Genomic DNA, 144,179 nt, shown 5'->3' with positions numbered 1-144,179 from the left:
CACAATCAATGCAAATAATATGATCACGCACTAAGGTCAAGAATCTAAAAAAGACAAGCAAGAACTACCCACCTCCACTGTAAAATGTCCTGGTCGTCTTCAAGTCAGAGGCATGTCTCGAGCTCGAATCCTATGAGTACAAGATATGAAATCAATCTAAGTACTAGAGTAATCCAGTAACTAACACAATCCAAGTATATTAACACTAATTTGTTTTCCTTATTCATTAATCATCTTAATTAAGTAATCAATCTATTAATTCCCTCGTCAATAAATCAACTATTAATTAATACTATCACTAACTAATGATCCAATTAATCCCTTATTAATTATGTCAAATCAATTAGATAGATTCAAATCAAATTTGGCTAATTACCTAATTACACATTGTACTCAAGTTACTCATAAGCCACAGTTTACTCATAAACTATTTAACAATCTTGGTTAATCAAGTAATCATGAATTAACTATTCATGCTAAAAAAAATGTTTTAGGACTGGTCTTCCAGAAGCATTTGATTAACCACTCTAAATATATGTAGCAGCAAGAGCAGTTCAATGAAACTACTTGTAAAAGGTAAGAGTAGTAGGAGCGATTGGAAAATTGCTCCAACTGATTAATTATAGCATCACTTATTTAAAACCGCTCTAAATGCCATGAAATTTAAGAGTGATTTTGTAAACTAATTCAATTTTAAGTTTGGCAGCAATTTATTAGACTTTTTAAAATAGTTAACAAAATTGCTTCTACAAACTCACATATATATTTTTTAACCTAGGGTCTTTTGCCTATTGCTAATATCCAAATTTCCCCAATTTGTAACCCTATGCCTCACATACACGCAACTGAAAGTGATTCCTTCTCTCGCAGGGGGGTTGCTTTCTACCGGATCCTTTTGGTTTTGACCTTCGCTTTCCCCAAACTAGGGTGTGACAGGCTCCGTATGGGCGATGGGATTCGAAGGAGAGCAGAGCAAGTGGCAACACCTGTTGGGGTTGTAAGGTTGCTGTTAAAATGTATACTAAAAGTCTAGCTTTTTGTATAAATATTAATTTTGAAATAAGAATCACATTGGTCAAATGTCTGCATTTATATGCTAAATGTAATTGTTCATTTAATTTATATTGAAAATAACATGGTGTATAGTATCACACAGAAGATCGTGTTATCAGTTTCTTATAAATTATAAATAGCTACTCACAACCAAGATAGAATAAGACAAACCATTGGAATGGTTGTAGTGTAATTTGGTATTAGTTTATCTTGACTATAAAATTACACTAGTACACTCTAAGTGTATTGAACAGGATCATTTGAGGTTGTTCTTTTTATACTGACTATAAAAAAAAAAGAACAAGACGTCTGTTATTATGGAAGTGTGTACTCTTAATTATGATATAATAACAAGCACGTATACTTAATATTTATTTCTTTAATTTATCAAAGGGTGAGATTTAGTTCGTTAAATCAATGGATCTGATAAGTTGGGAAATGATATTATTTATATGGTGTGCTGTTAATTATAGAATGAAACTGTGTCCTAGTAATCTCGGTTGGTGATGTCCCCTTGAGGAGCTCATAAGGATTGTCATGTAAACCCTGCAGGTGGACTTAGTTCGACATGACAATAAGGTTGAGTGGTACTACTCTTAGAGCTAAATATTAATTAAGTGAGTTGTCAGTAACTCATCTAATTAGTGGACATTCGATATCTTAAACACAGGGAGACTAACGCACTCATGATAAGAAGGAGTCCATATTATAATATGGGATTGGTACGATAGTGCAATAATAACTCTTTAGTGGTATGAGTTATTATTGATGAACTTGAGTTGAGTGTTCGGGGTGAACACGGGAAGTTCAAGCTCATCGGGAGACCAAAACTAATTTCTCCTCTCGGTCCTTGTTGTAGCCTCTTATTTATAAAGTCTTATATCCACCTAAAGCCCAGCTTCTTACCCATCTTGATGTGGTCGGCCAAGCCAAGCTTGGAGCCCAAGCTAGGGCCGACCAAGCCAAAGAGTGGAGCTAAGTTGTGGTCGGCCAAGCTTGGAGCCCAAGCTAGGTGGTCAGCCACATAAAATTAAAAGGGTATTTTAAATTTTAAAATCTTTCCTTTTATGGAAGTCATGGTTTTAAAAGAGAGTTTTTAAATTTTAAAATCTTTCCTTTTATAGCTTTCTACAAAGGATTAAGAGAAATATTTGAAATCTTTCCTTATTTGTAGTTATCTATAATGTTTAAAAGAAATATTTTAATTTTTGATAAAACTTTCCTTTTTTATAACCATCCACATGTTTTTAAAAAGAGAGATTTTAATTTATAAAATTTTCCTTTTATAACCAACAAGGGATTTAAAAGAGAAATTTTTACCATAAACAAATAAGGAAGTTTTAATTTTATGTTTAAAACTTTCCTTGTTTGGAGCACTTGGGTAGGACCGACCATGACAACCATTAAAAGGAAGTTTTAATTTTTTTGTTTTAAAACTTTTCTTTTTAGTCATTGGCAAGGAAAATAAGGAAGTTTTAATTATGTTTAAAACTTTCCTTTTTTGCCAAGACCAAGGATTATAAAAGAGAGGGAGGGGATGCCTCATGAGAAAAAAAAACATCTTTTATTCCTTTCTTCCAATCCATTGGTGGTCGGCCCTCATCCTTTTCTCTTCTCCTCTTATTTTCTTACCTTGAGGTCGGCGACACTTGAAGAAGGGTTTTCATCTTGGTGGTCGGTTGCTTGGAGAAGAAGTAGAAGAAGAGAAAGGAAGCATCCCTTGGAGGTTGTTGGTGGCCGAAAGTTAAGGAAACAAAGGAAGGCTTGGGTGGATTTCATCTTGGTAGATCATCGCTCACACGACGTCCAAGAGAAGGAGAGGAATATAACAGAAGATCAAGAGGTCTATAAGCTACAAAAAAAGTATAACTAGTTATTTGTTTTCGCATCATAACTAGTTCATCATTTTGTATAGATCTTGAAAAATCAAACACAAGAGGCTATCGGTTTTAGGTTATCGTTTTGTTATCGATTTCATGTTTCGATATTGTGCTTCTATTAATGTCTCTGTAGTTAAACCTAGTTTACTGTAAGAAGTTAAATATCCGATTTCTTTGAAAGGTTTTGTCTAGGAAGTGGTGGATGATCTCATACCTAAGAAAGCCTAGTGTCTTGCCATGTTTAACCTGTAAGCCGATCTTTGAAATAGATATTTAATTAACTTCTGTAATATGGTTTAACTTATCAAGAACATATCGGTTAAACTTGGAATAAAAATGTTAAATATCGTTTTCAATCCAAGTTTAACTTCTGAAGGACAATTTGGATTAATAATGTTAAGCATCGTTTGCAATCCAAATTTAACTTCAGTAGAGCACATGGGTAGCTAGGATAGTTCTATGCTTGTACAAATTTTGTACAGGAGAACTAGAACGGTATTCCGAGTAGTAACCAACAGTTGCAAACATAGTCCAACATTGAAAATACATGAGAAAGATCATAGATTTATAAGAAAAAGATATCTATATTGGTATAAGGCCTTTTGGGTAGAGCACAAGAGAAAAAACACAAGGGCTTAGGCCTAAAGTGAACAGTATCATACTATTGTGGAGATATCTAAAATCTTTTGGTCCTGACAATTGGTATCATAGCTAAGTCACTTTTCACCTAACTAACCGTCAGAAGAAGCACGAGCCAAAGCCACGATCCAAGATTGAACCATGTGAGTGAAACCTTGAACGAAGTAAGGGAGACCCTGAGCAGGTTGTGACTCGATGCTTGAGGGGAGACTCTGAGCAGGTTCAGAGTGACCTAATGCTCAAGGAGAGGCCCTGAGTAGGTTAAGAATGACCCGATATTTGAGGGGGACCTGTGGTCCTTTGTTTGAGAAGGGGATTATTGGGGTTGCAAGGTTGCAAACATAGTTCCACATTGAAAACATATGAAAAAGAACATGAATTTATAAAAAATATATTTCCATTGGTATGAGGTCCTTTAGGTAGAGCCCAAGAGCAAAACCATGAGGGCTTAGACCTAAAGTTGACAGTATCATACTATTATAGATATATCTGAAATCTTTTGATCCTTACAGCACTGATCGATGATTCCTCATCATAAGCCTTCCTCCTCCACTTCTCCTCCTCTTTCTTTTTTTCCTCTACCGAATTTGTCCGCCTTGCATCAGGATTGCAAGTTAATCTCTAATTGATAATTTCCAAGTTTCTGAAATTATATGTATAAAATCAGTTAATATTTTCGAGGCTGAGAAATCTATTTTATAGAACATATATAGTAGAATGTACATATTCTATCTAACACTTTTAGTAGACCTCAAACATATTTATTAAATGAGAAATAGACTTTTGTGGATAATGTTGGGAAAAATTTCGTTAGCTTAGAAACAATATAGAATGTGATATTAATTGATTTGAGTAGAATTACAATGCATTCAATAAAATTTAAAAGTTCTTCTGAAGGTGTGTCTTCTTCATCTTGTGAGTTTTTTTTTTAAGATTAGTGGTTTATTTATTTTTTTTGTCTTCCTATTTTAGTCTGAATAAATATTGTTAATGAAAATATATTTCTTGCATAATTTAGATTGCTTAATTTAATTTTGTGTACTATAAGACCAAATGATTTCCTTAACCAATATTGGTTTGACGATGTGTGCAGACATTTTTTATGTCTGTAGTTATCTATCAAAATAAGTGACATTAAGATAAGGCTACAGCTAGTCATGATGCTTATAGAAATCTTTGGGGTTCTGTCTTTAATTATATTTTAGACACTAACTTTGATTCCATTGTTGAAATGTGTTATTGTGCTTATTCACTTTTACGCGGGCATGCCAATATAAATCCATTGCTCAGCTTTCAGTCTACAGATGAAGATTTGTCCAATTACAAGAAGCATATTTCATGACATGTAACTTCAACTTTTGGGATAAGGCTTAAGAGGGTACAGAATAAAGAATTAAGGGGGCGTTTAGTTTAGGGTAATAAGAATAGGGAATGGGAATGAGAATCATTGATTCCCATTGTTAATGTTTGGATTATAGGAATAGGAATACAAATAAGGGAATGAATCCTTGAAATTGGGTAATAACTCATTCCCATGTACCTCCCCTTCAATGAGCCATTACCCTATTTTCATCAATCAAAATATTCCCTTATTCCAAAAATACCCTTGACTTAAAACTAAAATTTTCTCCATTAATATCAATATCAAAATATATTTATTTATTTTTTCTTTCATATCACTTATCTCTTCTTATTCTCTCTCATTATATTTTCTCTCTCATCATAATTTCTCTCTCATCATTTTATCACACACTTTCTCTCTCCTTAATCTCTCCTATCACACTCTCTTTTCTCTTTTTTTTCTCATTACACTTTCTCTCTCATCATACTTTCTCTCTCCTCAATCTCTTCCATCGCACTCTCTTCCTTCTTTTTTTCCTCATCACACTTTCTCTCCTCAATCTCTTCCATCGCACTCTCTTCCTTCTTTTTTTCCTCATCACACTTTCTCTCCTCAATCTCTCCCATCACACTCTCTTTTTCTCATCATACTTTCTCTCTCCTCAATCTCTCTTATCACACTTCCTCCTTTTTTCCTCAACACACTTTCTCTCTCATCATACTTTCTCTCTCATCGTACTTTCTCTCTCATCGTACTTTCTCTCTCTTCAATCTCTCTTATCACACTTACTCCTTTTTTCCTCAACACACTTTCTCTCTCATCATACTTTCTCTCTCCTCAATCTCTCCCATCATATTCACTGTTCTCTTTTTCTCTCACCATACTTTCTCTCTCCTCAATCTCTCTCCTCATTTTTTCTCACTATATTTTCTCTCTCTTCATTCTCTCCTATCATACTTTCTCTCACATCATATTTTCTCTCATCATGCTCTCTCCAATCACATTCTCTTTTTTTATTTTCTCTCATCACACTTTCTCTCTCTTCATTCTTTCTTATCACACTTTATCTCTCATAATACTTTCTCTCTCATCATTCTCTTTCATCATATTTTTTCTCTCACATTCATCTTTCTCTCACATCTAATTTTTTTCTCTTATTTTCCTTTAAGGGTAAAAAAGGAAACTTTGATTTATTCCGATAGAAGATATACAACTAACCAAACATTGCTTTTAAAAGTGATATCCATGCTCATACTCATTTTCATTCCACAATACAATGATTTCCATTCCGATTCTTATTCCTAGGAAAGAACCAAACGCCCCCTAAATATTTCTAGGACTTAGGGGCCCAAAGCTCTAAGCTTCGTTTTATAATATATATACTATTGGGAAAGTGTATTTCTTGCATAGTTTGAATTACTTGTGTTGTATGCTTAATTTAATTTATGTACTATATAAGACCAAAGGATTTTTGGCGATGTGTGCAAACATCTTTCTTATGCATGTAGTTAATTCGAACCCTTGCATGCACTAAATTTTTTTTTAAATTGTGTTTCCAATTTTATCAATTATTAGTTTTAATTATAAAACTAGGAATCAAGACCATTTGTCGGAAAATGATCAATTCATCTCATTTTTTAGGATAATTTTCTACGTTGATATTTATAAATTTAAAAAATCATAAAATAAAAATGTTAGTTAAACAATTCATTTCACTCATTTTTATTTAAATATTCATTATAATGACTCGTTATCAATCTTATCTTTTGTGTATTTTAAAATATAATCATATTTTATTTATATAATGGATGCAATGAAAACTTTGCTGGTTGGTGAATTATTTTAAGAAAGAATAAAATTCCTGCTACCTATACAATTTTAATTGGTTACTAAAATAGAAACTAAAATATCATATTTATTGGCTATGGAAAGACTCTATTTCTTTTTTCAATATAGATCGAGATATATGTAGGTACATAGATATAAATCTCAAGTTGTCAGTTCCTAAGAATTAACTCCTGACCATTATGTCAGAGATATCATACGTCCACCATTTATGTTACGTCCTGAAGGCGCTCTATTTTTTTTCTTCAAGTCCCCGCATTATTTTGCTAATCTTTTTCATGATTCCCATTTTTAATTTCCATAACCCTAAATCTACCTATATAATGTATTGATATTTTTTTTTAATAATTTATTTACCTTACTTAAGCCATAGTTAGAGTCTATATGTAGAGTCAAATGTTGGCTTTATCAATTAGCTTTTAGTAACTCTTAAATTAATTAAATACTTTAATTAGAGTAACTATTTTCGTTAACAAATTGAGAATAAACTTCATTTTTCACATATAATAAAGAATTTATCATTTTTTTTAAGAATCCAGATATCCAACTTATAGGATACAACTAATCCTCAAGGTGATGAACTCAACTCTATAAAAGTTTATCATTAGCTATAGTTTATCATTAGCCATCAAGATAAATCGAGAAACGTATATAGATCCTAGCGGACAATCCAACGTCACAAGTAATTTGAATTTCTCATGTATAATATGTCTTGCGTGAGATTCAAAGTTCACCCCACCACTTACCATCGCATCGTAGCCCCGGGGGCAAGAATTTGTCCTATTTTTTTTTAAGTAATCCAAGTATCAATTCTTACGATCCGACTAATCCTGGAGATGAACAACCTACCAAACGAAAGTTTTCCATCAACCATTATAGCAAATCGAGAAACGCAGATGGATCTTAATAGACGACCCAACATCGTAAGTTTTTCAAAATAGGTGTAATATGTCATAGATGAGATTTTAATTCTTGTTACATAAGGAGTCTATCACACCTCTTACAATCGCACATCGCACCATAGCCCAAGGCTCAGAATTTATCATATTTTTTTGTTATAATCTAGGTATCCAGCTCTTCGAACAGACAAATCCTAGAGGTGACTAGCACAACCCCATGAAAATTTTCCACCGGCCACATAAGATAAATTGAGAAGTGCTCACGGAGGCTCATCCAAGCGACCAACATTCTTAAAATTATCATCCTATTGAAGAAAAATTCCTACAGTACGTCACAGCTAAGATTTAATCCTTAAATATCTAATTAATCGTTTGAAGAGTCGTACTTGCACAAGAATGGTGTGGAGTAGATCAATAATTTAACAAGTTGTTTCGTATACTGGTATAAAAACCGAATACAATGGACTATTTTCAACAAAAATAAGAATCCAAGATATTGCCATAATTTGCCAACAAATACTCAATGCAGCAAATGTACTACAGGCCTGCACTTCTACCAAAATAGGCAAGTAGCAATGCCACATGCCTTATTCGCGTAAAATTTCTAAATCATGCAAAACTTTCAACATTCAGATGTCTGGTGTACTAAGCTTCGGCTTAGTTTTGCTTCACAGGTGACTCATCGGATATTGTCTCAGCTGCTGCAGATCCATTCTCACTCAGCTTTACCTCCGCGAGCAGCTCCTGGGTGTCTTCTTTCATAGCTGCTGTGACCGTGGACTTTTCTTTCAGTGATTTCTCCTTCTCAAGCTGCTCCTTGGCCAGCGGCGAGAATTGGGAGTCCAGGGATCTTGCAGCACCTAGCCATGCAAGAACGATCATCAGAAGTATTCCTCCTAGATACGGAGTCGAGCTAGCAAGAGACCCAAATGTCAAAATCATGAATTGCTGGATCAGGGCGCCTCCTGACTTTCCCAAGGGATTGCAGACAACATCAATTGCAGCCTTCCCTTTAACCTGTGTTAAGCATACAAAAGCCATATATATCGGTCAAGTGAATATGGAAGCTAAGAATAACAGTAGGAAGATGCAGATGTTGGAGGCAGCTCGATAAATGAATAAAGGTATATACAATAAACTGATAACCAACTCTTTGATAATTCGAAGTTAAAGACAGTATCGTAGTCATTCATTTCCTTATATGTAATCCAGTAATTGATCTGCTACTTGAAAAGAAGATATAAGAAACAAATGGTGAATGCCCTGCCAACACCTTTATGATGAACCATACTAGATTAGACAACCTTTCCCTTATCTCTTTTAACAACTTGATTCCTTTCATGATATTTATGCAATTTGCATTCTTCAAAGTCGATATAATATCATTAGGATATTGTTTCTTCCAAACAATAGAGGGCGAAACCCAGCCCTCGTCAACCAAACTTTTTTCAAGCTTTCAGATTACAGGTTGAGTTTCACAGCTCAGGTCTCATTATAGAAAACCAAAAGAACTCAAATAGTTAACATGATTTATACATATTATAATAAAATCCCAAAAAAAAAGTTTTAAAAATAAGAATTACTCAAACTTAAGCCAAACTGTTTGGACTAACACAAGTTCAATCTGACATATGCATCAATCTGCCAAGGGACCAGTTCACAGGCATTTTCATGCATGGGTGTGAGATTCAAGTTTTATCCCAAACTTATTGTCACTATGTGATTTTTTGTTTGAACCGACTGTTTACCCCATTACCAATACTTTGTGAAGTAGAACAAGAAATTCTAGATTAAGTAAACTCTTATCAAAACAACAAGAATTTTTTTGCTATTCGAAGTTAAAAGGAGAGTTCCAGATAACACATCATTCTGACTAAGAATAGCATTAGTAGCTTTGCAAGGATTATACGCCGAGTTTTTTAAGTAAAAATTCATACCCTTCTAAGGTAAAGAGAATTTGTGAAAGGATAATCCAAACAAACTTCACCTATCCACATCATAATACTTGGACCTATTTTTGAATTCAGTGGATTATTGCTCATAAAGGTAGAAGGAGAGAACACTGACCTTCATCTCTTCGTCCAAAGGAATGTAAGCCATTTCTTTGCAAGGATCAAACAAGCTGTATTTTGCACTCTTGCTGAAAATATTTTGTAATGCACCCACATAAACAGCAGCAAGCAGAGGAGTCATTCCGAAACTTCCCAGTAGGGGAGCCAGTGGCTCTCCAAACAAGATTAGTGAGAAAAATCCAACGCCTGTTAGAAGCAAAACTGTAGGAGTGATCATGGCTGCCACTCCCCAGCCAAATTTTCTGAGAATCCACCTTCCTAGCAACATCATTGTAAAAGTTGCAATTCCCGTCATAGTTGAGAAATCACCCATGAAAGATGAATACTCATTTGGACTGGGAAACTGCCAAATAATAATAATGTGAATACGTAAGAAGAAATTAGGCCATCCAAAATTAAAGGTAGAACATCAAACTAGAAAAAAAGATTACCTGTGCCTTGAGCTTTGATTTCCATGTGACTTCCACCAGGTTAATGCTTATACCATAAGCAACCACCAAGGTGGCTAGATCCCTCACGTATCTAGAGGACAGCAAAACCTTCAGGCTCTCGTTCATGCCTAGCTTTGGCTTCTCCTACACATTGAATAATTGATATTTATCAATGCCAATATAAAGACCAAAAAAGAAAACATTGCAAGCATAAATACCCAAAAGTAAACACGATAACATAGCAACCCTGAAACAGACCTTCTTTTTGCGGTTTGATCTTGGAAGAGATGGATCATTCACCACAAACTTATTCACGCCCCAATAGATTGCAGATATTACAAACCCAAGAAGCACAACAATGCTCATCATTCCTTTCAGGGAAATAGCCCAACCATCAACTCCTGGTCCTAAATTTTTACGTAGATTAGAGAAATATTTTACTGTTCGCCCCGAGAAGATGAGGGCAATATTAGCCCCAAGTCCAAACAATGGGTAGAATTCTTTAGCTTCCTCAACAGTAGTAATCTGCAAATGATTCTCAGGTAATGAGTTTTAGGGGGGGAAATCAGCATTTGCTCATAGAGTTTATATTGCTTCTTGTCTCTGTATCTCAAATACAGTCAATAACTGTACATAATATGAAAAAAAAAAAGTAAGACAGACACCATGAGCATATGAACGAGTAAAACATCTAACTACATCCAGACATAAAGAATACAAAAAGCAAAAGAAAAAAATTCTCACCAATTAAAGTACAAAGAGTGTTTATACCACAAGCAACAAGAGGTGGTCATATTTTGTAGCATAACATACTTCTTGGTGAAGAACAATTTACTTGCCTGATACAATATTTTTCAGCCATAAAAATGTCGTAGAATATGCTTTCATAATTTTACACATAAATCAATACAATCAGACATACTAAAAAGGTCTTCTACCTCACCTGTTTAAATTTATGTATGTTATATGATGGACAGCTAAAGGAATACAAGTACATTTCTGGCACAGTTTTGGAATAATTTGTTAATCAAAGCTTCACACGATGTTAGCAAAATAATGAATTTGCAATCCTCCTGTTGCTTCTAATTACTCTCCTGTGAATTACTGTCGCTTGTCTGCCCCATTGCAATTCTTCTCTCCTATAGATATAATAACTATTTGGCAAGAGGGGCGATAGATGATATAATTGAGTTGTATCACAAACATATAAAATGGACCTTTCCTCACAGCCTAAACTGGTAATACCAATCAAATATCACCAAATTACAGTTTGTGCAGGGTTTGATCTCATAAATGCAATCTCACAGTTATGATATACTGATTGCTGTGTAAATGGATTGCTCTTGTATAAGTGATCACATGGTATAGCAAATAGAATAAGAATTAAGAAAGCAATTAAACAGTTCCATACAGTAAGCATATATCACCTGATTGGCAAACCCCCAAAAGAGGACCGAGATCACCACGCTTCCCCACAGCTCTGCCATGACATAGAACAGACAGAAGCTCCAAATTCTCAAAATGGCAACGGGACCAACGAAGCTCGGACCAAGTGCGGCTAGGAGCTTATCTGCAAGCGCCGTGGGATGGATAGTATCTCTCAGAGGATACAGCAAAAAGGCAAACGCCCCAAAAAAGGCTATGAAAGGAAAAATCACGGTGTAAAAGAGAGCCTCCTTGGACAAAACATCCGACAGCTTAGTGTACAACAGCATGAACCCGATCGCCATCGGCAAGTTCACCCAAGTCTTCAAGAAGGGTATAATCTCGGCGCTGCTCCCCTTGGCCGTCACCACCAGCACATCCTTGGTATCTCTGAGAATGGTATAATTGAAAAGAATACAAAAGAACATAATGCCCAGCGGAATTATCTTCTTAAGGGTCGTAATGTTAACCCCCAATAACTTGGGCTTCTCCACCTCGCCCTCCACAGATCCAGTACCTCCAGCCGGAACCGCCGCGGAGGCGCTAAAAATCGGAGCTTTCTTCTGTTTCCCGTAAAGCCCAGGGGAAAGGAGCAATCTTTGGGAGTCACCGGACGCTCTCAGCCTCGGAAACAATGGAGTGACCTCCTTGGAGATGAAGCCATGGAGGGCGTGGTTCGGGGCCTCGGAGGAAAGCACCGGGGAGGCAAACCGGGCGGCGACGAAGGGGAGACGGCGGCGGAGGGGGTGGAAAGTGAGAGCTTGCGGCGTGGGAGGGAGGGAAAGGAGGCCTTGAGCTGAGATAACCATCTTCATACCAATTCCTCGTTGCTATCTCAGAATATATGGAGCGCCGATATCTGAGAGAGGACGATAGCAGGAGGTTTTGGAAAAAGGCAAAGGAGATCAAATATATATATCGTCCGTGAGATTGAGGGGCTTCACCTTGGATAATAGTCGGTTTTATCAGACCTCGAGGGAGAAGCTAGGCCGCCGCAAAAATGTAAACTTGAAGCATCTCGGAGGAAAAGGTTAAAGCATCGACGTCACCTTCCCTAAACTCAAATTTTATATTTTAAATTTAAAAAAATAAATGCATTCCTTATGTATTAAAATATCATTTAATTTTTTTTTAAAAAAAATTGAGTAATGAACAAATAAATATTAAAAATTAATAAAAATTTAAAAAATAATAAAAATATTAGGAGATAGCTGATATAGTGTATAATAGAAAATGATGATGTAAATTTAATAAAGCGGATGATTTATTTTAAATTTTAAGAATATCCTAAATTTAATAAAGTGAATAGATAGGATAATAAATATAAATTTCTTTTTAATATAAAATATAAAATTTAAATAAATTATGTGTTCATCAGTTTCTATATAAATTATTTACACATTATATCAGTTACCTTAAAATTTTTATTATCTTAATTTTTTTATTATTTTGTTCTCTCTTCTAATTTTTTATTACTTTTTCTTTCTCATTTAATATTTACTTTTTATTACTCAATTCATTTCTTTTATTTTTTTCTCTTTTAAATTAAATAATATTTTAATGTTTAGAAAATAAATTTATTTTTTAAATTTAAAAAATATTATTCAAAAAATCTAAATTTATAAAATATATAGGATAGTTGCTATAAATTTTTTTTTAAAGTAAAATATAAAATTTAAGATATATTTTGTATTTAGAAAAATTAATATGAATACTCTCACATCTCTATCTCTTATGGTTTAACCGTTTAAGTTTTAAGTTTGAGTTTATTTATTTTTAAATTTTTTTTTTTAATATTCTATAATTGGAAAGTGCAAATCACCGTCCCCAATTTAGCCTTTCCTGGCTACTCAAATTTCCCCGCCTAAAATATTTTTTCCCTAAGTAATTTAAGAAATATTTAATTTACTGTAAAACTTTCAGTATTTTTTAAAATTGGCATAAGAAACTTTATTACCATTTAACTTTAATAAATATTATTTATTCGCTTTTTCAGTCCATAATCACCACATCCTTTATAGAATGCATAATACTAGGAGAGATAATATAAAAATAATAAAAATTATTTTAGAGAAGTAGTAAAAAATTAAGGTAAAATAATATTTTCTCTTGTACTATTATTCTTATTATTCTATTATCCTACAATTTTGTTTAAAAAGGGATTATTTTATAGATAATTTTTTAAAATGTTAAAAATATCATTAACATTAAAATAAAAAATTTAAATTAATTGACATGGCTACTCTATTGCTCATGCCCCCTTGGTGAGGTTTTTCAAAGAAAAAAATATCACTATAAAATTGATTAAACAATAATACTCTTAAGGTGGTGTTTTATTTAAAGGTTCGGGAATGAGGGAATTGATTTATTCTCAAATTTTATATTTAATTGATGGAAATGGAATCAAGATTTGGAATAAAACTCAAAAATTTGAGTATGGATGAAACTCACCCCCTCCCTTGGGTTTTGATGAAATGAAAATAAGAATTAAGTTTTGGACAAAAATATCCTTAGTATATCTATTTAATTTTTCTTTCATTTCACTCTCTCTCTTTGTTTTCTCTCATCATACTTTCTCTCTCTTCATTCTATTATCACAATTTCTCTCTCAACATACTTTTTCTCTCCTCATTCTCTCTCATCACACATTCTCTATCATTTTCTCTCTATATTCTCTCTCATCACACACACACTCTCTCATTATTTTCTCTCTATTAATTCTCTCCTCATTTTTTTATCATGCTTTCTCTCTGATCATACTTTCTCTCTCCTCAATCTCTCTTACCATTCTCTCTCTATATTTTATCGCAGTATACTTTCTCTCTCTTCATTCTCTTTCATCACACTCTCTCTCATCATTTTCTCTCATCATACATTCTCTACCATTTTCTCTTTGTATTCTCTATCATCATACTTTCTCTCTCATTATTTCCTCTCTCTTCATTCTCTTTTCATTTTTTCATCATACTTTCTCTCTTCTCAATCTCTCTTACCATACTCTCTCTCTATATTTTCTCTCATCACACTTTCTCTCTCTTCATTCTCTTCCATCACACACTCTTTCCTCATTTTCTCTCATCACACTTTTCCTCTCTTCATTTTTTCCCATCATACTTTCTCTCTCATCACATTTTCTCATCATACTTTCTCTCCTCAATCTCTCATTTTTTCTCATCATACTTTATCTCTCTTCATTTTTTCCATCATTCTTGCTCTCTCTTCATTTTTTCCCATCACTCTTTTTCTCTCAACATACTTTCTCTCTCATCATACTTATTCTCTTCTCAATCTCTCCTATCACACTCTCTCTCCTCATTTTCTTTCATCACACTTTCTCTCTTCTCATTTTTTCCCTTTCATTTTTTCCCATCACACTTTTTCTCTCATCACATTTTTTCTCTCATCATATGTTTCTCTCATATTCAACTTTCTCTTCCATCTAATTTTTTCTTTTATTTTCCTCTAAGGGTAAAAAAAAAAAATTAGGTTCATTCCGATTGAAAATATTCAACTAACCAAACATTATTTTTAAGAATGATACCCAAGCTCATACTCATTTCCATTCCACAATACATGAGAGGATTATACCTTTGATGCATGCCCTTTGCAATCCCGACAGCAACCTTTCTTTAGATTCATATCTTAACGCGATCAAGTGATCGCACCTCTACGATATCCACACAAGCACATCCTTCGTTCGTCGCACGAACTAAAGCCTTCAAAGAAGAACCACCTTCTTGTGCTAGGAAGCAAGCATGGTTCGGCCAAAAGAAGATTCAACCAAGGACATGAATTCGCCCAAGAAGAAGAAAAGGAGGAAGAAAGAGAAGATGAAGAGTCTCTATTTTCATCTCTTGATAAATTCAATCCAAAAACCTATTTATATTAATCCAATGAATACCAAGGGTTTTTGTATCTTTGTATTCCTCTTAATGAGTTTTGGATTATTCCATTAACCCAATAACCTAATCATCTCATAATTAACCTCTTTGTCTTCCTCTTAATGGGTTGGATTATTATATTGGATTAACCATTAACCCAATAAGCCTAATCATCTTATAATTAGTTCTTAGGGTTAATACTAACAATCTCCCACTAACACTAGTGCCAATCATTACAAAGATAACACCAACACTTTAAATTAACCCATTAATCTTAAGATCCTCAGTATTTTAGTCAAACTAAAATATTCATCTCCAAATCAACATGTTCTTTGTGTGTGACCCAATATGCTCTCATAACGTTGGCAATATATCCAAATCAACATTTTAGATACATAAACAATGAGTGGTATCTAGCAATGCATCATTGTTACACAAGTGACGAGAAAGTCGAGATCCGACTTAACCTGTCCGTAGCTATTATCTTGTATGACTTAGTCCTTCTATCCTTGATATCTAGATTGATCAATGAGGCATAGACTGTGCCATTTTTTATCAATCCTTGTGTTTCTTGATCTCTAAGTAGACACACTCAATCAAATAAGCTCAATATCTCATATTGATTCATTTGAGCATGGTCATGCTTTCTTGTGTCCTACTAATTAAGGGGTTCATAGATATCACTTCCGTTATATGGAAGGGATATATCCCATCTACATCACTCATATCCCTCTGCATAAGTTATAGCATACCTAGTGATTGACTTTATAGTTCACCCTGTTACAGGTGACGTTTGTCGATACCAAAGTGATCCTGTCCGAATCGATGAATCAACAGACGCTGGGCACGTGGCACTCTCCAAGCTGCTGACGTAAATCTCCGGCCGATCGTACGGTGCTCCGGCGAACTTGCATAGAAATCGGGCCAGCAAGGGGTTCCCGGCGACGATCCTCCGACGCTCAAGTCAGGCAAAGCTCGACAACAAAGAAGTGGCTCCAAAAATCGTAGAATGTGTACCTCTAGTGAAATGCAAAGCTCCTTATATAGAGCTGGGGAGGAGCTCCGGCACACATACCTAGGCGAACACGTGTCCTCAGCCCATACCCCAGTAAGGGCCTGTCAGCAAGCTTACCTGACACCATACTGCTACAGTCCAAGCATGTCTTCGATGGGACAGCGGAACCCCTTGTCGTCAGATTTGGAGTATGGCCGGATTATAAAGCATGTCCGCTGTCAGAATATATCCTTTGTCCTTTTCCCCTTACTCCTTGTCGGGCGCCCGGTCGGCCAGCACTTGCCTTCCGTCCGCCCGACCACATATAATGATCTACTTGGGAGATACTCGGTGATGCGCTTTGTGGAGACCGTTAGCAGTATGCTACCTTGTCTTCGGCTGAGCGTGCCATCCGCTCAACCTTACAATCCTGTTCGACGAGCGTCGGAACCCTAACTCCTCGCCGGGTGCTTGACTCCGCTGGGACCTCGCTCGGCTGACCGGTCTCCTCTTCTTCGTTCGGCCCTTTGACTTCCACGTGGCATTGACTTCCCTCAGCGGGGGGTCCCTCTTCTTATCGCCGGATCACTTGCCTCCCCTTCAAGTCTAGTCGAAGGAGGCGATTAGTCCGACTGACTGGACCGTCAGTTTAGCCGAGCGGTGCGCTGCAACAACCACCCATTCGGCCGTTCGGCCCTTTGACTTCCACGTGACGTTGACTTCCCTCAGCGGGGGGTCCCTCTTCTTATCGCCGGATCACAAAGTATACAACGCCTTATGTAGGGAATCGTAGTGACTTCAGGTCTAAGGAGTATTCATACCAATAGTCACATGAAAATATTTATAACACTCATATAACAATCCATGAAACATTCTCATAGCGGGTCATTCAGTATATATTCTCTAATATATACCCATGTGTCAACTTGATATCTCATATCCATGACTTGTGAGATTAAGTCATCCGTTGACTTACATGCTAGTCTCAACGTATTAATATTGTCCTTGCATATTAATACTTGACTAGGAATAATTAAGAGTAGTGTTTCATGTATATCTACAATATCTCACTATCAATTCAACCAATTGATATGTTATAGATTAGAACATCATACTCTAGGACATTATTATACATATTTATTCGACACTGAATTGAACTACATATAATAACCAACTTTGCTTTTTATTAATAATGAAATATGATACAAAAGGAGCCCTTTACAACAACCACTGTAACCCTTTACAACAAGCTCTTTATTACCTCCAAAGATCAACAAATAATCTTGAGTTCTTCTCAAGTACTTGAGAATATTCTTGACTGCTGTTCAGTGACCTTCAACTGGATCTGACTAGTATTTGCTCGTCATGCTTAACGCATAAGAGACATCTAGGCGAGTACAAAGCATGACATACATGATAGATCCTATAGTAGATACATAAGGAATCTAATCTATGTGGCCCCTTTTTTCCTTAGAAGAGGGCATTGAGTCTTTGAAAGACTCGCATCATGTGACATTGGCAGGAATCCCTTCTTGAAATTTTGCATGGCAAAACACCTTGTCAATGTATGTACTCTGACTTAGACCAAGCAATCGCTTAGATCTATCTCTATAGATCTTGATGCCTAAAATGCAGGCTGCTTCACCTAAGTCCTTCATTGAGAAATAATTCCCAAGTCAAGTCTTCACTGACTGAAGAGTAGGGATATCATTTCTAATGAGAAGTATGTCATCTACATACAATATAAGAAAGATAACGGTGCTCCCACTAACCTTCTTGTAGACACAAAGTTCATCTTCATTCTTGATGAAACCAAACGCTTTAATTGCATCATCGAATCGAAGATTCCAGCTTCTAGAAGTTTACTTTAATCCATATATGGATCGTTGTACTTACATACCTTTCCAATATGCCCTGGATCTACAAAACCCTCAGGTTGTGTCATGTACACATCCTCGAGTAGATTTCCATTAAGAAATGTGATTTTGACATATATCTGTTAGATCTCATAATCATAGTAAGCTACAATAACAAGCATGATCCTAATGGACTTTAGCATCATAATTGATGAAAAGGTTTCATCATAATCTATACCATGAATCTACTTGAATCCTTTGGCCATCAATCTACCTTTATAGGTATACATATGACCATCCATGTCAGTCTTTACCTTGAAGACCCACTTACACCCAATGAGTTTGATCCCTTCAGGAAGATCAACCAAAGTCCATGCTTGGTTAGTGTACATGGATTTCATTTCGTATCTCATTACCTCTAGCCATTTCTCAGAATATGGGCCCTGTACAGCTTCCTGATAAGATGTAGGATCGTTGAGACCAACTAGCACTACATCACCATTGTTAGACAAGAGAAAAGAATATCTCTCAGGTTGACGACGGATCCTATCAGATCTGCGTAGAGCTTGTACTACTTGAATAGGTTGTTGCTTGACAACTTCTTGTGGTGTAACAACATCATGATCCACAACATCTTATGGTTCCTGTTCAGTTTCTATCAAGGTGTCAGTGATATTTTGTGTATCTTGAATTTCTTCAAGATCAATTTTACTCCCACTAATTTTTCTAGTAATAAATTTCCTTTCTAAAAAGACACCAATTCTGGCAACAAACACCTTACCTTGTGTGAGATTATAAAAGTAGTATTCCTTTGTTTCCTTGGGATATCCTACAAAATATCACTTGTCTGATTTGAGTCTTAGTTTATCTGTGACTTGTCGTAGAACGTAAGCCTCACAACCCTAAATCTTCATGAAAGACATCTTGAGACTCTTTCCAAAAAGGTAGATCCGCTACCTTAGCGGCCCCCCTAGTGCCGGCCCTACGGATATGGAGGGAGGTTCATGCAGGTACACAGGCCATAGGCGCATGGCGGGGTAAACCCCAGGTCGTCAGTTCCTGAGAATCGACCCCTGACCATTACGCCAGAGATACCATGCGCCCACCGTCTGTGCTACGCCCTGGGGGCATCTTGAGACTCTTTCCAGTCCATATCATATATGGTGTTTTTATAACAGCCTTAGATGGAATGTGGTTAAGTGTGAAAGCGGTCGTCTCTAGAGCATGTCCCCAGAAAGAAGTAGGAAGATCTGTATGACTTATCATCGATCGTACCATATCTAATAAAGTATGATTTTTCTTTTCTGATACACCATTCCATTGTGGTGTTCCAGGTGGAGTGAGTTAAGATATGATCTCACACTTAAGGAAATGGTCACGAAACTCTTGCCTAAGGTATTCCCCACTTCAATATGATCGAAGCATCTTAATACTCTTACCAAGTTGGTTTTGTACTTCATTCTTGAATTCTTTGAACTTTTCAAAGGATTCTGACTTGTGTCTCATCAGATACACATAGTCGTACCTATTGAAATCATCAGTAAAAGTAATGAAGTAATGGTAGCCTCCTCTAGCTGCTATTCTGAAAGGGCCACATATATCTGCATGTATGAGTTCTAATAAGTCATTTGCTCTTTCACTATGTCACTAAATAGAGTCTTTGTCATCTTGTCTTGAAGACAAGATTCGCATGCCTCATATGATTCAAAATCAAATGAGTTCAAAAGTTCATCTTTATGGAGTTGGGATATGCGACTCTCATTTATGTGACCCAAGCGACAATGTCAGAAATATGTTTGGTTCAAATTGTTAGACTTGAACCATTTGGTATTTATATTATAGATTGGATTTTCAAAGTCTAGAACATAGAGTCCATTTATTAGAGGTGCAATATAGTAGAACATATCATTCAAATAAATGGAACAATATTTGTCCTTTATTATAAATGAAAACCCCTTCGTATCTAAACAAGGAACAGATATAATATTCTTACTTAAAGTAGGTACATTACAACACTCTTCTAGTTTTAAAACAAGCCCAGTAGGCAAAGATAAGGAATATGTTCGTACAGTGACAGCAACAACTCTTGCACCATTGCCTACTCGTAGGTCCACTTCTCCCTTTGTCAATTCTCTACTATTTCGCAGCCCTTGCACATTAGTACAAATGTGATATGCACATCCGGTATCTAATACCCATGAAGAAGAAATAGATAGATTAAGTTCTATAGCATATATACCTGAGGCAGAAGTCTCACTTCTCTTCCTTTTCAGTTTCTCTAGGTACACCTTGCAGTTCCTATTCCAATGTATGGTCTCACCGCAGTGGAAGCAGGTTCCTTCCTTAGCAACCCCGTCTTTAGGTTTCGGTGCATAAGTCTTGCCTTTGCCTCTGGTTTGGGTATTACCCTTACCTTTAGGCTTCCACTTGCCTTTTCCTTTTGGCACCATCAAAATGATACTAGGCTTTGCTTTCTTAAGGTTGAGTTCAACAGTTCTCAATATGCTTAATATCTCAGGCAGAGGTTTATCAATTTTATTCATATTGTAGTTCATGACAAATTGACTATAGCTCTCAGGTAATGACTACAGAATAAGGTCAGTGGCCAATTCTTAGCCTAGTGGGAATCTCAACCTTTGTAGATTCTTCACATACCCGATCATTTTGAGCATATAAGGCCCTACAAGACTTTTTTCTTGCATTATGTACTGAAATAGTACCTTAGAGATCTCAAATCTCTCATGTCTGTCCTTGATATAATTGTCTAAGATGTTCAACCATATCATAAGCATCCATGTTCTTATATTGCTTTTGAAGCTTAGAGTTCATGGTGGTAAGCATAAGGCATGATACATCTAATGCATCATTTTGATGCTTCTTATAAGCATCCCTATCAGCTCTAGTGGTAGTAGTGGGGGTGCTTCAGGAATGTGCTGCTCTAGGATGTACATTTTTCTTTCTTACTTGAGAACTATTCTCAAGTTTTTGTACCAGTTCAGGAAGTTAGCTCCATTAAGCTTGTTCTTATCAAGGACATATCGCAAAGAGAGTGTATTTGGCGTACTAGATGACATGGTGATCTACAACATAAAATGTAGAAAAAGTATCATACTCAGATCATTTAATTAGGTCTTTAATTAAATTATTCTCACTGAATTCTAAAGTTTGGTATAAGCAAGTCACTACTAGCTCTAAATCCAATCGTGATGACATTCATGTGGGACAAGATCCATATTATACGTCATCTTGAGTTAGCTTTGGCTAATCGCCTAAGACTTGTATAAATTAGGTAGTCAATGTGTACCATTTGGACAAGATACATATTATACCTCATCTTAAGTTAGCTTTGGCTAATCGCCCAAGATTTAGTACAACTTAAGTAGACAACGTTTACCAATTACATCCTATGTAACTCTTGATTCATTTGGTGAACAAGATTATTTATTCGTTTGCCCATCTTATGAAATCCATATTATAATTCATCTTGAGTTAGCTTTGGCTAATCTTCTAAGACTAGTATAATTTGAATTACTTCGCATGGGTTATGCCTCTAAGTTCTTAATCAAATTGAGATAACTTAATTAAATCACACCCAAAGTCTAATAGTCTGACATCACAATTGTTCTGTCACACTCTACCAAGATAAAACAACGAGTCACTTTTCTTTGGCAAAACCTGACTATAAATGATCGAGGTAGTAGTGAGTACCAAACTTTGGTAGGCATATGAAAAGGACCTAATTATGATAACTACACATGTATCACATACATTCATGACATTTCATGGCACACATCACATATGTGCATAAAGGAAAAAATGTAACATGGTTATGACCCCATTTTTCTATGATCATCTCAAGCCAATAAGAAGATCGAAAGGTCAATATAGGTCTAAGCATCTTCTCCAAGTGCTTCCTGTTAGTTAGAACCCTAGAGCCAATCATTTGATGATTGTATGGACTCATTGTATCATATTCTTGTATATTAATAAAGGCATTTGTTTGGTTATTATACTTATTTGTATTAGTGCCAAATAGACTAAGTATAATAGTGTCCTTGAGTAGAAGGTTCATACCTATATCAATCGATTAGTTGAATCGATAGTGAGATGATGTAGGGAACACTACTCTAAATCATCCCTAGTCGAGTATTAACATTCAGGGACAATGTTAATGCAATAAGACTAGCATGTAGGTCAGCTCGATAACTTGATCTCACAAGTCATGGATATAGAGATATCAAGCTGACACATGGGTATACATTGGAGAATGTATACTGAATGACCCGCCATGAGAAAGTATCATGGATCGTTATATGAGTGTCATATACTTTCTCATGTGACTATTAGAATGACTATTAGTCCTTAGACCTGAAGTCACCATGGATCCCTACATAAGGAGTTATGTACTTTGGTTTCGTCAAACGTCACCCGTAACTGGGTGGACTATAAATGCGATTACCGGGTATGTAACAAATTATGCAGAGGGATGTGAGTGATGTAGATGAGATCTATCCCTCCCATATGACGGGAGCGACATCAATATTCTTGATAGAGTGAGACCACTAAGTGCATGGCCATGCCCAAATGAGTCAACATGAGATGTTGAGCTCATTTGATTGAGTGAGTCTACTTGGGGTTCAAGATTTAGATTGATTAGAGGATGACACGGTCTATGCCTCATATTGATCAATCTAGATGTCTAGGATAGAAGGACACTTGTCATTATTTTGTGAGGAGTCACAATTGGTAGTCACAATGTGATGTCGGATCTCGACATTCTTGTAACTTGGGTAGTAATGATGTGTTGCTAGATACCGCTCATTACTTATGCTCCTAAATGTGTTTAGGGCATTGCCAACATTACAAGAACCTATAGGGTCACACACTAAGGACAATTAGATGGAGATTAGGTTCATATGATGAACCAAGAGGATTAGATTCATTTGATGAATCAAATTGGATTAAGAGTAATCCTAATTGGGCTAACTTGAGTTGGACTCAAGTTGATTCATGTATTCAATGAGTCTAATTTAGATTATGACTCATTAAATCAACTTAATTTAATGAATTAGATTCATTATATTAAGTTGGCTTGATTCAAATGGTTAGATTAGATCAACCATGGAAGAGATTTGGTCAAGTTTGACTTGACTTGAGAGGAAGTTTAAAAGTCAAGTTTGACTTGACTTTATGCCACCTCATTGGTGAGTTGGCATTGATGTGGACCAATGATGATGCACCACATCATCATGGTTGCCACCTCATGGAAGTTACAAAGTCATTTTCTTAATAACTTCATATTAATTGCAATTAATGCAATTAATTTGGGAGTTTTCACAAGGTAGAGTGGCCGGCCACTTTGGTATTCATGTGGATTTCATTTTTCCATTCAAGTGGTGTATCTTTTTCTTCCTCCTCTTGAAGCTCTTCCTCTCCCTCTCCTCCTTGCCTTGGCCGAATCTTACCAAGGTGCTAGTACACCTTTGCGTAAGGTTTTCTCCACCTACGTGTCCGTGTGGATACATATAGAGGTTGTCTACTTTGACAACTTGAGATCCGGCAACTCCTTGGACGAGCGGGAACGCGAAAGGGCTCGCTTCGAAGGTATAACTCTCATCTAGTGTAGATCTAAAGTTTTTACAAACTCGTACAAGAAAAAGGTTTTTCTATAATTTTTGTTTACGAATCTTTGCACGAGATCCATGGCTTTGGGTGACTCGGGGTTTCCGCGACGCGAAAAAACGGTTTTCGCGGCCCGAAGAACCCAACACTTCCTTGATCGCCGTGTGTTGTTGTCCTTCTCTCTTTTTCGCCATTGTCCAGTAGACTTATTTTTATTTAATTTGTATATTACAAAATCTAAAGAAACTCGAGTTACATTCGAGTGTAGCCTAAATTTACAACAAGAGTGATAAAAGATGAAGGCACGACATGTAAGACGTATTATGAATTACAACATACACACACATCTAATCACATTGAGGTTAAAGGTCATAACTATGCACCATATATATATATATATATTCACAATATCCTTATGATATAAATCTACTATGATTTCAACAACTAATTATGAGCCGCAACGCCATGACGGTCCCGCTAGCGGGTGGAGGTCAATGGGGTAGCGCCCCTTGCGAGAGTGAGGGGGCAGCATCCCCGGCGAAAAATTATTTCGCATACTCATTGTATGAGTTGATGCCATATCCGAGACCCTATGTCCTAAAATCGACTTTGTTTTGTTCCCAACAAGGCACCATTGGGTAAGACTTTGTTGGTCATAGTACCAACTATGTTTCGTACCCAACAAAATAATTTTGGCCAAGACTCATAATCTAGCCGAGATTCTCAATTATGACCGAAACTCATAATTTGTAAATCATAGTAAACCTATCATGTGGTTTTATATCACATATAAAATTCTAACAACTTAGTATATCCCTTCGCAAGTGACTTTGATACCACTATAGGGAACTAGGGCGCTAAACACGCAGAAAGCGCAGCGAAAAATATCTAGTTCCTCCCTCAGAAGATCCATGCGAAAGGAAACTATATACTAAGTTTTACATGAGAGGATTATACCTTTGATGAGTGCCCTTTGCAATCCCGGTAGTAACCATTCTTTGGATGCAGATCTCAGCACAATCAAGTGGTTGTGCCTCTACGGTATCTACATGATCACATCCTTCATTCGTCACACGAACTAAGCCTTCGGAGAAGAACCACCTTCTCATGCTAGTAAGCAAGCATAGTTCAGCCAAAAGAAGATTCGGCCAAGGACATGAATTCACCCGAGAAGAAGAAGAGGAGGGAGAAAGAGAAGATGAAGAATCTCTATTTTCATCTCTTGATAAATTCAATCCAAAAACCTATTTATATTCATCCAATGAATACCAAGAGTTTTTGTCTCTTTGTATTCCTCTTAACGGGGTTTGGATTATTCTATTAACCCAATAACTCAATAACCTAATCATCTCATGATTAACCTCTTTGTCTTCCTCTTAATGGGTTGAATTATTATATTGGATTAACCATTAACCCAATAACCCAATAAGCCAAATCATCTCATAATTGGCTCTTAAGGCTAATACTAACAATATACTTGCTATATGCTAGTTATGTATTTGTTTATGTAGGATTTGGATGTACTGTACTCCCGTTTTACAAGTATGTTAGTAGAGGGTTGTGTAGTGTATGCATTTGTTAGTAATTGATTATGTTGATACATTTACTTTTGTAATAAGTATTTTAACTGAGAATGTATTTCCTTTGATCTCCTTATATTATATTGATCATGCACTATCTGTGTTATATCCACTGAGTATTTTGTACTCACTACCCCTTGCTTTACCTTTTATTTCTAGGTTAGTAGATAAAGGATATGTCATGTTACTTAGAGGTCCTGACTGTCAGTCTCACATCACACTCAAGATCGTGTTTTCCACGTTATGTCTTGTTGCTTTGTATTTACACTTGATTTTGTTTATAGATTTTAGTCTTATGATGCACTTTTATTCAGTTGTGATATTTGTTGTATTAAGTCATGCCAACACGCAATCACTTTTAGTTTTCCTATTGTGAGTGGATTGTGTAAATTCATCTATTGTGTAGGTTGTTATTTTATATCTTCTGCTGTATATTTATTCCTGATTTGTGAACTTATATTATGTTGTATCAAATATTATCACAAGGGGGTATCACCCGTTAAAACAAGTACACGTTCGGAGCATGACTGTTGGTTGCTACACCTGGATTCCGTTCTGTTCCCCTGTACAAAAATTTTGTACAAGCACAGAACTTTTCCTACCTACCCATGTGCTCTATTGAAGTTAAATTTAGATTGCAAATGATGCTTAACATTATTAATCCAAGTTGCTCTTCAGAAGTTAAACTTGGATTGGAAACGAAACTTAACATTTTTACTCCAATTTCAACCAATGTGTTCTTCAGAAGTTAAACCATATTACAGAAGATGATTAAACATTTATTTCAAAGATTGACTTCCAGGTTAAACATGGAGAGGCACTAGGCCTTCTTGGGTATGAGATCATCCACCACTTCCTAGACAAAGTCTTTCAAAGAAATTCAATGTTTAAACTTCTTACAGTAACCCTCGGTTTAACTAAAGAGACCTTAATAAAAGCACAAGATCAAAACATGAAATCGAAGCACAAAATCGATAACACAAAACGGATAGCCTAAAATTGATAGCCTCTTGTGTTGGCATTTCAGGATCCATTCAAAGAATATGAACTAATTATGAAGCGGAAACTAATAATTAGTTATACCTTTCTTTGTAGATTTAATAATCTCTTGATCTTCTATTGTATTCCTATCCTCCTCTTGGACGTCGTGTGGGCGACGATCTACCAAGATGAAATCCACCCAAACCTTCTTCTTCCTTCCAAACTTTCGGCCACTAAAGGGATATCACAACTAGAGAACTTCCTTTCTCTTCTTCTTCACCTCCAAGTATCCAGCCACCAATGGAACTCCAAGCTTGATGCCGTCAGTCACAAAGAAGAAAAAGAAAAGAAGAAGATGAAGGGTCGGCCACCAAGGAAAGGAAGAGGAAATAGAAGATGTGTTAAACCATAAGGCACCACCTCTTCTTTTATAATCCTTGGTGAATGCAAAAAAGGAAAGTTTTAAAACAAAATTAAAATTTCCTTTTAATCCTCTATCATGGCTGGCCACACCCTTTTCATCAAACAAGGGAAGATTTTAAACAAAAATTAAAATCTCTCTTTTAAAATCCCTTTTGTGAATAGCTATAAAAGGAATGTTTTATAAAATTAAAATCTCTCTTTTAAATCCTTTTGTGGATGTCTATAAAAGGAAAGATTTCAATAATTAAAATCTCTCTTTTAAATCCCTTTTATGGATCTCTATAAAAAAAAGATTTTAACAAGATAAAAACTCCTTTTATTTCCTTTTGCGACCGATCTAAAAAAGGAAAGTTTTTATAATTAAAATCATTCTTTTAAATCCTTTTTATGGATCTCTATAAAGAAAAGATTTAACAAAAATAAAACTTCCTTTTCTAATTTATGTGTGGCCGACCCCTTGCTTGGGCACCAAGCAAGGGTTGGCCGGCCCTAGCTTGGGCTCCAAGCTTGGCTTGGCTGGCCCCTTGCTTGGACACCAAGTAAGGCTTGGCCGGCCCCTTACTTGGACACCAAGCAAGGCTTGGCCGATCCCTTGCTTGGACACCAAGCAAGGCTTGGCCGACCCTAGCTTAGGCTAAGAAGCCAGGCTTTGGGTGGATATAAGGCTTTATATAAGAGGCTACAATAGGGATCTAGAGGAGAAATTGGCTTTGGTCTCCCAATGAGCTTGAGCTTCCCGTGTTCACCCCGAACACCCAACTCAAGTTCATCAATAATAACTCATACCACTAAAGAGTTATTATTGAACTACTGCACCAATCCCAAATTATATTATGGGCTCCTTCTTATCATGAATGCGTTAATCTCCCTATATTTAAGATATCGAATGTTCATTAATTAAATGAGTTACTGACACTCACTTAATTAACATCTAGCTCCAAGAGTAGTACCACTCAACTTTATTGTCATACCGGACTAAGTCCACCTACAGAGTTTACATGACAATCCTTATGAGCTCATCAAGGGGACATCATCAACCTAGATAATTAGGACACAGTTTCCTTATATAATCAACAACACATTATATAAATAATATTATTTCCCAACTTATTGGGCCTATTGATTTAATGAACTAAATCTCACCCATTGATAAATTTAAAAAATAAATACTAAATATATATGTTTGTTATTATATCAGGATTAAGAGTACGCACTTCCATAATAACAAAAGTTCTGTTCTTTTATGCAATCAGTATAAAAAGAACAACCTCAAATGGTCCTGCTCAATATACTTAAAGTGTACTAGTGTAATTTTATAGTCAAGATAAACTAATACTAAATCACATTATGACCATTCCAATGGTTTATCCCTATCCATTTTGGTCGTGAGCTACTATTTATAATTTATAAGGAACTGATAACATGATCTTTTGTGTGACACCACACACCATGTTGTCTATAATATAAATTAAATGAACAACTACATTTAACATAAATGAAGATATTTAACCAACGTGATTCTTATTTCAAAATAAATGTTTATACAAAAAACTAGGCTTTTAGTATACATTCTAACAATCTCCAACTTATACTAAAAGACTATGTTGTCATACATCTGATTCTCATCCCCTTAACATGCCCATCAAAAGCTCTCGCCGGAAGGGCCTTGTTGGTTAGTCCTAGGAAAATCTTACCGGTTCCACTGTACAAAAATTTTATACAAATGTCGAACCTTTCCTTAAATAACCTATTGTGTTCTTTAGAAGTTAAATTAGGAATCGCAGATGAAACTTAACATCATTGATTCCAAATTTAACATATCTGTTCTTAATGGTTTAGATTTGAATCGAAAGCGGAACTTAACACTATTGATTCAAATCCACCTATGTTATTAATTCCATTAAATATTAATTTCCAAAATTGGCTTCCAGGACTGCATGACGAGGCACATGGCCTTCTTGGATATGAGAGCAACCACCACCGCCTAGACAAAGCTTTTTAAGGAAAGCTAATATTTAATTTTCTTAAATAACTTTAGGTTAACCAAAAAGAACAATCGAATCACAAATTCGAAAAAAAAAACATAAACTCGAAAAATAAATTCGAAAAACTAGATCTAATGTCTCTTGTGTTTGGAATTCTTACAAAAAGAAATAACTAGCATGATGCGAAAAATAATTGCTAATTATACCTTCTCTTTGTATGCTAATAATCTCTTGATCTTCTAACGTATTCCTCTTATAATCTCGGACGTTGTGTGGACAACGATCTTCTGAGACGAGAACCACCAAGCTCCTTCTTCTCCAAGCTAGATTCGACCACCATCAATTCTCCATAAGAAGTAGAGGTCCGGCCACCACCATCAAGCTCCAAGGGATGCTAGAAACAAAGCCTCCTCCTCCTTCTTCTTCCTCAAGTAAAATCCGGCCACCAACCAAGCTCCTAGAGAAGTTGCCGCCGGCCACAAGAAGAAGAGAAGAGGGAGAAGCTAGGGTCGGCCACCAAGGAGGAAAAGAGAGGAAGAATAGAATAGAGTTGTCTAGCCATGAAGGCACCTCTACCCCCTCTTTTATAATCCATGGCTTTGGCAAATAAGGAAATTTAAATAAAAACTTCCGTAATTCTTTTGCCAAGAAAAGGAAAATTTATTTAATTAAAAATTAATTTTCTTTTCATTATTAACATGGTTGGCCACCTATATTTTCTTCAAGGAAAGTTTTTATTCACAAGAATTAAAATTTCCTAATTTGTTTCCGAAAATTTTAATAAAAATTTCTCTAATAATTTTTCCCTTCATGGTGGTTTGTAAAAAGGAAATTTTATAAATTAAAATCTTTCTTTTAAACATGTGGATGATTTCCAAAAAGGAAAGTTATCTCTAAAAATTAAAATCTCCTTTCAATTTACAAATAAGGAAAGATATCAAATATTTTCTTAATCTTTTGTAGAAACTTATAAAAGAAATATTTAATTTTTTAAACTCTCTTTTAAATTATGAACATGATTAAAAAAGGAAAGTTTCCTCAAAATTAAAATCTACCTTTCAATCTACAAATAAGGAAATATTTCAAATCTTTTCTTAATCTTTTGTAGAAAGCTATAAAAGGAAAGATTTAAATTTTAAACTCTCTTTTAAAAATCATGATATCCACATTAAGATAAGATTAAAAAAAATCCCTTTTAATATGATGTGGCCGGCCACACCAAGCTTGGGTTCAAGCTAGGGTCGGCCACACCAACTCAACTCATTCTATTTACTTGGCCGACCCAAGCTTGGGTTCCAAGCTTGCTTGGGCGACCCCAATAGAATGGGTATAAAGGTGGGTAAGAAGTGGGTATATGGTGTTGGTGCGGTTAACACTAACGATTTAACCCAGGTTTTGATGAATGACAAATCGGGTTAAGTTACTTTGTTGTTGTCTGACACTTTGATCGAGTGTGCAGGAGAAGTCCAGACAGGTCGACGGGCTGACCGGATGTCTGGCACGAAGCCCAGCTAGGTCGACGGGCTAACCGGATAGCTGGCACGAAGTCCAAGCAGGTCGACGGGCTGACCGGATGCTTAGGCACGAAGTCCAGCTAGGTCGACGGGCTGACCGGATAGCTGGCACGAAGTCCAGACGGGTCGACGGGCTGACCGAACGTCTGGCAGGTAAGTGAGGTAAGTCACTGGAGGGGAGTGATTGCGAGGACACGTTCCCGGGAAGGGAACATTAGGCGTCGATCCGACTTAGATCCATTTCGGATATCTAAGTCGAGATCGTGACTAGATTCCGGTCTCGGAAAGACGGAATCTAAGTCATACTCTTTTTCTATTACTTTGCTGAACTTTAACTGTGTTAACAATATGTTTTACAGGATATATATTTGCCTCGGACTAACTCTATTTTGCAGGAGAAGGAGTTCCTGGAAATAGGAGGTCCGGGCGCCCGGAGGTCCAGGCGCCCGGAGGTAAGTTTTATCCGAACTCGCGCGTCGCCACGTGGAGCTTGCTGGTTGGACCTGCCACGTCCCACTAGGGCGCCCGGAAGGGATCCGGGGCGCCCCGAGCCTCATATAAAAGAAGGGTCAGAGAGGAGCTTCAAAACAACGAAAAGAAAGTCTTCTACTGCTTGCTCTACTACTCCGCGCTTCAGCGACGCTAACAAAGATCCGACAATACGCTCCTTTCCTTTTCTTTAATTCTTGTCGGTATTTTCTTTATTTTTCTAGCATTCCTGTACTTTAAATTGTAATCATTTTCGAGCTGCTAGTGATTACCCAACGAAAGTACTCACGGAGTACGGGCATTCGAGTAGGAGTCGTCACAGGCTCCGAACGAAGTAAAAAACACCATGTTCATTTGTCCATTGTTTTTTATTATTCCGCTGCGCTTAACTCTTTTCAACGTGATTTTTCGAATCGATATTCACCCCCCCTCTATCGACGTTTCACGATCCAACAAGTGGTATCAGAGCAGGTACCGCTCTGATTTGGTGCAACCACCAATCAGACAGGGGGTGAAAATATTTTTTTCATTTTTTAGCTTTACGCTTAATTCTAAATTGATATTATTGTTAATTTGGGAATTTTTGTCGTCGCAATTAAATCTATATTGGTGCAACACTAATCTAGATACTGCTATAATCTTTTCCCGCACTACTAATCCAAGACCAAGTCTTGGAATATTTTTTTTCTCTTGTTTACTTGTGTGCAGGATGTCTCAACTAGAAGGCTTAGCACAGTACGTCCTCCCCTATTCAACGGGGATGACTTCTCGTACTGGAAGAAAAGAATGGAGGTGTACCTAAAGACAGACTACGATCAATGGTTCAGCGTTGTAAAGGCGTACCGAACTCCAATCGACAACTCCGGAAATCCACTAGACCCAGAACAGTGGACTCCGGACATGAGGAAAAAGGCATCAACAGAAAACAAGGCAATCAACACGCTACATTGCGGCCTAACACGAGAAGAGCTGAATCGAGTCGGACCACATCAGAATGCCAAAGAATTGTGGGACAAACTGATCGAGTTGCACGAAGGAACGAGCGACGCGAAGGTAACAAAAAGAGACCTACTTTTAAATAAAATATTTAATATAAAAATGCAGGAAGGAGAGACGGCAAGTCAACTGCATGCAAGAATCAAGGACGTCCTCAACAGACTCCACGCGATAGGCCACCAGATGGAAAACAGAGATTTAATAAGGTACACACTAAATGCCTTTCCTCGTAATAGCTTGTGGGCATCAATCGTAGATGCCTATAAAATTTCGAAAAATCTATCTAAGTTAAAATTAGATGAGCTTTTCTGTGAGTTAGAATTACATGAACAAACTAATGCTGGAGCTGAGAAAGGTATTGCTTTATTTGCAGGCTCATCCAAAGAAAAGAAGAGCAAGCCTGAATCTGAAGAAGATTCTGATCAAGATTCTGAAGACGAAGAACACCTGGTGAACCTGGTAAGAAAAATGTTCACCAGGAGAAAAAGAAGCTTCAGCAAGAAGGACCTTCAAAAGATCAGTTCTCCCTTGGAACAAAAGAACGTGACGTGCTTCGGATGCAACAAAAAGGGGCACTACAAGAATGAATGCCCAAGACTGAAATTCGACAAACCGAAGCCAACCAAAAAGAAGGCCCTCAAAGCAACGTGGGATGACTCCTCCGACGAATCAGAGGCAGAAGAGCAGAAACACCAGAGCCACCTCGCGCTGATGGCCCGTGAAGCTGAAACGGAAGACGAGTCGGAAGATGAAGACGAGTTTGAACTCGAATCAAGCCACGAGTCCGTACTCGTTTCCGAAGGCCCGGATGAGGTACATTTTAATTTAAACAAAAAGTTTTTTAAAATTATTTCCTGCTTAAATAGTAAGTTAATTAAAATAGAAAATGAAAACAAATCACTCCTTGAGGAAAATCAAGACCTCAATGAACAAATAAAAAATTTAAATCCAACTCAAGATCTAATACTTTAAGAGAATTCATCACTAAAATCAGAAATTAATAACTTAAAATAAATACTAGAAAAATTCACTACAAGATCAAAAAATCTAGACTTAATCCTGAACAATAAAAAAGAATGTTATAATAAAACCGGACTTGGATACAAGTCGAACTCAAATAAAACCTTTAAATCATTAATAACCCAATACAAATCAACCAATCAAGCTTGGGTTCCGAAAGCGTGTTTGACCACGCAAGTAGGAATTAATCAATATTACATACCTAAAGAAAAAATTCATTATATAAACTCGAATAAACTAAATCAAAAACCAAAACACAAATCAAAGAAATCAAAATTTAAAAATATTAAAACTCAACAAAATATAAATTATCACCAAGTTAATTATAACTATAAAAGGAATCTACACAAACCTAAAACAAAAATTTAAATTAAAGGTCAATAATTCAGGGGGAGGCTCGAGAGTAGCTGACACCTCCAAAAACTAACTTACCCGACAGGGTAACCTAAACAAACTAACCCGGCAGGGTAATTAGGTAATTAGGTAATTAGGATTGGTTAAAAAGAGATTAAGTTTAACTTGAATCATGGTACTGGTGAAATTTTTGGATGATAGTACGTTAGGGAAGCTTAGGTATCGCATGTCTAGAAAGATATGGTTTCGATCTGGTGCATTTGGCCAAGTGGAACTGACCGAAGCTACCCTTAAATGGATCCTAACTAGTTAGACCAAGATTTAGTACTAAGCTCTGTGGATAGGACTATTCGGAAAACCTCGAAAGGTTGGTTACTTCTAATGACGTCCATGTGACTCACCAAGCTTAGAAGTTTATCCGAAAAATGCCTATTTGTAGAGACCAAAACTAAATCTGAATCTAACCCAAGTTAAACCAAACTCCATAATTAAAATCCAACCCATCTCACAAAATTATAGGATTCCCTGATTGATAATCTAGATCGGGTGAGATGAATAAAGATTAAATTAATTAATTTTCAAACTAAATTAAAATTAATTAAAATTAAATTTTGAATTTCAAATTAAAATTAAAATTTGAATTTCAAATTAAAATTAAATTTTCAATTTCAAATTAAAATTAAATTTCAAATTTCAAATTAAATTGAAATTAATTAAAATTAAAATTTCAAATTAAAATTAAATTTCAAATTAAATTAAAATTAAATTTTGAATTTCAAATTAAAATTAAATTTTGAATTTCAAATTAAAATTAAATTTCGAATTTCAAATTAAATTAAAATTAATTAAAATTAAATTTCAAATTTTAAATTAAATTAAGTTAAAATTTTTTTTTAAAAAAAATCTATTTTGAAAATTATTTTTTTAAAAAAAAATTATTTTAACTTAAAAATTATTTTAACTTAAATATTTATTTTAACCTAAAAATTATTTTAAATTAAAAATTTATTTTAACCTAAAAATTATTTAACTTAAAAATTTAACTTTAAAATTTTTATATTTAACTTTAAAATCTTTATTCTAAACTTAAAATTTATTTTAAAATTATCTTCAAAATTCTTTTAAAACTATTTAAAAATTCTTTTAAAACATTTTAAAAATTGTTTTAAAAAAACACTTTTAAAAATTATTTTAAAAATTTTAAAATTTCTTTTAAAAATTATTTTAAAACATTTTAAAAAATATTTTAAAAACTCTTTTAAAAATTATTTAAAAATTACTTTTTAAACTCTTTCAAAAATCAGTAAAAAAAATAAAAAAAAAATCTTTTAAAAATTAAATTTTTAATAAATCATTTTGAAAAATTCTTCTTAAGATTATTGTTCACTTTGATAAAATGTTGTTAACTTACAAAAAATTATTCTTATTGATTTTTAAACTTTAAAAATTATTATTTAGATTTTTTTCTTAAACATTATTTTAATCTTAAATTAAAACTTATTAAAACTTAATTTAAACATTACTTTTCAACTTAATTTAACCTAACTGAAAATTAAAACTTAAATTAAAACTTAATTACAATTAAAATTTAAAAATTTAACTTAAACTTAAAACTTAAACCTAAATTAATCACTGATATTAATTTAAATCTAAAATCAAAACTGAATTGAACGTATTGCCATTAAATAATTATAAAAATCATTTTAAAATCTTGTTAGAAATCCCTTAAAAATAATAATAATAATAATTCTTTTAAATTCATTTAAAACTTAGACACCTAACTTAAAAACTTAAATTCCGTTAACTTTAACTTTAAACTTAATTATGTAATTAATAAGTAGAACTTAACTATTTAAGTTTAACTTTATTTGAGAACTAAGCTTGATTTGATTAGCACCTAGGTTTAACCTTAGTAAAAATATTAAAATTACTCTAAGTCATTTTTTTTAATCAACCTTTAAAATATTAATTATTTTTATTAAAACATAATTAAAGTTTGACTTAAATTGAACCTTACTTAACCTTGTTTAATAACGAGTTTAACTTCAAATTACTACCAACTTTAAACTAAGTTAATCCAACTTAAAAGGAAGTAAATGAAAAGTTAAATTATAACTAACACCTTCATCAATTAATACAAAATTTAGATTATATTAAATTATTGAATCAAGCAAAATTTAATCAATAAATTATTAATATTGATTAATTATTAAATTAATAACAACTTATCTTACTTAACATTACACTAAAGGTTAACTTATTTCAACTAAATCTAACGTTAATTACGTTTAGTCAAATTTAAATGAACAATTTTATAAAGATAATTATATAATCGCCTAAAACACTTAGGTACGAAAATATGTTACGGTTGTAAAATTTTATATTAAGGGGGAGTAATAAATAAGGAGGATTAATAAATTAAAGGAGTATCAAATTCAGGGGGAGGTTTATTTTTTAATTATCTCCTTAAGTGTTATTTTTTTAATCTTCTCTTTAAAATCTCTCTAGAAAATTCTACCTCAATTTTTTTTCTACTTTGAATATATTTAGTAAATATTTTCAAAATTTTATGTCAGGTTCAGGGGGAGAAATAAAACTAATTCAGTTTTTCAAATCGAATTTTAAACTTAATTTTGAAAATCAAAGTTTAAAAATCAATTTTCAAAATCAACCTGTTTAAAATTATGATTTTTTTTTTTTAAAATCAACTCACAATTGTTTGTTTTAAATCACAAACTTTTTATCATTTTTACTTAGTCCTTGAAAACTAAACTTTTCTAATATTTTAAACCATGGTTTTGAAACTAGTACTTTTGAACTTTGAAAATTTGATTTTGGAAAAAGAATTCTACAAAATCATTTTGAACACTCCTTTGTCTACTTTGAATATTTTAAAACTATGTGTGCAAACTAACTCTGATACAATCAAGTTGTTTTAGGTTTCACTTTTTATTGAAAATTGATTTTGAATATTAGATTTAACTTCGTTTTGAAAATTAAATTAAAAAATTTAGTTCTCAAAATTTGATTTTACTTAAGTTTTACAATTTGAAAGTTAAATTTTAGTTTTCAAAATTACTTTGAAAATTGTGGAAATTAGAGTTTTTCAAAACCTAAGTTTCTCAAAATCATTTTCTTAATTGAATCTTTTACAAACTTAGTGTTGAAAAATAATTTTTTTAGCATTTCAAATAAAGTTTACAAATTAAGTTTCAAAAACTTATTTGAAAAGCATTTCAAAGATGAAACTAGTTTTGAATATTTAAAATTTGGTCTTGAAATTTAGAACTTATACACTTGTGTTTGAGATTTTTTTAGCTATTTCTCTAAAATATAAAAGTTAATGCTTTAAACAAGTTTTTCAAAAATTTAAACTCCCCCAGATTATCATGACATTCTTTCTCTTTATCTGCTTATCTTGACATTTCAAAAATCTATGTTTACTTAATCAATGCTTATTTTTGATGATTGCCAAAGGGGGAGGGTTAGGTGGTTAAGTTAGCTAAACCCATTTGAAAATACAAACTATCTTTAAAACCACCTAAATGCATGTTGTTTCTTTCATATGTTTTCACTAACTTAACCAGGTCGTCATTCCATCAAAAAGGGGGAGATTGTTAGTGCGGTTAGCACTAACGATTTAACCCAGGTTTTGATGAATGATAAATCAGGTTAAGTTAGTTTGTTGTTGTTTGACACTTTGATCGAGTGTGCAGGAGAAGTCCAGACAGGTCGACGGGCTGACCGGATGTCTGGCACGAAGCCCAGCTAGGTCGACGGGCTGACCGGATAATTGGCACGAAGTCCAAGCAGGTCGACGGGCTGACCGGACGCTTAGGCACGAAGTCCAGCTAGGTCGACGGGCTGACCGGATAGCTGGCACGAAGTCCAGACGGGTCGACGGGCTGACCGGACGTCTGGCAGGTAAGTGAGGTAAGTCACTGGAGGGGAGTGATTGCGAGGACGCATTCCCGGGAAGGGAACATTAGGCGTCGATCCGATTTAGATCCATTTCAGATATCTAAGTCGAGATCGTGACTAGATTCCGATCTCGGAAAGACGGAATCTAAGTCATACTCTTTTTCTATTACTTTGCTGAACTTTAACTGTGCTAACAATCTGTTTTACAGGATATATATTTGCCTCGGACTAACTCTATTTTGCAGGAGAAGGAGTTCCTGGAAATAGGAGGTCCGGGCGCCCGGAAGGGATCCGGGCGCCCGGAGGTAAGTTTTATCCGAACTCGCGCGTCGCCACGTAGAGCTTGCTGGTTAGACCTACCACGTCCCACCAGGGCGCCCGGAAGGGATCTGGGGCGCCCCGAGCCTCATATAAAAGAAGGGTCAGAGAGGAGCTTCAAAACAACGAAAAGAAAGTCTTTTACTGCTTGCTCTACTGCTCTGCGCTTCAGCGACGCTAACAAAGATCCGACAATACGCTCATTTCCTTTTCTTTAATTCTTGTCGGTATTTTCTTTATTTTTCTAGCATTCCTGTACTTTAAATTGTAATCATTTTCGAACTGCTAGTGATTGTCCAACGAAAGTACTCACGGAGTACGAGCCTTCGAGTAGGAGTCGTCACAGGCTCCGAATGAAGTAAAAAACACCGTGTTCATTTGTCCATTATTTTTTATTATTCCGCTGCGCTTAACTCTTTTCAACGTGATTTTTCGAATCGATATTCACCCCCCTCTATTGACGTTTCACGATCCAACATATGGTGGGTATAAATCTCTATATACAAGAGGCTACGATAGGGACCGAGAAGAGGAATTGGTTTTGGTCTCCCGATGAAATTAAGCTTCCCGTGTTCACCTCGAACACACAACTTAACTTCATCAATAATAATTCATACCACTAAAGAATTATTATTGAACTACCGCACCAATCCCAAATTACATTTTGGGCTCCTTCTTATTATGAGTGTGTTAGTCTCCCTGTGTTTAAGATGTCGAATGTCCACTAATTAAATGAGTTACTGACAACTCACTTAATTAATGTCTTAGTCCAAGAGTAGTACCACTCAACCTCATTGTCATGTCGGACTAAGTCCACCTGCAGGGTTTAACATGACAATCCTTATGAGCTCCTCTTGGGGACATTCTCAACCTAGATTAGTAGGGCATAGTTTGCTTCTATAATCAACAACACACACTATAAGTAATATCATTTCCCAACTTATTGGGTTTATTGATTTATCGAGTTAAATCTCACCCATTGATAAGTCAAAGAAATAAATATTAAATATATGTGTTTGTTATTATATTAGGATTAAGAGCACACACTTCCATAATAACTAAGGTCTAGTTCTTTTATCAAATCAGTATAAAAAGAACTTACCTAAAATGGTCCTATTCAATACACTTAGAGTGTACTAGTGTAATTTATTAGTCAAGATAAACTAATACTTAATTACACTATAACTATTTCAATGGTTTGTTCCTTTCCATCTTAGTCGTGAGCAACTATTTATAATTTATAAAGAACTGATAACATGATTTTCTATGTGTGACACCACACACCATGTTATCTACAATATAAATTAATTGAACAACTACACTTAACAAATAAATGTAGGTATTTGACCATTGTGATTCTTTATTTCTAAATAAATGTTTATACAAAAGCTAGGCTTTTATATACACTCTAACAGGCCTTAGTGAAAGGGTCTGCCAGGTTATCTGCTGATGCAATCTTGGCGACAACAACTTCTCCTCGCTTTATGATATCTCGTATCAGGTGGTACTTGCACTCAATGTGTTTACTTGCCTCATGAGCTCGTGGTTCCTTCGAGTTTGCTACTGCACCACTATTATCACAATAAACTTTGATAATTTTAGGCAAACCAGGAATCACATCTAAGTCCATCAAAAAGTTCCTAAGTCATACAGCTTCTTTGGCTGCCTCAGAAGCTGCTACATACTCAGCTTCCATGGTGGAGTCTGAAACACACTTCTGCTTAACACTCCTCCATGCTATGGCTGCACCTCCCAAAGTAAACACATACCACGAGGTCTACTTATTATTGTCCCTATCTGATTGGAAGTCAGAATCCGTATAACCCACAGGGAGCAAATCATCTGCCTAGTAAACCAGCATATAATCTCTAGTCATTTTCAGGTACTTTAATATATGTTTTACGGCAGTCCAATGTCCCTATCCTAGATTAAGTTGATATCTGCTAACCATGTCCATGGCAAAACAGATATCCGGTCTCGTACATAGCATTGCATACATTAGGATTCCTACAGCCGAAACATAAGGAACTGCCTTCATCTTCTCTATTTCCTTTGGTGTCTTGGGAGATATCTCTTTAGATAAAGGTACTCTATGCCGAAAAGGTAAGAAACCTTTCTTGGAGTTTTGCATACTAAAACGAGCAAGGATAGTATCGATGTATGAAGCTTGGGATAAGCATAACATCTTTTTCTTGCGATCCCTTATTACTTTGATCCCAAGAATATGTCCACATTCTCCCAAGTCCTTCATATCAAACTGTTTGGGCAACCATACCCTTACGTCTGATAATACTTTGACATTGTTGCCAATGAGTAAAATATCATCTACGTATAGTACAAGAAATATCACCACGTTTCCGTCACTCTTCTTGTATACACAAGACTCATCCGAACACTGAATAAATCCATAAGACTGGATCACTTCATTAAACCGGATGTTCCAAGATCTTGAAGCTTGCTTTAGTCCATAAATAGACCGATTGAGCTTACATACCAGATGCTCTTTGCCCTTTGCAATGAATCCCTCTGGTTGCTTCATATAGATGTTTTCTTCAAGACTTCCATTAAGGAAAGATGTCTTGACATCCATTTGCCAAATCTTATAATCCATATGAGCAGTAATAGATAAAAGAATCCGGATAGACTTAAGCATGGCTACCGGTGAAAAAAATTTCTCATAATCGATTCTCTCTTTCTGAGTAAACCCCTTCGCAACAAGCCTCGCTTTAAAGGTTTCCACCTTCCCGTCTGCCCCTCTTTTCCTTTTGTAGACCCATTTACATCCAATGACTTTTATACCATTTAGTGGTTCAACTAACTTCCAGACTTTATTAGAATACATAGATTCTATTTCAGAGTTCATTGTACTTTGCCAAGATGCTGCATCTTTATCTTGAAGTGCTTCATCATATGTGCAGGGATCAGGTTCATGTTTACCAGTGATCAAGTCCGAAGACTCTCCCAAAATCATGAATCTATCAAGTTGTCGAACAACCCTCGCACTATGATGTGGCACTGCTTGTAATTGTGTATCATTTGTGACACGTGTTACAGTTTCTTGTGATATCTCATCTTGTACCGTTGGTACCAAGGTAGACGTGTCTTCTCTTATTTCTTCAAGAACAATTTTACTAATGGGCTTGTGGTTCATTACATAGTCCTCTTCTAAAAATCGGGCATTGGTGCTAACAATGACCTTATGATCTTTAGGAATATAAAACAAACCACCTTTCGTTCCTTTAGGATATCCCACAAACAAGCGGACTTCTGTACGTGATTCCAACTTATCAACATCTTCCTTCATCACATGTGCTGGACTTTCCCAAATCCGAACATGTCTTAGACTAGGCTTACGCCCATTCCATAATTCTGTGGGAGTAGAGGATACTGATTTAGAAGGTATCAAATTCAGAATGTACGCTGCCGTTTCCAGAGCATATTCCCAAAATGAATTTTTTAATTCAGAATAACTCATCATCGATCTAACCATTTCTATAAGAGTCCTATTCCTTCGTTCTGCCACACCATTCTATTGGGGTGTACCAGGTGCAGACAATTGGGATTGAATCCCAGTCTCTGATAAGTAATTCCTAAACTCTCCTGAGAGGTACTCACCACCACGATCAGACCGTAGTGTCTTGATACTTTTACCATGACGCTTCTCCACATCAGCCTTGTACTCTTTAAACTTATCAAAGCACTCAGACTTGCGGTGCATCAAGTAAATGTACCTATATCTCGAATAGTCATCTATAAAAGAGATAAAATATTCGAAACCACCTCTCGCCTGGATAGTCATAGGTGTTGGAATGTATACTAAAAGCCTAGCTTTTGTAAGCATTTATTTAGAAATAAAAGAATCACATTAGTCAAATATCTACATTTATTTGCTAAGTGTAGTTGTTTAATTAATTTATATTGTAGATAACATGGTGAATGGTGTCACTCACAGAAGATCATGTTATCAGTTCTTTATAAATTATAAATAGTTGCTCATGACTAAGATGAAAATGAGTAAACCATTGGAATAGTCGTAGTGTAATTAGGTGTTAGTTTATCTTGACTGATAAATTACACTAGTACACTTTGAGTGTACTGAACATGACCATTTAAGGTAAGTTCTTTTTGTACTGACTTGATAAAAGAACAACACCTTAGTTATTATGGAAGTGTGTGCTCTTAATCCTAATATGATAACAAGCACATATATTAAGTATTCATTTATTTAACTTATCAAAGGGTGAGATTTAGCTCAATAAATCAATAGACCCGATAAGTTGGGAAATGATATTACTTATAGTGTGTGTTGTTGATTATAGAAGGAAACTGTGTCCTAGTAATCTAGGTTGATAATGTCCCCAAGAGGAGCTCATAAGGATTGTCATATTAAACCTTGCAGGTGTACTTAGTCCGACATGACAATAAGGTTGAGTGGTACTACTCTTGGACAGAGATATTAATTAAAATGAGTTGTCAGTAACTCAATTAATTAGTGGACATCTGACATCTTAAACACAGGGAGACTAACACACTCATAATAAGAAGGATCCCAAAATGTAATTTGGGATTGGTGCGGTTGTTCAATAATAATTCTTTAGTGGTATGAATTATTATTGATGAAATTAAGTTGGGAGTTCGGGGCGAACACAGGAAGCTTAATTTCATCGGAAGACCAAAATCAGTTCCTCCTCTCGGTCCCTATTGTAGCCTCTTGTATATTGAGATTTATACCCACAACATACCCACTCCTTATCCAACCCAAAGCGGCTGGCCAAGCAAGCTTGGAGACCAAGCTTAGGCCGACCAAGCAAAGGGTTGAGCAAAGATGGAGGGGTCGGCCAATGCTTGGAGCCCAAGCATGATGTGGCCGGCCCTAATAAAATTAAAAGGATTTTATTTAAAATCTTTTCTTATGTGGATAATATGGTTTTATAAAAGAGAGTTTAAAATTTAAACCTTTCCTTTTTATAGTGTCTACAAAAGATTAAGAAAAGATTTGAAATCTTTCCTTATTTGTAGATTGAAAGGAGATTTTAACTTTCCTTTTTTGTAACCATGTTCATGATTTAAAAAGAGAGTTTTAAAAATAAAAATTTCCTTTTATAAGTTTCTACAAAAGATTAAGAGAAGATTTGATATCTTTCCTTATTTGTAGATTGATAGGAGTTTTTAATTTTAGAGAAAACTTTTCTTTTTAAAAATCATCCACATGTTTAAAAGAAAGATTTTAATTTATAAAATTTCCTTTTATAACCCACCATAAAGGGAAAAATTATTGGAGAAACTTTTTATAAATTTCCGGAAACAAATTAGGAAGTTTTAATTATTATGTTAATTAAAACTCTCCTTGTTTAGAGCTTATAGGTGGCCGACCATTATAATTAAGAAGAGGAAATTATTTTTAATTAAAAAAATTTCCTTTTCATGGAAAATGAATTAAGGAAGTTTTTTATTTAAATTTCATTATTTGCCAAGGCCAAGGATTATAAAAGAGAGGGTAGAGGTGCCTTCATGGGTAACAACTCTATTCTATTTCTTCCTCTCTTTTCTTCCTTGGTTGTGGTCGGCCCTAGAGGTTCTCCCTCTCCTCTTCTCTTCTTCTTTAGTGGCCGGTTTCATCCTTCTCTTGGAGCTTTTGATGGTGGCCGGTTCTAGCTAGGAGAAGAAGGAGAGAAAGGATGCTTTGTTTCTTGCATCCCTTGGAGCTTGGTGGTGGTGGCCGAAATTCTACATCCTTGGAGGAGTCTTGGTTTGGCCGAAACTTGCAAGGAGGAAGAAGAAGGGCTTGGGTGGTTCTCATCTCGGTAGATCGTTTCCCACACAACGTCCGGGATAAGAAGAGGAATACGGTAGAAGATCAAGAGGTCGTTGCATACAAAAGAAGGTATAACTAGTAATTATTTTCCGCATCATGCTAGTTATTTTTCTTTGTATGAATTCTAAACACAAGAGGAATTAGATTCTAGATTTTCGAATTTGTTATTAGAGTTTGTGTTTTTTATTTTTTAAATTTATGATTCGATTGTTCCTTTTGGTTAAACCTAGAGTTATATAAGGAAATTAAATATTAGCTTTCCTTAAAAGGCTTTGTCTAGGAAGTGGTGGTTGCTCCCATATCCAAGAAGGCCTAGTGCCTTGCCATGTTTAACCTGGAAGTCAATTTTGGAAATTAATATTTAATTGAATTTATAACATAGGTGGATTTGGATTAATAGTGTTAAGTTCCGTTTGCGTCCAAGTCTAAACCATTAAGAATAGATAAGTTAAATTTGTAATCAATAATATTAAGTTCCGTTTGCGATTCCTAATTTAACTTCTAAAGAACACAATAGGTTGTTTAGGAAAGGTTCGACACTTGTATAAAATTTTTGTACAGTGGAACTGGTATGATCTTCCTAGGACCAACCAACAATAGGTCCACACAAATCAGAATGAACCAATTCCAACACATCTTTGGCTTTATACCCCTTTGCCTTAAAAGGTCTCTTGGTCATTTTCCCTTCCAAGCAAGACTCGCAGGTTGGAAAGTTTTTCACCACCAATGAACCCAAAAGTCCATCAGCTATTAGCCTTTGAATCCTACTTAAGTTAATATGACCAAGTCTTAGATGTCAAAGATATGTTTGGTTCATTTCTGAAGGCTGCTTTCTCTTATTAGAATTAGAAGATATGTTATTAATTTCCATTTGTTGCATCATGGGAGTTATTGGATTTAGAGTATACAAATTGTCAATCATCGTACCAGAACAAATAACTATCATATTTTTCTTGACAACCACTTTGTCATCAAAAGAAACAGAATATCCATCCATAAACAGTTTAGAAACTGAAATTAAATTCTTTTTAAAACTTGGTACATAAAGACAATTTCTCAAAATCAAAGTTTTATTCCTATCAAAAGATAAGTAAACATCTCTCATTGCAACAGTCGCCACTTTCGTAGCATTGCACATATAGACGGTTATCTCTCCTTCATATAGTCGTCGGGTTTCCTGGAACCCCTGCAATGAATTATAAACATGATCAGTGACTCCTATATCTACACACCAGGTACCGGTAGATAACACTGCTAAACATGTTTCAACTACTAGAGAATAAGATATACCTTTATTGTTCTCCTTCCTACGAGGACAACCCGCCTTCCAATGTCCAGACTGCTTGCATGTGAAGCACTTGCCCTTCGGCTTCTTCACTCCTGCTTTCGGCCCAGTCCCTAGAGATCGATTCACTTTCTTTACTGAACCAACTTGTTTCTTTTTCTTCTTTCTACCTTTCGGTTTAGAAGTAGAAACGTTTTCAACAATGTGAATTTGAGAGCTTTGATGAAATTGTTGGTTAGTGCTAGGAAAACGAATCGGTTCCACTGTACAAAAATTTTGTACAAGTGTCGAACCTTTCCTTAAACAACCTATTGTGTTATTTAGAAGTTAAATTAGGAATCGCAGACGGAACTTAACATCATTGATTCCAAATTTAACTTATCTGTTCTTAATGGTTTAAATTTGAATCGTAAGTGAAACTTAACACTATTGATTCAAATCCACCTATGTTATTAATTCCATTAAATATTAATTTCCTTCTTGGATATGGGAGCAACCACCACCGCCTAAGCAAAGCCTTTTAAGGAAAGCTAATATTTAATTTCTTTAAATAACTCTAGGTTAACCAAAAAGAACAATCGAATCATAAATTCGAAAAAGAAGAAAACACAAACTCGAAAAACTAATTCGAAAAACTAGATCTAATGCCTCTTGTGTTTGGAATTCTTACAAAAAGAAATAACTAGCATGATGCAGAAAATAATTATTAATTATACCTTCTTTTTGTATGTTAATGACCTCGAGATCTTCTGCCGTATTCCTCGCCTCGTCTTGGACGTCGTGTAGGCGACGATCTTCCAAGATGAACACCACCCAAAAGCTTTCTTCCTCTTCCTCTAAAATCCGGCCGCCACCACCACCTAGGAGAAGAGAGCAAAGGGAAAGGGAGAAGAGAGAGGGTCGACCACCAAGATATCCTCCAAGCAAGAGAATAAGAGTTGTGTCTCATGAAGCCTCCTCACCCCTTCTTTTATAATATTTGCCCAAGGCAAATAAGGGAAGAATTTTTACAAAAATTAAAATCTTCCTCTAATTTTTCTTTTCCCTTTTAATTTTTCATTTTCTTTCCTCTTGATTGAATCAATCACCAAAAATTAATTTGATGATTTTATTTTTTTAATATGGCCTGCCACCTTCCTTGGGCACCAAGCAAGGGTGGCCGACCCCCATAAGAGAAAAGGAATATTATTTTTTATAAAATTTTACAAGAAAAAAAACTCTTATAAAATTTTACAAGCTCTCTTTCCTAAAGTAGGAGTTAAAAAAGGAAAGTTCTAAAAAATTAAAACTATGTTTTAAAATTTAAAACTTCTCTTATAAAATTTCCTTTTTTAACATGGTGATAGAAAATTTAAATTTTAAAACTTCTCTTCCTTTTTCCTAAACCATGAGGATGGTTAAAAAAGGAAAGTTTTAAAATCCTTTAAACTTTCTTTTAAAACATGTGACCAAATTCAAATAAGGAAAAATTTTAAAATTAAAATCTCTCTTTTAAAACTTATAGTTTTCTGTAAAGAGAAGATTTTAAAAATTTAAAACAGCCCTCCTTGTTTGAATTATTGTGGTCGGCCCCTACTAGCTTGGTCACCAAGCAATAGGGCCGGCCCTTTAAGAGGAGATGTGGCCGACCATTGCTTGGTCACCAAGCAATGGACCGACCCCCTTCTTGGACACCAAGATGGACCTTTCTTTGGATGGACTTGAGGCTCTAATGAGGCTACGACAGGGACCTAGAGGAGAAATTAGTTTTGGCCTTCCGATGAGCTTGAGTATCCCGTGTTCACCTCGAACACACAACTCAAGTTCATCGATAATAACTCATTCCACTAGAGAGTTATTATCGCACTACCACACCAATCCCAAATTACATTATGGGCTCCTTCTTATCATGAGTGTGTTAGTCTCTCTGTGTTTAAGATTACGAATGCCCACTAATTAAGTAAGTTACTGACAACTCACTTAATTAATATCTAGCTCCAAGAGTAGTACCACTCAACTTTATTGTCATGTCGGACTAAGTCCACATGCAGAGTTTAACATGGCAATCCTTATGAGCTCCTCTTGGGGACATTCTCAACCTAGATAACTAGGACACAGATTCCTTCTATAATCAACAACACACACTATAAGTAATATCATTTCCCAACTTATCAGGCATATTGATTTATCGAGCTAAATCTCACCCTTTGATAAGTCAAAGAAATAAATATTAAATAATGTGCTTGTTATTATATTAGGATTAAGAGCACACACTTCCATAATAACTAAGGTCTAGTTCTTTTATTAAGTCAGTACAAAAAGAACTTACCTAAATGATCCTACTCAATACGCTTAGAGTGTACCAGTGTAATTTATTAATCAAGATAAACTAATACTTAATTACACTACAACTATTCCGATGGTTTGTTCCTTTCCATCTTAGTCGTGAGAAACTGTTTATAATTTATAAAGAACCGATAACATGATCTTATGTGTGTGACACCACACACCATGTTATCTACTTTATAAATTAATTGAACAACTATATTCAACAAATAAATATAGACATTTGACCAATGTGATTCTTTTATTTCAAAAATAAATGTTTACAAAAGCTAGGTTTTTAATATACACTCTAACAGAAATAACCCTTCTGCTACTTGAAGTTCTGTTAGAAGTTTCACCATCGAATAAACCCTTTTGTTCATGTTGTAGTTCAAGCGGAACTGCTCAAAACTTTTAGGTAAAGATTAGAGAATGATATCGACCTGGGTTTCCCCATCGATTTCAGCCCCAAGGATTTCTATTTCATTTAAATGAGTCATCATTTTGAGGATAGGATCTCTTATGGGTGTCCCCTCAGTCATGGTGGTCATCATCAAGTTTCTCATAGCTTGTTGCCTAGCAGCCCGATTCTGGTGTTCAAAGAGTTCCTTGAAATTGCTCATCATGTCATAAGAAGTAGGCATGACCTGATGTTGATGTTGCAATACATGTGACATAGAAGCCAAAATGTAACACCGCGCCATCTCATCTGCCCTGACCCATTTCTTATGACACTCAATCTCCTCTTCACTAGAATTACTATTAGGCAAGCTAGGACAAATCTCATAAAGTACAAACTTGTAGCCTTCAACAGTTAAGACAATGTCCAAGTTTCTCTTCCAATCAATGTAATTGGGACTAGTAAGTTTGTTCACTTTTAATATGACAACAAGTGGATTGAAGGTCATTCTAAGAATCACAAAATAAATTTTGGTCAAAACTTAAGAATTTAAAATAATATTGATTCCTCAAACAATATCATTTAAACTCACCAACACCTTAAAACACCGTGAATTTTATATGCCACGATAGTGTGGACGTATACAAATTCAAACATTTATAAGAGGAGGTTTTACCCATTAATTTTATTATCTTGTCATGCTAACTTTATTATAAATAAAATTAATAGTTGGTTTTCTTCGGTCACACAAATAATAGCAGTGACCCCGATGGGGAGGATACTATTAAATGCGACTAAGTGTATACCATTACTTGATACTTAGTCCATTAAATAGGATTATGCCCCTTCAGATGGAGAAGATCACACAAGCTTAAATAATTTCCTATAATCATCCATAATTGAAATGTGATCTAGTGGTCCGCAAACAAACTCATCCGATGTGGAGGAAGACACTTAAAGTCAACGCGCAAGTTTGAGTGCATCACTTACAAACCAGTAATGGAGACCGTGGAGTTTGATTAAATTCCTCTCCTACTTAGTTATTTAAGACGAGGAATTTTAACATGCAAACACATCACACATGCACAGCATAAAAGGCAATAAATATGAAAAATATTTTTCAACTATTATGACCTTGTCCATAGCTATCCTCCATGTGCCGCCAACCCTAGGGTTTATGTCGTCGCGTCTATCGTGCTTCCTTCTCTGCTGCGCCTCTGGTCCTCAACTAGTACCATGCCTTGCAAGGATACGATCCGCGATAAAAATAAAATTTTACATTTATCGATCCTATATTCCACAAAGGAATGTACATATAATCTAGGTCGAATAGAATGTAAAATTCTAAAACTAATACAGCTCCTGCTGTATTTAATAAATGTAATCATGCACACACATAAAATGCTCTCGATATGTCTGAGAGTCCAATCATACACAAAACATAATAGGGTCATAATAGTTGGATCTAGGATGTCTGCAACCACAGAGTTAGTTTATTTACACATTCTACTATTATCCTAACTAAATTATGTATGACTTGTGCATAATTTAACTGAAAACCAAACACACAGAGGCAGAAACCTCGCTCTGATACCAATTGTTGGTTGCTACACCTGGATTCCATTCTGTTCCCCTGTACAAAAATTTTGTACAAACACAAAACTTTTCCTACCTACCCATGTGCTCTACTGAAGTTAAACTTGGATTGCAAATGATGCGTAACATTATTAATCCAAGTTGCTCTTCAGAAGTTAAACTTAGATTGGAAACGAAACATAACATTTTTACTCCAAGTTCAACCGATGTGTTCTTCAGAAGTTAAACCATATTACAGAAGATGATTAAACATTTATTTCAAAGATTGACTTCCAGGTTAAACATAGAGAGGCACTAGGCCTTCTTGGGTATGAGATCATCCACCACTTCCTAGACAAAGCTTTTCAAATAAATTTAATGTTTAAACTTCTTACAGTAACCCTCATTTTAACTAAAGAGACCTCAATAGAAGCACAAGATCGAAACACAAAATTGATAACACAAAACTGATAGCCTAAAATCGATAGCCTCTTGTGTTGGTATTTCAGGACCCATTCAAAGAATATGAACTAATTATGAAGCGGAAACTAATAATTAGTTATACCTTTCTTTGAAGATTTAATAACCTATTAATCTTCTATTGTATTCCTCTCCTCCTCTTGGACGTCGTGTGGGCGACGATCTACCAAGATGAAATCCACTCAAACCTTCTTCTTCCTTCCAAGCTTTCGGCCACCAAAGGGATATCACAACTAGAGAACCTCCTTTCTCTTCTTCTTCACCTCCAAGTATCTGACCACCAATGGAACTCCAAGCTTGATGTCGTCGATCACAAAGAAGAAGAAGAAAAGGAGAAGATGAAGGACCGACCACCAAGGAAAGGAAGAGGAAATAGAAGATGTGTTAAACCATAAGGCACCACCTCCTCTTCTTTTATAATCCTTGGTGAATGCAAAAAAGGAAAGTTTTAAAATAAAATTAAAACTTCCTTTTAATCCTCTATCATGGCCGACCGCACCCTTTTCATCAAACAAGGAAAGATTTTAAACAAAAATTAAAATCTCTATTTTAAAATCCCTTTTGTGGATAGCTATAAAAGGAATGTTTTATAAAATTAAAATATCTCTTTTAAATCATTTTGTGGATGTTTATAAAAGGAAAGATTTCAATAATTAAAATCTCTCTTTTAAATCCCTTTTATGGATCTCTATAAAAAAAAGATTTTAACAAGATAAAAACTCCTTTTATTTCCTTTTGTGACCGATCTAAAAAAGGAAAGTTTTTATAATTAAAATCATTCTTTTAAATCATTTTTATAGATCTCTATAAAGGAAAGATTTAACAAAAATAAAACATCCTTTTCTAATTTATGTGTGGTCGGCCCCTTGCTTGGGCACCAAGCAAGGGTTGGTCGGCCCTAGCTTGGGCTCCAAGCTTGGCTTGGCCGACCCCTTGGTTGGACACCAAACAAGGCTTGGCCGGCCCTAGCTTAGGCTAAGAAGCCGAGCTTTGGGTGGATATAAGGCTTTATATAAGAGGCTACAATAGGGATCTAGAGGAGAAATTGACTTTGGTCTCCCAATGAGCTTGAGCTTCCCGTGTTCGTCCCGAATACTCAACTCAAGTTCATCAATAATAACTCATACCACTAAAGAGTTATTATTGAACTACCGCACCAATCCCAAATTATATTATGGACTCCATCTTATCATGAATGCATTAATCTCCTTGTATTTAAGATATTGAATGTCCATTAATTAAATGAATGAGTTACTGACACTCACTTAATTAACATCTAGCTACAAGAGTAGTACCACTCAACTTTTGTCATGCCGGACTAAGTCCATTTACATGGTTTACATGACAATCCTTATGAGCTCATCAAGGGGACATCATCAACCTAGATAATTAGGACACAGTTTCCTTATATAATCAACAACACATTATATAAATAATATTATTTCCCAACTTATTGGGCCTATTGATTTAATGAACTAAATCTCACCCATTGATAAATTTAAAAAATAAATACTAAATATATATGTTTGTTATTATATCGGGATTAAGAGTACGCACTTCCATAATAACAAAAGTTCTGTTCTTTTATGCAATCAGTATAAAAAGAACAACCTCAAATGGTCCTGCTCAATATACTTAGAGTGTACTAGTGTAATTTTATAGTCAAGATAAACTAATACTAAATCACATTATGACCATTCCAATGGTTTATCCCTATCCATTTTGGTCGTGAGCTACTATTTATAATTTATAAGGAACTGATAACATGATCTTCTGTGTGACACCACATACCATGTTATCTATAATATAAATTAAATGAACAACTACATTTAACATAAATGAAGATATTTGACCAACGTGATTCTTATTTCAAAATAAATATTTATACAAAAATGTAGACTTTTAGTATACATTCTAACAATGACAACATCTATAGTTAAGGATATGACTATAGTGAAGAGAACTAGATGAGCACATAGATCCTCGTTTCATATCATTCCGAGTTCTCTGGGTCTATTATTCACTTTTGGAACTAAATCAGTTGATGAACCTAGGATATTCTAAAAATAAAAAATTTATCAAATCGAAACTCATTCAAAGATCTTTGATTTGATATATTATGTGTTCCGTACTTCAACCTGAATTAAAAGTTATGATCTCTCAAAATTATAACTTATAGTTATAGCAGCTACGATTTCCTAAAAAATGTGGAACTGCTACATTAATGGTCCTGACACGATGACCCCACATCGATAGAAGGAGGATCAACAGGAGCACAGGTGTTAAGTGCAACCAGATGTAATTTCTTAGTGTTACAATCTGTTGCCAATGTAACGATCTGCCTTCTACTGACTAGGCTGTAAGGCCGGACCGTCACATTATGATGTGCTAACTATTCCATGACCATCATTAAATCTAAGTGCGGAAGCTGTACTAATTAAAATTTTGCTAAACTATTATCATTTCTTGGTTCTACATGTGCTAAGGGGTGTAATCTAAACTATTCATGACATATATTACATCCTCCAATGGTCAAGGAACTTAACTAAGAGTTTCTTGCTGATATAAGGCCTCCCAATCGATCCACGGATCGATTGGAATGGCCGGATCGATCCATTGATCGATCTAGGTGGCTACTGTATACGGAACTTAGGTTGGATCGATCCAGTGATCAATCCAGCACGCTACTGTGCTCGGGACAATATTCTGGATCGATCGGCTGATTGATCCAGACTGTTCAATCGATCCGGTGATCGATCCCAGAGCTCTCTGTTCGCGACAGAAACTGCTGGATCGATCGGCTGATTGATCCAGAAGTCTACTGTTCGCGGAACGAATTGCCCAATAGATCAGCTGATCGATTGGGAACCCCCAATCGATCCACAAATCGATTGGGAACCCCCAATCGATCCACCGATCGATTGGAGTTTCTGATTTTGTAGTTAAGCTCTGATTTCAGCACTGTTTCGTGCTAAAATCACTCATATCAATTCCAAACTAAATGAAATGCCTCCTAACATCAATTATCTAGCATTCTACACATGTCATGGTGCATAATCCACTAATTCATAACATTTAAGCAAACTGAACGGTAAAACTAAAATAACAAAGTTCTAATAGTTAAACTTGCTAAAATCCCTAAGATCTTTGTTCCAAGTTCCATCCACACACATCTTCATCACTGCATTGACCTCCAGCCTCCACTAGTCCATCTTCCCTTTACCTTTATCTGCAGTATAAGGAAAATAGTATCTGTAAGCTTGAGAGCTTAGTAAGAAACCATCTACCTCACAAAAACATGCATACAATGCTATTTATACTTTGAAAACATGCTATTTGAAAAGAACATACTGAATATACTAAACATGGCATGACATACAACACATGGAAATCAAAACTGATCATGGCAATAAATGCTAATCATAATCTATCATGTTGTATCAATTGAAACTAAACTGGTACAAAAGCTGAGCTAAGCTAATACTAAACTGATACTAAAGCTGTATTGATTCACATAACTATTTTGTGATGTTTGAAAACTATATTCATAAGTAGATTAAAATAATAATCAAGCTGCTGTTTGGGCCCGACAACTGTACTTGCTATGCGTGAATCCCTGACTAGACCCGGGTTTGCAAGTCCCGAATTTAGTAGGGTTTACTAGGTTATCTAAACCTAGGGACGACTATGGGAGCCCAACCCAATGGATATCTAATCCAGTACAATGCCACTGAGAAAGTAAAATACTAAACATAAGCTAATAATTCTTGTCTTGCTTTTACTAGGTTGTCTAAACCCAGAACTAGGTTGTCTGAACCTAGAGGCGATTGTGGGAGCCCACCCATTGGACGTCTAGTCCATAAAAGCTGTAGCAAGACTATATAAGCTGTAAAAATGCTTCTATGACATTCGTCTAGGCTAATAAAATGCCTAAATTACATTTTTACTGTGCTAAACATTCTACCGAGCACTTGGTGTACGTTAGTGCACACCCTATGTGCTAAAATTTGCATACGACCAAACTAATGCATAAAAACCATACGAATAGCTACTTATGCTGCAGGTGAGAGGTTTCTTACCTCCTGTTCGGATTTTCTTACGATTCTAATCGCTAGATCTCCGGAGGAGACGATCCTTTCGACGATCTTCTCGTGTCCACGCGTTCCTCTCGCGGAGGGGAGCGTCCTCGTGTCGAAGTCGTCGCCGGAAGGTGCCCTTGGGCGGAACCCTAGCCTTCCTTGTGGTTGGCACCGAGAGAGGAAGAAAAGAGAGGTGGGCGGCGGTGAGGTTTTGAGGAGAGGAAAAATCACGATCCAAATAACCCTTCACTTAATTATTTCTTATTTATATTAAGTGATCTAATTCGCCCCAACTCCAACTTAAATAAAATTGATTCCCTTTCCTTTCAGCACGGCCCTGCTGGGTTCACTTGGTTACTAGAGTCACCCTATAAGACATAGAGTTCGCTAGGTCCCGGGTTCAATTCCCGCGTAGGCTATTTTCGTTCTCTATTTATTTTTGCTACTTCCGCTATTCTAAAAATTCCATAAAAATATTCTAAAATTCCAGAAAAATCATAGAATATTTCTAAAATAGTTTTGAGAATTTTTGGGCGTTACAATCCCCCATACCTTATAAAAAGTTCGTCCTCAAACTTAGAATAACTCTGGGTAGTTCTGTCTCATACTAGCTTCTGTCTCCCAAGTTGCCTCTTCTGCTGTGTGATTTTGCCAAATAACTTTTACTAATGGTACTTCCTTGTTCCGTAATTTCTTAACTACTCGATCTATTATCTGAGTAGGCCGACTATCATAGCTGAGGTCTTCACGGACTTGTACCAGCTGGGGCTCAATCACCTGGGTGGCATCTGGGATGTGCTTCTTCAGCATAGAGACATGAAATACGTTGTGGACAGCTGACATTTCCTGGGGTAGCTTTAACTCATATGCTACCTTGCCCACTCTTCTGCTGATAAGGTATGGTCCCACATATCTGGGACTTAGTTTGCCCTTCTTCCCAAAACGCATTACTCCCTTCATGGGAGCTACTCTGAGGAACACTGAATCCCCAACTGAAAACTCTAAAGGTCTGCGCCGTGTATCAGCATAGTTTTTCTGGCGGCTCTGAGCTGTCTCTATCCTCTGGCGGATCTGCTGTATAGCTGTTGTGGTATCTGCCACTAGATCTGTCTGAAGCTCTAGTTCTTTCTATTCACCACTCTCATACCAGCAGATTGGAGATCTACACCTCCGCCCGTAGAGAGCCTCGTAAGGTGTCATACCGATAGTGGCCTGATAGCTATTGTTGTATGCAAATTCTGCTAAACTCAGATATTTGCACCAACTTCCTTTGAAATCTAGGGCACATGCTCGGAGCATATCTTCAAGTACCTGATTTACTCGCTCCGTCATCCATCATGTCGAGGATGGAAAGTCATCTTGAACTTTAACCGTGCCCAGTCGATGTACACACTCCCGGAGTGTGATGTGAACCTTATCTGTCTGAAATAATGGTTCGTGGGACTCCATGCAATCGACAATCTCCTTGAGGTACAATTGAGCTGCTCCATGGAGTAGGATATCACGATAGCTAAGTGGGTGATTTAGTCAACGTCGACTATTACCGGATGGTATCAAAACTATTCGTGGTTCGGTAGTCCCACTATGAAATCCATGGAAATGTCTTCCCACTTTCATTCGGGTATCCGAATGGGTGCAAAACTCCTCCGGTCTCGATGTTCGCCTTAACCCTCGGCGAGTTAGGCGGTCTTGATATATCGGCGATGTCTCTCTTCATCCCAGGCCACCAAAAATACTTCTTCAAGTCCTGGTACATTTTGGTGGAGCCTGGATGCATCGCATAGGGAGTCTTGTGAGCCTCCTCTAAAATCTTGCTTCGTAGTTCCTCCTGATCTGGAACGCATAATCTATCACCAAAGTATAATACCCCTCTATCTGATATTCTGAACTCTCCACCTTCTGATTCTGCTATCCCTTGCTTGATTTTCTGAATTTCAGGATCCTGTTCCTGAGCTATCTGAATGTCACCAAGCAAGGTAGACTCTAATGTCATAGTAGAGAGCTGTCCAACTATGAGTTCAAGACCATAGTCTGTGATCTCTTTCTGTAGGGGTGGTGACATGGCTGCCAAAGATAATAGGGCAGCACTGGACTTTCTGCTAAGTGCATCTGCTACCCTATTTGCCTTTCCTGGGTGGTAGAGGATGTCTATATCATAGTCCTTGACCAGCTCTAGCCATCTGCGCTGTCGCATATTCAAATCCTTCTGAGTGAAGAAGTACTTCAGACTCTGATGATCTGTATACATTCTGCACTGAGCTCCATACAAGTAATGTCTCCAAATTTTGAGAGCGAACACCACTGCTGCAAGCTCAAGGTCATGAGTAGGATAGTTCTTCTCATAATCCTTGAGTTGTCTGGAGGCGTAGGCGATTACCTTGTCGTCTTGCATCAACACTGCTCCTAGTCCCAACTTAGAGGCATCACTATAAATATCGAAACTGTCTGTGTTCTCGGGTAGAGCTAGAATAGGTGCACTGGTCAATCTTCTTTTTAACTCGCTGAAGCTGTTCTCGTAGTCCTCTGTCCACTGATATTTCCTGTTTTTCCTGGTGAGAGCTGTCAGTGGGGAGGCTATCCTGGAGAAGTCCTCTACGAATTTTCTGTAATAACCTGCTAATCCCAGAAAGCTCCTGATCTCACTGGCATTCTTGGGTCTTTTCCAGTTACTCACAGCTTCTATTTTACTGGGGTCTACCATAATACCATCCTTTGAGATGATGTGACCCAGGAAGGACACCTGATCTAACCAAAATTCACATTTTGTGAACTTGGCGTACAGCTGGTTCTGCTGAAGGGTCTGCAGTACTATTCTCAGGTGCTCTGCGTGTTCTTCCTGAGTTCCTGAATAGATAAGGATGTCATCGATGAATACGATAACGAACTTATCTAAGTATTCTCTGAATACTCTATTCATGAGGTCCATGAAAGTAGCTGGAGCATTTGTCACGCCAAAGGGCATGACTACGAACTCATAATGTCCGTATCTGGTCCTGAATGTTGTCTTGGGTATATCCCCTTCCTTGACTTTCACCTGATGATAACCTGATCTAAGGTCTATCTTCGAGAACACTGCTGCTCCCTTCAGCTGATCAAACAGGTCATCTATTCTGGGAAAAGGATACCTGTTCTTAATTGTGACTTGGTTTAGTGCCCGGTAATCTATACACAGGCGCATGCTCTCGTCCTTCTTCTTCATGAACAATACAGGCGCTCCCCATGGTGAGTGACTCGGACGTATGAAGCCCTTGTCAAGCAGCTCCTGTAGTTGCTCATGAAGTTCTTTCAGTTCTCCTGGAGCCATGCGGTAAGGTGCTTTGGAAATAGGATTTGTACCGGGAATGAGTTCTATCTCAAATTCGATCTCCCTGTCTGGTGCTAGGCTTGGTAACTCTTCAGGGAAGACTGCTGGGTAGTCACGTATGACTCGGACCTCTGCTAGCTGTCGGTCCTTGTCCTGACCGGTACTGACTACATGTGCTAAAAATCCCGTACATCCTGAATCCATTAATCTCTGTGCTTTCATAGCGGAGAGAAACTTTTTGGCCTTTCTCTTGGGTTCTCCGATGAACTCGAAATGTGCTTCTGCTTCAGGTTGGAATACGACTTTCTGTTTACGGCACTCGATGGAAGCACCGTATCTGATCAAGAAGTCCATTCCAAGGATGACATCGTAGTCAGTCATACTTAGCACTATCAGATCACAAAAGAGCTCTCTGTTTGCTATAATGACTGGCACTGCTCTGAGCCAGTGCGTGGATGCCATAATTTCTCTTGAAGGTAAGGTCGTCAGAAACTGACTACTGAGTACCTCTGGAGGTCTTGCTAACTTCTTAGCAAATGCCCTGGATATATAAGAATGGGTTGCCCCAGTATCGAATAATACAGTTGTACTTTGCTGTAAAATACTAATCTGACCTGTAACAACTGTCGAGGCATTCGCTACGTCTTCTCTGGTTAAGGAGTAGATCCTTGCATTCGTCATAGCTGGAGGGGCTTCTAATCTGCCCTGGCTGATGTGGGGACCTTCTAGAGCGGCCTGCATCTGATGTAACTGAGCTGGCTGGCCTCCGTACTGAATTGGCTGTGGTTGAGGAAGACTAGTCTTGTTCGGACACTGCTTAGCCATATGCCCTTCCTGACCACATTCAAAGCATCTTCGTGTGCTCTTGCGACAAACTCCAGGGTGGAATTTCCCACAAGTAGCACACTTTGGATAACTGGGTTGTTTGCTAGCTGGCTCTCCTTTTGGGTAACTCCCTGGTTTGCGCTTATTGCTGGAGTTCCCTTTCCAGTTGGAGCTGTGACCCTGTTGTTTCTGAGTGCCTGAGCCTCCTTGACCTTTGGATTCTGAGAGAACTTGCTTCTGCTGCTTGATATTATTCTGGTAGTGCTCGGTGGTCAGAGCACTGCTGACTAGTTCTTCAGTGGTTTGCGGCCTATGAATGCCGCCAGCCACGTTCATCGCTATTTCCGGCCTCAGCATCTTGAGCATCAACCGAACTCGTTCTTTTTCTGTGTTGACTAGTTCGGGGCATAGACTAGCCAATCTATTGAATTTCTTCACGGCTTCCTCAACTGATAGGTTGCCCTGACGAAACTCAGTGAACTCGTCGTAATAGCGATTTGTGACCCGCATGTGAAAGAACTCCTCAAAGAATTCTTTCTCGAAGTCTGCCCATGTTATCTGGTTCACTGGGCGCTTCGCTCTAATTCTCTCCCACCACATGCGTGCATCTCCTGTCAAGCAGAAGGAGGCGCACTGCACCTTCTCATGTTCAGCTAGTCAGGGCTCCATCGTACTCTTGATGTTTTGAACCGGTGCTTGAGCATCCCATGGTTCCGTGCACGAAGTTCTCGGGCTTAACTCTGCCACCGGATCGGGTAGGCCTCTCTTTTGTCTCTGCTTTGGGGCTGGTCTGGTGGTGGAACCTCTAAGACTACCTGGCATTGCTAAGTTTGGTTCCGGGGTGATTGGGTAGTATTCTGATTAGCCTTTAAGGTGGCTATCTCTGCTTCTAATCTGAATCGAGCCACCAATCTTTGTCAGTGCTGGGAGGCACCACGCCTCATGTTGGGGCTCAGTGACTGGTGCCCTCCTAGCTGGGCGTCCTCGTGCCATCTCTAGAGACATGGAGGACATACATGACTAACACAATCATAAGGGAGTAACTATTGTTATCATGTCAACTACTATCATGAACAAGCATGCTTTAGTTATATCTAAACATGAAACAAGAAACATAAAGAAAGTGAGAGATGTTCTTACTTGGAAGCTGCAGGTTCAATGCTGATGTGTGTGTAGGAAGTATGGAAACTTCTCTGATACCACTCTGTAACGACCCGCCTTCTACTGACTAGGCTGTAAGGTCGGACCGTCACATTATGCTGTGCTAACTATTCCATGACCATCATTAAATCTAAGTGCGTAAGCTGTACTAATTAAAATTTTGCTAAACTATTATCATTTCTTGGTTCTACATGTGCTAAGGGGTGTAATCTAAACTATTCATGACATATATTACATCCCCCAATGGTCAAGGAACTTAACTAAGAGTTTCTTACTGATATCAGGCCTCCCAATTGATCCACGAATCGATTGGAATGGCCGGATCGATCCATTGATTGATCCAGGTGGCTACTGTATACGGAACTTAGGTTGGATCGATCCAGTGATCAATCCAGCACGCTACTGTGCTCGGGACAATATTCTGGATCGATCGGCTGATCGATCCAGACTGTTCAATAGATCCGGTGATCGATCCCAGAGCTCTCTGTTCACGACAGAAACTGCTGGATCGATCGGCTGATCGATCCAAAAGTCTACTGTTCGCGGAATGAATTGCCCAATCGATCAGCTGATCGATTGGGAACCCCCAATCGATCCACCGATCGATTGGAGTTTCTGATTTTGCAGCTAAACTCTGATTTCAGCACTGTTTCGTGCTAAAATCACTCATATCAATTCCAAACTAAATGAAATGCCTCCTAACATCAATTATCTAGCATTCTACACATGTCATGGTGCATAATCCACTAATTCATAACATTTAAGCAAACTGAACGACAAAACTAAAATAACAAAGTTCTAATAGTTAAACTTGCTAAAATCCCTAAGATCTTTGTTCCAAGTTCCATCCACACACATCTTCATCACTGCATTAACCTCCAGCCTCCACTAGTCCATCTTCCCTTTACCTTTATCTGCAGTATAAGGAAAATAGTATCTGTAAGCTTGAGAGCTTAGTAAGAAACCATCTACCTCACAAAAACATGCATACGATGCTATTTATGCTTTGAAAACATGCTATTTGAAAAGAACATACTGAATATGCTAAACATGGCATGGCATACAACACATGGAAATCGAAACTGATCATGGCAATAAATGCTAATCATAATCTATCATGTTGTATCAATTGAAACTAAACTGATACAAAAGCTGAGCTAAGCTAATACTAAACTGATACTAAAGCTGTATTGATTCACATAACTATTTTGTGATGTTTGAAAACTATATTCATAAGTAGATTAAAATAATAATCAAGCTGCTGTTTGGGCTCGACAACTGTACTTGCTATGCGTGAATCCCTGACTAGACCCGGGTTTGCAAGTCCCGAATTTAGTAGGGTTTACTAGGTTATCTAAACCTAGGGACGACTATGGGAGCCCAACCTAATGGATATCTAATTCAGTACAGTGCCACTGAGAAAGTAAAATACTGAACATAAGCTAATAATTCTTGTCTTGCTTTTACTAGGTTGTCTAAACCCAGAACTAGGTTGTCTGAACCTAGAGGCGACTGTGGGAGCCCACCCATTGGACGTCTAGTCCATAAAAGCTGTAGCAAGACTATATAAGCTGTAAAAATACTTCTATGACATTCGTCTAAGCTAATAAAATGCCTAAATTGCATTTTTACTGTGCTAAACATTCTACCGAGCACTTGGTGTACGCTAGTGCACACCCTATGTGCTAAAATTTGCATACGACCAAACTAATGCATAAAAACCATACGAATAGCTACTTATGCTGCAGGTGAGGGGTTTCTTACCTCCTATTCGGATTTTCTTACGATTCTAATCGCTAGATCTCCGGAGGAGACGATCCTTTCGACGATCTTCTCGCGTCCACGCGTTCCTCTCGCGGAGGGGAGCGTCCTCGTGTCGAAGTCGTCGCCGGAAGGTGCCCTTGGGCGGAACCCTAGCCTTCCTTGTGGTTGGCGCCGAGAGAGTAAGAAAAGAGAGGTGGGCGGCGGTGAGGTTTTGAGGAGAGGAAAAATCACGATCCAAATAACCCTTCACTTAATTATTTCTTATTTATATTAAGTGATCTAATTCGCCCCAACTCCAACTTAAATAAAATTGATTACCTTTCCTTTCAGCACGGCCCTGCTGGGTTCACTTGGTTACTAGAGTCACCCTATAAGACATAGAGTTCGCTAGGTCCCGGGTTCAATTCCCGCGTAGGCTATTTTCGTTCTCTATTTATTTTTGCTACTTTCGCTATTCTAAAAATTCCATAAAAATATTCTAAAATTCTAGAAAAATCATAGAATATTTCTAAAATAGTTTTGAGAATTTTCGGGCGTTACAGCTAATCTTCAGAGGAACAACAACAATGTGTTGTTGTTCTTTAGAAGATTAGCAACAACATGTTGGTCTTTAGAAGATCAGCGACAAAGACTAGCAATAATATGTTGAACTTTGAGATGACATAATTTTTTCATTCGGGTTGAATCATGAAACACACAATATATTAAATCATGATATATTATACATATCGTAATTCAATCCTACCTAATATAGAATCATATCAGGCCCACATATTAGGTCTATATTAGACCTGATATGGAATCATATCTGGCCCAACATGAACTTGGTATGATTCATATCAGGTAGGATCAACAATGAATTGTTGTTAATCTTCTGAGATCAGCAACATGCACGTTGTAAACTTTGAAAGATTCAAATCAAAGATCATTAAATGATCTTCAATTTGATATATTATGCGTCTTGTGGATCAATCTAAGTCAAAAGTTATAGTCTCTTAATTTTGAACTTATATTTGTAGTAGCTACAATTTTGTAGTTGTTACAATGTATGTGTTGGATAAATTTTAAGAGACTATAACTTTTGACTCAGATTAATCCACAAAACACACAATATATCAAATTAAAGATATCCGAACAAGCTTCAATTTGATAAATTGTGTATTTTATGATTCAACTTAAATCAAAAGTTATGACCTTTCAAAATTTAAAACGTGCGTGTTTCTCATCTTAGAGGATCAGCAACAAGGTGTTGCTCATCTTAGAATATCATTGTTATGACCTCTTAAAATTTATAATGTGTTACTGATCTTAGAGGATCAGCAACAAGGTGTTTCTCATCTTAGAATATCAGCAACAATGATATTCTATGATTAGCAACACCTTGTTGTTGATCCTCTAAGATGAGAAACACGCACGTTTTAAATTTTGAAAGGTCATAACTTTTGATTTAAGTTGAATCATAAAATACACAATTTATCAAATTGAAGCTTGTTCGGATATCTTTAATTTGATATATTGTGTGTTTTGTGGATTAATCTGAGTCAAAAGTTATAGTCTCTTAAAATTTATCCAACACATACATTGTAACAACTACAAAATTGTAGCTACTACAAATATAAGTTCAAAATTAAGAGACTATAACTTTTGACTTAGATTGATCCACAAGACGCATAATATATCAAATTGAAGATCATTTAATGATCTTTGATTTGAATCTTTCAAAGTTTACAACGTGCATGTTGCTGATCTCAGAAGATTAACAACAATTCATTGTTGATCCTACCTGATATGAATCATACCAAGTTCATATTGGGCCAGATATGATTCCATATCAGGTCTAATATAGACCTAATATGTGGGCCTGATATGATTCTATATTAGGTAGGATCAACAACACGCACTTTGTAACTTTGAGTGCTCATACTTTTGATTATGTTTGAATTATGAAACACAAAATATATTAAAACAAAACTCATTTAAAGATCTTCGATTTGATATATTATGTCTTATGGATCAAACTAAGTCAAAATTTATGACTTCTTAAAGTTAAATTTGTAGTTGTAGTAGCTACAATTTCGTATCATAGCTGCTACAACGTGTATGCTGGGTAAATTTTGAGATTATAGCTTTTGACTCGGGTTAATCCACGAAATGTATAATATATTAAATCAAAGATATCTGAATGAGTTTTGATTTGATATATTATGTATTCAAAGTTTACAACATGCATGTTGTTGATCTTGATCTTAAAATATCAGCAACACACCCCGTAGAGGATCAACAACACTTTATAAACTTTGGGAGGTCATAACTTTTGATTTAGGTTAAACTATGGGACGCATAATATATCAAATCCAAGATTTCTTAATGAACTTCGATTTGATATATTGTGTGTTTCATGATTCAACTTGAATAAAAAAATTATGATATCTCAAAGTTTATGGTTTAATACGTTATTGTTGGTCTTTGTTGTTGATCTTCTAAAGACCAACAATACGTTAGTTGTTGCTCTTCTGAGGAATAACAACATGTTGCTAGTCCTTTGAAGATTAGCAACACGTTGTTGCTGGTCTTTTATGTTGGAGCAATCCCAATGGTCCGTGCGACCATGTGTTTTGGTGTTTGAGCAAAGGGTTTAAGTTAGGTTCGCCCTTATATTTGATATGTGTATATGAGTGTGCAGGTTTGTAGGATACATATATGACTCAGCTTGATGACTTCGGGTCTGGTGAAGGATGGAGCATCTGAGGGACCGTGGACAAGACATCAAGGATAAGGGCCAAGGGAAGCGACTTCGAGGTATACGCGAAGGATGACATTGGGGACGAGCCGCGAGCTTGAATACTTCTGAGGGACGAGAGCCAAAGGAAGTAGGCTTGAAGGCAATAAGTCAAAGTTGCGAAGAAGAGTCAAGTGAGTCATGAGGGTCCGAGTGCGAGAGAAATGTACTCGGAAAGGGGAACCTATGTTTAGGGTTGTACCAGTCAACTGGTGTATGTACTAGTCGACATGGCAGTCAAGCTAGAGAGAACAGAATACTTCTGTTCTCTCAACCGAAGTGGAGCAGTCGACTGGTCCTGGCACCGGTCGACTGGAATCGAGCCGTTGAAGTTGTAACGGGCGAATTCCATAAAGGACCAGTCGACTGGTGTTGACACAGTTGACTGGTAATGGTAGTTTTAGCTTGGTTGCTTTCCCAAGCTTTATATAATGGAACTTGGGGTGGCTGGCCTTGGTTGACGAAATTGAACTTGGTTAAAGTCTAATTAGAGTCTCCAAGCTTACGTTGTAATCCGTGTGTTCTTGGTCGAGTTGTGGCGAGGTTTCTCCACCAACAAGGAGGATTGTGCTAGCTGGAGTTTCCAAGGACTAATCCACTGATGGATAGAGATCGTCCACCTTAAGGAGAGCCATGGAGTAGGAGCCTTAATATCTGAACCACGTAAATCGGCGTGTTGTATTTTGCTTGTTCTTTCTTATTGTCTTTAGATTAGCTTTCGTATTCGTATTTGTATTCTTTCTATTCTACTGTATTAACGAATACGTAGGAAGCAATCAATTTGGGGGTACTGTCTATCTAACCCCCCTCTAGTTGGCCACAAAATCCCCAACAACACGTTAGTTGCTGATCTTCTGAGGAATAACTGTTGGTGCAGCGGGGACCGGCGAGAGGGGGGTGAATTGTCTGCAATCAAAATTTATACCCTCCTTAAACTTTCAACTCTAAAATAAAAGCAACACTAATAATTAAAGTAATTAACAGGAAAGAAAAGAGAGACGACTTAGCTATTTGACTTAGTTACAACCGAGATGGTTGTTAATCCAAGGCGTGGAAAGGCGCACTAAAAGAGTCTCCTTCTTTGAAGGCGGAGAAACCTTTTACACTTTAAGAGCACAGAGGTTGCTTAGAAAAGAATTACAGAGTTGATGATTTTCGTTGTCTCATTGTTCTGTTCGAGACCCCTTTATATAGGGGTTCCAAGACTCATCCAGAGCCCCTGATCTTCAGGATCAGGATTTGACTTCGAGAGGGGGATTGGTCGACCGATCCCCAGGTTCGGTCGACCGAACCTATGTACTTTCACAGCTTCCCGTCTGGATGCAAGTTCTGTGGATCAAGCTTAGGTTCGGTTGACTGATCCTTGTATTCGGTCGACCGATCAGCTAACGGTCTCTGCTCGATCTGACCCGATCAAATCGCTTCGACCAAGTCTGTGATTATCTTCGGTTCGGTCAATCGATCAGAGGGTTCGGTCGACCGATCAACCATTGGTTGCTGACTGCTGACGTGTCTCCAACGGCTGGCTTCTGATGAAAGGGGTTCAGTCGACCGATCAGAGGGTTCGGTCAACTGAACACTTGTCAAGTCAACTTCCCAGTTGACTTGCTCTGGTTCGACTTGCTTGGGTGATTTCGGACATTCGGAATAGGGCTCACCCGAACCCAGTTCTCGGCCTTCTCCTCGAGCAGTCTTCCATCCCGGCTTTACATCTCTCAAACGCTACGCACGTTCTTCACGCCCACCGGTGTACTCTTCCGCAGCTCTCTCATCCTTCGGACGCACCGAGCACGTCGGCTCCCTTCCCGTGCTATCCTTCTCGCTAGCTGCGTCTTCCGCTCAACTTCCTGCGCTCCTAAGTTCCTGCACACTTAGACACAGGGATCAGACAAACAGGACCTAACCTAAACTTGGTTGATCACATCAAAACAACCACGGAGTCTAACAATAACAACACGTTGTTGGTCCTTTGAATATTAGCAATGTTGGTTGCTACTCGGAAAACCTAATGGTTCTACTGTACAAAAATTTTGTACAAAGGTCTGAACCTTTTCCTAGCTACCATGTGTTCTTTTAAATTAAACTTAGATCGCTTGCGGAACTTAACACGTTTGATTCAAAGTTTAAACTATTTATTCTTTTAGGTTTTGACTTGGATCTCCTGCGGAACTTAACACGTTCGATCTAAATCACCTAAGTTATTAATTCCATTAAATATTAATTTCCATAATTGGTTCCCAGTACTGACGTGGCGAGGCACATGACCTTCTTGGATATGGGAGCAACCACCACCGACTAGACAAAACCTTTTAAGGAAAGCTAATATTTAATTTCCTAAAATAACTTTAGGTTAACTGAAAGGAACAATCAAATCACAAGGAAAAGAAAAAAAAACAAAGAACACAACATTGAAAATAAATTCGAAATACTAGAATCACATGCCTCTTGTATTTGGTATTATTTCCTAAAATAACTAGTATGATGCGGAAAGGAAAAAACTAGTTATACCTTTTAGAAAAACCTCTTGATCTTCTACCGTATTCCTCTTCTAACCTCGAATGTTGTGTGGGCAACGATCTTCCGAGATGAGAAACCACCAAAGCACCTTCTTCTCCTTTCTTCAAGTTTCGGCCAAGCACAATGCTTCCAAAAGATGAAGATCTTTTTCCACCAACCAAGCTCCAAGGGATGTAAGCTTTCTCTCCTTCTTCTCCAAGCTAAAATCCGGCCACCACTTGATCTCCAAGGAGGAAGAGAGGTTCGACCACAAGGATGGAGAGAAGAGAAGGGGAAGGGCTGGCCACACCAAGGAAGAAAAGAGAGAGAAAAATAATAGAGTCGTTCACCATGAAGGCACCTCTACCCCCTCTTTTATAATCCTTGGTCTTGGCAAATAAGGAAATTTAAATAAAAACTTCCTTAATTCTTTTGCCATGAAAAGGAAAAATTTTAATTAATTAAAATCATTCTTTTCTTAATTTCAATGGCCGGCCACATTAATATCTCCAAGCAAATAAAATTTTAAACACAAATTAAAACTTCCTTATTTGCTTCCGGAAATTTATAAAAATTTATCCAATCACTACTAGAAAAAGCACTTTTTGAGACACAACAAAATATGTCTTAAATTATAAATTTGATGTCTCAAAATGTTTTTGAGACCGCTATGAGACAGTAATGTAGCCGTCTCCAATACAAGCGTCTCAAAAAAATATTGAGACAGTTGTACCGTCTCAAATGTTATTTAAGACGGTGATGAGACGGTTGTTCAATTGTCTCAAAAATATTTAAGACAGTTATTTTTTTGTCTCAAATGTTATGTCTTATCTTGTGAAAAATAACTAAAGACACTAAATTAAGACAATAATGTGTCGTCTCAAAAAGAAGTGAAGACAGTAAATTGTTGTCTCTAATATTAATTTGTTAGATGCATCATTTATAACAAAAATTAATAACCTTAAAAGAACATTTACTATACAAATTAATCTAGATCCGATCCGATTTATTGAATTATCATTTCAAAAAAAAAGGAAAAACTCTCTTCATAAATTAAAAGTGATATACGTAAACAAAATTCTAATATTTTTTAACTTACAAGTTAATACATAGGTTTCATGTCAACATTCATCCAATAATAAAAATATCTATATATCCATCATTAATTTGATAAGAAAAAAATTTACTATTCTCATGAAAGTTACAGAAGAAAAAACATAAAGAACAACTTCTCGTCATCTGGAGATAACTTCTATAATCCTTCTTCATCATAATCCTGAACACTAAAAAAACTCTTATTAGAGATAAAGATGATTTAGAATATATATTGTTCAGAAAAATAAATAAACAAAATTGTTCAATAAAAAATCTCATCATCTAACACATAATTCTCTTTCTTGCAACTATATATATATATATATACACAACACAAATAGCCCCAAGTTAAACAAACCTCTTCATCTCGTAATAAGAAATGATGGTTCATGTATTTATCAATATCTTTGTACCTTTCAAGTTATTGCACCTGTAAAATAGATTTATTTACAACATAAAAATATGTACACTATATAGCCAAAATTGTTAATAAAACCAAAAAAACCTTGTGAAAACAACTACTAATGTACATGTTGGTTACTCAATCTTTATACATGTAAAATAGTATTATCTACAATCTAAATAAAAAAAATAGTGTACGTATATCAAGAGCTTCCTCACCTTCGGCAAGGTCTTCAAACTTTTGGGACCTGACGAAGGCAAACAACATAATCGAGCCTTCAATTAGCAGCCACTTTACGACCAACTTGCACAAATAGGGTCTTAAAGGTCTACTACTTACACTAATCGATAGAAGAGGTCACCTAATCAATGCTTGATGATGCTATAAGTGATCTTTTGACCATCAGAACCTGCTCCTCTCTCGACGGCCTAGTAAAAAAATAACAAAATATACAACAACTGTAAATCTTGATCCACGAGATTTAAAACAGGAAGTAGTTTGGAAGTCTTGGACTACTAGTTGAAAAGTGAAACAAGAGACCAATATATGATTGTAATAGAAAATCTTGCGACAATTCAAATTATCTTGTGAGTTGTGGTTTGATAAAAAAAAAGCTCATAAATTTAGATGAGCGAGCTACTATTAATTTTAGCTTAGCTCAAGTATTTTGGACTAGTAGTTAGATATGATAGCTGGTCAGTTCTTTCATGTAAATGGTAAAAGATATCATAAGCTGAATTAACTACCCACAAATGCATGTGAGCCTATTAATGATACGGTCAAAGGAGGATGAGAAGTGATAGTCAAAACAAAGAGCTTGGGCAAGGTGGCTTCTAACATATTTCTGATAGGAACAAAACCTAGAACCTAGAACACACAAAAACTAGAAAGGTGGGACTGGTCCATTGGTGTGACTTCAGTTAAATGGATTATGTATGTATGTATTCTCTAAAATGACACGTATTTTGGTGCAATTGGTTCATTTCTATATAAGAACTTTCTAGTTATAAGTGTGCTTGGGATGGTACAATTTCAGAATGGGTGATCTCATAGGAAGCTCATCAACTTGGAGTCACATTCCATGTGGTGCAATTTTAGGATGAGTGATCTCTTGGGAGGCTTCTAACCTATATGCCATATTCCATCACAGGATAAAATTGTTAATGATGTAATAAAATGCTGATTAAACTTGACAATACTTCAATGTTGTTAACACATGAAGTTACATATCAGTCTGATAATGAAAGGGCACTATTATACTCGGAGGTTAACTAACTAATGTTGGGGTCACAATTGAGCATCAAATCAGAGCAACAACGATAATCTAATAATCAAAACAATAGATCATAAATTACTACAAATTAGTGGAATAGAGCAGGTGAGTACCTGATTGGCCAAAGTGTTGAAGTGAATAATGTTACGCATCATCCAAACTAATTTGTAGAATGGGCAGAACTTGTCATATCTATTGCAGAAGTTGTTGATTGGTACTTGACGAGACAAAAACAATTATGGTAAAGTTATGCCAATGACTGATTGTGTCAAATACAACTTATGGAGTAAATGCATTCTGGGCAAGATAATCTTCACATAGAAGATTAGCAGTCTCCAAGGTAATCTTATCTGTTTCTGCAAATGCATCTTTACCAACTAGCTACAGTACCAGAGACAAAAATCAAAACAAATTTTTATGTAGTTTGGTCTTTCATAACTAGATAAAGAAACTCCAAAAATCAAAATTTCCAAAACTATGTTAGAGGTTCCAAAAATGCATCATTTTTGGACATTAAAATACCATGTAAATTGATTTATTGTTTCATCTCTAAACATTGTTCCAAGTCCAATATCCTATATCAAAATCCAGAAAAAAAAGTTGTCGGAGGCATAATTTGAGGTTAGAGGCATATATCCTATATAAACATAGAGCCATGATTACCTCTGGATGAATCGGCGCTCCGGCATGGCCTGATCGGGCAACTCACGGGGTGGGCATGACAAGGCAAGAAGAAGAAGAAGAAGGCAGTGGACGCGGTGGTAACGGCGGGCAAGCGGCGGCGGTAGCGGTGGGCGGGCACGACAAGGTGAGAAGAAGAAGACGACGAAGGCAGTGGCAGCAGCGGCGGTAGAAACTACGACAACGACGATGGCTTTTAGGTTTCGACGCGTGAGAAGATGAGAAGACGAGATGTGTTCATAGAAATTTAGGACTTAGTTTTAGTTTTGATAAAATAATTTATTTTCTAAAATATAATTATTAAAAAATATAATATAATATAATAAAAATTCATTTTAAATTTTAAAAAAATCTAAGAAAATTCTATATAATCATATAAATTTATTTTCATATTAACTATTAATTATATTATTATTATTTTCCTAAATAAATTTAATTAGATTAAATTTTAATTAATATCATCATCCTCTCTCTCTATATATAATAAATTTATTATTTATTCTTATTATTATGGTAGTGTTTTAGACATATCATAAAAGGTTAGTATGTCATAATATTTAATATAATTTATTTTCATAATTCTTAAATTATCAATGTTTAATCATAAATTATAATTAAAAAATTTAATTAAGTTAAATTTGTAAATGTTTTTTTCTAATGTTATTATTGTGTGTGTACATCCACATCACGATCGTTCTATGAAATGATATGAAATTAGAATAGCAGAGTCTGTGACGGTTATCGCAACCGTTCCAATGAATCATATTCAAGATAAATTGAGACAAATATTTTTTACCGTCTTATTTGAATGTCTTATATAATTATATTTTTAACCGTCTTTATTAGGTGTCTTATTAATTGAATTTGAGACAAATCTTAAATACTGTCTTAAATTTAATGTCTCAATATAAAATTTTGAGACATCTATTATTACTGTCTTAATTACTTAGTATTTGAGACAAATTTTGTCACTGTCTTAAACTTTTTGTCTCAAAAGCCTAGTTTTCTAGTAGTGAATAATTTTTATCCCTTCATGATTGGTTAATAAAAAGGAAATTTTATAAATTAAAAACTTTCTTTTAAACATGTGGATAATTTCTAAAAAGGAAACTTATCTCTAAAAATTAAAATCTCCTTTCAATCTACAAATAAGGAAAGATATTAAATCTTTTCTTAATCTTTTGTAGAAACTAATAAAAGAGAATTTTTAATTTTTAAACTTTCTTTTAAATCATGAACATGATTAAAAGGAAAGTTTTTACCAAAATTAAAATCAACCTTTTAATCTACAAATAAGGAAAGAGATTTAGCTCTTCTCTTAATCTTTTGTAGAATATTATAAAAGGAAAGATTTAAATTTTTAAACTTTCTTTTAAATCATGTTATCCACATAAGAAAAATTTTTAAAATTAAATTCCTTTTTATTTTAATAGGGCCGGCCACCTAAGCTTGAGTTCAAGCTAGGGCCGGCCACATGAATTCACCCATGAACCAAACCATGGACGGCCCTAGCTTGGTCTCCAAGCTAGCTTGGCCGACCCCTATAGGATGGGTAAGAAGGTGGGTATGTGGTGGGTATAAATCTCTATATACAAGATGCTATGATAGGGACTGAGAGGAGGAATTGGTTTTGGTCTCCCGATGAAATTAAGCATCCCGTGTTCGCCCCGAACACACAACTTAACTTCATCAATAATAATTCATTCCACTAAAGAATTATTATTGAACTACCGCACCAATCCCAAATTACATTTTTGGGCTCCTTATTATGAGTGTGTTAGTCTCCCTGTTTTTAAGATGTCGAATGTCCACTAATTAAGTGATTTACTGACAACTCATTTAATTAATATCTTAGTCCAAGAGTAGTACCACTCAACCTCATCGTCATGTCGGACTAAGTCCACCTGCAGGGTTTAACATGACAATCCTTATGAGCTCCTCTTGGGGACATTCTCAACCTAGATTACTAGGACACAGTTTCCTTCTATAATCAACAACACACACTATAAGTGATATCATTTCCCAACTTATCGGGCTTATTGATTTATCGAACTAAATCTCACCCATTGATAAATTAAAGAAATAAATATCAAATATATGTGCTTGTTATTATATTGGGATTAAGAGCACACACTTCCATAATAACTGAGGTCTTTGTTCCTTTATAAAGTCAGTATAAAAGAAACGACCTATAATGGTCCTACTCAATACACTCTAAGTGTACTAGTGTAATTATATAATTAAGATAAACTAATACTTAATTACACTACGACCTTCCAATGGTTTGTTCCTTTCCATCTTGGTCGTGAGCTACTATTTATAATTTATAAGGTACTGATAACATGATCCTCTGTGTGTGACACCACACATCATGTTATCTACAATATAAATTAATTGAACAACTACATTTATCATAAATGTAGACATTTGACCAATGTGATTCTTATTTCTAAATAAATGTTTATACCAAAAGCTAGGCTTTTAGTATACATCCTAACAATCTCCCACTTATACTAAAAGACTAAGCTGTCATATCTGCTGCCATACATCTGAATCCCAACCCTTCAACATGCCCATCAAAAGCTCTTGCCTTAAGGGTCTTAGTGAAAAGATCTATAGGTCATCATCTGATGCAATCTAGGCAGCAACAACTTCTCCTCATTTATACGATTTCTCGTATTGGGTGGTACTTGCGCTCTATTGTGTTTACTTGCCTTATAGACTCATGGTTTCTTCGAGTTTGCTACTGCACCACTATTATTACAATAAATTGTAATAATCTTTGGACAAACCAGAAATCATATCTAAGTCTATCTTGAGGTTATTGAGTCATTCAGCTTTTATGGTACCTCAGAGGCTTGCCATATACTCAGCTTCTATGGTGGAGTTCAGAAAAACACCTATGTTTATCACTCTTCCATAGTTATGACTTTACCTCCTAAAGTAAACACAAAACCCCGAGGTTGACTTAATATTGTCCCTATCCGATTGGAAGTCAAAATCCGTGCAACCCACAGGGACCAAATTAACTGCCTTGTAAGCTAGCATATAATCTCTAGTGCCTCTAAGGTACTTCAATATATGCTTTACTGCAGTCCAATGTCCTTGTCCAGGGTTACTTTGATATCTGCTAACTATACCCTTGGCAAAATAGATTTATGATCTCGTGCATAGCATACATTAGGCTTCCGACAGCCGAAGCATAAAGAACTGCCTTCATTTCCTCTATCTCCTTTGATGTCTTCGGAGACATCTCTTTAGATAAAACTATTCCAAGCCCAAAAGGTAAGAAACCTTTCTTGGAGTTCTGCATGCTTAAAACGAGCAAGGATTTTTTCGATATATGAAGCTTGGGATAAGTAAAAAATTCTTTTCTTGCGATCCCTTATTACTTTGATCCAAAGAATATATACATTCTCCCAAGTCCTTCATATCGAATTGTTTGGACAACCATACCCTTACTTCTGACAACACTTTAATATTGTTTCCAACTACCAAAAATGTTATCTACGTATAGTACAAGAAATACCACCACATCTCCATCACACTTTTTGTATACACAAGACTTATCCAGTTACTAAATAAATCCAAAGGTCTGGATTACTTTGATAAACCGGATGTTTCAAGACCTTGAAGCTTTGCTTCAGTCCATAGACTGATTGAGCTTGCACACAAGATGCTCTTTTCCCTTTGCAATGAACCCTTCTGGTTGCTTTATATGGATGCTTTCTTCAAGACTTCCATAAAGGAATGCTGTCTTGATATCCACTTGCCAAATAGATAAAAGAATCCGGATAGACTTAAGCATAGCTACCAGTGAAAAAGTTTCCTTTTTCATCAAGTCTTGCTTTGAAAGTTTCCACCTTCCTGTCTATCCATCTTTTCCTATTGTAGACATATTTTCACCCAATGGCTTTTACACCATCTGGTGGTTCTACAAGCTTCCAGATTTGATTAGAATACTTATATTCTAATTCTGTATTCATTGCTCTTTGCCAAGATGCTGCATCTTTATTTTAGAGTGCTTCATCATATTTCCGGGATCAGACTCATGTTCATTTGGGATCAAGTCCAAAAACTTTCCCAAAACATGAATCCTTTTGGTTGTTTGACAACCCTCCCACTACGATGATGTACTATCTATAATTGTGTATCAATTGTGATACGTGTTACAGTTTCTTGTGATATTTCATCTTGTACAGTTGGTACTAGGTTAGACATGTCCTTTATTATTTCCTTAAGAGCAAATTTACTTATGGGCACGTGATTTATTACATAGACTTTTTCTAAAAATCGGTCATTGATGCTAACAATGACCTTCTGATTTTTAAGACTATAATCCTACTTTCATTTCTCTAAGATAACCCATAAACAAGTGAATTCCTGTCCAACTTATCATTATCTCTCTTCAGCATATGTGCTGGATTACCCGAATCCGAATATGCTTCAAAATAGGCTTACGCTTATTCAGCAATTCTATATGAGTAGAGAGTTCTGACTTTGGAAGGTACTATATTCACTTCCGTTTCCAGAGTATATCCTTAAAATGAATTTGGTAATAACTCATCATCAATCTACTTATTTCCATAAGAGTCCTATACCTTCCTTTTTCTACACCATTCTGTTGGGGTGTACCAGGTGCAGTTAGTTGGGATTGAATCTCTACTTCTGATAAGTGACTCCTAAATCTTCCTAAGAGGTACTTGCCACTACGATCTCACCGTAGTATCTTGATACTTTTACTTTGACGTTTCTCCGCATCAGCCTTGTACTCTTTGAACTAATCAAAGCACTTAGTCTTGCGGCACATTAAGTAAATGTATTTGTATCTTGAATAGTTGTCTATAAAATAGATGAAATATTCGATACTACCTCTTGTTTGGATAGTCATAGGACCACACAAATCAGAATGAACCAATTCCAACATATCTTTGGCTCCATACCCCTTAGACTTAAAAGCTTCTTGGTTATTTTTCCTTCCAAGTAAGACTCGCAGGTTGGAAAAATTTCCACTACTAATGAACCCAAAAGTTCATCAGCTACCAATGAATCCTACTTAAGTTAATATAACATAGCTTTAGATGCCAAAGATATAATTGGTTCATTTTCGAAGGTTGTTTTCTCTTAAAGTTAGAAGATGTGTTACTAATTTCCATTTGTTACATCGTGGGAGTTATTGGATTTATAAATTGTCAACCAACGTACCGGAACAGATAACTTCCCTCTTTTTCTTAATAACAACTTTGTTATTAAAAGAGGCAGAATATCAAGTTCTTTGAATAGTTTAGAAACTGAAAACTAGTTCTTTCTAAACTTGGTACGTAAAGACAATTACTCAAAATCCATGTTTTATTCTTATCAAAGGATAAACATCTCCCACTGCAACAGCTGCCACTTTTACAGCAGTGCCCATGTGGACGGTGTTTTTATTTTCATTTAGTTGTCGGAACCCTGCAATGAATTGCGGACATGATTAATGGCATCTGTATCTACACTCCAGGTTCTGGTAGATAGCACCACTAAACATGTTTCAACTAATGAATTAAATACACCTATATTGTTCTTAGTTCTAAGAAAATAGTCAACCTTAATGTCCAAGTCCTATTTCCAATCATTACAATTGGGACTACTAAGTCTTTTCTATAGTATAACAACTAGGGGATTGACAAACATTTTAAATCCTAAGAATCACAAAAATATTTGGTCAAGATCAATTCTTTAAAATCCCCATGAATTTTGTATGCCACGATAGTGTGGACGTATACAGAATCAAAGAGGAGATTTTATCCATTAATTTTATTATCTCGTCAACTTTACTTTATGACGAATAAAATTAATAGTTGATATGTCTTTGATCAAATATTTGGTCAAAACTTTTTGAATTTAAAATAATATTGATTCCTCAAACAATATTATTTAAATTCACCAACACCTCAAACACCGTGAATTTTGCATGCCACGATAGTGTGGACGTATACAAAATTTAAACATTTGTAAGAGGAGGGTTTTACCCATTAATTATCTTGTCAATAAATCTTTATGACAAAATAAAATTACCTCAAACGCCGTGAATTTTGTATGCTACGATAGTGTGGACGTATACAAAATCAAACATTTGTAAGAGGAGTTTTTAATTTTATTATCTTGTCAACTTATTTATTTGACAAATTAATAGTTGGTTTTCTTCGGTCACACAAACAATAGCAGTGACTCCGATGGGGAGGATACTATTAGACGTGCCTAAGTGTATACCATTACTTGACACTAAGTCCATTAATAAGATTGTGCCCCTTCCGATGGGGAAGATCACACGCTCTTAATTAACTTCCTATAGTCATCCAAAATGGAAGTTTAAGCTAGTGATCTGCAAACAAGCTCATCCGATATGGAGGAAGGCACTTAGAGCCAACGTGCAAGCTTGTTGCATCACTTATAAACCAGTAATGGAGACCGTGGAATTTATTTAAAAATAAATCCCTCTCCCACTTAGTTATTTAAAGTGAGGAATTTTGACTATGCTAGCCTACTTAGCATGCATACTAACAAGCACACACAACACAGCATAAAAAAATAATAAATAGAAAAATTAATTTTCAACTATTATGGCTTTTATCTATTGCTGTCCTCCGTGTGTCGCCAATCCTAGCTGCTGCCATCTTTGGCCACCGCCACCGGGTCTAGTTGTCGCATCCATCTTGCTCCTTGTTCCGCTGCGCCTCTGGTCCTCAAAAGGTTCCACGCCTTGCAAGATTCGATCTGCGACATAAATAGAATTTTACATTTTTCGATCCTATATTCCTCGAAGGAATGTACATGTAAACTAGATCGAACATAAAATAAAATTTACATCCATCTATCCTATATTCCATAAAAGGAATGTACATGTAACTAGATCAAAAAATAAAATCCTAATAAAACTAAATACAGCTCATGTTGTATTTTATAATACAATCATGCACACAGAATAAAATGCCCTTGACATGTCCAAGGGTCCAATCACACACATAATAACTATAAGCCATAATAGTTGGATCCTGCATCCACAAAGTTAGCACATCCTACTATTAACCTGCCTAAATTATGTATGACAAGTGCATAATTAAACTAATACCAAATACACAGAGGCAAAACCCTAGCTCTGATACCAATTGTTGGTTGCTACTCGGAAAACCTAATGGTTCCACTGTACAAAAATTTTGTATAAAGGTCTGAACCTTTTCCTAGCTATCATGTGTTCTTTTAAATTAAACTTGGATCGCCTGCGGAACTTAACACGCTTGATCCAAAGTTTAATCTATTTGTTCTTTTAGGTTTTGACTTGGATCTCTTGCGGAACTTAACACGTTCGATCCAAATCACTTAAGTTATTAATTCCATTAAATATTAATTTCCATAATTGGTTCCCAGTACTAACGTGGCGAGGCACATGACTTTCTTGGATATAGGAGCAACCACCACCGACTAGACAAAACCTTTTAAGGAAAGCTAATATTTAATTTCCTAAAATAACTTTAGGTTAACCGAAAGGAACAATCAAATCACAAGGAAAAGAAAAAAAAATAAAGAACACAACATCGAAAATAAATTCGAAATACTAGAATCACATGCCTCTTGTATTTGGTATTATTTTCTAAAATAACTAGTATGATGCGGAAAGGAAAAAACTAGTTATACCTTTTAGAAAAACCTCTTGATCTTCTACCGTATTCCTCTTCTAACCTCGGACGTTGTGTGGGCAACGATCTTCCGAGATGAGAAACCACCAAAGCACCTTCTTCTCCTTTCTTCAAGTTTCGGTCAAGCACAATGCTTCCAAAAGATGAAGATCTTTTTCCACCAACCAAGCTCCAATGGATGTAAGCTTTCTCTCCTTCTTCTCCAAGCTAAAATCCGGCCACCACTTGATCTCCTAGGAGGAAGAGAGGTTCGGCCACAAGGATGGAGAGAAGAGAAGGGGAAGGGACGACCACACCAAGGAAGAAAAGAGAGAAAAATAATAGAGTCGTTCACCATGAAGGCACCTCTACCCCCTCTTTTATAATCCTTGGTCTTGGCAAATAAGGAAATTTAAATAAAAACTTCCTTAATTCTTTTGCCATGAAAAGGAAAAATTTTAATTAATTAAAATCAACATTCTTTTCTCAATTTCAATGGCCGGCCACATTAATATCTCCAAGCAAATAAAATTTTAAACATGAATTAAAACTTCCTTATTTGCTTCCGGAAATTTATAAAAATTTATCCAATAATTTTTATCCCTTCATGATTGGTTAATAAAAAGGAAATTTTATAAATTAAAAACTTTCTTTTAAACATGTGGATAATTTCTAAAAAGGAAAGTTATCTCTAAAAATTAAAATCTCCTTTCAATCTACAAATAAGGAAAGATATTAAATCATTTCTTAATCTTTTGTAGAAACTAATAAAAGAGAATTTTTAATTTTTAAACTTTCTTTTAAATCATGAACATGATTAAAAGGAAAGTTTTTACCAAAATTAAAATCAACCTTTTAATCTACAAATAAGGAAAGAGATTTAGCTCTTCTCTTAATCTTTTGTAGAATCTTATAAAAGGAAATATTTAAATTTTTAAACTCTCTTTTAAATCATGTTATCCACATAAGAAATTTTTTTTAAATTAAATTCCTTTTTATTTTAATAGGGTCGACCACCTAAGCTTGAGTTCAAGCTAGGGCTGGCCACATGAATTCACCCATGAACCAAACCATGGCCGACCCTAGCTTAGTCTCCAAGCTAGCTTGGCCGACCCCTATAGGATGGGTAAGAAGGTGGGTATGTGGTGGGTATAAATCTCTATATACAAGAGGCTACAATAGGGACCGAGAGGAGGAATTCATTCCACTAAAGAATTATTATTGAACTACCGCACCAATCCCAAATTACATTTTTGGGCTCCTTCTTATTATGAGTGTGTTAGTTTCCCTGTGTTTAAGATGTCGAATATCCACTAATTAAGTGAGTTACTGACAACTCATTTAATTAATATCTTAGTCCAAGAGTAGTACCACTCAACCTCATCGTCATGTCGGACTAAGTCCACCTGCAGGGTTTAACATGACAATCCTTATGAGCTCCTCTTGGGGACATTCTCAACCTAGATTACTAGGACACAGTTTCCTTCTATAATCAACAACACACACTATAAGTGATATCATTTCCCAACTTATCGGGCTTATTGATTTATCGAACTAAATCTCACCCATTGATAAATTAAAGAAATAAATATCAAATATATGTGCTTGTTATTATATTGGGATTAAGAGCACACACTTCCATAATAACTGAGGTCTTTGTTGATCCGGATCACAGGAGAGGGCATAGAGGGGATTAGGGAGAAAAGAGAGGGCATATGCGTCATTTAGGAGGTGGAGGGTTAGAGGGGCATTGAGGAGCCGGTTTGTGAAAGAGGGAGGGGGGGCTCACGTTTGCAGGGGGGCGCCGCCAGAGAGAAAGGGGGGGCTCACGTTTGCAGGGGGCGCCGCCAGAGAGAAACGGGGGCTCACGTTTGCAGGGGGGCGCCGCCAGAGAGAAAGGGGGGGCTCACGTTTGCAGGGGGGCGCCGCCAGAGAGAAACGGGGGCTCACGTTTGCAGGGGGCGCCGCCAGAGAGAAACGGGGGAGGGGGGTTCGTGATTTTTGCCGCCGCCAGCCATCAAGGAGACTCTCTCTCCTTATCCAGCTCTCCGCCGGCGCCGACGAAGCCGCCGGCGCTCCCTTCTTCTCCTCCTCTCCTCCCTCGCCGGCAGCCTCCGCGCGCACAGCGCCTCCCTCGCCGGCAGCCTCCGCGCGCACAGCAGCTCCCTCATCGGCAGCCTCTACACGCAGAGCAGCCCTCCTCCGGCACTTACCGGCAGTCCTGGTGCCGACTTTGCCTAGTGTTCCGGCCTACGCGCCGTTGTCACATTCCGGCCTGTGAGCCAATGTCGTACGTCGGTCGTGTCGCCGTTGTATTCCGATTGTGTGTCACCTTTCAGATTCATGCCACATTCGGCTCCGCGTTGTCACCTCCGGACCCAGCTCCTCTTCGGTCGGTTCAGAGGCATCCACCCTTCCGGGTCACGACGACTCGGTCAGTTTCACGACCAGCTCACTCATCCATCCGAGGGCGCCCCCTGGGCCAGGGTACGTTCTCGTACCTCTTTTGCATTTAGTTAATTATTCTGCCATACTATTATGCGGTTACTTATATATCTGTGGTATTCGCCTCGAGCACCGAGGTACCGGAGACCGGGGGAACCCGGTCGCTGGATACAGGTACAGTTGACCGGAGGAGGACTTCTGACGATCTGGTCAACGTAGCGGACAGATCATCAACCGGGTCATGGGGATGCGGTTAATCTTCCAGACACGTCATACCGGCAGGTTCGTCTTCTTAGCTTCCAGACAGGATCAGTTCCTTTATAAAGTCAGTATAAAAGAAACGACCTATAATGGTCCTACTCAATACACTCTAAGTGTACTAGTGTAATTATATAATTAAGATAAACTAATACCTAATTACACTACGACCTTCCAATGGTTTGTTCCTTTCCATCTTGGTCGTGAGCTACTATTTATAATTTATAAGGTACTGATAACATGATCCTCTGTGTGTGACACCACACACCATGTTATCTACAATATAAATTAATTGAACAACTACATTTATCATAAATGTAGACATTTGACCAATGTGATTCTTATTTCTAAATAAATGTTTATACCAAAAGCTAGACTTTTAGTATACATCCTAACAAGCAACACGTTGTTGCTGGTCTTTTGAAGATCAACAATACATTATAGCAGTTAAGAAATTGTAGCTTCTATAACTACATTTATAATTTTGAGATATCATAATTTTCGATTCAGATTGAACTATATCAAATTAAAAAATCTTTGAATAAGCTTTGATTTGATATTTTTTTTATTTTTAGAATGTCCTAAGTTCATTAGCCGATATCATCCCAAATAGACTAATGGACTTAGAAAACTCAGAATGTTATGAAACCAAGATCTATGTACTAATATAGTTCTCCTCGATTATCACCATATCCTTAACCATAGATGCAATACACCATATTATGAGCAACTTTTTTTTTTACAAGTACAAGATCATTTTATAATATACCAAATAATACTTGCAACAAATAAATTAGTAACTATAATATTTCAACAATAATAATAATCTAATAAAAAATAATTATTATACTAGCATCAATTTACAACCGTTATACCATGAAATAACAACAATAGTTTTAATGAGTTTTATAACAACAACACACATTACAACAACACACAAGAAGAGTACAATAATTTAGAAAAAAATGATAATTAGCTATATTCATCAATAATAAGTATGTTGACAATAATGATAATAAAATATTATGAATATTTCTCTTCAAGATCCATAATAAATCAATTATGCTTGCGATTTTATTAACTAGGAAGAGAAAAGTTCTCCATATCTTCTAACAAAAAAATTAAGTTTTTTAGTATTTTCGAAATGTATTTTTATTGACCAATCAGAATTACCTTATCGGACCTATAATTGTCTCAAAAGGTCGAATATACATACACTATTAGAACTTTTGAGCAAGAGTAAAGAAGATCTTATGAGAATTGGGATAGAAGATGTGAAAGAGATATTAGACACTTTACGAAAGCATTTCGAAATTGATTTACCTAAGAATAAGTTTTCATTTTTTAAAATCCATTGTAATTATTTAATCTTTTTTTCTAATAAAAATTAAAAATCGAAAGAAAAGAAAAAAGTATTCTAGATAATTTTTAGTAATAAGATAGCTCAAGTGACCCTCCTTGGTTTGACTTTTGCTTCATATCTTTTTATTATCCTTAGTCTTTTACAAGAAGAGATAAATATTTTGTAAACAACAATTAAATAGATTCTTGTTAATTTAGAAGAAAAAGGAATATAGCAGAATTAATGATATTATAATTATAAGAATAAATAATCTCTTAGTATTATTATTCAAATCTAGAATAAGATTATGACGTTAATAACCTAATTTATTCCATGACCATGTCATCATTTTCCACATTGTTTCCAAAAGATAGAACATTTGAATAGCAGTAATAAAATATAAGGATAAAAAAACTAGAGCTGAATAATCGACATATTGTTAATGATGTTTTTGCATATGTTAAGAAAATTAGACCGTCCAAGTAATTAGTTAGAAAGCCAAAGTTCTGACACTAAATTTCTGATCAAAGTAATAACAAAATTTTTAGCAAACCAATCGTTATATGAAAAATGTTAGGACAACTTAAAATTATAGTCTTGGAACAAATTAGTTAGGAGATCATCTATAATTTTTAGCCAACCTTAAGAGAATTATAAAATAAATAATAAAAGTTATCTATAAAGAAATTCAAGATTCAATTGGACAAGAATACAGAAGTATTTTCAACTCATTAAACTTAATGCATTACCTTAAATAGGAATTACTATTACCACCTATTCTAGATTAGACTATAACCATCTCATTCTTTTTCTCACTTGGATGGTACAACGGTGGTGTAGAGGAGCATTAGGGTGGTGGGACGATGAGAAGGGTTGATTATTGTATCTCTAACTTGTTCAGCTACTGTTCACGGTCCATCTCAATGATAAGATGAACTACGAGGATGAGAAAGATGATGCTCTCAATTGTAGACTCATAGATGAAGCTTAACAATCGGGAGATCAAGTGATTAACCCGTTCCGTAAGCGAACTCTTCAACGGAGATAAAAGAGGAGATTAGATTTCTTTTAAAAAAATGATTTGCAATTTTTTTTTCAAATGAATAGTAAAAGAAAGAGGAGTATTATAAGAAAAAAAATAAAAATGAATACGTAATTTGGTCAATTTCAAAATAGATATATTTTTTAAGGTAATATACAAAACTATCTATGTTGTTGTGTAAATCGAAAAAAAAAATCCTTCTTAAATCACATTTTAATAAAATAATCAATTTGAAGCGTTTAAATACGCTCATTTGAAGTTGATCTAAAAAATAAAAAAAAAACAGTTTGGGCCGAATATAGCATTCTAGCCCACGAAGACTACTAAGGCATTCGGCCCAATCCAACATCTCTTGAAACGAAGTGGATTGCCCTTTCACGTCGAGTCGTTGCCACTCTCCCGAGAAGCGACCCCAAACGACGCGAAGAAGGAAATTGGGGGCGGCGCCATGACCTTGGATGACGAGAAGTCGGTGTACGTCGGTGGCCTCCCTTACGAATGTACTCAGGAAGACCTTCGTCGTGCCTTCGACCTTTACGGCGCCATCGTCGACGTCAAAGTCTGTCTTCTTGCCTCCTTTTTTCTATTTAAATTTTATTCTTTGGTTATTTCGATTGGACGATGGGTGATGGCTCGGATTTTTAGGGTTTGAATTAACTGTTAGATCTACTAAATCTGCATCTAGAATAATCTGTAGAGCTGAAAATAAGAATGGAGAAGTTGGTGGTAGCAAATACGAGTGAGGAATTATTCGATGTGTGAAGTAAGCGATGCCCATACCGTTTCATCAGGGTGAAGGGTTGTGTTGATAATGCGAGATTGATTCAAGAACCAATCTTATTTACACGTCTGGATCTATTGCTGGGATGTAACTACAGATTAGTAGACCCAGAAATTTGTGCCATGTTCGATAATGCGAACTAACTAAAGATTCTAGACTGTCTTTTTAAGGAAATTTTTGTTCAAAAACTAAGCTTTTCAGTTTCCAGGTTCTTTTCTGGACATAGTAATCCCTAATGTTATTTTGCTTGCAGCAAGCTTATGTAACCAAAAATTGAATTTGTTCAAGGATGTAATTTTCTGATTCCTGAGTACACATACACAATCTCTAGCAAAGTTAGTGATACTTTATGGTTTGCAATAATGCAAATGGTATCAGAATATGAGTTTGGGTCTTTTAACTAGTTCGTTGATAATATTGTCGTTTGGAAGATATGCATACAGTCCTTAAGTTATAAAACCACCATAGGTCTATCATAAATGAAACTGTCTTTGTCTCTGATCTCATCAGTGAACACAGACATTTAATTCTAACAGTGCAAGTGTTAACAGCTATCTACCAGCAACATTTACATATCTTCTATGGATATTACCTACCTCATTGCTATGTCAATGGAAAAATTTGCAGCATGTACATATCTGCTGCATCGAAACCTTTTAGTTCCACTTTGCATTTTGGGACCTTTACTTTGCAATGTTTCATCCTCTAGTTTGTACATATCTACTGCTATATGTTTGTTGCAGGACACAGATTTCACTGTCTTGTGGGTAATTTGGCAGCCATGTTGATTTGATCCTATTCCTTCCTCTATTTCTCTTAGCACACAACACAAAGGATTTGATGATGACATTCTATCATTTACTTAGGATTTTCTGTATATTGTTATCCGTCAGAGTGATGTGGTTGTTAAAAAAGCTTACCTACAGGTCTACACCACCTTTGGTTCCAGAGTTCGCTTTGCTTTGAATTTTAGGTCTTCGCTGCAAGCTCAGTTTTTCTTTCTGGATCCTACTTAATTTATAGGAGTTGTTTCCCTGAAACTGATAATGAGTTGACTAAAATCTGGTTAGTATGGGAAAGTAATCTTATTCATATCACATTTGACTTGTAAACTACCACAACTACACTGATAAAGTCAAATAGCAATTCATACCAGATCCAACCTATGAGTACCAGAGAGAGTTATGGTTATATATAAAAGTTCTTGTATGTTTAAAGTCTTCAAATTCATCATAAATTTTCCCCTGAAGCTCTTTAGGACAATATTTAAGCATCAATGAACTATTTGAATGTATCTAATGGATATTTTATTCGATGTGATTATACAATTGCAGATAATCAATGATCGACAAGTTGGAGGAAAATGTTATGGGTTTGTTACATTTAGAAATCCTAGGTCAGCTGTTGATGCTATCATGGACATGAATGGCAGGGTATGTGTCCTTTTTTTTTTCAAATTATTAATCAAATTATTTTCCCCCCACATATCCGTAGTTTGTTTCTATGCACTTGGAAGTAATTGCTGTTTGTTGTTAAAATGTAACTAGAAAATTGGAGGAAGACCTGTAAGAGTAAATGAAGTTCACACAAGAGGTGGAAGGCCAAATTTTCATCGAGAAAATTTCCATCGAGATGGAGATGATGATTGGGATAGGGGTAGGGAAAGGGAAAGAGAAAGGGATCATTTACATGACAGAAATCATTATCTAGATAGAAATTCTGAGCGATCTCAAGATAATAACAGGGATAGAGAAAGAGAGTCAGATTTTGAGCGTGGGCGTGACTTCATTCGAGCAAGAGAGCATCTTGTGGATCAAGAGAGAGATCGAGAGGATGAGGATCATGAGCGTCGAGGAGACCGTGATAGAGATTGGGAAAGGGATCATAATATGGATTGGGACCGTGATAGAGACTTGGACAAACCTAAAGATCCTGATGGAGGCAAGCTAATGGATAAGGAGCAACAATCAAGACAAAGACACGGGTATTCTATGACACTATCTTGTTCATGTTAATTGCTTAAGTAAGTTATCATAACATTTAATCAGTTGTTTGCTTGGTATCTAGTATAGCAATTTTGTTGTGGTGAGATCCAAATGTTGTGTGGTTGTTTCAATCTAATGTTCGGCTTCCTAACATGAATTTTCTACACTAATTTTTTTTTTGAGGTTGATTGCATGGTTTTAGATCATTGTGCTATAACCTGTCATAATTAATGGACCGAATAATGCACACTTCTGAAATATAATGTTCAAAATGTTAATTGAGATAAAAAGAATTCATATACTTTATTGAAGAGTGAAGGGGAGCCTTGGCGCAACGGTAATGTTGTTGCCATGTGACCAAAAGGTCACGCGTTCGAATCCTGGAAACAGCCTCTTGCAAAAAGCAGGGTAAAGCTGCGTACAATGAATCCTTCCCCGAGACCCGCATGGCGGGAGCTTCGTGCACCGGGCTGTCTTTTTTTTTTTTAATACTTTATTGAAGAGTGGACCATATTTATATACAAATTAGGAATCTAATATTTGAAAACTATAATTAAGTATAATTAGGCTAATTGACAATTTGCCTAATTGACCGATATATTACCTAGATAATATGGTAGCTAATATATATATTATACCCAACTTGTTATAAAGATAATCGGCTTGACACTCATTTAAAACTTTTGTGAAGATGTCCCTGATTTGTTCCTCAGTCTTTACATAGAAATCAAGTTTTATTGAATTTTCTAAAATATGCTTAGTTCGCTCATGAAACACAGGGTTCAACGCAATATGAAGAGCAACTTGGTTTAAGTCCTACTTCTCAAGAGTTGTTATATTCACATTTTCTCACACATAGGCTGTGCCTTATATTTTGACTCTGCACTTGATCGTGACACAATGTTTTGTTTCTTACTTTTCCATAAGACTAAATTTCCTCCCAAATCCTGAAATAGATTTTCTATCCATTTTGGAACTTGCCTAATCTGCCTCCGAAAAACATTGAATATGATCGTGCCCATGAATTTTATATACGATACCTTGTCTGGATGTTCCATTCAAGTAACATAAAATTTGCTCTAACGTTGAACGTTAACCGAATATGCAACATCTGGACGAGTTATGGTAAGGCAAATCAACTTCCTAACCAACCTTCGATATCTCTCAGGATGTTCAATGGTTCCCCATCTCCTATGAGGTGCATGTCATTGGAGCACTGCAAGGCTTTGTACCCAATTTCCATGTCTTAATTAGTAAGTCAAGGGCATATTTTCTCTGAGATAAAAATATACCTTTTTTACTCCTTGTAACCTCAACACCTAAGAAATACTTTAGCACTCCTAAGTCTTTCGTATGAAATTGAGTATGAATGCAAGATTTAAGAGATGAGATTCTCGTAGTATCACTTTCGGTGATAACAATATCATCCACATACACAACTAATAGAATGATACCTGCTACTAACTGCTTGTAGAACATAGAATAGTCAGACTTGCTTTTCATCATACCAAAATTTTCGATAGCTTGACTAAATTTTCCAAACCAAGCACGAAGACTCTGTTTCAAATCATACAAAGCTTTTCGGAGACGACAAACTCACCCTGACTCCCTGAGCAAGAAAACTAGAAGGTTGCTCCATATACACCTCTTGAAGATTACCATGAAGAAAAGTATTCTTGATATCAAATTGATGTAAAGGCCAATTATGAGTAGCGGCCATTGAAATAAACTATCGAACATATGTCAACTTTGCAATAGGAGAAAAAATGTCAGAATAATCCACACCATAGGTATGAGCATAGCCTTTAGCAACAAGACATGTTTTTATCTAGCAACTAATCCATCTGGGTTGACTTTAACTGGGAATATCCATTTGCATCCAATAGCTCGTTTCCCTTAAGGTAGATCGACCAAGTCCCAAGTGTCATTGTCATCTAAAGCATTCATCTTCTCTATCATTTCATCTTTCCAACTAGGATGAGATATAACCTGACGGATAATTTTAGAAATAGAGATAGAGTCAAGTGAAGCAATAAAAGAACAAGAGGAAGATGACAAACCATTATATGAAACAAAAGAAGTAGGATAAGTACACTGGCGTTTACCTTTGCATAATGCAATAGGAAGACCATTGCTCGGGACTGGATTTGATGATGAAGTAGTAGTAATATGTGCAGGACATGAATCAAGAGGCTGACGCTTGGAGTAGACTTGAATAATAGGAGGCTTGACAGGGCCGGTTCCGGGATAGGTGCGGAGCATGTGATAGAATACATCAACAAATCATCATCCTCCCTTTGGTGAGTCGGAATATGTGAGGATGGGAAATAAGATGTATCTTTCATGAAAGTGACATCAATTGAGACAAGATATTTGTTAATATTGGATAATAACACCTATAACCTTTCAGAAAACGAGAATAACCAAGGAAGATACACTTAAAGACTTGGGATCTAATTTAGTAATATGCATACGAGCATCTCGAACAAAACAAGTGCTACCAAATATCCTAGCGTTAATTGGAAATAATGACTTATTGGGAAAAAGAATTTTGTAAGGGATCTCATCATGAGGATGACATGTGGTTAATGAGAAAACATGCGGTTAATGAGAAAATATACGGTAGAAACTACATCAGCCCAAAAAAAAGTTTGGGAACATTCATTTGAAATAAAAGGGCTCGTGAAATTTTAATAAGATGTCTATTTTTACGTTTAGCCACATCATTTTAGGATGGAGGATCAACACGAGATTTCATGAAGCATGCCATTCTGACCCATATAAGATTGGAATGAACTAGACGCATATTCCTTGGCATTATCACTTTACAAAATGCGGATGAGTTTTAATCTAGCACAAAAGACACACAACAGAGAAAATAATTCAGAACAATTTTTCATTAAATATAATCAAGTTACATAGAATAATCATCCACAAAAGCAACAAAATACCTAAAATCAGGTTTGGACAAAATAGGATAAGGCCCCAAATATCAGAATGAACTAATTCAGAAGAAATAGTAGCATGTTTATTTACTCTAGGACTTGAACTAAGATGGTCATGTTTTGCGACATGGCTCACAATCTAATAAAGACACTTTACCATATTGTGGACAAAACTTTTTGAGCAAAGGAAGAGATGGATGTCCCAACCTACAATCATCCTCAAAGGAAGAACACTCGAGCAAGCAAAAGAATTTGGGAGCGGTGTGTCAAGGATGTAGAGGCCTCTAGACTCATGTCCTTTACCAATAATCTTCTTCGTTAAAAGATCCTGAAATAAGCAATGATCAAGGAAAATAAGATGCAACAGTTAGATGAAATGCAAGTCGATTATTTTTGTAACTAGTTGAGTGTGATTAATATCTATGCTCCAACTTGAGGGGAAGTATTATATATCTATCTATCTAGATAAAAGATATTTAAATTAGGTAAATGTAAGACAGAGGACAGAGGAAGCAAAGGTGTTGGATTGATTGGTCCATATAGGGCTGTAAACCAGCCAAGCTGAGCCGAACAATAAGAGGCTCAAACTTGGGCACAGCTCGTTATCCCTAAGCTCGAGCTCGGCTCGAGTTCAATTCGAGCTTTAGTTCTTAAGCTCAAGTTCGACTCGTAATAAAATTAAATAGTTTTCGGCTCAAGCGTGGCTCGAAAAAAACCCGTTTAAAAAATTAAACAAGTTTAGTTCGAACCCCTTTAAGATAATTAACTATAATAATTAATAATATATTATTATATTTATTATTTATGTGATATTTAATAATAATAATAATAATAATAAACATGTTCGCGAGCTTCTTAACGAACACATTCGCGAGCCTCTAACGAACACGTTCGTGAGCCTCTAAACGAATAGGTTCACGAGCTCATGAGCCAAATACTGTTAAGCTCGAGCTGGGCTCGAAAATGTTTTCGAGCTCAAAATCAAGTTCGAGCTCTGCTCGTTAACTTAATTGAACAAACTCGAATGATTTTTTTTTTCAAATGACCTGAATAGTTCGCGAGCGGCTTGGCTCATTTACACCCCTAGTTCCATATCCATGAACACAAGATACAGACGCTAAAGTAATGGTAGGATTATTTGCTTTGGACTAAAAAGTAGAAAAAATATTAGAATTATTTGTCATATGATCCGTGGCATCAGAATGATCCATTTGGAGGATGAGAAAACAAAACATGCATTGTATTTACTTGAATCAACAATAGGAGTGACAGAGGAAGATGCAGACTTAAGTGATTCATGATATTGTGAGAACTTGGCAAATTCTTGAACCAATTTATCGGAGACATCATTAGTGGATGCAAATGGGCAAAGTGTTTTTGTTTTGTATTGAAGCTTTCTACACTCAAATTTTGTATGACCCTGCTAATGACAGTAATTGCACACAATACCGCTAGAATTTGAGTTTGAAAGTTTAGGGAACCTCCTCCTTTATTTCTATTGTGACTAGTCGATCTTCCATGCTCATAATTAATATTGCGAGTTACTAAAGCACTACTAAGCGGAAGAAGCATAGTACTTTCTGTACGAAGAATGCGACTAAATACTAATTGTAGAGAGAAATCTCAAAACTAGAGAGAACTTGTGACTTAAAGTCAAGAGAGCAAGGAAGCTCATGATAGCCATCCACTCTTGTTGTCATTATTGAACCTTCGCATCAGGGTTAATGGGCAACAACATATTAAGCTCTTCATGTCTTCTTGAATGCCATAAAATAGTTGATCAGAGGCTGATCTTGTTTTTCCATGCGGTAAAATACTTTGCAAATCTCGTATACGCGAGAGAGATTCCCAGTAGAGAAATTCCAAGTAATCCATTAGTTCTTTAACATATTCATAGTGGTTGATCAAACCAATTGCCTCATTATCAATACAATTTTGAATTTGAAAGAATAAGCCAGCATCCTTTCTAAGTCATGTCTACTTCGAATCATCTCGAGGATGGTCATTAGTTAAATGACTATCTTTGTCAATATTTCGTAGGTAAAGACAAACAGTTATACTCCAATCCAAATAGTTTGAACCATTTAGCTTATAGTTTGTGATTTTAGACATCACAAGCACATCTATCATAATAGAAGGCTTATTTTTAGCCATAAGATTTTATTCCAAAGGAAATCATAAGAGAGATGAAGGTGTAGGGATCTATTGTGAAAAACAAACTAAAAATGCAGCGGAAATCGATCCCTCCAGTGATCCATGCGAATGCAGAACTATTCTTGCAACTACTTTAGCGAATATGATTGTTATCTTTGATGCGTGAACAATCCTTAGAAGACTGTTAGTCTGATTGATCTAAGTGCAGTTAGAATGTTCGCGCCTCTACGATATCCACACGAGCACGTTCTTCGTTCGTCTCACGACCTTAGAAATTTGGAGAGCCTCACATACTCTCTTGTCAACAAGTTGGAAAGTGTGAATCACATACCCTTTCATTTGAAATTGGTATCAACTTGATATCTTATATGACTTGTGAGAATAAGTCATCAATTGACCTACATACTAGTTTCAACGTACTAATATTGTACTTGTATATTAAGACTTGATTATAAATAATTAAAAATAGTGTTATATATATATATATATATATATATATATATCGGCAGTTCCCCACAATCAATTCAACTAATTAATATGTTATATATTAGAACCTATTATTCTAGGACACTATATTTACGCAGCTAGCACAAACATGTAGTAAATATAGCAAACAAAACATTGCCTATTATAAATATGATACACTATGTCTTAACTCAATCAACTTATGATTGACTCTCAGGGCTGACATTGTTAGAAGGGAAGAAGAATTTTCTATTTTCTATTGAGAAGGAGACCAAGATGCAGTGGCAGCTTGAAGAGGAGAGTAGCAGCGGCTGTTTTTCTCTCGTGTTAGTGTTGGAGGCGACGATGTGAGGCAGCAGCAAAGGAAGACTTTGAAAAGCAAATGAAAGGTAGAAATTGAGAGATTGCTAGAAAACTATTGAGGAAATTATTAAGGATTGGAATGCTGACCTACAAGAGCGCACTACAAAATTCCAAAAGCAGGCGACAACAATAGCTGAATGGGATATGAGGATTAATGAGAGCTTGAATTAATTGAGACACTTCAGCAGGAGTTTGGCAAAGCTCGGGAGAGCATGGAAAGCGAGAGGTGAACAACGACAGAAGAGGTAGGTGTTGCCCGCTTCGAGGCAGTGATTAAAGGATCGACCTTGATGATGAAGCCTTGTGCATTCCAAGCAGAGATGCAGAGGAAGGAAGAGCAGCAACTAGGCAGAGGATGCCGAAGCGTGGTTGGAGGCAGTGAGAGGCGTGGCCATGGGCCACGAGCTCGTCGGATCAGTTCGCTTTAAGAGTTGCTATAGTGTGTGTGAGTTATCTTTTAGGGTTTCCCTCTCTTGGCCACATTTTGTATTCGTCCTCCTTGTCGATGGATCTAATGGACGCTGATGCTAGGGGGAGTCAGTGTGGGGCGATGTTGTATGCAGACATGGTGTAGCACGCAAACCCCTGTATGCGGAGGTTGTGACGGTGGAGAGAAAAGCACAAGAGGGCAGTAATGACGTGGTTGCGGCGGAGGAGAGAAAAGAAAAAGAGGGCAGTAGCGATGGACCTTAATTTCAAATTCTAATGCAGTGATACCATGTTAGTTGGGATAAAAAGAATTCATACAATATTGAAGAGTGAATCATATTTATATACAAACTATGAATCTATATTAGGAAACTATAATTAGGTATAATTAGGCTAATTGACAATTTTCCTAATTAACCGATATATTATCACACACACACAGACTGAGAATGCTAAGATTGATTTATGGGAGTAAAAAAAAAACACACGACTAGTTGGGAGCACTTAAGTATATGTCTATTAGTGAGAACGCTAAGATTGATTTATAGGAGTAAAAAAAATAAACATACGATTAGTTGGGAGCACTTAAGTATATGTCTATTACTCTATTAGATAATATAATGATAGAAAATAGATTAAGCTAGTATGAACATTGTCAAAAGATAAGCATCAGATAATATAGTTATATAAGTTGAATTGATTAGAGTTGAGGGGTAAGAATAGAGGTAGATGAAAAAAATCTATGTGACCTAAGTATAATTTAAATTTCATTTTGTGCCAATTAGCATATGCAATATGTATCAGTATTCCGTGCACTAGCATGGGCAAAAATTATGTTCCACTAAACTCTCACATATCAATTGTTTTGCCTATGTATTGCTCGTGTTGGGAAGTATAAACTTTGGTTTCAGTTCTTATTGAGTGAAATGACCTTAAACCCTATGAAATTTGATTTAAGTTATTTAAATGTGAATTAAACCTACTTTAGAGGCAATTTCAAATAATTACTAGTTAATTTGGGTTGATTAGAGTCTTATGCATGACAATAATTATATAATATAAACGATGTAATTTAATACGCAATTACATATATAAAGATTCCATGAAGTAATCATATGGGAGTTAATCTCAACAAAATAATTCTTCATAATACTCTTAATCTTTCTATGGTTACAACACAATACGGTGATGCACTATAGCAGATGCTAATTGCTGTTCCAGTTATGCTAACTAGTTCAACATCGTATTGCCAACATCATATTGCCAACTGAGGTATCTTAACTGGCATATGGATTAAATAATTCAAATTCCATTGTTTTGGCGGCATATTTAAACCAAGTCATGAAAATTATGATGGTTATCGAGCTCAAATGCTACTAGAACCTATGCTCCTATCCAATACAAGACATACGTTCTAGTAGTAGACTCCTAGTAATAAGTCATCAGTGGACATATTCTTACTGATAAGATATGCTATAAAGTGAGATGTTTGTTATATTTTTTAAAATTGCTTCTATTAATTTTTAATTCAATTTGGTATGAAAATTTTATATTCTTATTCTTGGACTTAAAGAAACCAAATAAGAGTAGATCAAAAGGATGGAGCTAATTCAAACCGATGATGGCGTGCCTGAACCATGCTGACCCATGGTGAGTGTTGACATGGCCCTAGACTGAGAGAATACTATTTCATCTGATACTGTAACTGACATTGGTATCCAAATTTAAGCCATTGATTCAAAACTTGGACATTACCAGTGGTGTAACCTTATAAAGAGTTTAGTACGGGGAGAAGATTCATTTATTTGACCGTTAAATAGTTGAAACTAATACACAATGATGACTATGATGTTTAGGACATATATCTTTTTTAATTGATCTTTATTTTAGATATTTACTTTGCATTTCATAGTTCTTAATTTCTATTGTTATATTATTTTTTTAAACTTTAAATATTAGCGTCTTCATGTTTTGCTCTATTGAGATCAAACTAGTGGACCTAGTCAAATGAAAAAAAGGGGCAAATAGTTATGTTCAAATTGAAAAAAAACATGGCAAATGTTGTCTCTTGGCTCAGGAAAATGACTCATTTCACGAGGAAAAGTAGATGGCAATTTGAAATACATTGATGGTAAAAGGCTTCCCAAAATAACTTCCTTTTGAGAAAGGAATGTTCAAACAACAACAACCAAGCCTTATTCCACTAGGTGGGGTCGGCTATCTGGATCCTTTTACACTATTGGGCTCTATCTCCAATTATACCATCATTTATATTTAAATAAAGCTTATCTTGGTTTATCGTAGCTAACCAAGTCTTTTTAGTCTTCTTCTTCGTTCGATATGTGTGTTTGTCATAGTTTTATATCGTCTAACTGAAGTATTTATTAGTCATTTAAGTATATGTCCGTACCATCTTAAACGTGTCTCTCGGAGTTTTTCCTCAATAGCTGCAACTCTAACTTTTTCTCTAATACTCTCATTTCTTATTCTGTCCATTCTTGTATGTACACACATCCACCTTAACATCCTCATCTCTGTAACTCTCATCTTCTGCTTATGTGCTCGAGTTATAACCAACATTCAGCTCTATATAACATAGCAGGTCTAACTACGGTTTTGTAGAATTTTCCTTTAAGTTTTAGAGGTACTTTACGGTTACATAAACCGTCGCTCTCTTCCACTTCAACCATCCTGCTTGTATTCTATGTAAGACATCTCTCTCAATCCCTCTATCATTTTGTAAAAATGATCCTAAATATCTAAACCTCTCGGCTCCGAGCAACTTGTCATCTCCTATCTTAACAATTGTCCCATTATATTTAATATTGCTAAACTTAAATTTCATATACTCTGTCTTTAGTCTACTAAGCCTAAAACCTTTTCCTTCTAGTGTTTCTCGTCAAGTTTCTAGTTTAGCATTTATTTCTTCACGTGTTTTATCTACCAAAATAATATCATCTACAAACAACATATACCACGGTACTGTTGCTTTAATATGTGCAGTGAGTTCGTCCATAATTAGTGTAAAAATATAGAGACTTAGAGCTGATCCTTAATGTAACTCTATCTTTATTGGAAATGCTTTAGTTACTCCGCCTGAAGTCTTTACTTTAGTCGTTACATCCTCGTACATATCCTTAATTAGTTCAATATATGTTACGCTAACACCTTTCTTTTCTAAAATTCTCCATATAATTTCTCTTGGACGCTATCATAAGCTTTTTCTAAGTTAATGAATACCATGTGTAGATCTCGTTTTTGCTCACGATATTTTTAATTAATTGTCTAAGAAAATGTATAGCTTTTATTGTCGACCTTCTAGGCACGAACCCAAATTGATTTTCGGTCACCGTGGTCACCTCCCTTAATCTTTTTTTATTATTTTTTCCTAAATTTTCATGGTATGACTCATTAGTTTAATACCCTTATAGTTTGCACAATTTTGTATGTCTCCCTTGTTCTTATATAAGGGAACTAGAGTATTTATCCTCCGTTGATCAGACATTTTTTCGTTTTCAATATCATGTTAAACAATTTTATAAGCCATTCAATCCCTTGTTTCCCTAGACATTTCCATACTTCTATCGGAATATCATCTGGTCCAATGATTTTTCCTTTGTGCATCCCATTTAAAGGTTGTTATATTTATAAAGTTTGAACTCTACGATAAAAATTTAAATTTCTATGCTCATTTGACATATTTAAATTACCTAAGTTGATCATCTAATCCTTAATTAAAAAGTTGATGAAAATACCTCTTCCATCTTGGTTTTTTAATTCTTCCTCGTTTACTAGTGTCATATTACATTCATTTTTAATACATTTTATTAGATTCACCGTATATTTCACCTAATGCTGGTACTCCTACCTTCTCCTTGAATATATTTTGTTTCCCATCCTTTAACTTCCACCACTTAATTTTAGGAGTCATATATATTTTCTTTCTATTGATTTTATGCTTGAGGCGTATATCCAACACTACTAACCTATGTTGGATAGTTAAGCTTTCTCCAAGGATGACCTTACAATCTTTACAGATCTTTTTATCCTTCTTCCTAACTATAAGAAAATCAATTTGCGATTTATTATTTGCACTTTTGAACGTGACTAATTATTCTTCTCTTTTCTAAAAAAACGTATTAGCTAATATAAGATCATATGTTATCGCAAAATCTAATATAGTTTCCTTTCTCATTTCTTGTTCCAAACCTATAACCCTCCTGGACCCTCTCATATTCCTTATTTTTTGACTTCGACATGCCTATTTAGATCACCTCCTATTAAAATCATTTCATTTGGCGGAATATTTTGTAATGTTTCATCTAAGTCGTCCTAAACCTTGATTTGGTAGTTTCATCTAATTCTACTTGCGGTGCATATACGCTAATTATGTTCATAGTTTCTTTCGCCACTATTATCTTAAGGATTATAATTCTATCCCCTTTTTTTAACTACTCCTACAATCTCATCCTTTAACGGATTATCTACAACAATACCGCTCGATTTCTTGCTTTACTCTTTACTGAGTACTATAACTTAAAACCTGAGTTCTATATCAGTTTTGCCTTCTCGCCTACCTATTTTGTCTTTTATACACACAAAATACTAATTCTTCTCCTAATCGTCGTATCTACTACTTTCATTGATTTATCAGTGAGAGTTTTTATGTTCTATGTTCCAAATCTTAGATTATTAGTTTTCCTATCATATTGGATTTTATCCAACCTATGGTGTGAGAATTCTTGTCTATTTAACACTATATCCATGTTCTCATGGAGATGTTGCGGTCCTTGCTTTCAACGCTGGCTGACAACCTAATACAACCCTCTTCTTTTATCCGGGCTTGGGACCGGCTATGACTAAGTCATCAAGGCGGAGTTTCAGGAAGGAATGTTACTTTTGCAATTTTAATCTATCTTTTAAGTTTTGATTAAAATATTTTGAACTGACCAGATTCTTCTGTGCTAGACAAATGAACATGTAGAATTATTTTTCTTGAAAATATTTTTTGGTGAAGCAAATGGAGCCTTTTGTTCTGTTTATTTGCTCGAAGCTTATTTCTCATGAGCTTAAAGTATTATACTAACGTCGTCAGTTAATTTCTTCTTTTCTAATCCTTTTAAGTTAATCAGTCCTTGTGCAAATTTGGTTAAGGCTACTACTACTTGGTAGTAATGATTAATGTATCAGGGTTTACTAATGGCAAGTTTGGAGCTGGACCTAGGCAGGAAGGAAAAATTTCCTTTTGCCAGTTGAACTGAGATCATATAGCTTTGAATGATACTGTCCAGGGATTACCACACATTAACTTTCAGGTGTATTTGTACACAGTGCAGAGACACTTAACCAGCACTGGTCCTAGGTTTATCCCAGTTTGTGACTTTATTAGTTGGATACCGTTTGATAATTTGCTTCATCTTGTTTCTCAATGTTGCAGCTTTGCTTTGTGTTTCATGTCAATATTTCAAGAGAACTCTGAAACAATTGATAACTTTATCTGCTCAATCTTAACAGTTCTGGAACAACTGATCATCAATCCCGAGATATATCCTCCCATTCTAGTGATGATTATCGCAACCAAGTGAGCCAAGAAGTAAGTTATTTTGTTTGTTGAGAGCCCTTATCAATAAGATCATCTTGATTTTTGTCAATCTTCTTGTTTCTTTTGAAACCATGTTATTATGTGTGACTAGGTGAAAGAACAGTTGGAGCTATCTGTTCAAAGACGAGAGGAGCTTGAAAATGAGGTGTTTCATTTTAATGCATTTAAGACTTCAAAGACATTTTTAAATACTTGATGAATTTCTGTTTTGAGCAAAGTATGACACTTTAACTGGATTCAGTTGTATGTTGATTTTAAATTGATAGCAAATGATATCTTAGGTATGCAAGCAATGAAGTTATTCTCTTGCCCTTTCAGTGCTTGCTTTCTCTTGACACTTTGTCACACCTTAATTGAGTCCTGTTCCCATAGCTACTAATGCTCACCAAGACAATGTGACAATTGTATTTGCACGTCCCTCATGCCAGTCAAGGGTTGTGCCACTTTAACATTAAACAACGCTTGTAATACATTCGTACTCAGCATTCACAGGATATAAAAACATCACATAAGTAATAAATGAAATAGTTGTAATTTAGTTGAAAGGAAACAACTAAATCTTCATCCACCTATGCATAGTCTAAAAGCAATAACATAAAGTACAAGAAATCTCATATTTGTTAAATAAAGTGCAAAAGATGAATAACAATAAATGATGAGAAAAACTCCATAAATCACATGAAAACTCCCAACTTCAAGCGGAATGATCTCTTAGAGCAACAAGTGTAGTAGTATGTGTAACAACTTGATTTGACACCCCTGCCACTCACCTCAAGTTTATCTAGTTGACTTGGAGGCTTGTATATGATGCCATTAAAATTGATAGGAGAGCCTCTCAAGAAGTTAGAGCAAAAGGGTAGCCAGATGTCAATGTGCCATAATGTACCGTGTCTATCCTTACTATAACCATGTAAGATCTCATTCATACATCACATATATCTCTATATTCAATGCAAGTGATTCATCAATGCCTTAAAGAAGGGATAGACACCATGTCGACTTAAGGGAATCTCTCCAGCACAAGGATGCTACTAAGTGATTCTCTAGTTACACATTATTGACCCTAACTATCACACACGACTGTTTATTGGCAGTTATTTAGGGCCCTACATGCCCTTGAAGTCATGTGACACCCTAGTTAAGCATCAACAACTTGAATGATCGTACATCCTATAATATTATTGAAGTTACGTGAACCCTAGTTAGGCATCAATGGCACAAACTGTTATGCACCCTGCCATCGATACCCAAAGGCACTCTAGTCATCAAGCTAAAAGCCTTCAAATGAATCTAAGGTGATAAAACCACTCATCTTATCCTAGCTTGCCTAATGTATTGTGTATAGCAAATAATAGATGCTTAGGCTAATATTCCAAATTTGAGAAGTTAAATCTCATGGCATGACATGTAATAATATATATCTTTAAGAATGCATCATCATTATTATAGAAACAACAGATAAACATATATCAGCTATTTAAAGAAGATACTCTTATCATGTGTCAACATAAACAATCAGCATACACACGATGTAAGCATTGCGCAATCATATCAAGAATCCAAGACTCACACACACATATACGAAGCAATTAATCAAGGGTCTTCATTGAGGTAGGGCTCAACTGACGAGAGCATCTATAATCCATTATGTCCAAAGGAAAGTTCTCAGTTGTGGGTTATGACCAAAAGGGATTAACCATAATGCTAATGATTTCTCCAAACTCTCTTTAGGTTTCCCTGCAAAAGTTCCCTTCTTTATTCATTTATACCACCCAATGTGCACAAGTACTTGTCAGATTCACCAACCAACACATACACCAATAAAACAAAATAAACACGAACACCCAACCACTTCACTTCAAGGTACTTATATAACACTACTCTCCTCTTTATATTTGCTTTTCCTATTATCCATGGATCTTATTCTTTTAAAATAGGGTTCTTTTTCTTTCATAAATTTTCTTTCTTTTTTATGATTACCAACTGTTTTTTGGTAGTTTTCACAACTATATAGATCGTACCTATTATAGAGATTGCCAATTGTTAATAAATAGAGTCCAAGGATGTTGTGATTGGCATAGAAATAAATCCCTGAAAGTTGGAGACAGGATTCATGTGAGAAAATATAAGTATCTGAGTTTTTTGCTTAAGCTTCTAAAGATAAAGGTACATGAATAGCCATTTGATCCCTATCAAAGCTTGCCTTGAATCCCATACAAACAAATGGGTGTAAACAAATGGAGAACCCTTTCACTAATATACGCTGGAATGGTTGTATGTCTAATATGCATAGGGATAGTAGGATAGATGCTAATGCTTTACTAGAATTATCTGCATATTATTTCAGTTTGTTGGAAACTAAATCCTTTTTCTCTAGTAGAAATGTAGAATGAAGTAACTTGACTAACCAGATTTCATACAATCCCTCTTCCTAGAGGGATCATCTAGTACATGGGGTACATTCATTCTCTATGAATCTACCAATCTTCCTTTGTGGATGTAATTACATTCATTCTCTATGAATCTATGAATCTATCAATCTTTCTTTATGGATGTAATGACATTCGTATTCTATGAATATATCAATCTTCCTTTAAAGGAACTGAATGGAATAAAGTTTCATGTTTTAAATTAGAGACATTATCAATTATAATCCCTAGCCTTCCAAGCTAACGATTTGGGTTAAATTCCTGCTACCCGCTGTGTTCTTCATTATGTCTTACAAATACATGCATAAGAATCACCATTAGTTAACAATGTAAAATAATTCACATATATAAACAATCTACAATATCTAAAGTGGTTATCACTTGCAAAAAGCAGTGGTCAATACTTGCAAGTTACAGATGTACAAAGGGTTTTAACTTAATTTTGTTCAATCTAAATAGGTTGAGATTAACAAACTAAGGTTTTTTAAACTGCACATGCATGCCGACCACATATGTGGGGCATAAACTTAAATGTGGTTACTTTCAAAATCCACTTAGGTGGTTGTATATAGGGGTGCAAATTCTGGTGTGTCCGAGTCCGGGTCGAGTTAAAGATCATTTACCAAAAAAAATCCCAACCTGAGCTTAAACTGAACCCAGAAAACCGAATAATCTGCTGAACCTAAAAAAAAATTCCCTTTAAATTTTCACTTTTATCTCAATATTTCATCATTGTTATACTAAATTTTGTTATTTATGTACATAAAACATCTTAATCTTCAAAATAAATTTTGATTTAACCCCCCCAAAAAATCCTAAATCATAAATTTAGGTCAACTTGGGTAACCCGGCCCGAAACTAAACTAACCCAAAAACCGCCAACCTGAACCTGAACCTGAACCCAAAAATTCCTAATCCGAACTTGATTTTTTTTGGGCCGGGTTGGCGGGTCAGGGTATTTTGACACCCCGAGTTGTATATGTTGGCCCAAGTGGAAGCTTTTTGAAACCATGGAGATGACTATTAAAAACGCTTAGCATGTTAGGAAATTTCCAATTTTATACTTAACAAATCAGTATGCAGACAATCTGTTTGCTTTTTGAAACAGACAAGCATTTCAAGATTTGTGAACCTGATAGTTGAACAAAACAAACATGGGGATGGTAATTCCCTTTGTAACTCAAACCCAAGGGATTCCTTACAAAAAATTTCTGTGATGATGAATTGTCGGCTTTATTAGTTCATTGTCTTTTGCAAAACCTACCAAATTAGGAATGCCGTACAGCCTTCTCTGATAGAAGACTTACCTCATGTTCCTTTAAGTGAATATTAATTTCATTCCAAGTTTAAGAGTCTGACTGGAAAGGCTAGTCTGTTGGTTGAATTCAGAATTGATCAACTCTCAGAATATATATTTGGGGTTGCTTTTCTTAGAAGAATCTAAGTCTGATTTGAAGGGCTAGTGTGTTGGTTTGGATTGTGAATCAACCAAAGTCAGACAATATACATTTTTCCTTAGAAGAATCTTAAGTTACTAGAAACATGTTAATGCATTAGACGTATTTCTTAATTATGATAAACAGATTGAATATTGAAGTTTGTCTCAGAATCCTTTAATTCGTTATTTTATGTTTTTTTCTACCTTTTATTTCAAGTTTGATTGAGAATGCTACCCTCTGTTCTGATGTAAGATTTGTTCAACAAGTGTGCATTTTTGTTAAGGGCAAGGTGGCATTTAGATGCTTCTAGCTTCTATTTTTTAATTGAATTATTCTATTGTGCAGTTACAGATGATTACCTGTGAATACACTAGTTCCTATTCTCCTTGGAAAATGATTTAAGCCTATTCTGTTTGATCAGATTACGATTATTGGAGATAAGGTTGAAGAGAAAAAGCTTGTTATTTCAGATCTACAAAAGAAATCTCAGGTGCTTTAGTTCTGATAACTTAGTGATGTCATGAAGCTGTCAATTTATCTTTTCCTAAATTTATATATTTATTTTTTGATTTACCAGTCGAATCTACTTTAAATTACTTGCCTAATCAATTTATTGCCTGATCAATACTCTTCCCAAGAACAGAAACTAGAGGATGCTGTGGCGGCTGCTAAGAAGCTCACTTCTCAGCGGCAGTCGATGCTAATAAAGGTAAATTTTTTTAATCCTATTGTCCATATTTGAAACTTCTCCACTTATTTTTTTGATTTAACAAATGGGAGAATCTTTTTATCACTTGATTCCAGCTGCAGAGTTGCTATCTTCGATCTCAAGACTTTGCTGACAGACTCAAGAGCTCTGAGCAGGAACTCCAGGCTAGTTTTTCTTGGATCACCATCTTTTCAAACTTTTCAAGAACAGAATTTTCGTCACGGACTTGAGCTTATTATAGATAAACAGAAATAGGAAATTATCAGAAAAATATTGGAAGTTTAGAAATTAATGAACTACAGATAAAAGAACAGCTTAGTCATCTCAATTGGTTAGTTGTTTTTACAAGTGGATAAAGGCATAAAGCCAGTAAAAGGTATGGAATCTTGTACATGCTAATTGGTATTCTCATGTTCATTCCACACTGTTAACAGAAGACTCTACTTGGAGTTGAAAAGTTCCAACTTCTACAGAGTAGGGAGTTAATAAATTCTAACTTCTAGATTTTCTGCTATTAACAGAATACCCCTGTCTACATGGAGTTAATAAGTTCTGTGTCCAGATTTTCTACCATTCATTACCCCCTGTTCACTTGGAAAGAAAGTAGGGAGGATAGAAAAGTTATTTTGAGGTAAAACAGATTTAAGGAATTTTGATTACTAATTACTTGGAGAGTAAGTAAACCGGAAGATCATAACATTTGACTTTCTTTCCAAAACTTTATTGTTTAAATTTTCTTACCCACCATAAATTGAAATGGTATGAGAAAAAACCAATATATAAAATTTAGAAGAGTCATCTACTAGAGTGGAAGCCTGGAAGGGGTAAGGGGGTGAAGGGCGATCAAAGAAAATATTAGTCAATATAATAAAAAAAATTAATTAATTTGAATATTCATTGGTGCTATTGCTTTGCATAGATCTCAATGGAGGGATAAGACACAGCTTCATGATGAAAATGATCTACCCTTATGGTTTTCCAGAGTTAATTCTTAGTGCTTGTCTGCTTTGGAATGCAAACATAGGTCTTGGCAACAAATGGATAGGTGTCACTTGGATTGGGAGGGGATTGCCTGAGTTTGTCTCTCCGAAAAACCACTAACTTTTGGTTGCCAAGATTGATTTCTTCAACTTTACTTTCGTCTTTTTCAATTGACGTCTAGCTCATTCACTGCTGCTGGCATCACAACAGGATTTTCGCCCGTCATGTGACTTTCTTCAGTTGATCACCAACTTGAGATCAGTGTCATTAATTTGATGACTTAGTTGAAAAACCAGATAAATCCATCAAATACTTACAATACCCAGCTTGAAGGTGAAAGTATAAGGCCACTTGTCATTGCCACATTTGTTGCTTTGCCCACCCATCCCAGTGGTGGCTTCATGTGCTTCTATCTCACCTTTCCTTTCCAAGAATTTGGTTTACTCACTGACTTTGGAACTGGTTTATTTGTATGAGGCCCTAGCAATATGGAGTTGAGGTAGCCAAACAGAGTTGTATAAGACATTGGAGATGACACGAGGGAGTTTGTTGAGATATGGAGTTGGCAAGTGCAGCAGGTGGGGAGGAAGGCAGATAGTGGTTGGGTAGATAGAGGGAGGAAGAAGAAAAGGATAAATTAGTTGTTTGATAATTTCCTTTTTTTTCCTTTCTTCCCAAGTAAACAACCTTTTGATCTTTTATTCCCTCTCTATTTCTTTATCCTATAAATTATTTCTTTGCTATCGTCTTTTTTCCTAGCAAACAGGTGTTTAGTCCTTGAAATACTTTCTGAATAAATGGAGATTCACTCTGTTGTGTGCTTCCACTCTTAATTACGACTTCTTCCTTCTGGCTACCCTTGACATTTCTGAAGCATATGCTTACTGAATAAATGAATAGGTTTGGACATGTGGTAGCAATGACAGGGTTGATGCCTGTGAAGTTGGGGTATTGGTGGGCATAATATAGAGGAGTTATCAATGTGCGGGTGATGACTTGGGTGGAGAATTGTAATATGGGTGGTCTGCTGATTATATTGCAGATATTGTAGCTATGTTTGGATCTCGACGGATGCTACTTTGGCTTAGTGGGAGCACGAGAAACAAGAGAGGCAAAGGTTTAGGCAACGAGAACTATTGAGATTAATTTTAAGTTCCTCCATATTATATTGACCATATCAAAGCATATACTGTTGGACCCCGTGGTTGTTTTGATATGATCAACCAAGTTAGGTGAAGTCCTGTTTGTTTTTTATCCTTGTGTCTAAGTGTGCAAGAGCTTAGTAGCGTAGGAAGTCGAGCAGAAGACGCAGTTAGCGAGAATGACGACACGGGAAGGGAGTCGACGGGCTCGGTACGTCCGAAGGACGAAAGAGCTGCGGAAGAGTACACCGGCGGACGAGAAGAACATGCGCCATGTTCGAGGGACGAGAAGCCGGAGCGGAAGCCTGCTCGAGGAGAAGGCCGGAAATTGGGTTCGGGTGAACCCTATTTCGGTTGGCCGCAATCACCCAAGGTATCGGGACTTTGAAAGCTAAAGTGAAGACAAAGAAGTGCTGGAAAAGCAGCTGGAGGTGCCCTCAACAACTGTTGAGGCGCCTCCACCCTCACCAGAGTGAGGGCGCCCTCAACAGCATTGAGGGCGCCCTCAAGGACATTGAGGGCGTCCTCAATTGGGTCAACATGGCCGTTTGCGCGCGGATAAAGTTTTATCCGCTTATCTACTTGGAGGCGCTCTCAACCCCTTTGGAGGCACCCTCAAGACTCGAGATAGGATTTCCAGGAGTTATATAAAGACCCCTGGAGCTAGGAAATTATTTAATCAACTCTGTATTCAATTCCTAGCAACATCTGAGCTTTCTTAGTATGTAAAAAGGCTTTTCCGCCTACAGTGAAGGAGACGTTTCTAGTAGAGCTGTTTAACTGCTTTGGATTAACAACCACCTAGGTTGTAACCAAGTCAAATCCCTGAGTCTTCTTTCTTTCCTTTCTGTTAATTTGTTTTTATTTTATTGTTGCTATTTTTAGAGTTGAAAGTACGAGGAGGGTAGTTCTTATTTTGCAGATAATTCACCCCTCCCCTCTTGCCGACCTCGCTGCACCAACAAGTGGTATCAGAGCCATACCGCCTCAGAAGGACTGACTGCCGATTGAAGCATTAAGATCAAGACGATGGTCGGTGCAAGTATTCATCCCCACGAAATTCAACGGAGACTTCGCAACATGGAAACACCGAATGAAGGTATTCTTCAAAACAAAATTTGATATTCTTTTAATTATGAAATACGATTTTGCAGCCCCTAAAGACGAGGAAGAATACAACTGGACAAAAAAGGAGCAAGTTGATTTCGTGGCCAACGGAAAGGCAGAATTCTATCTGCTCAGCGTCCTGCCACCCCAGGGGGTAGTCGGATCGAAAGTTACGACTCCGCCAAAGACCTCTGGGAAAAATTCCTGGAGCTCCACGAAAGTACCTCAGAAGCGAAGTTAGCAAGGCGCGACATTCTCCGGACTCAGCTTACAAATCTCCAGATGAACAATGGCGAAAAGGTAGCGCAACTCTAAACAAGAACTAAGGAGTTGATAACTTAACTAAGCAATCTCGGAGAAACGGTAACAAACCGAGACTTGATCCGGTATGCGCTCAACACCTTCCCAAGAACTCCGGAATGGACATCCTTAGTAGATGCATACTACATCTCTAAGGACTTTGAGGTAAGTACGTTAGAAAATTTATTCTCTACCTATGAACTCCACGAATCTCGAATTGCAGAACCTAATCAAATAGAGAAGTCAAATTTCAACGTTGCCCTACAAGCCGAGATGAACGATCCCGACTCCGAAGCATTGATCGATGAAACTGAAGCGGTGCTATTGGTAAGGAAGTTAAATAAGTTTATTAAGACTAATAAATTTAAATAGCAGTCGAGAAAGTATCAACGCAACAGAAGGACGGTCCGATGTTACAACTGCAACGAGAAAGGACACATCAAGGATGATCGCCCAAAATTGAAGAAAAGGGACAAGGAGAAGTCCCAGAGACCGACGTTCTCTAAACGCAAGAGTCTGAATGCTACATGAGATGAATCATCATCCTTCAAATTTGAAGTCGAAACTTTCTCGGGATTAGCACTGATGGCCAACCATTAAGAAGATGAGACCAACTCAGAAATGAGCATAGATGAAGGGGGAGGATCATCAAAAGAAGAAAGCTGCGATGAAGAGGGAGCATCAGAAATAGAGATAAGTCAGGTACGTGCGCTAACCCCTAAACAGTCTTTTCGCTTTATCAAAGTACTTACTAAAAACTTAGTCAAATCAGAAAAAGAAATTGCTGATTTGAAAATACTGTTAGATAATTTGAACTCAAAAAATAAAAAGTTAAAATTGGAAATTGAAAAATGATCATGCATGCTTAAATAAATTTCAAAAATCAAAATTAAAGTTTTAAACATCACCAAGGACAACTTAGAAAAGTTTCCAAAAATTATGTTCCAAAATCTTTTCTAGATTAATTTTTTTTTAAGTTAGCGTTTTCAGCAAGAAAAATTAAACAGTTAATTTCTTTATGAGGCTTTGTCTAAGAAAGTGGTTGTTGCTCCAATAACCAAGAAGGCCTAGTGCCTCGCCACTGCTTGGAAGTCAAAATATTGAAATAAAAATATTTAATTAACTTACTGATAAAGCATGAAAATAGAAATTAAACAATGCTTTAACAAGTTTTTTTTAGCATTTGTTGGAAATTTTTCAAAAAATACTTTGTTTAAATTGCCTAAAAAGTTGGAATTCTTTGTTAACTTAGAATTTATTTGAAAAATTCCTACCCCGATTTTTTGCTGTGATCAAGAGGGGAGAGATATGATCAAGTTTAGGGAGAGTTAATATAAAAAATGTTTTTTTTTGGAACTAGATAATATTTTTTAAATCTTTTGTTTACTTAGTGTTGCAAATTCTATTATTGCAATCATTATGCTTAAAATGTTAGTTTAGTAATTTATTTAAATTACTACTTTGTCTGGTTTTTTATCCTAACTTGAACTTGGGTTGATCCACATAAAAAAGGGGGAGATTGTTGGACCCCGTGGTTGTTTTGATGTGATCAACTAAGTTAGGTTAGGTCCTGTTTAATTTTGATCCGTGTCTAAGTGTGCAAGAGCTTAGGGGCGCAGGAAATCGAGCGGAAGACGCAACTAGCGAGAAGGACGGCACGGGAAAGGAGCCGACGGGCTCGGTGCGTCTGAAGGACGAAAGAGCTGCGGAAGAGTACACCGGTGGACGAGAAGAACGTGCGCAATGTTCGAGGGATGAGAAGCCAGAGCAGAAGGTCGGAAATTAGATTCGGGTGAATCCTATTTCGGTTGCCTGCAATCACCCAAGCTATCGGGACTTCGGAAGCTAAAGTGAAGTTAAAGAAGTGCTGGAAAAGCAGCTGGAGGCACCCTCAACAACTGTTGAGACGCCTCCGCCCTCACCAGAGTGAGGGCGCCCTCAATGCCCTTGAGGGCGTCCTCAACTGGATCAACATGGTCGTTTGCGCGCGGATAAAGTTTTATTCGCTTACTACTTGGAGGCGCCCTCAACCCCTTTGGAGGCACCCTCAAGACTCGAGATAGGATTTCCAAGAGCTATATAAAGACCCCTGGAGCTAGGAAATTATTTAATCAATTCTATATTCAATTCCTAACAACATCTGAGCTTTCTTAGTGTGTAAAAAGGCTTCTCCGCCTACAGTGAAGAGACGTTTCTAGTAGAGCTGTTCAACTGCTTTGGATTAACAACCACCTAGGTTGTAACCAAGTCAAATCCTGAGTCTTCTTTCTTTCCTTTCTGTTAGTTTGTTTTTATTTTATTGTTGCTATTTTTATAGTTGAAAGTACGAGGAGGGTAGTTCTTATTTTGCAGGCAATTCACCCCTCCCCTCTTGCCGGCCCCGCTGCACCAACATATATATACTAAAACTATTAGATAAAAAAAAACTTAGCACAAAATGGAATACTAAAACTATTAGATAAAAAAAACTTAGCACAAAATGGAAACTGAGGCCTCAGACACCCAGATCAACAGCAATGGTATTTATGAGCTTATGTATATACATGTAGTCACCAAGGATAAAGACAATTGAATGCCCCATAATGTTGGAGTCATAGTTTTTTCCTCGTTTTCTTTCACAACGTTGGATAAAATATTTCATGGATTAAGCCCGGAAGCATCGATGGCAAGAAAGCAAGGATTTAAATGCCCACAGTGCTGGTCACACTTTAATATTGTTCTATGCACTTGCATTCCAAGCTTTTGAATTTTCTCCATCCCGATTTTTAAACTTTTGGCTGCAAGTAAGTTTTCCCTAAGTTTGATGTACATAACCTGTGTTATTGCAGTCACTTGTTGATGCAGCAATCTCCGAAATCGATGTGGGTGAGGATGCCAATGCAAGAGATGGATCAGTTTACGCAAATGGGAAGGTGTGACATTCCCAACACGTGGGACAATTGTCCATCCTTTGGAAAGTAGGTAAGTTCTTTGTAAACTGTGGCACTGAATGTGGATTAGTTTTGCACTCTTTGTATTATTATATTTAGATCTGTGTTTTCTGCACTCTTTGTAACTAAATTGCAACTTGTGGTCAAAACAGCAGCTTCAACCTTGTCTTGTTATTATTTTCTCTCTTTATATCCATCCTGGAGAACCGCCTGCAAGGTTGTTGAATTCCACCCCATGGTATTGTTTGTTAAGTTTCATTTTTTTTCTCTCCCCATTTTCGATTGCATACCTGAATTATCTTTTGAGAAGTCAACGTACGACGGATAATTTTCTTTTCCAAATTAATTTTGGATTGTAATTTTATTTTGGTAGAAAGGGAGCCTGGCGTAATGATAAAATTGTTATAGTGTAACTTGGAAATAACAGGCTCAAGTCTCAAAAGTTTTTTACAAAGTGAAGTTAGGTTGTATGCAATAGACTCCTTGAGATTATGCGTTGGTGGGAGTTTTGTGGGCTGTTCTTTCTAATCTTGTCTGGCCCCTCAATCCTCTCGGGTTCCCAATCGAGGTAAATTGAGAGCTGGACTCTTGCAGAACAATAGAAAGTGATTCATTGGATGCTACGTCTACGTGGGAATGATTCATTGAAGTAATAGAGAGCTCAACGAGTACTATAATTAACGCAGCGTTAAAATTAAATCGGCTTACCTTCTAGAACTTGAACAAGATTGATAAAGCAAAAGAAATAAATATTTTAAATAGAATAAAACTTCACTTGATAACTTTCCCTGAAAAGAAACTAATACAATTAGAAATTATATTCATTAAAAAAAAAGTGTCTAATACATAGAATTTTAGTTTCGAAGACTAATTTTCATAAATAAAAACTCAATTTATCTAAATAAAGATTCTAATCAACCTTTTTTCCATAAAACCAAAATAATCTTTTAAAAATTCCCTCATCAATTTCTAAAAATAATAAATCATTAAAATTTAAAAACTCAAGACAGACCTAAGCCTTTCGACAACATTTCAATTATAATTTAAAATTTTAATTGGGTTGACAATGCTATAAACAAAAGATATGAAATAACACTAGACTACAATTCCAATAACCTAATTACATCATTTCTCCTAGCATTCATAATGAGAGCCAACTAGAGTTGTCTATGTAAAGATGAAAAGGGTTCATTTTGTATAATCATCCTTCTCCCAGTGATGCATGAAATTTATAAGCAAGTAGAATGTTGGTAAATTACCCACATAAATACAACTTGACTGGATAATAAAGGAAAGAAAGAGCCATGTTTCATCTTACACTAAATGATACACTTGGTTTTGTAACTTGCCACCACTCAGTTCAGTGCCAGATGTAACACAGCCCCTTCGATATAAGAACCGACGATTCACATAAAAATTGGTGCTATACAGTTTCCTCTTTCTTAAACATCAACCTTATTTGAGGAAGAATCCATAAATTCAAAGGACCATAAGATCAGACCACAGCTACCACCTTCTTATCGTCTCTGGAAGTTGAGATACTTGATTGCTAAAGCAAATACCACTGCAAAAATCACACAGAAACCAACTACCATGAATGCAACTACACCCAGGAACTCATGCTTGAAACCGAAGTGGTACTTGAGAAATAGCCTTATGGGGATCGAGCGAACACCATCTGAAAGAATCATGGGAGCATCTATATCTCCAAATTGGGAAGTGAGCAAGCCATACAAACTCCACGACACTGGATTGGCGTAATAATACCATCTCCACCAGCCAGGTATCCTCTGCAATGAATACAAGTTTCGTCATAGGAAACAATCAGTATTAAGACATGAGATGTATTACAAATGTCGGCAAAGAAGATATGATTAACAGTTACAGATTAACATGCTTTAGAGGTGTCGTTAGTTGAGAGATGAAGGAATCATTGCATCGGCTAGCTTTGATTGGGTGAAGAGTGTGGTGATATAGACATTTGCATAAAACTAGACATGTTGTATAGGTGAAAGACCTTGTTTTAGCCATAAAAAGGATAAAAAAAAAAGAAGAGCAAAATCAGGAAAATAGTTGTTAGAACAATATGTTCGATTTCTCTTACCTTTCGTGCAATCATGAATCCACTGAACAGATTCCACAGCGTATAGAATGGTGCAGCAATTATTGGTGCGACAGTTTGGCTTGGGGTTATTGCAATTGTCATCATGCCGAAGAAAGTGAAGTACAACAAAGTGAAATACATGAAAAATATATACAGCACAAACTTAATTAGGGTCCACTCATAAGAGCCCATGCAGTAGAATATAGTGCCGTAGATAAGTGTCTGTACAAGCACATAAGGAAATTCAATAGTAACCTGCAACACAAACTGAAAAGTTAACAAAATGAAATAAATATAAGGAAAAAACAGGAAGAGTGCTTCAAGTACATCGAACCTGGGCAAATGAGAATGGCAGAGCAGAATACATTCCAGCAGCTCTCTCTCTGTAGGAGACAAACCGTTCGATGGAAACTACTGGTTGAACTGCAGTAGCATTTGTGATTCCAACAAACAGGACTGCAGCATACATAGATCCCATTGCATTCAAGATATCCTGTTGGTTTTCCCTGAGAATATTGTGGGCTATCAATAATATTAAAACCCCAAAAAAATATAAAAGGGAAAGTAAAAGAAGTTTCATCAGAATTATGTGCACAAAACGCCCATATTAAGGAGTAAAACATTATAGAAATGTTTGTACAATTATCCTAAGAATGCAACGCCACCCAAATAAGGCTCCCATTTTCAAATACCTCCTGCTCCATGAAAATAAAATACTTAAAATAACCCCAAAATAAAATTTTAACCAAATCATTGTTGTGCATTGTTATGAGGAAGAATGCTTTTAACTATACATTGTTATGAGGGTAAAATTGTAATTCCATTTTCATGCAAAGAATTAGTCGTCAAAGGATATAGAAGGTGAGACGATTAAGCAGAAGGCTTGGTGATGTTATGATGGAGGTAGCAGAAGAATTGGCCATTGTTTTGGGTTATGTTTGGCAAGGCTATTCTAAACTCTTATACCATAAACAAGGATGGGAGTTGGAGAACAATCAGCACACCATTCCATTACTCTTAAAAGGGAACAAATGCTGGTTATTTTGTTCTAAAATAAGAAATAGAAAGGATCCTTACACTAGATGAAAATTCCAAGATTATGGGAGAATACAATAAGAATAAACAATAAATTGGGATAGTCATATTCATGCAACATGCATCAATTTGAGGCCTGAGAAACCTCAATATGTGTGGCTCCCTGTAGATGCAAGGAAACTACTTTCAGGAAACTAGATAATCCAAGTGGAGAAGCAAACTTGCCATATCATTATGGTTAGTGCTCATTATAAGCCATCAAGCAATTAAGCAGAACAACAATTCTAGATTTGTTTACTTTGTTGTGTTGTTAAGTAGCAGAAGAACTGATATTATCATCCAAGAACATTCATAACATAAAAGCTAGTCCAACCAAACTACTTCAGTACCATCCCCCAAAAAATCTGCTCCCAATAATTACAACCTAAGATAAAACTACATAGATAAAACTACATATATTAAGTAGTAGAATCTCTAAGACATAAGAATTTAATGTCATGTAGAAGATTCAGGTACCTTTTTGAACCAAATCCCCAACAGATGGTTCCAAACATCAAAGAAATGATGACAGTATAGAAAAAACGGACGGCTGTATATTGAGGGTTCCTCCAATAAGAGAGATTCTGCTTCCAAAGGCAAGCACGATATTGTGCAATAAATGGCTGTGAATACTTGGTTGGAAAGCTAAGCTCTTTAGATTCACTGTTCGGTCTACTCAAGTTCGCTACCAATTCCTCATTGTGTCTAAAAAAAGGGCACCAAAAAAAATATTAAAAAGGAGATTGACTGCTAGAAGGAGCTTCAGTAACAATATCAGATTAAATGAAGCAATAGCTTCCTTAACTATTACATACTTAAATAATTTAGACTTTCGATAATAATCAGCAAAATCAATTCCAAGGCGATTTTCCATCAAAGGGCTAGTTACTTCAAGCATCCATGCAGCAGGATTGTAACCATCCTTGATCTTAGGAACTCCAGGAATTGCCTGAGCAGCCACAGATAATTGTAAGATGATGAAACAAAGCAATCAAACCTGTTAGTTAAGAAAATAATTTGAACAATCCAAACACGCCCTACCAACCTCAAAAAAATCAATTAGCTCTCGGGATTTTGGGCCTAAACAACCAGCATAAATAAGTTCTCCACCACGCTTCATGAATAAAAGCTGAAACATAAACAGGATACAAGGAGTCAAGAAAAACGATGATAATTTCACTTTGTATTTTGTAATTTGTACTTATTAGTTTTAACATAAAGGAATTATCATTTTCTTCATCCTGAATTCGAAGGCATCTTAGCATCAGCTAAAGAATAAAATGTCTTTGCCTCTTTGGCTGAAAGGAGACAAAAGGGTGCAACTTTTCAACAATTAGGAATTATGGTTGTGTAGACTAGGAGGATGTACAGCAAGGTATGTAGATAAAAAAAAAAATTAAATCAATCCGACATCTCCTAGAGTAAATACTTCATTAAATCAAATTCTGAGAAAAAAGATGGAGAACCTCATCGAATGACTCAAAGATGTCTATACTTGGCTGATGAATCGTGCACACTATAGTCCTTCCGGTGTCAACTATATTTCTCACAGTTCTCATGACAATTGCGGCAGCCCTAGCATCCAATCCCGATGTTGGTTCATCCATGAAGACAATCGAAGGATTTGCAACAAGCTCCACAGCTATCGTTAACCTTTTACGCTGTTCCGTAGACAAACCGTTGATTGCTGGTAAGCCAACAAGAGCTCCACTTAAAGAAGCAAGTTCAACTAGTTCCATTACCTCCTCCACAAAAGCCTGCAACGGTCCTCTATTAGGTGGCTGAATTCATAATGACATCAAGTGATAAAATAGTCAAATGTTAAGGGAATCATACCTTTCGAGTCCCAAGATCAACATGAGAAGGCAAGCGAAGCCATGCTGAAAATAGTAGTGATTCTATAATGGTCATACACGGAGAATGGACATCACTCTGCTCACAATATCCGGAGATCCTTGCAAAAGTTGCTTGGTTTTTGGGATAGCCAGAAATAGTTATGTCACCTTCAATGTGTCCTCCTGTTTTCCTACCAGCTAAGACATCCATTAGGGTAGTTTTACCAGCACCACTGACACCAACAAGTGCCGTCAATACACCCGGCCGGAATGCTCCAGTCACATTGACCAATAGCTGTAGTCGATCCTCAGAGACACCTTGTTGCTTCAGATCCTGCTCAAAGGATCGAATAACAAGGATAACCTATCTGAAAAACTTTAACAGTGGAATGGACCAAAGAAGAAGAGTAGACATACAGGCGGCACATCGACATAGTAGTTAATATTGCTGAAGCACATGGAAAGAGGTTGGAAGGGTAGAACCATACCCTTTTGTGTCTGCTTACCGTTTTCTGCATAAGTTGAGAAACATTTTAGACTTCTCAACCATGCTTGAAATTCTAATCATGGTAAAAATTTCAGTTGACTTGCTATAATCAAGTAAAGTTAAATTCCGATAGGTTCAGTTGAAAGTCTAATCCGATAAGATTAGATAAACTTTACATTATAAAGCAAGAACATGAAGAATGTGAAAATGTTTGTGATAATAAGGAAAAGATTTATAGTCTAGCTTCCAGCATAATGTTACTAATTTGAAGGTGGTGTCATAACCTGTTAAAATATTTGGGCTCAAGTAAGACCTTAATTCAATGACAAGCTTCTCCCCTTTCTTCCGTCCTTCCCTTTCTTGAATTTCACTTTTTGATACCACAGCTTGTTGCTTTCCTATTGCTGCTTAGGCTTGAATGAATATCACAATAAGAAAACATTCAGAGCATTAAGATAATACTAACAAACATTTTGAGGTCATTGAACTTACGGCTAAGGTAAGTTAAGAATATTGTGAAAAGGATGTTGAATAAGATAGTGTAACCAAATAATGCACAAATGCCAATCCAGAACCAGTAACTCTTTGTAAACATGCCATATTCTTTCAATGCAGCTTCTCCCAGTGAAATGTTATCCTTGGTGACTTTCTGCAACATTATACATCATGAATTAGAATCTTTTAAAGAAATATGAGTGACACATAAGCCTTGTAAATAGCACATAAACATAAAACTTATTTTTGAAACCTACTTAGCACAATTAAAAGAACATCATCAGGCAAACTATTTGCATACTTTATATTTTTTATTTCGCCACATGACGTCAAATAATTTATCATCACCATCACCATATAAAGAACCATGTCAGTGCCAACTATTTATACTACTGCATATATTGTATCCTGTGTTGGACTCTTTGCAAAGTGATAGCACTATTAATATTTTAGAGATTTTAAATCTCTTTTAGTTACATTAATTAGAGTTTTCATTTTAGTCTTCCTCTATCCCTCAAAATTCCTCTAATTATAGAATCAATTGGTAACCTTTGAAACTCTTCATATCATCTTAATCTATTGTCTCAATTTATCATTCAATGAATATACTTAATTACTGTACTATAACAATATTTTGGTTTTAGCTTTTCTATGTAGAAGCAAAGTTCGAAATCTTGAGCCGTGCCAATGTTTCGATTTTTGACTGGAACGATATTATTTCGGTATTGTGCTGATGTTTCAGTTATGGTATCAATGGCAAATTGGAGGTGGAAAGAGGAAAGAGATGAAGAAAAAGATAAGACAACTATATACATAAATTCAATGTTTGCTTTCCATTTGGAATGCTATGATCTTGTATGGAGACAAACTATAAAAAAGAGTAACATTACCTTAATTTTAACATGCCAACGGGAATTAAATGTTGACATGAAATGATACTCGTCGATACGATTGACACAACACAGGAAACATTGTCTAAGTATCGAGTTTAAGTAATTTATTGGAACAATACATTTCAATTGGCACGGTATGAGATTTAAAATCATGCATAGAACATAAGGTACTGTAAATGGACCAAGTCATGGACAAAGGATATTGCTAAGTTTGGAGAAAGAGAATACATATGCATTGATTAAAGATACATATTGCATTGGTATATAGAAGATTAATGGCACAATCCTAAACCCAATATACGTGAAAGTTTTTATTAGAACAATGTATCAGAGACATGACTACAATGAAAAGTGAAACACAACAAAGCTTTGATGAAAAACATGTTCCTTCTATAAAGTAGTAAAACTGTTAATAAGTGTTACCTTGTCCCATGAATGTCCGAGGAATTCATTAATTGAAATAGCATTTTGTGCATACATTAATGGGGAAATCCAATAGCCCCAAATCCACCAATGTGGGATGCTATCTGCAAGAATTATTGTATACAAATAGCTTAAGGGAAAGATGACGGTAAACAAATCATGAATGACAGACATGAGTTAAGTCTGACCTTTTGATATTATAAATCCTCCAAGAATCATGATGACCAACATAGCAAAAGATCCAAAAGTGTTAGCAACAATCATATTACGACCCAATGAAGCTATCACTCGGAACAGTGCTAAAGCCATTTGGTGAAGGAAAAAGAGCAAAAGAAATTGTGACAGGAACCTACAACAAAATTAAATTGTACTATGAATATACCATAAGTTGCAAAGATTTACAGAAAGTACAATGTATTACCTCGTAAATTGTGGATCATAACCAACTACATAATATGTAACTGCAACCCACATTCCAGACTCTACAAGTGAAGTAGGAATGCTTAAGATCCAAGATGGAATTGTATATGCCCATGCTGGATAAAAAAGCAAGTCCCTATGCTTGTAGAGCACTGGAAGCTTAGCAATCAACAAGGAAACTTCAGTGAACCCATTGAACAGAATCATTATCAAAGCAAAATAGAGTGCTCCAGCATATATAATTCCATCATCAACCGAGTTATGATGCATTGTTGTTCTGAAAAATACTGTCATAGTAATCAGGGCAACAAGCAGAAGCTGTGAAACCATGAAAACCAGAAGATTAGACCAATCATTGCAACCCAAATTTATCAAACTACACTTTCTACAGACTTCGAATCTGAAACTTTGAGATCTTCACTAGAAATGCTTTCAACTTGACTAGCTTCCCATCAAGAATCAACTATGGGGTGGGGTGTGCCATATGATAAAATAATTAATTAGAATTATTTAGAAAATTAGGATGTCGAAAGAAAAAGCTCTAATAACTAGCCAAATTATATTGTTGAAGAAATAAAGTTAGTGTTAACCTACCAAACAGTTATCTAATTGCTGTTTGCCTCAACACCTCACTGACAACAAATAGTGAAAGAATCTGTGAGGCATAAAATTACATTTAATATACTCATCCTATCTTACAAGGATCACATAAATTTATAAAAGTGATGATGTAGAAGTAAATAAAATGCATAAAGGGAAATACATATGTGGTAACAATCTAAATGGAAATGTATTATGATAAATCTGGAAGAAATCAGAGCGAAATTTGAAGTGAATTGGAAAAAATTAATGTAAATCACTTAAATACCTTTCCATTCAGACTGAAGATGTTACAAATAAAGTTTGGTTTACATCAAACTTGGGCGCTCAAAGAGTTCCCAAATTTCTGACTAAAGTTAAATTAACACATGGGTGGCCCCGAGGGTGATTGACTAAGATTGAAGGCACATCTAGCTCCAAGGAATTTGTAGAAACACTTAAGGATTACTAGATATTTGCAACATACCCAGTGAATGAAGATCTTAATTACTGTTGGTGCAACATCCCTTAGGTCAAGGTTGACCTGGTTGACCAAGCTTGAGTCTTGGTTTGGGTTTCGATGTTTGACAATGCAAGGTTGATTGAAGAAGAGTCAAGTAGGTCAAGGATGACTGGATACTTGACTGGGAAGTCCTAGTGAGTGAAGCTAGGCAGGAGGAAAATCCTGGTGAGTGAAGCCAGGTGAAAGACCTAGTGAGTGAAGCTAGGCAATTGGGAAAGTCCTGGTGAGTGAAGCCAGGTGAAAGACCTAGTGAGTGAAGCTAGGCAATTGGGAAAGTCCTGATGAGTGAAGCCAGGCAAAAGAAATCCAAATGGGTCAAGGTTGACTAGACATTTGGTGAGAGTCCAAGTAGGTCAAAGGGATTGACCGGATACTTGGCACGAGAAAGAAAAGTCCAAGTAGGTCAGAGGGACTGACCGGATACTTGGCAAGAAGAGAAAAGTCCAAGTGGGTCAAAGGGATTGACCAGACACTTGGTGAGAGAGTCCTAGCTGGTCAAGGGTGACCGGATACTAGGTTTTATGTACCAACAAGTCATGGTTGACTAGATGTTGGTTTAGGGGGCTTTAGACTTGGTTTTGGACAAAAACCAAGGTTTGGATTGATCCGTGGATTGATCCAGCAGGTTTGGATTGATCCGTGGATCGATCCAGAAGATCTGGATCGATCCGCCGATCGATCCGGTGAGTCCCCGCGAACAGAACCCCTCTGGATCGATCCGTGGATCGATCCAGAGGTCCCAATCGATCAGTGGATCGATTGGGACGCTGCTGCTTCGCGCGATAAGCGCTGGATCGATCCGTGGATCGATCCAGGCATTTTTCCAGAGCACAGAGGCGCTCTGGATCGATCCGTGGATCGATCCAAAGCCTCCCCGATCGATTGGGAGCAATCCAATCGATTGGGATTCGACCGTTGGCGTCGTTTATAGCTGTTGGCGTGCGATTCCTTCAGCAGAACTTCACCGATTCATTCCAGATTCATCACAGCTCCTCCCCAGCACTCTCTAAGCTCCTCACCGCCAGTTCTTGAAGGTTCTTGGAGGTTCATCCAAGTCAAGAGGCGAGTTGCAACGAGAAGAAGAAGAAGCTAGGGTTTTGCATCTCTTGTAAGCTTTTGCTTATTCTTTACTACCCTTTCTTCTACTTGTATTGAGAGTCTTGTAGGGCTTCTCCGCCTTCGGTAGTTACCGAAAAGGAGTGTTTATTAGTGGAGGTGTGTGTGTGTGCGTGGATCCTTGGACTAGTCACCTCTTGTGAGGTGGATACCAAGTAAAATCCTATTGTTAGCATTGTTGTAGTTTGTTTCTTTGTATTCCGCTGCGCATCACTTTGAAGAAACAAGCAACGAAGCACGACGAGCACACGCGAAGCTATTCACCCCCCCTCTAGCTACTTTTCGGTCCTAACAAGTGGTATCAGAGCGAGGCCGCTCTTCACCGGAATCATCGCCGGAAGGGTCAAGCATAACAAGAAAAGCTAGAGGGTGAAGAAGTTGGAGCAAATTCTTCAAGTTCAAGACTTTATCAAGCTCAACTTCAAGATGCAATTCCAAGATGGGCTTGGATTTGACACAAGGGTGGCTCCACCATACACTTCTACGAGTTTCGATTCTTGGAAATCAAGAATCGAAAATTTTCTTATGATGGAGATAGAGCAATGGTTTGCTCTAATGGAAGGCTTCAAGGCTCCAAGAAATTCAAAGGGCAAAGTTCTAAAGAAAAGCAAATGGAGCCCGGAGCAAGTCCAAAGGTGCGAGGCCAATGACAAAGTGACCAAGCTTTTGGTCAATTTATTGCCAAGCACCATCCTTTGCAAAATTGGAGGTTTGAAGATGCAAAGGAGCTATGGAGCAAATTGGCCAAGCTTCATGAAGAGATCCTCCACTGTACAATATCATGAAGAATCCGAGAGGGTGACTCTTTGGAGCAAGACCAAGAGGAGGACTCCGAGGTTGAGAGATGCTCAACCCAGAAGAAGAAATCCAAGAAGCTTCATCCTCGAGGGAATGCAACGAAGGGAACAAGGAGGGAGCATACTCCTTGTTTCATGTTCAAGATGATGAAGCCTCCACCTCTAGGATTGAGGGGGAGCAATCCTTGGTGACGCCGGATCAAGAAGAAGGAGAAGCTTCTACATCCGGGTCAAGTGAAGAAGAAGAAGATGGTGCCACCTCCGAAATTCAAGAAATAGCAAATGGAGGAGCAAGTGCCATCCCTACACAAGAAGGTATAAATGTTTCAATTAAAAATAAAAATCATATAATATGTTTTGAGTGTAGGGAAAGTGGGCACTACAAGAGCAAGTGTCCCAACTTGGTCAAGTGACGCAAAAGGGCAAGGAGAAGCCCGAGGAGACCATTCCCGGAACAAAGAAGAGCAAGGAGCATATCATATGCTTCTCTTGCAATCAAAAGGGGCATTACCGGAGTCAATGCCTCAAGGGGAAGAAGATGGTCAAGGCTCAAGGAGGCATTAGTCAAGGGGGAGCCTCCAAGGTAACATTTATTGAGCCTACTCCTTTACATTATGGTAAAAAGCATGATAGTTCTAATTTTTATCATTTTAATGCGATTTACCATAAGAATAGGAAGCATGAGGGCTTTAAGGAAAAGTATGTGGCCCTACATGCCAAAACTACTACACCTAAGGCTAGGAATGTAGGTAAAAGTCTAGGCAAGAACTCTAAGGATTGTAGCTACAAGCCTAGAAACAAAAATGCTCATGGACTTAATGGAAAACCAAAAACTAAGGACTTAGTGATGGAAAATAAAGTCTTGAGGTCAAGACTTGATAAAATGGAAAAGACCCTAAGAAGGATGGAAAATATCCTATTAAGCCAAAATGAGCATAGCCTAGGTCTAGGAGCACAAAGGTCATCCAATGGTCATAGAGGTTTGGGATACAAACCCAAAGCTAAAAAGGATGTGCCTAGTTATCATAGGGTTCCATATAGCTATGGAACAAACCCTAAGTCTAGAGGTCAAGTCCAAGATACAAGGGAAGATATCCCTAGAAGTATCTTTGCAACCAAAGTGACTAAGACTTCTAAGAAGTCTAAGAAAGTCACTAACAAGGTCACAAGAGAGGCTATCCCTAGAGTTGATCTAGAAAATGTGACCAAGGCTTCTAAGAAGCTCAACAAGGTCACTAGGAAGGTATCTAGGGAAGTTATCCCTAGTGAGTACCTAGAGCATCCAAGGAGCACCAATAGGTGTTGGGTTCCTAGGAGCATCTTCTCTACCCCATAGATGGGTTAGAGAGTGTCAACTCCGATTAGAAGGGTAGTTAACCCAACTTTGAGGAAATTGACACTCAAGGAGCATTTTCAAGGTTTTTGTTAACCTTTGAAAATGAAATGGAATTATTATTTACTCCTTGAAAGAGTAAAATGTGCCTAATGGTGGAAAATTGATTTTATCTTAAAAAGGCATAAATTGGGAAAACCTAGAGAAATACCAAGTTGGGATTTTGGTATTCTTTTAGAAATTTTAAGGCACTCCGGGCCTTGATTTATGTGATTACTCTTGAGGAAAAATGGAATATGCCAACATTTGAGGATAAACTTAATTTCAATTGGCATAAATTAATCAAGAGAATTAGAAATGCCCATTTAGGTTTTGGCACTCTCTTGAAGCACTTTGGGCAATCTAGGGTTTAAGTTTTAGGATTAGCTAAGATTAACGATACTTAGATAGGTAATCTAGGTATATTTTAGTTATGCTAAACCTTGCCATGATTGTTTGCTCATAATATGCCATGACATCATATTTTATCTTATTTGTATTTTGCATTCATGACTTATCATGAAAAATACAAAAATACCATGTCATGCCATACATACATCATGTAGTTATAGGAATCTTTCTTTTGAAAGCTATTTTATTTTGATGTATGCCATAACATTATCATGCATTATGTTTATTTCCTTAAAAATTAAGGACATATGGCATTAGTTAAACAAGTGGCATTTGTTTACAACAAGTGGAATAAACAAGTGACATTTGTTTAATAAGTAAATCAACAAGTAACATCCTTTGTGGATGTCTACCTCTCAAAATGCCTAGATAGATATGCATGATCCCTAGAATAGGGCAAAACCAAAATCTTACATCTCACAAAGACCTATAAGATGACTTGTATGTGTTTCAGTGCACATTAGATACAAGTGAGATGTTAGGATGATGAACAAAACTCAAGATGTTGATTTAGTGCATTCTTTTGAGTTTTTAAGTTCATCAAAACACATAGTTATGTGTTTTCCCATCATTGGGAAAGCTAATGTACAAGTCATGTGCATTATGCCCAACGAACATGATGGGATATTGGTTTTGAAAATGTTTTTAAAAAATGTTTTTGGAAAACCTTGGTGAAGACTATCTTTTGATAATAATCACCATTGAATAGTTAGGCACAAACTTGAAGAAAACGCTAAAGTTTTGTAAGTTTTCAAGTTTGTGTCAATCTTTGAAAATATGAAGTATTTTCATAGAAAACTATTTTTCCATGATTAAGTATGCCCTAAATAATGTCTACACAAAGTTTCATGATTTTTGGATTTTTGTAGAATTTTCTAGGGGTGTCTGAAATTGGCTGAAATTGAATTTCAGCAATTTCAGGCCTCTAATCGATCAATGGATCGATTGGAGTTCCTCAATCGATCAGCCGATCGATTGAGAAGGCATTTCTCGCTAGCAGAAGCTCGCTGGATCGATCAGCCGATCGATCCAAGAAGATTGAATCGATCAGTGGATCGATTCAGTTGGTTTAATCGATTGGATCCCAACTCCAATCGATCCAAGTTGCTGATTTTGGCTGGGAAGGCCTGATTTCAGCATCTTTGAACCATGGTTAGTCTATGTAACCATTCCAAACCCCTAAAAATACATTTGTATACATAAAAAGGGTGTTTTCGTGTGAAAAACAAGGATGGATTGGTTAAGGAAGGCTAAGTTGAAGTTTAGGTTGAGGTTTGTTTCAAATTTTGAATATTTGAACCTCAAAACTTCTAAAATTGGGTTTCCTAAAGTTTTTGGGGATTCCAAGTCATTGTTGGTGCAATGACAGAAGTTACCACCATGTCTTTAGGGGGAGGGACTCTTTAAAGACATGAAAATTATTTTTTATGAACCTAGGAAGGTGGTCAACCTTCCGTTAAGAACATGCTCAAGATTGAGCGTTTGAACTTTAATGGGGAGTGGATATCCTCATTGTTCAAGTGGCTTCAAGTGGATAATGCTCAAGGATGGGCATTTGCCTACATTGGGGGAGAATGTAGGGTTAAGGTTAATGAAGGGTATGGGACCTTCATTATCGTGTTGGTCACAACGAGTGAAGTTGTGAACAACGATGAGCAACTCTTCAGGGGGAGAGTTTTCAACAATGGGGAATTTGTTGAAGAGTGCCCAAAATTGAGGCACGGGTTGATGTATGCTCAAAGATGGTTTGATGTGTGCCAATAGGGGGAGAATGAAAGGGAGTAAGTTAGGCTTTCATTACCTAGAGAGAGTTTGCCCTCTTAGGGGGAGAATGAAGGGCTTAACTTATGTGTTCATTACCTAGTGGCATGAAGAAGGTTTAGGCTATGGGATTAGCCTAACTTACATGTGGTATTGTAAGTGATAGTGTTGGTATTGTCAAACATCAAAAAGGGGGAGATTGTTGGTGCAACATCCCTTAGGTCAAGGTTGACCTGGTTGACCAAGCTTGAGTCTTGGTTTGGGTTTCGATATTTGACAATGCAAGGTTGATTGAAGAAGAGTCAAGTAGGTCAAGGATGACCGGATACTTGACTGGGAAGTCCTAGTGAGTGAAGCTAGGCAGGAGGAAAATCCTGGTGAGTGAAGCCAGGTGAAAGACCTAGTGAGTGAAGCTAGGCAATTGGGAAAGTCCTGGTGAGTGAAGCCAGGTGAAAGACCTAGTGAGTGAAGCTAGGCAATTGGGAAAGTCCTGGTGAGTGAAGCCAGGCAAGAGAAATCCAAATGGGTCAAGGTTGACCAGACATTTGGTGAGAGTCCAAGTAGGTCAAAGGGATTGACCGGATACTTGGCACGAGAAAGAAAAGTCCAAGTAGGTCAGAGGGACTGACCGGATACTTGGCAAGAAGAGAAAAGTCCAAGTGGGTCAAAGGGATTGACCAGACACTTGGTGAGAGAGTCCTAGCTGGTCAAGGGTGACCGGATACTAGGTTTTATGTACCAACAAGTCATGGTTGACTAGATGTTGGTTTAGGGGGCTTTAGACTTGGTTTTGGACAAAAACCAAGGTTTGGATTGATCCGTGGATTGATCCAGCAGGTTTGGATTGATCCGTGGATTGATCCAGCAGGTTTGGATTGATCCGTGGATCGATCCAGCAGATCTGGATCGATCCGTGGATCGATCCGCCGATCGATCCGGTGAGTCCCCGCGAACAGAACCCCTCTGGATCGATCCGTGGATCGATCCAGAGGTCCCAATCGATCAGTGGATCGATTGGGACGCTGCTGCTTCGCGCGATAAGCGCTGGATCGATCCGTGGATCGATCCAGGCATTTTTCCAGAGCACAGAGGCGCTCTGGATCGATCCGTGGATCGATCCAAAGCCTCCCCGATCGATTGAGAGCAATCCAATCAATTGGGATTCGACCGTTGGCGTCGTTTATAGCTGTTGGCGTGCGATTCCTTCAGCAGAACTTCACCGATTCATTCCAGATTCATCACAGCTCCTCCCCAGCACTCTCTAAGCTCCTCACCGCCAGTTCTTGAAGGTTCTTGGAGGTTCATCCAAGTCAAGAGGCGAGTTGCAACGAGAAGAAGAAGAAGCTAGGGTTTTTACTGCATCTCTTGTAAGCTTTTGCTTATTCTTTACTACCCTTTCTTCTACTTGTATTGAGAGTCTTGTAGGGCTTCTCCGCCTTCGGTAGTTACCGAAAAGGAGTGTTTATTAGTGGAGGTGTGTGTGTGTGCGTGGATCCTTGGACTAGTCACCTCTTGTGAGGTGGATACCAAGTAAAATCCTAGTGTTAGCATTGTTGTAGTTTGTTTCTTTGTATTCCGCTGCGCATCACTTTGAAGAAACAAGCAACGAAGCACGACGAGCACCCCCCCCCTCTAGCTACTTTTCGGTCCTAACAATTACCACATAAATTAGGTCAAACATCCTAATTAGACTGAACATCCTAATTAGATCCATAGGATTGTGGGATAATTGCTACATCATAGTGACACTTTTCTATTACCACTACCAAATCAAAAGGCTCTCCTAGCCTATAAATGATAGGCATGTTTTCACAGATTTGTAGAAAAAAAATTGAATCATGTGATGATGCAATTGCTCACTTTAAATCTTAAATTTGAGAAGAACAATGACTCTTGGAGATTGAAAGAACAACCTGGATGACATGGCAACAGAAGATGCTAATGAAGGATGGCAGAGTGGCAGCAACTAAGGTAAGATCAAAAGGAAGAATTAGAAGAGGACTGTGAAGCATAGAGGAATGACCCTAGCAGTGATCTTGTTGGTGACATCAAAATTCGAATAGTAGATTGGTGTCAGAATCTATAGGAGAGGAATCTTATGTCTAGAGGCAGGGAATAATAGTTGATGTCAAGGAGGTGAGGCTTAGAAGTCAATCAAGAAAGAATCTGATGCTCTAATAGAATTTGTGGGGAAAATAAAATATTACAATGATAGCATGAATTTATAAAAGTGATCATGCAATGGAAAAGGAAATCCATAAAGGAAAATACATATTCAATAATATGCTATATGGAAATATCTTAAGATAAATCTGAAGAAATAGAGAGAAATTTAGAAACAATCGGAGTGAATCAGACATTTACATTGATCAATGGCGGAAAAAGAAGACATAAACGGTACAAGATTCCCAAACAGCATGTGATATGATTGTTCATTAATGTGCTTCCAAATACCACTTATCAAACATCAAAGCATTCAGTTAAAAACCCTTCCTGGAAATGAAGTTGAACCAGGAAATATATGTTTTCTAATTCTTGAGTTTGTAAACACTGCTATATGGCTATAGTTGTTTAGCAAGGTGCCCCTTGTTAGTGACAACAAATTCAATTTTTAAAGACAAAAGTATCTGTACCTGAATAAACTTGAAAACATAGACAAATGAATTCCTCTTCATCAGTAGTAGCTGCCAAGCAAAGTTGGCCTTGAGAAGGTTGAACCTTCTTTCTCCATATTTAGAGGCTGACAAAGCTGCAGGATGGTTATTGACTCTATTATACGGAATGGCCAATTCCTCGCTCAGCCTCTTTCCAACAGAGAAGGAATTAAAGGCGTTTGCAAACTTTGATACTGGTATAAATTGATATAGAGAATCATATTGACACCAGTATTGCTGCTGGTCTTTCTTAGAAGTTACCTGCAAAGACAGGGAAATGAAATAAAAAATTCTCCTAACTTATTTCAAGAACAATATAAAATAAGGGATTAGAAATTTAGATTCTTAAAACATTTTAAAATGTGGGAGTAGCAGTTTACTTTCTTACTTCTTGCAAAAAATCAGCAACATTTTTCCGTTCAGGACACTTAAAGCCCATAGAAGAAAAAAATTCAACAGCGGCATCACGAGGTCCTTGATAGACAATCTGGCCTTCAGATATAAGAATGACATCATCAAATAATTCATAAGTCTCAGGATCTGGTTGCAACAAGGAGATAATTGTGGTTCCATCGAGTGCCTGAGTGGAGTGCTTAAGATACTTAATAATCTGGTAAGTGGTTGAGCTGTCAAGACCAGTAGAAATTTCATCCATGAACAAAACTCTAGCAGGCCCAGCAAGTAATTCACCTGACAAAAGTATTAATTGTGAACTTTTAATACGTTAAAAAAAAATTTGAAAACATTTGGAAGGGGAATCATTCGAAACGCATGAAAAACAAAAGTTGAAGTATAAAAAGAAAAAATATAGGGGAAAAGGAATGCGAAAATCAAAGCTGCCTGCCTGTTGTAAGACGCTTCTTTTGCCCTCCTGAGATGCCTTTAATCATTTCATCCCCAACAAAGGTGTCAGCACATATATCCAGCCCTAAAATCTTGGTTAAGTGAAATTTAGAAATTTAGAAAAGATAAATGCACATCATCATCAACTAAAGCACAAATAGATACTTATGAAGCCTAATCAGAATTTGCAAAAAAGGACACAATGTTGATGAAGCATATGAACTGTTATAACCAACATAACTGGGTAACTGGACACAACAAAATTTCAGGATTTTCACAACGATGTGTCTGGATATTTGTAACAAGTTTATGTCAACTGAATCTTAACTAATAATCTAACAGGAATCTTAATGTTTTGTCTCAATAAATCAAGCTAACATCATTGGGTTTCAAGTTTCATACATGGCTAGACAAAACTGTTGATCAAATATCATGTTCTAGACTAAAACTGAGATTGAGCAAGGAAACATTAGGATGAGCAAGGTTCAAAATCTCAAGTGGTGCTGAAGTTTCAGTTTTTGATTGGAACAATATTGTTCGGTATTGTGTCGATGTTTTCATGCATGGTGACACTAATGGATCGAAGTCAAAGAAGGAGATGAAGCATGGGAAGGAGTCTGTATCGACTAGGTTTTAAATCTTATATCATGCCATGTGAAATAGCCGAAATATATTATTCCAGTAAATTACCAAAACTCGATACTATTCAGCACAGACAATGTCTCCTTCCTTTGCTTCATCTTTTTTCTCCTTTAACCTCCAATTCCATCACTAGCACTATGCATCGAAGCGTTAGCACAATACTGAAACAATATCTTTTCGATCAAAGACTGAAACTACAACACTGCTCAAGATTTTGAACCTTAGTGCCAAGTGGTATCAAGTTTTGGTGATTTACTAGAACGATACGTTTCAATCATTTCACCTGACATGGTACGAGATTTCAAACCATGAGGATGAGTACCTATATGAAACTTAGTTTGTTGGATAACTACTAAGGAGAAAGAATATAGTAAATTTAGAGCTAGCTATGAAGGAAGTTCTATATCACACAGCATCAAGAAATTCTCCTATCGTTCAAAGTACACAAATCATATCTAGGGGTACAAGCAAATCGGAATAACCCACTGCCACAATGACTAGTGGTAGAGTCATTATAAGGCACAACTTGACATGTTCCCTATAAATACCAACAAAATAAATTAATGTGCTACAAGAGATGCAAATACTAATGGTTTTTCAAAATCAAGAAATAAGTATTTCACAAAAATTCTAAATAATAATTCCAAATTTACTTGAAAAAACAATTAGGACTGAAAGAATGATGATTAGAAAAGATTTAAATAATTAGGATTTGTGGCAAAGAGAAAATTTTCAGTGTGGAAATTAATAAGTTCGACAGGAATCAACTTCAAGAAAAATCAGAGAAACATTGTTCAAGGGTTGGAGTTTGAAAGGGTGAAAATGGTTAGTGATGCATATTAGGATGAATGAAAGGAGGATTTAGCATTTATGAAAGGAGGATTTTGTTGTCAAGACAAAATATGGACAAAATAAATGACATTTAAATCATGTGCCTGTCTACCTTTAGTATGTATTCCACCACCAGGTTGGACTTCTTTCCTTGCAGAGCTATTGCCTTGAAGACAAAGGATAATTAAGCAAATCACACAAACCAACAAATCCAGAGTTATAGCTTTGTATGAGCACAAATGTTTACCTTCATAAATAAATCTAGATCCACATCAGGTTTAATTCCGGCATTCTTTTCCCTCCGCAAAAGCTCCATAAGCATATCTAGGTGTTGCTTTATTCTTCAGTATCAATAGAATGCTCATAATTTTTCTTATAAAAAAAAATGAACTCCATAGACTCACCATACTTAATTCCAACGCCTTGACAATGCCCTGCAAATTCTAAAGTTTCTCTTACTGTCAGCTCTGTGGCATGCCAATCTTGCTGACTAATATATGCAGATGTTCTTTGAGGAACAAACTCATTAAATTGGTGCCCATTGTAAGTGATTTTCCCTGACATCTGAAACGACTTTAGTAATATGGCAACACAAATGTGAATCACTAAAAGAAGAAAAAATAGGACACTCTTTTCCTATGATTTTGTATATATGTTTAAACTATCAAGTTTTCCAGCAAAAGCAAGTCACAGAAAGAAAATTAGTGATATGTTAAACTCAAGAGCAAAGTATGGTTTATTAGACTTTCTCAAAGAACAAGATTAAAATAGTAGTAGCAAACTTGTAGACTTTGCTCAAGTCGTCCAGCAAGTGCCAAAAGCAAAGTTGTCTTTCCAGAACTTGGCGGACCCAAAAGCAGTGTCATTCTGCAGAAACCCATATATGTTAGAGTCATCAGCACTGAAAATGGAAAAAGTTCAATTCAATTCTTATTCACGAATCTATTACCTAGACGGTTGGATAATCCCGCTAATGTTATCCAGTATTCGCAATTTCTTCCTTCCACCAGGAAAGATCCTCAGATGCCTCATGAAGGCCTTGCCAATACCAACAACATCCACTATTAGTCCTCAGACAACATAGAATATGTGCAACAAACTGAACTAACATTCAAGCATGGTAGATGGTCAATAAGAGTCTCTAGGCAAACCACTTTGCCAAGAATTATGCCCCAAATTGATCAACTTGATAATATTAGGTAATTACTTTTTTATTGATAATTTTCATCTGAAGTTACGGGGAACAAATTCATTACAATTCATCATCAACACCAAGCCATGTAATTTCAACCACATTGTTGAGAGCTAATTCCAAAATCAAGCTTTCATTTCTTGGAAAAATAATGGAACCAGAAAAATGTGAAACGTGCTTACCTCTGTCATGTTAAAGATAAAATTGGGAATGGTGGGTAATGCTCGACTTCCTACATGAACATAAGCTTCTACCTTGAGCTCTTGAAAACGAACTTCAATCTTGGGGAATTCCAGATTCACACTACAAGTTCTCAAAATAAAAAATAATAAATTAATAAAAAGGAAAACTTGTTCAACATATTTAGCCACACGCAAACTGACAAGGTGGGATTCACGATACAAAAAACTGACGATGTGCAGAATAACTGGCCTTATAAGCCAAAATAAAGTCTAATTCTATCTCTCCTTTTACTCTCTTCAACAAAAGATTTAGATTACAGACTAATGGGAATTGCAGAACAGAGAGAACTGCTTCCCAAACCAAGCACGTGTAAATTCATGCGAACGGAAGTTCTTTCTTTTACTACTGAAGAACAATAGCTATGCTACCCGTCGTAAACAATAAAAAAAAACAATTGCGTTCAAGGAAGGCAGACTCACGGGCATGAGTGACAAGAACATGAAACCCCCCGAGACAGAACAGAAAGACTGTTTCCCAACCAAGAACGTGTAAGTCAATGCGAACAATGAAATAATCCAACGGAAGTTCTTTCTTCTATTACTGAAGGGCAATAGCTATGCTACCAATCGTAAACGAACAAAAATAATTGCGTTCAAGGAAAAGAGGGCTCGCGAGCATGAGCGACAAGAACACCCGAAAATCACGGACAAGCAGCAAAAAAAGAGTGAGAATTTTTTTGTCCCCATACGCGTCAAAAAAAAAAAAAAAAACAGAGAGAGAGAGAGAGAATTTTTTTGTCCACATACGCGTCAAACCGCTGGCGGATCCGGAGAAAGAAGTGATCTGCTCCACCGGAATCGCTGAGCAAACGGTCAATCAAAGCAGTCCGGTCCGACGGGCCGAGCGCGGCGATATCGACCTCATTGCGGTGGAGGATCCCGCGGCGGATGCGGGAGAAGGTGGGGAGGCGCTCGAGGGCGGCCCAGCGAAGGGCCTCCTCCTCGTCGTCCTCGCTGCATCCCCTGAACGAACTGGACCTGGAGAAGACCGATTCGCCTCCGTTCCACATTCCCTAGCCTGGCGGAGCTCAGTGGGCGATGGCAAGGCGGAGGAGGGGAAGGGCATTAATACGAGCAACAAATGAACACCGCCGCAGCAACAGTTGAAGGAGGAGAGGAGCATTTAACGAGAGCACACGCTGTGGGGCTCTTCCAGCTGCAGGCGAGAGCCCCAGCTGCAGGCGAGAATTCAATGCCTCTCTCTCTCTCTTTCTCTCTCTCACGAAGCGGTTGAGCAGCTGAAAGCAGCAGTTAAAGCGCAGTGGCAAAATAATTGGCGGGTAAAGGAAACACTTCGCTTTACATAGTTTTTACATGTTCTGATGAATACAGGCTTCAGGAAAATAAACTCCTCCATTGGCTATTATCTGCGTCACCACCTCTTCTTCAAATCATAGTGCAAGTTTTCCTAGAAGATAACTTCGTCTACACTGCTTTCTGGTTTTATTATTGATATTATAATTACAGTGATCCATTTTTCAAAATGAACCTATAAATATTGAGCCCGCTAATTATTGATTTCATAATATAAATGTAATTTAATAAATAAAAGATTTTTTATTCGTACCACTATTTTAAAAATGAACGGCCCTCCCTTAGTTTGTCAATTCTGATTAACTAGGATAAAACATTTTATATATACATTAATTAAGATGATATATATTAATGGAACACTTTCTATTCATTTTCTAGTTGATCATATTTTAGCCATTGAGATTTACCACATTCAAAATGCTCGTAGTAGTGCATCCACGTAGCTAGTATTTTAAACTAGAGTAAATTTTGAAAATTTCAAACAATAATAATATAGGTCGATTTTCACAATATAAATTCTAAATTTTGAATTTAAGGAGATAAAAATAAATTTAAATTTAAAAATTTTAATTTTAGCCCTAAGTTTTAGTTAAAATAATGATCCGGTGATCTGTAGATCTTATCTATGACTTAACGTCAAAAAATCATTTGTGATATCGATTTCTCATAATATTTAACATTTATATATCAGTGATGGCATAAGATAGGGCAGAGGTTGTAGTGTGTGTAGGGAGAAAAAAAATGAAAGATAAAATTTTCTCAAAATTATCATAATTCGTTTTAAACCGATCGAACTCGTTTAAACCTTAAATTTACTTCGGCCATAACATGATCAAATCAATCCCTGTTTGAACTAACATAATCATTACCTCTATACTTACCTATTGGATTTAGTTTGAATCCTATCTAATTTTAATTTAGCATTCTCACTCTGTGTTTTACATTTAATTTATCCATTTATTATTATATATTTATTTTTAAAAATTTAATATTTAACATTTCAAGTCACTATATAATCTCGTAAAAATGGTACCAATAGATAGCGTAGACAGATAGCTTTCCAAATATGTGACTAATTTTAATTTTCTGACGAATGGTGAATCGATTGGTCAAAGTAATAGTGAGAATTTTTTAAATATGTATTATTAATTTTTTTTTTTTGAAAATTCCAGAAGGGATGGTCGCACCCCCTCCTCATAATGTGGCTACGAGTGCACTGACAACCAACCTCCACGATTTTCGTCTTCCTAGAAGGCTGTCCAATGCAGAATTGAGTACTCTACCTATAAAGACAAACGTACTCCCAGCCTTTTTTCACTCATGAGTACCTTGGGTTGAGACCAACAACTTAGGTTTTCTACTAATGCCCCAACAGAGGATCGAACGTAGGTTTTCCTTAAATTGAAGATACAAGATAATTAGATGTTTTTTAATAAACAAGTCGACCATCAGAATACTCATCCTGATCCTCTTATTTATTCCTTAGTGTTTATCACCGTACCATATCGATAAAGGTAATCATAGATGATCTGCTTAGCATATATAGGATGAGGAGATAACTTTTAAAAAATAAGATGAATGGTCAATGAACTAATTAAGCAAGTTAAAGAAAATCAATTAACTTAAACTAAGCACTCAAACTAAGCATGCTAAATTAGAGAGCGAAAGAGAAGATGAAAGTGATGTTGTTTAAGGCATAAGGGTTAGGGCCAAGGTAAAGACAAAGTTTATTTAATAAAAGAAAAGAGAGAAGGAAAAAAAGGAACGATAGCTTTGACTTTTGAGAGGAGGAGATGTGCGAAGATTAGTTTGAAGGATTAAGTTTGAAATCTAAGTTGTTAATTATTTAAGAATTAGTAGACAGAATTTAAGGAAATAAATATCAAGACAAAAAGAATTTTATAAAGATCTTAAGAAAAATATTTCAAGATAATTTTCTTAAACTATGAAAATGATTATTAATGTAGCTAAATATATAAATTATACTGATCATAATACCAAGAAGAGTATTTCATTTCGTTTATATTGATAATACAATTTTCTGAATATGGAATAGGTGTTTTTTTTTGTAAAATTATTTTGGTAAAGAATTGTATTAGAGACTTTAAAGAAAACTATTTTTATTTTTAATAAAAAAAAATTAGTCATTAAACTACTTTTTTGTAAAACAATTCTTAAAGATCTATATTTTAGAAAAATACATTCGATTATCATAAGAATATTCTATTTTTCTCAAGTGTTGAAACAAAAACTTGGCAATGGCATTAGATTTTTTTTTTTTTGAAATATCTACTGTGACAAATCTAATTCTCGATGGTATATAGATATTTTCATGTGGAGTGCAATGGCCGATCAGAAGCACCACCAATTAATTAATTATAATTGTGACAGTAGAAGAAACAATTGAAGTAGGTATACCTGAAAATGTTGGCGCATTTAAAACTAAGGTTTTAGCTAGTGAAAGCTATACCATTTATGCCTTATTAATTATCTTTTTAATTTTGTTTTAATTATGTTGGTCATTTATAAAACAAAAAAAAATTAAGCATTCTATAAATAAATTAAAAATTCTCACCCTCATTTCTAAAAAACTTGATAACTCGTCTTAGTTTTGATCAAAATTATTATATTGCCAAAATGTTGCATTGTCATGTTGCAATTTTGACCAATGTGGCCATCTAATAATTTTGGCTAAAGTGATACGTGGTAATTTTCCATTTTAAAATCTAGATCTGAATAGATAAATATTCTCTATGAGACTATAGGATTCCATTAATTCGTATTTCAAATTGAATAAATAATTCAAAAATTATCATGCAATAGTTTTGACAAGAACTATTATAAAAGATATTTTTCACAAAATTTGAATTTGAATAAATATATGTACTCTAAGAAGCAATTGGATTTTACTTATACTTTGACTAAACAATTTTAAAATAGACATTTACTTTCCTTCAAAATTAAGGGGAAAGATTTTTAATCAGGGTCACTTTCAAAGTATAAATGGACTCTAATGACTTTCTAAAATATATCTATCTATTCAAATTTAAGTTTTAAGAGAATAATTCATATGGTCCAAAACTATTATATTAATTTATATTCTTAAACTTTGAAAGTGAAGTTATAGATATTCCATACTCAATATGTTCTTTATGTCTAAAAATACATTGTGAAATATCATGATAATATGTTTTGATATTATTTATATTTGTTTTAAAAGTATATCATGATGGGCGATACTTAAAACATATTCCCACTTGAATGATTTAGATGTTTTATTTATTAATTCACATTGTAGTTTATCATGACTATGACATATTATCATAGGATTATAGTTTAAATGCAAATCATGATTATTGACACACGCTTAACAAGTAGCCATATAATTTTTGTTGGAAGTAGTGGTGGAGAAATAGGGAAATTTATTGAATTTAAATTATGCAAAAAAAATTAAATTTAGTCTTATATGTCAAGATGACTTGAATTGATAATTTCAAGCTATCAAATAATGAAGGATGAACTTCTTGGTATGGTTGAGCTGCCTTGTATGCCGAGCTACAGAGTCAGTCGAGACCCGAGTGGAAGAGAACCATGGAGGTGTGTTTTGTTGAATTAAACATATTCATCTCATCCAACTATGCTTCGAGGACATACTCTAGATGCGATGGGAAGACTAAAGCACTGGTTGTTCAGTGCAGAAAGAAAGGAAGCGAGGGGAACAAAGGTGGATGGAGTTTCTTGGGCAAATTTTACTTGGGAAGACTAAAGCATTGGTTGTGGTTGCACACGAGTCATCTTTGATTTAGTGCAATCTTGACCTTGAATGCGCAAGTGTATGTGAGAGAGAACATCTCTCCATATATATATGTTTACAACTTCAATATTTATAATATATTATAAACCAACTATAATATTATGAAAGTCTCAATATAGGACTAAACTCTCACACAAAATGAAATTTCCTTCCATCCACCTCTTCTTGTTTCCATTCAAATTTTCAACAATTTTAAAACTCTTCAAGTGTAGATAAAAGTTTAACTTTGATTATAGGGCTCATTTAGAAGTTTCTATTGACTCTAGAATGCTTATCCTACCCCCACATGCACACTCTAGAATGGTTAACTATTTGCTCCCGGAGAAAAACAACTCAACCCCTAGCCACTTGACGGTCGACTATAAACTGATTTTATAATTTACCTTCCTTCACATAACTTAGGGACTGATTGTGAGGGGTATTTGAGGTGAGTTTAATCACCTTTTTATTACAATAGAATGGTTAACTATATGAATTGTTCAAGTTGAATGGGATAGTAAGATTGAGCAAGTGAATCTATTATTAGTTTGATTGAGTAGGTAAACCCATCATTCATTCTAATAGGGTGGCACAAACTGAGTGAGTCGCAAGAATCAAATAAGCCAAAGGAGTTTGTTAGGTCAAATAGGCTAGTGAAATTGAGTGTGCAAACTAATGGATCAATATGTTTAATCGAGTTAAACTTTAGTATTATATTCTCTAGAAGATTTCATTTTAATGTCGAGAATACTCAAAATCTAATAAGGATGAACACAATAAGCTTGGAGTATCCCTTAAAGTAGAAAATTTAGTTGTTTTTAAGACTGAGATGGACCATCAACCTATCAGGCTAAACTTAATTTGATTGGAATTTATTTTATTTTTCTAAATCATACTCCAATCATTTTTTTTTAATTTCTCACTTAATTGAATGCACTAATCCTATATGATTTTAAAAATAATAACTATTTTAAGACAATAGAAATTAATGATTAGGGTTGTAAACAAGCCAAGTTGAGTCGAGTTTTAGGGTGTTCAAACTTGTTTAATAAGGTAACCAAGTCAAGTCGAGCCGAGCTGAGCTTAAAATGAACCAAGCTTTTGAAATGAGTATTTAAACTTGACTTGGTTTATTTTTTATGAGCTTGAGCTTGTTTGAAGCTTGGCTTGAGCTTAGTTCGTTTAAATGTTATCAAGCTCTCAATTCAAGCTTGGTTTGAGCTTGACTTGAGCTTGGTTCGAGATTGGTTCGTTTAGATGTTATCAAGCTCTCAATTCAAGCTTGTTTGATTGTTTGAAACTTTTAGTTATTTGATTGATTATTGAGCTTGATAATTTAAATTTATTTATTTATTTATTTTATTATTTATTTAGCATATTGAAAAGAGTTTTATTAATGAATATGGTTCGTGAACGTTGTTCACGAACGTTGTTCACGAATGTTAACGAGCTGAACACATATGTGTTCAAGCTTGTTTATTTAGCTTAATGAGCTGTTCAAGCTTGTTTATTTAATTAGTCTTATGTATATTGAACGAACATAAACAAGTTCTTACCAAGCCGAACACCAAACTTGTTCATGAATGCTTGGTTCATTTACAACCCTATTAATGATAACATGTTAAAATATGGAATATTACTTTGTCAAAGTCTAGAATAGAGGTAGCACAATCAATGTGATTTCCAACTTTATGGTTAACCATATGCGTTACTTTGTCAAAGTCTAGCAAGCTAAGCTAGCACAATCAATGATCGAGCTTATCAACTTTATGATAAATCATATGATCATCTTGTTTGCCCTAATATATAGGAGAGGCACATCTATCGTCATCAAACCAAGCTTAGATTCATCGTGGACATAATTAAGTAGTTCTTGAATCCAACTTCTCAAATAAGTTAGAGGACTTAGCATGAACAATTAATGACGACATTAATCCTACATGTCACTTGCCAACTACACCTTCCAAATCAAACATCATGATCATAAATCAAGTCTAAACTTTCACATGACATTGTCTACCAAATAAAGCTCAATCAAATTTAGCTAGGTTTGCGACCATGCCATCATCTGTAATTTGAACTATTTAGCAATATTCACTATCTCATTAAGTCCTAACCTACCAAAGAGACTCCATAGTCAATTAGTTTCCTTATAGAATTGATTTGCCCCTCTAATAATTGGCATCACGATGCATGGCCTTTCTTAATGGAAAATATATAACTTATCGCATTGACTTTGTGTTCTTGTTCTACATAGGTATAGTATAAATATTTCTAATTTTCTTAATCCTAACCTATGCATGATAGAAAATCAATAATACTAAATGTACGTCATTAATGAATTAGAAGAAATTAGGGTAGAATTAAGGTGAAGATGCAACAATTGTTGGGCAGTATAGTGAGGATTTGCAAATTGAAGTCATAAATAATAATAATTATATATGCATATGGAGGTGAGGTAGCTAGCAGGGAAAAGAGTAGTTGGGGGATGAGCAGAAAAAAGAAGCTCATCAAAATAAAATTGACAGAAATTTATTGTGCTAGCTCAAACGCGACGTTGATGTTCATCTGTACGCTTGCTTTTGCTCCACTTTTTTGTGCTGGCATTTAGCAACTTGTGCAGGTTTAAATGCAGCAATATTGATGGCGTCCATCGCCATGAATGATTTATTTCATGGAGCCGGGAATTGACAATTGATTTCATTTGCATCAGTTATCTCTCTCACTCACTCTCTCTAAATATAGATAATTATCCTCTAATATATATATATATATATATATATATATATATATATATTAGAGTTAAAAAAAGCAAAAAAATAAAATAAAAATAAAAAGATCTAAAGATACGCTGGGTGCATACAACGTCGAAAATATTCTATACATCTACTCATTGTCAACGCATTTATTTAGAGAAAGATTATTTTTTTTTCCTTGTTTTCAGATGAAAAATCCTTCTCAAAACATGAAGTGTAAATCAAAACAATGATTTACTTTATAAAAAGAAGATATCAATGAATTTCTATGAAATAGTTTCACGGGATTCAATCAATATTGTAGTTGCTTATGGTTATTTTGGACGATTGATCTTCCATTATATTAGTTTCAACAATTCTCGTTGTTATGACTAGCCTAGTATTGAATACTGATGATAATATCAATAAAAGAACATTATGCTCTCTTGTGCTTCTGGACATTTTGAACTCCACAAATTTTTATACATTTAAAAAAAGGGGATCATTTCATTCCATAGGAATAGTTCTTCTAATTTTATAAATCTTTTTAGAATATTTTTCTCTTGAATATGATTATGTATAGTAAATGTTATCCTGTCCAAGACTAACTTACACTTTTGGGTATGTAAATCACTTCCTTACTCTTTTTTACCTTGATCAATCTAAATGTTATAGTAGCTGCAGCTAAGAATCATAACTACTATAATATGTAACTACTACAATTGCAATACACACAGATGATATTTTATTACCTCAAGTTACTATTGATCAATAACATATTGTAAAAATAATTAACTATAGTTGCTACAATATATATACAAGGGAGATCATGCTCAACTCATATTGATAAGGACATTCGTTTTGATTTGAACGTCACCTCTTTAAAAAACATAAAACTCACATCCCACATATCCATTATATTAACATCTTTTATTAACACACTCATATTTATTTTAGTATTAATACTTATTATTTTTAGATCTTACTGTCAACTTATTGATTTTTATTCTTATTTTACATTAAATAAATACATATATTTTCAATTTTATTCTTACTCATTAACTGTGTTCAAATAACTGAGGTTTGACATATGTGTTAGTTGTTATAACATCCACCCACATTTAAAGTTTAAAAAAATAATAAATTTAAAATATTTTAACTAAATTGATAAAAAATATTTTAATATAATAATATTATTACATATGAAATAATTTTAATTAATTAGTTGAATCAATTTCACTGTATATCGTAACAACTATTTTAATAAGTTGTTGCAACTAAGCCGTATTTGAAATAAAGAGATATTTTATGAATAAGAAATATAAGCATATGGTATTTTAATTAATTATTTTTTTTAAAAAGCACCTTTTGATCAAAACGACGTTCTTTTACCCTTTTTACCCTATTAAAAAACCCTAGAGTTAGTATATTTAAAGTCTTGAGTAACTTAATGTCCATTAATTATTTGTTTTCAAGTAAATTTGCATATGGCCCTCTCTTTTTTGACACTCGTATCAAATTTTATTAAGTTATGTTAAAATATAATTATATAACTTTAGAAAATCACATCATGAATATTTCTGAATATTCGTAAGGTACATATTTTATATTAAAATTTGATCAAAACTTGATTTCATAGCAAGAAAAAAAATTAACTTTAAATTATGTGTTAATTTATAATGGTATTGGTTAATTTGATAGGATGCTGTTTTTCAATTCGATTAATCAATTTACATTCACCTTTAAATTTCTAATTTAGCTAATTGATTGTGATAACTAAATATCATTTTTTAAAGAAAAAACTTAAGCTCAAGTTCAATCTAGTCTACTAACTTAAACCACAATGCAAAAAGCGGCTCATTTATCAAACAGTGGTGACATTTCTGCCTAGAATTAATCATGATGTCTTCTCATTCAGGAAGCCCAAGAACGCAAAACTAAAACATGAAGACCTTGCTACCTTATGCCTCCCACTTGGAGCTCCTGGGCCAGATGCATCATCAACATTTTCATTCTCCTCCTCTTCATCATCACGCTCAGCAGTTTTGACGTTGGTTTCAGTGGAAATCTATCTCCCTTGAAGGAGTCTTTATATAAGATACACTTAGTGTTGGTACAATCAACCGTTAGTTAATGTTGATCTGGCTGATCAAACTTGAATTGATTAGAGTTAAAGTTTTTATATTTAATCAATATGTTAATGAGTCGAGTGAGACATCAAATGGGTCAAAATTGACCGGATACTTGATAGTTGATCAATATATTATGTTGGTTGAGCGAAAAGTCAAGTAGGTCAAGATTGACCAAATACTTGATGAGATATGAAAAGTTTAAGTAGGTCATGGTTGATTGGACACTTGACAGTCGAAAGTCCAACATAGAGTTGACACGAGATGAAAAGTTTAAGTGAATCATGATTGACCAAACACTTGGTGATCGGAAGTCTGACACGTAGTTGACGTCGGGTAGGATAGTGATTATCTCGCGGGCTATCGAGCAAAGAAGATTAAGGAGAAAACAAGAAAAGGATCCTCATAAAATGAATATAAATACGTCGCTCTCTGATTTTTGCCACAATAAGGAAATTTTATTATGAATAAAGGATAAATTCTCAACATCTAGACACACTCTTATATAGACCACAACCTAAAACTCAAATAAAGGAAATAAATTATAATTAACAGATTTTAATTCCAATCTTGTAAAGAAAGGAAATAAATCTTTTACCTAAAAAAGAAAGTACATAACTGAACAATCTTAATTCAAAACAAGATGTAGATCAAGATAAATTCTCTCCTATAAATACTATAAATACCGAAATTACCCTAAAAATAAAAATTATCAAAAATATTAAAAAAAGTTCTGAAAAGGGTTTAAACGGTAAAATTTGGGGTCAAAACTTGGCAGTTATGGTTTCACCCATGAGAAACATAAACAAAATCTGATTTTGAGTTTCGAGTCAAAAGTTATGTCTTTTTACAATTTGAAGGATTATATTAGGCTTTATCATGGGTTAGGTCTGCATCAGTCTTCCCAGGTTGAAAAGAACTCACCTTCAAATTCATATTAGCTTTATCAGCATCCGTCGAATAAGGAGTTAAATACTTCATATTGAAAACATTGGAAGTCTTCAGATGATTAGGAAAATGTAACTTGTAGCTATTGTCATTAATCTTCTACAGCATCTCACATAGTCTAATTTTTGATCCTTTAGCTTATTATATTCTCCAACAGGGAAATAATCACGAGTCAATATAGCCCAGACAAAATCTTCAATCTCACAAAGTACTTATCGATGATGACTATTGACCCAAACCTTATACTTGTTATTGTTTTCCATGATTTCTAGTTTTATTGGGATTGCAAGGTTACAAATATAGTCTTACATTAAAAAATACATGGGAAAAATTATGGGTTTATAAGAGAAAGATATCTCCATTGGTATGATGCCTTTTGGGTAGAGCTCAAAAATAAAACTATGAGAGCTTAGATCCAAAGTGGACAATATCATATCATCATGGATATATCTTAATTTTTATGGTCATAACAATTGGTATCAAATCCCGGACTGCCAGAAAGACTAATCACCGATTGTGCACAAGAGCCATGGTCCACTCGAGCCATGTGGGTGGAATATTGACCTCTAACAAAGAAAGTGGGGGCTCCCATATCTGGATCAAGATGATCAGACACTAGGCAGAAAGTCCTAGTTGTGACTAGGCAAGAAGTCCATGTAGGTCGGTGGACCAAAGAGCAGGAAGTCTTAGTTGTGGCTAGGTAAGAAAGTCCTAGTAAGTCGGTTGGACTGAGGGGTAGGAAGTCTTAGTTGCGGCTAGGCAAGGAAATCCTAATAGGTCGGTTGGACCGAGGGGCAGGAAGACCTGGTGGATTGAGAATCGGACGTCAAATGGATATTCTTTTCGTTTAAGGGGGTCCTTGTGGTCCTTCATTTGAGGGAGGGAGGATTGTTGGGGTTGCAAGCTTGCAAAGATAGTCCCACATTGAAAAACGCATGAGAAAGATCATGAGTTTATAAGAAAAAGATATTTCTATTGGTATGAGACCTTTTAGGTAGAGCCTAAAAATAAAACAATGAGGGCTTACGCCCAAAGTGGACAATATTATACCATTGTGGAGATATTTTAATTCTTTTGGTCCTAACAAGTTTCACCTACTCATGAATACCTTGAAGAAGCTTTGCCATCTCATCCGCTTTAGGACTAATTCGTCCTACATGTGGAATAGGGGCTAAGTCTAGAACCCCCGATAGATTTCGCCCATAGACAATCTCAGAAGAACTTAATCTGGTGGTCTTATATATTTCTCAATCTATTGTATTCAAACTCTGCTTGAAGTAACACCAAGTCCCATTGCTTTGGTTTAGTTCTTGTGAGGCATCTTAAAATATTTCCTAGATCCCGATTCACCACCTCGATTTATCCATGTGTTTGAGGGTGTTAAGCATTGTTAAAATTCAACTGTGTGCCCAATTTTCCCCATAAACTTTTTCAGAAGTGACTGATTAACTTGGTATCTCAATTTAAAGTCATGGACCAATGAATGCCATGTAAACACACAATCTCCTTGAGGTAAAGATGGGCAATCCGGGCAGTATCCATGGCCTTCCTGCTAGGTGTGAAGTAATCCTAATACGAAATTTATGCTGATATCGAACCAAGGAGCTTTAAGAATGGGTAGATGAGTGTACAAGCCTATATTTGGGAGAACCTCCTTAGACCGCTGGCATTCAGAACATCAGTCAACAAAGTGAGCCATATCATTGGCCAACTTGGGCTTATAGAAATTGACAAAGATGAGGGCCAACGTTGGTGGGTGCTACTCGGAATACCGTTCTGTTTCTCCTGTACAAAAATTTGTACAAGGACAGAACTTTTCCTAGCAACCCATGTGCTCTTCAGAAGTTAAACTTGGATTGGAAACGAAACTTAACATTTTTACTCCAAGTTCAACCCTTGTGTTCTTCAGAAGTTAAACCATATTATAGAAGTTGATTAAATATTTATTTCAAGGATTGACTTCCAGGTCGTTGGCGAGACACTAGGCCTTCTTGGTTATGTGATCATCCACCACTTCCTAGACAAAGCCTTTCAAAGAAATTGAATATTTAAACTTCTCACAGTAACCGTAGGTTTAACTACAGAGACCTCAATCAAAGCACAAGATCGAAACACAAAATCGAAGCACAAAAATGAAAACACGAAATCGCTAGCCTCTTGCAGTTGTATTTCAGGATCCATACAAAGAAAACAAAACTAGTTGTGTCGCGGAAAAATAACTAGTTGTATCTTTCTTCGTAGACAAAGACCTCTTGATCTTCTGTCGTATTCCTCTCTTCTTCTTGGACGTCGTGTGGGCGACGATCTATCAAGACAAAAACACCTGAACCCCTTTTGTTTCCAAGCCGCCTACCACCAAAAGATGCAAATAAAGGAACGCCTCCTCCTCCTTCTTCTCCTCCAAACCACCGGCCACCAAGGTGCTTCGTCAATTCATTTTCATTTTCTCCAAGCTCCAACCACCAAGAGAAGATGGGGTGCTGGCCCTAGAGGGAAGAAAAGGAAAATTGGGTGTCGACCTTAAGGGAAAGGAGAGGGTTTTTAGTTGTGAGAAAAATTTATCAATTCTTAATTGAATTGTTGATTTTTGTGACACAACCTTCTCTCCTTTTATAACCCTTTGCCCCAAATAAAAAAAGGAGAAAAAGTAATAGATTTTTGTTTAGAAAAAATCTATAGAAAAGAATTAACATAATTCTTTTTTAGAAAAAATTCTTAGGAAAAAATTAGTATAATTTTTTTTTAGAAAATTTCTAAGAAAGAATCAATATAATTCTTTTTAGAAAAATCTCTAGGAAAGAATTAACATAATTCTTTTTAGAAAAATTTCTTAGGAAAGAATTAATATAATTCTTTTTATAAAATTTCTAAGAAAGAATCAATGTAATTCTTTTTAGAAAAATTTCTAATTCTGTTGAGAAAAAATCTCCATTTTTTTTTCTTTTCTTTTGGTTTGGCTGGCCCCTTGCTTGGGCACCAAGCAAGGCTTGGCCCACCCCTTGCTTGGGCACCAAGCAAGGATGTGGCAGGCCCCTTTCTTAGGTAGGAAGCAAAACCAAAACAGGTGAATGCGAGGCTTTATAGAGGCTACAACAGGGACCGAGAGGAGGAATTGATTTTGGCCTCCTGATGGACTTGAGCTTCCTGTGTTCGACCTGAACACCCAACTCAAGTTCATCAATAATAACTCATATTACTAAAGAGTTATTATTGAACTACCGCACCAATCCTATATTATAATATGGGCTCCTGCTTATCATGAGTGCGTTAGTCTCCCTGTGTTTAAGATATCGTATGTCCGTTAATTAATTAATGTAAAATACCAAGAATAGGCGAATATTAATAAGGAAATTTTCCAGAATTTTTGGAAATTTTTCGGGAATTTTTAGGAGCTCGTATGGACGAGTTAACGGGGACAAGAACGGGGTCCGGAAAAGCCTGTTTAGGCTACCCGATTTAAGCGAGGAAAAGATTATATTTATATATCCTTTACCTTTTTATTTCTTTATTTCTTTTCCTTTGCTTTTGTCGCCGAACCCGAGCAAACCCCGCACCCTTTCCTTCTTCTTCCCGATGCCGCCGCGCACCTTCTTCTTCGGTGCCCTAACCGCCGGCCGAGCGGTTTTCTCCTCCTCTTCTCTTCTTGTTCTTCCTCCCAGAGCCAAATTTCCTCTCCTCCTCATCCACGCCGAGCCGTGCGCAGATCACCGGCCACAGGAAGCTAGCACCGTTACCTGTGCCCTAGCGCCGGCCCATCGCCGAGCCTAGCATCCTCTCCCGCCACCACAGCGACGCCACTGCTGTCGCTCGATCTCTTCTTCCCTCTACCGGTCGGTCTCTCCTTCTTCTTCCTTTCCGAGCCGCACTGGAGGGCGCCACCACTTGAGGCCGAAGGGAGCAGCGTCGCCGCGATTTTACTGCCCTAGTTTGCACCGAGCCTTCCTCTCTTCTGATCTGTGCGCCGAGGCCGACCACTGTGCCCTAGCAAGTCAGCCGGCCACCCTCCTTGTGCCGACACTTCACTGCTTCTTGTGTCGTCTCTGGTCCCCACGGCCAACTCCAGTCATCGCTGCTGTCGCCGTTCATCCTCGCGAGCAGTTGACGCAGAAGGGGGGGGGGTTGTTCACAGCCGACCCTATCCGTGCCCTTGATTTCTTATTTCTGCCGGATTCAAACCAGACAACAGTGAGGTGAGCAGCTTATCCTTGTTGATTATGTGTATTAGATCACTGGTTGTAGTACTCTTCTGAGTTGGGGATTTGTTACAGATTCAATCAGTAGCACTTGGACCCCTTGGATCACGGCAAGTGCTGATTATTGGGTATTTTGATTTAGGGATCAGCGGCTGAGGGAAAACGATTGGCACCATTGTAGGTACGGCAGAATTGGGTATGTACGGTTTGTATCATATTCTATGCTTGTTTGATCATTTTAGCTTCGGACAGCACTGATTTCTAGTAATCCACAGTATTGATGATCCAGTTTCGGCGGTGAAGCCCTCGGGCCGTATCCCACCAGCGATCACTTGGTGGTGAATTGAGGACTGTGATTCGAGACGGACATCTCGACATCGGAATTAGTTCGATTCGATCTACATTGGAGGCGGGTACCACTTGACTTATCTTTATGATATTGTCTATTGGATATGCATAGTATTTTATAGCTGCAAGCAATGATCATGTTTGCCTTGGTATGTCACGGTTTGATACCCATAGCATGATCTGTTGGCCGTTTGTTATGTATCTATGTTTACGTTTCAGGATTATTGCCATGAGTACCTTGGTTCCTAGAGTAAGTGGCATACCATACCTACTGAGGTTCGGA

At 36.2% G+C, this 144,179-nt stretch overlaps 4 protein-coding genes across 4 annotated transcripts; 1 reads left to right on the top strand and 3 right to left on the bottom strand.

The window, feature by feature from the left end:
- Positions 1-8,077: 8,077 nt before the first annotated feature.
- On the bottom strand, positions 8,078-12,627 carry LOC122005600 (plastidic ATP/ADP-transporter-like). The gene is made up of 6 exons (XM_042560696.1): positions 12,531-12,627; positions 11,589-12,445; positions 10,420-10,686; positions 10,162-10,305; positions 9,726-10,073; positions 8,078-8,675 (listed from the first exon to the last, which is right to left on the bottom strand). Exons 2-6 carry the CDS (start codon positions 12,399-12,401, stop codon positions 8,316-8,318), a joined length of 1,932 nt encoding a protein of 643 aa, XP_042416630.1. The 5' UTR covers positions 12,402-12,445; positions 12,531-12,627; the 3' UTR covers positions 8,078-8,315.
- A 54,781-nt stretch (positions 12,628-67,408) lies between these two features.
- Positions 67,409-79,239, bottom strand: LOC122004270 (V-type proton ATPase catalytic subunit A-like). Its single transcript, XM_042559184.1, has 5 exons — positions 79,149-79,239; positions 69,222-69,250; positions 68,842-68,939; positions 68,672-68,750; positions 67,409-67,713 (listed from the first exon to the last, which is right to left on the bottom strand). The coding sequence occupies exons 1-5, from the start codon at positions 79,237-79,239 to the stop codon at positions 67,651-67,653; spliced, it is 360 nt and encodes a 119-aa protein (XP_042415118.1). The 3' UTR covers positions 67,409-67,650.
- A 3,101-nt stretch (positions 79,240-82,340) lies between these two features.
- On the top strand, positions 82,341-107,919 carry LOC122005599 (glycine-rich RNA-binding protein RZ1B-like). Its single transcript, XM_042560695.1, has 9 exons — positions 82,341-82,540; positions 84,097-84,195; positions 84,310-84,746; positions 96,618-96,696; positions 96,797-96,850; positions 100,995-101,063; positions 101,217-101,282; positions 101,378-101,446; positions 107,641-107,919. Exons 1-9 carry the CDS (start codon positions 82,430-82,432, stop codon positions 107,728-107,730), a joined length of 1,074 nt encoding a protein of 357 aa, XP_042416629.1. The 5' UTR covers positions 82,341-82,429; the 3' UTR covers positions 107,731-107,919.
- A 1,068-nt stretch (positions 107,920-108,987) lies between these two features.
- Positions 108,988-129,568, bottom strand: LOC122005597 (ABC transporter G family member 31-like). Its single transcript, XM_042560694.1, has 24 exons — positions 129,184-129,568; positions 128,377-128,497; positions 127,952-128,040; positions 127,785-127,869; positions 127,407-127,566; positions 127,250-127,326; positions 127,115-127,168; positions 125,531-125,621; positions 125,075-125,376; positions 124,666-124,947; positions 115,475-115,791; positions 115,242-115,402; positions 115,054-115,157; positions 113,735-113,891; positions 113,527-113,646; positions 113,173-113,267; positions 112,757-113,089; positions 112,387-112,677; positions 111,966-112,049; positions 111,736-111,869; positions 111,398-111,625; positions 110,181-110,352; positions 109,847-110,101; positions 108,988-109,532 (listed from the first exon to the last, which is right to left on the bottom strand). Exons 1-24 carry the CDS (start codon positions 129,444-129,446, stop codon positions 109,260-109,262), a joined length of 4,248 nt encoding a protein of 1,415 aa, XP_042416628.1. The 5' UTR covers positions 129,447-129,568; the 3' UTR covers positions 108,988-109,259.
- Between the last annotated feature and the right edge of the window lie 14,611 nt (positions 129,569-144,179).

This window comes from Zingiber officinale, chromosome 7B (genome assembly GCF_018446385.1).
Source record: "Zingiber officinale cultivar Zhangliang chromosome 7B, Zo_v1.1, whole genome shotgun sequence".
NCBI classification, from domain to species: domain Eukaryota; kingdom Viridiplantae; phylum Streptophyta; class Magnoliopsida; order Zingiberales; family Zingiberaceae; genus Zingiber; species Zingiber officinale.
The sequence above is the reverse complement of the archived record's forward strand: the minus strand, read 5'-3'. Positions and strand labels throughout refer to the sequence as shown.

What these genes read in the sequence shown, in the direction of transcription:
- LOC122005600 (XM_042560696.1), bottom strand. Translation starts at nt 12,401, where the DNA reads ATGAAGATGGTTATCTCAGCTCAAGGCCTCCTTTCCCTCCCTCCCACG. An exon ending in GATCAAACCGCAAAAAGAAG is followed by an intron (nt 10,306 to 10,419) that starts GTCTGTTTCAGG and finishes TTCAATGTGTAG; the next exon opens with GAGAAGCCAAAGCTAGGCAT. An exon ending in CTTTGGACGAAGAGATGAAG is followed by an intron (nt 8,676 to 9,725) that starts GTCAGTGTTCTC and finishes TGCTTAACACAG; the next exon opens with GTTAAAGGGAAGGCTGCAAT.
- LOC122004270 (XM_042559184.1), bottom strand. Translation starts at nt 79,239, where the DNA reads ATGAATCTGAAAGGTGACACACAATCGGAATACAACGGCGACACGACC. An exon ending in GCCCAGAATGCATTTACTCC is followed by an intron (nt 68,751 to 68,841) that starts ATAAGTTGTATT and finishes CTTCTGCAATAG; the next exon opens with ATATGACAAGTTCTGCCCAT. An exon ending in TCAACACTTTGGCCAATCAG is followed by an intron (nt 67,714 to 68,671) that starts GTACTCACCTGC and finishes TTTTTTTACTAG; the next exon opens with GCCGTCGAGAGAGGAGCAGG.
- LOC122005599 (XM_042560695.1), top strand. Translation starts at nt 82,430, where the DNA reads ATGACCTTGGATGACGAGAAGTCGGTGTACGTCGGTGGCCTCCCTTAC. An exon ending in TCATGGACATGAATGGCAGG is followed by an intron (nt 84,196 to 84,309) that starts GTATGTGTCCTT and finishes AAATGTAACTAG; the next exon opens with AAAATTGGAGGAAGACCTGT. An exon ending in GCTCTGAGCAGGAACTCCAG is followed by an intron (nt 101,447 to 107,640) that starts GCTAGTTTTTCT and finishes GTGTTATTGCAG; the next exon opens with TCACTTGTTGATGCAGCAAT.
- LOC122005597 (XM_042560694.1), bottom strand. Translation starts at nt 129,446, where the DNA reads ATGTGGAACGGAGGCGAATCGGTCTTCTCCAGGTCCAGTTCGTTCAGG. An exon ending in ATCCGCCAGCGGTTTGACGC is followed by an intron (nt 128,498 to 129,183) that starts GTATGTGGACAA and finishes GAGAACTTGTAG; the next exon opens with TGTGAATCTGGAATTCCCCA. An exon ending in GGGATTATCCAACCGTCTAG is followed by an intron (nt 127,870 to 127,951) that starts GTAATAGATTCG and finishes GGGTTTCTGCAG; the next exon opens with AATGACACTGCTTTTGGGTC.